Source organism: Homalodisca vitripennis, chromosome 3 (assembly GCF_021130785.1).
Source record: "Homalodisca vitripennis isolate AUS2020 chromosome 3, UT_GWSS_2.1, whole genome shotgun sequence".
Taxonomy (NCBI): Eukaryota; Metazoa; Arthropoda; class Insecta; order Hemiptera; family Cicadellidae; genus Homalodisca; species Homalodisca vitripennis.
Window position 1 is genome coordinate 139,868,040 of NC_060209.1, and position 144,179 is coordinate 140,012,218.

General features: G+C 31.3%; 14 protein-coding genes across 16 annotated transcripts; 6 read left to right on the plus strand and 8 right to left on the minus strand.

Moving 5' to 3' along the window:
- Nucleotides 1-3,323: 3,323 nt before the first annotated feature.
- LOC124357585 (endocuticle structural glycoprotein SgAbd-2-like) lies at nucleotides 3,324-3,629 on the minus strand (the record flags this gene model as incomplete). Its single annotated transcript, XM_046809504.1, has 1 exon — nucleotides 3,324-3,629. A coding segment is annotated over one exon (261 nt), but the record flags the coding sequence as incomplete, so codon positions are not given.
- Nucleotides 3,630-8,607: 4,978 nt separating this feature from the next.
- Nucleotides 8,608-9,823, plus strand: LOC124357580 (endocuticle structural glycoprotein SgAbd-2-like). Its single transcript, XM_046809500.1, has 2 exons — nucleotides 8,608-8,874; nucleotides 9,545-9,823. Exons 1-2 carry the CDS (start codon nucleotides 8,675-8,677, stop codon nucleotides 9,744-9,746), a joined length of 402 nt encoding a protein of 133 aa, XP_046665456.1. The 5' UTR covers nucleotides 8,608-8,674; the 3' UTR covers nucleotides 9,747-9,823.
- A 493-nt stretch (nucleotides 9,824-10,316) lies between these two features.
- On the plus strand, nucleotides 10,317-24,154 carry LOC124357579 (endocuticle structural glycoprotein SgAbd-2-like). 2 transcript variants are annotated; one of them, XM_046809498.1, is made up of 4 exons: nucleotides 18,084-19,084; nucleotides 20,667-20,854; nucleotides 22,960-23,285; nucleotides 23,872-24,154. In XM_046809498.1, the coding sequence occupies exons 2-4, from the start codon at nucleotides 20,843-20,845 to the stop codon at nucleotides 24,071-24,073; spliced, it is 540 nt and encodes a 179-aa protein (XP_046665454.1). In that variant the 5' UTR covers nucleotides 18,084-19,084; nucleotides 20,667-20,842; the 3' UTR covers nucleotides 24,074-24,154. The 2 variants fall into 2 exon arrangements, with proteins under 2 accessions (XP_046665455.1, XP_046665454.1); XM_046809499.1 differs by lacking the exons at nucleotides 18,084-19,084; nucleotides 20,667-20,854 and adding an exon at nucleotides 10,317-10,435.
- LOC124357576 (endocuticle structural glycoprotein SgAbd-1-like) lies at nucleotides 16,927-18,888 on the minus strand. Its single transcript, XM_046809493.1, has 3 exons — nucleotides 18,852-18,888; nucleotides 17,731-18,086; nucleotides 16,927-17,259 (listed from the first exon to the last, which is right to left on the minus strand). The coding sequence occupies exons 1-3, from the start codon at nucleotides 18,861-18,863 to the stop codon at nucleotides 17,004-17,006; spliced, it is 624 nt and encodes a 207-aa protein (XP_046665449.1). The 5' UTR covers nucleotides 18,864-18,888; the 3' UTR covers nucleotides 16,927-17,003.
- A 382-nt stretch (nucleotides 24,155-24,536) lies between the features above and the next one.
- Nucleotides 24,537-26,577, minus strand: LOC124357574 (endocuticle structural glycoprotein SgAbd-1-like). Its single transcript, XM_046809491.1, has 3 exons — nucleotides 26,523-26,577; nucleotides 25,409-25,764; nucleotides 24,537-24,886 (listed from the first exon to the last, which is right to left on the minus strand). The coding sequence occupies exons 1-3, from the start codon at nucleotides 26,532-26,534 to the stop codon at nucleotides 24,631-24,633; spliced, it is 624 nt and encodes a 207-aa protein (XP_046665447.1). The 5' UTR covers nucleotides 26,535-26,577; the 3' UTR covers nucleotides 24,537-24,630.
- A 4,240-nt stretch (nucleotides 26,578-30,817) lies between these two features.
- Nucleotides 30,818-34,792, plus strand: LOC124357584 (endocuticle structural glycoprotein SgAbd-2-like). Its single transcript, XM_046809503.1, has 3 exons — nucleotides 30,818-30,826; nucleotides 33,024-33,352; nucleotides 34,042-34,792. The coding sequence occupies exons 2-3, from the start codon at nucleotides 33,225-33,227 to the stop codon at nucleotides 34,241-34,243; spliced, it is 330 nt and encodes a 109-aa protein (XP_046665459.1). The 5' UTR covers nucleotides 30,818-30,826; nucleotides 33,024-33,224; the 3' UTR covers nucleotides 34,244-34,792.
- Nucleotides 34,793-34,870: 78 nt separating this feature from the next.
- Nucleotides 34,871-41,978, plus strand: LOC124357582. The gene is made up of 2 exons (XM_046809502.1): nucleotides 34,871-34,984; nucleotides 39,668-41,978. Exons 1-2 carry the CDS (start codon nucleotides 34,976-34,978, stop codon nucleotides 40,022-40,024), a joined length of 366 nt encoding a protein of 121 aa, XP_046665458.1. The 5' UTR covers nucleotides 34,871-34,975; the 3' UTR covers nucleotides 40,025-41,978.
- Nucleotides 40,754-42,832, minus strand: LOC124357575 (endocuticle structural glycoprotein SgAbd-1-like). Its single transcript, XM_046809492.1, has 3 exons — nucleotides 42,747-42,832; nucleotides 41,622-41,977; nucleotides 40,754-41,103 (listed from the first exon to the last, which is right to left on the minus strand). The coding sequence occupies exons 1-3, from the start codon at nucleotides 42,756-42,758 to the stop codon at nucleotides 40,848-40,850; spliced, it is 624 nt and encodes a 207-aa protein (XP_046665448.1). The 5' UTR covers nucleotides 42,759-42,832; the 3' UTR covers nucleotides 40,754-40,847.
- On the plus strand, nucleotides 42,546-49,287 carry LOC124357578 (endocuticle structural glycoprotein SgAbd-1-like). Its single transcript, XM_046809497.1, has 4 exons — nucleotides 42,546-42,979; nucleotides 45,524-45,721; nucleotides 47,556-47,884; nucleotides 48,565-49,287. The coding sequence occupies exons 2-4, from the start codon at nucleotides 45,710-45,712 to the stop codon at nucleotides 48,764-48,766; spliced, it is 543 nt and encodes a 180-aa protein (XP_046665453.1). The 5' UTR covers nucleotides 42,546-42,979; nucleotides 45,524-45,709; the 3' UTR covers nucleotides 48,767-49,287.
- Nucleotides 49,288-49,350: 63 nt separating this feature from the next.
- LOC124357581 lies at nucleotides 49,351-55,181 on the plus strand. Its single transcript, XM_046809501.1, has 2 exons — nucleotides 49,351-49,459; nucleotides 54,340-55,181. Exons 1-2 carry the CDS (start codon nucleotides 49,451-49,453, stop codon nucleotides 54,694-54,696), a joined length of 366 nt encoding a protein of 121 aa, XP_046665457.1. The 5' UTR covers nucleotides 49,351-49,450; the 3' UTR covers nucleotides 54,697-55,181.
- Nucleotides 55,175-59,878, minus strand: LOC124358377 (endocuticle structural glycoprotein SgAbd-2-like). The gene is made up of 3 exons (XM_046810678.1): nucleotides 59,871-59,878; nucleotides 55,979-56,335; nucleotides 55,175-55,507 (listed from the first exon to the last, which is right to left on the minus strand). The coding sequence occupies exons 1-3, from the start codon at nucleotides 59,876-59,878 to the stop codon at nucleotides 55,252-55,254; spliced, it is 621 nt and encodes a 206-aa protein (XP_046666634.1). The 3' UTR covers nucleotides 55,175-55,251.
- A 1,136-nt stretch (nucleotides 59,879-61,014) lies between these two features.
- Nucleotides 61,015-65,059, minus strand: LOC124357577 (endocuticle structural glycoprotein SgAbd-2-like). 2 transcript variants are annotated; one of them, XM_046809495.1, is made up of 4 exons: nucleotides 64,925-65,059; nucleotides 62,440-62,814; nucleotides 61,769-61,934; nucleotides 61,015-61,258 (listed from the first exon to the last, which is right to left on the minus strand). In XM_046809495.1, exons 2-4 carry the CDS (start codon nucleotides 62,766-62,768, stop codon nucleotides 61,148-61,150), a joined length of 606 nt encoding a protein of 201 aa, XP_046665451.1. In that variant the 5' UTR covers nucleotides 62,769-62,814; nucleotides 64,925-65,059; the 3' UTR covers nucleotides 61,015-61,147. The 2 variants fall into 2 exon arrangements, with proteins under 2 accessions (XP_046665451.1, XP_046665452.1); XM_046809496.1 differs by having other exon boundaries at nucleotides 62,440-62,787; nucleotides 64,925-65,027.
- A 14,494-nt stretch (nucleotides 65,060-79,553) lies between these two features.
- LOC124357586 (endocuticle structural glycoprotein SgAbd-1-like) lies at nucleotides 79,554-83,623 on the minus strand. Its single transcript, XM_046809505.1, has 4 exons — nucleotides 83,519-83,623; nucleotides 82,330-82,488; nucleotides 80,942-81,198; nucleotides 79,554-79,954 (listed from the first exon to the last, which is right to left on the minus strand). The coding sequence occupies exons 1-4, from the start codon at nucleotides 83,528-83,530 to the stop codon at nucleotides 79,681-79,683; spliced, it is 702 nt and encodes a 233-aa protein (XP_046665461.1). The 5' UTR covers nucleotides 83,531-83,623; the 3' UTR covers nucleotides 79,554-79,680.
- Nucleotides 83,624-113,771: 30,148 nt separating this feature from the next.
- On the minus strand, nucleotides 113,772-120,627 carry LOC124357587 (endocuticle structural glycoprotein SgAbd-4-like). Its single transcript, XM_046809507.1, has 3 exons — nucleotides 120,500-120,627; nucleotides 117,998-118,110; nucleotides 113,772-114,238 (listed from the first exon to the last, which is right to left on the minus strand). The coding sequence occupies exons 1-3, from the start codon at nucleotides 120,515-120,517 to the stop codon at nucleotides 113,965-113,967; spliced, it is 405 nt and encodes a 134-aa protein (XP_046665463.1). The 5' UTR covers nucleotides 120,518-120,627; the 3' UTR covers nucleotides 113,772-113,964.
- Nucleotides 120,628-144,179: the final 23,552 nt, after the last annotated feature.

A 144,179-nucleotide genomic window follows, 5' to 3' on the forward strand; every position in this document is an offset into this window, starting at 1 on the left:
GGAAAAGAGTGGAAAATCCTTGAAACTAAGCTTATTTACATGTCAGAATAATCGTTGAAATTAAGTTTTGTGTTTCGGAAATCTTACTGCTTTCGGACTGAACTCCAGGAAAGAAGGTTTTCTGAGGCATCATTTTTACGTCCATTTCCGTTTTTCCTCAAACCACACACATAGTATAAATTTCATACCCAATGTCTTGAGAGTCAGCCAATTTTACGTACCTTAAGTGCAAATATTCACAACTTCATTTATAAACGTAGGTTTTATAACATCGTTTTAATATTGGTTCTAATACTTTATATTATTTAATACTGTAATTGTGCAATCAATAGTAAAAATTAGATATTTATTTCGTTTTTGAACTCTGAATTACATAACTAATTTTGGCAAATTTACTAAAATGTCAACAGCTGTTCACTGTTAGTTAAATTTGGATTATATTTCATAAGTATTACAAACAAAACAAGTCCTTTTTATTACAATCCCTGCCCTCATCCCATGACGTCCAGACAAGTGAAAAGTCAGCGGTGAGCGCAAAAGTCGATCGCTCACATTACCCGCTACATTTGTCACTGCCGAGTTCAAGTAATCAGTTCGCGTTGAGCTGCAGTACTATCAACATAGCTATTAATAGAATAAACGTACCTTGACACTCCTTAAAATTAAAAACACAAAAAACTATAGGGAAACTACGGTTTTTTCAAAGCACTTTGTCAGTTTGTACGTCGAGACTGTCTCTAGGGATAGCTTTGCGTCCTTGACCTCTTCCATCGCGCGCGTCAGTTTGGCCATCTTAAAACTTCTGTACCATTCGCGATCAACACCACCAATTATAATGTTATGTCAGAAACACGGCACACTCTCCGATTGATTTCTACTGCATTATCCTCTTTTGTTTGCAGGAAACGAATAACACTCCTTAATTCACAATTAAGGGAAGAATTAATAGAGGCGGCTATGTGTATGTGCCTGCAGTTCAGCGCAAACTAGAACTTAAAACGGCAGTGAAAATTGTTGTAGCGGGATTCTGAGCCATCGACTATTGCACACACCGTGGATTTACCTCGTGTCTGGCCGTCACATTTTGGGACCTTAACCTAATAAAAATGGCCCTCGTAGTTCTAAATTGAAAGCAGTATGAGAAATGTTTTTCAAATTTTTTCTAAATTAAAGTTTACCTCGAACTTTAATAAACATTGTAAATATATAATTAGCCGAATTGGTTCAGCCGTTCTTAAGATTATAGGTTAGAAACACATTTAGCGATTAATTTTTATTTATAACATAAATTCACTTCCTTTATATGTGTAAAGTTATTAAACTTTGAATAAATAAATATATTGATATGCGTAACAAATAGATATTATTAAATGTATTTTTAACGCTTATATTAATTTTTATGACTTCTGACATAACTTACCAATTTTGTTACGCAATGAAACATATCAAGGAATAATATATAAGAATAAATGATTAAAACCAAAATATAAAAAGATCAGAACTTGTACTTTTGAAACAATAAATTGTTTGATACAGCTAATTTACTAAGACCCTTGAGGTTACACATAATTAAGGTTAATATTAAGTGAATAATATATATAAGAGAATTATTCGCATAATAATTACCACATCACTATTTTAGTGTTTATCCAAAAACCTCAATCCTTTAGAAATAAATTAGCTTCAAATTATAAATAATTTAGTATTAGAAGGAAATTTTCAGTTGGTAACTTTAATGGGTTTTCAACTTTAATACTAAATGTGTTTATGAATAAAACACTTAACTTATCAAATCAAAGTAAGATTGCATGCTATGTTTTAAGGCATTACATACTAAGACCTTTAATGTTTTCAGGTGACGCTTATCTTTCTAACGTGTATGGTTTGGATGAGCTGCAACTTAATCTCCAATTTGCAAGTGGCGAAGCTTCACCCATCATTCCCAGAGAATAAATTGCTGACCAACATGATCCACCGCGGAAATTCGAAAAACCAAAGCAAACAGATCTTTTAAGACAAAGTATAACGTCTCACATATTTCTTCACCACATTGTTCGACGCAAAGTTCCCCAATCATCATATTCGTATGTTCCCCCTATGAATGAGACAATGGTGGTGGATGTTAGTCATTTATCCAACCCATCCACAGAATTACCCCCACCAAACATTACTGATTTTGTCAAAGGACACTTAAATAATACATGCTGCGTGTGTTTTACGTCTTACTGATATTAAAACATACTGTAAGATACCATTTTATACTGTTCAGATTGTTTTCTATGAATTTCTAAAGTGCGATAACTAAGAAATGTGTTGCAAAACGGTATAATAAGAGGAGTGTTTTAAGTTGTTGTAAAACTGAAAATTTTCTATCTGGTAAATTTACCAGCTTAATAAGTTTAAACAGACTTTAATATATCGTAGTTTATAATATCGAGCTAATGTTTTTAAAGTAGTATAAAATAGGTTACCTAAAGGTACGCATAGGTGTAAAGGAAGAAAATATTCGTGAACGAAAAGCACAAATACTATAGACTTTGTATAATGATGTATAGAACGATATGAAAATTATAAATATCATAATACATTTTTAGCATACTCCATGTACATATAAAGTATAATTTGACTAAATTTAGATTCAATTTGAGATACTAAATTTGAGATACTACTCACTGGATATTATAAAGAATACTCACCTCAGGTAAGGCCAATTTCAAAACTTTTCTTATAGTAAATTAATAAACCAGTTTTCTTACAGTAATTAAATGTGTCCATATTTATACAGAATCAGGATTATAATAAATTCAATATAATGTTTCTTTATTTGTATTTACATTACTAATCTCTAAACAAATAAACACCAACTCTGAAGTATGTTGCTTTCTCTAGTGGATTGAGACTAGAGGAGATTTCTGGAAAGAAAGAGACCTGGCAATGGTATACATAATATATACACACACAATCAAAATACAAAAAAGAACAGAAGGCTGCACTATATGATCCAAATATTACGATAAACGGTTTATAAGATTTTTTTAAAGAATATTTATATTGGAACCAAATTTCCACACCACATATATTCTGTAAAAATACCATTGATCGTTGTAAAGATAATACCATATGTGAAAATTGTAACGTTAGCTTAAGTTTATGAGATATATAGTATACTGTGTAATTTAGATAATTAGACAATTTTACATACATTATTTCATTCATAATCCAATGTTCTTACCGTGAGAAAATAAATATGTTCATAAACTATACAAAATCAGGATATTAATAAATTCAATATAATGTTTATTTATATTTTAATTTACATTAATAATCTATAAACATCTAAACACCAACTTCGAGTTATATTACTTTCTCTAGTGGATTGAGACAAGAGGCGATTTCTGGTAAGAAAGAGACCTGCCAATGGCCTGAGGGGCGTGGGGAGATACGGGCAGATGGGAACCCTCGGCGTGGAACCCTGTGTCATCGGCATAGTAGCGGGTGGCAATGGGGGTTCCAACCGGTGAGGTGTAGGCGAACTGTCCCTGGATCGCCTGTGACTCAGCTACGCTACCAGGATTTTTCAGGTACCCTTGAGCTTGTGCAGATATGCCATTCTCAGTCTGGAAACTTAATTGAAAATAAAAATAAAAGATAAATAAAGACAAAGCAAATAATTTTATATACATACAAATATTGACATAAAATGTCGTAATAAGAAACTAGTGTGCAGTATTATTAAAAATGAATTATTATTTTACTTAGCTTGTGAGTAATAAATATTAAACATTATACAACCTAAAATAAAACAAAAAGGTGTTAATACATTCATCCAATAAAATGATAAAAAAAACATTTTTGCAACAAAGTATATATTTTTATATAAACACAGCTACTTTTGTTACTGATAAGTGAATATATAAAAGGTGTGACAAAATTATAATGTTATACTATAACGATAGACTGTAATACCAGTATTTTAAGAATATAATGCTACAAAAATCGACAAAAAACTAAGTAAACATGTACTTTAATAAATTTTACTTCAATTGGTTTATTTTAGTCGCCCGAAAAACTTTTTTACTTAAATGTAAACACAATTTAATAAACTAGACGAATTTCAAACTATGGGTTACAAGAAGTCTTAAAAATGCGATGGGCTTCACCAGTATTGTTTTTATGTGATTAGTAATCAAATCATCATCGCCAAAGTGAATTACTCGATAATGAAACCCAATAAAAAAATCAAACTAGGTCAAAATCTCAGAATGATGTATAATATCTCTTTACCCTTACTCTTATGAATATTTGAAATTTAAAGTCTGTTACACTTACTTAATAAAAATTGGAACGCACTAACGTAACTACTTAGTTAGATTTGAGTATTAAATAGTATGTGGTCAGCCTATGTATCTTTGACAATCAATGTTGGGAAAACACGGCGTGATTTCGTTTAACATTAACAAAAGTGCCCCTGTTGAATATTTTTTAGATCTAATTTTTTTAACCAGATCATTCAAATTAATTGTTTTTAAAAATGTACCAACATTTCATATTTTAGTGTAATTCAAACATTTGCTTTTCAACGCAATCTGTCAACGCATATGCGAGCACAACCATTTTAAAGGCTGCTTGCACAATCTGTGAGCAAAAAAACAGACAAAATGACTTATTCCTCTCAATTGACAATTAATGTTAAAAGTTTATATGTTTAGAAACATAATTTCGGATTGATTATAATTTAATAAAGTCAAAGTACTTTACAAAGAAATTAGTATGCTTATAATAAGTTTCGTCTTGTGAGGTTCTACAATTTTGAAATTACTAAATATTTGAAAATGTTACGATTACATAAACATACCAAAATTAAGAGTTTTTCCCATTTGTTTTATGAAAATTCAACGTTTAAAGAAATAATACTTCGTGATTTTGACGTTGAATATCACAGCAAGATTTTAAATTTACATTATTTCCAACTGAGCCAGAAGGAAAATTTGTATTACCTCAGTTACTGTAAACGTACAATTTTACAATGTTAAGGGAGAACTTTTCATTATTAGTTCACATTTCAACAAATTCTGTTTATCAAATTTAATTTTAGAGGAATGTTTAGTAGTATATGAAACACATTTAATAATTAGAATCTGCCATTAATACCACAGATAGTGACAGTTAAATAAGTAAATAATTCAAGACAAATATGTCAAAAAACTATATACGTAAAAATAATTGATTACTATAATTGCATTTTAATGGAATATTTTCCTGTCTGAAGAGCAGCAAATTGGTTTGGCCCATAATGAACACTAAGAGGAAAGTACTCATTATAAAATTAGATGAAACCTCGGATGTGTCATCTCACGACAAAATAAGTGGCCGTGTGAAGGCCGAGGAACCTCTCAACTCATACGTTGTTAAGAAGCCTTGCAATCGTCTCTCTGTTGCCGAACTAGTAGCTGCTATGTACTCACTGGTAAGATATTTCTATTTATTGTAATTCAATTCAGTTATTGCATTATAATATGTAATTCTCTCATAAGAGGATAAATTAATAATAGCTCACAACGAAGAGAACATTTACTTATTTATCTTTAAAGAATGAAGAGTTAAAATATATGATCTTATACTTATAATATTCTTTATACAGAATTTAACTTCATAATATCTTAGAACAATGCTTGATCATTAATTTCAGCCACATTTTAATGTGTGGTGATTAAATGATATATTTTAGTAATATGTTTTGAAACGAAATAAATTAAGGTATTGTACGATAATAAGCCTTAATGAAGCCAAACATTGATAAGATAAACTTGTAGAAACTATCCAAGCGGTAATAGCTGTTACAAATTGTCCTGTCATTGTAAAATCTATTGTTTACTTTCGAAACTTCACACAGTTGGGGTTTGCCAGAAAAGACCTCGCCTTTGAAAATGTACTCCTTTGAAAGAAAAAAAACGCTACACTTATTTATTATAGTCAATATAGTTCTATTAATGTGTAATGGTAAATTTACAAGTTGAAATAGACAGACGTTTTTAACCCTCCATCAGGCGCTTAAAATTAGAAACACCATCAGGCGCTCACGGAGGTTTCCTCCAGGTTAGCGAATAATGGATATCATAGTCGTATAAACAGTTGTTATTTGTTTAAATATTCATACTGATTTAATTACAATATAATATATTTATTTTTAGAAATTAAATAAAAATTACTCTCTTATGTAATGAATTTTTCAAATAAGAAATTCAAAATCTAAAAAAATGTTTCTGTATAATATCAACATGTTTTATTTTAAGGAATAATGCAATTAATTTTAAAAATGTTTAACCTACTGTAATAATATATGGAAATTAATTTAGTTTTCAACTTCTTACAAAAACAACTTCAATTCTTGACATATTATACAATTGTAATGTCAATTATTACTCTAAAATCAAAATGTATGCTTTACTACATTTTTTTTTAAACACTACTCAAAGTTTCAAAACATTTTCCTTCTGGTTCTTATAACGACAATGTTCACTCCATAAACAGTACTGAAATGTTCCCTAGCACACGGGTACTGTACTGACAAGTCTCTCGTATTCATTCTCCATTTCACAAAATTCAAATAAAATATATTGTAAAACTTAAAAAGAAACCATCACAGGTCACACATTTAGGCGCACACGGATTATTACTCCATAAAAACTAAACACTACAAGGCGCTCATGGAGATTTCTTCCAAGCACTACAAACACAACATCGGGCGCTCACGGAGGAATCGTCCAGTCTCGCACGGAAGTAGACCTCATACTGACAGATTTTGACAAAGATAAGCGTAAGGCTATTGCTTCGCTTCCCCGAAAGATGCTCGTGAAGTACACTGCGGGAAACGACCGCCAACATCCGAAAAGTATTACTATTTTTAATAATAAAAATTACACGGAGGAAAACTCCGTTTAGCGCCCGATGTAGGGTTAAGAAAAATGGATTAGCCACGGTGCGGTCTTTTACCTTGATCTCCTAGTTCCCCCATCTAAAACAATTAAATTATTATCTTCGGGGACATTTAAAAATTAAATTTTACAGTTATTCAATTAAGAACATCGACCAACTAACAGAAAGGAGTTTTGATTGTTGTCAAGAAGTTTGGAAACAACTTGGGATATTTGTAAATGTGAAATCGAATTTTGAAAGACGCATGACCACTTGCATTCATTAGAATGGAGAAGGCATTGAAAGCTGATATTAAAATCTGTTTGAGGCATTTATGGTGATAAAAATAAAGTAATTTAATAAGTTGTTCTAGCTCAAAATTTTAATGTACATGATGGTAGAAAACGTCGTATTAAATCAGAATAATGAATTTATATATTAAGAATATTTAAATAGTTGAATAATACTACATTCATGAGTTGATAGTTAAGATAAATGATTCTACTGATGATGCCCTTTTCTTGCAAACTGCTGACACCTTTAACAACTAAATGTTTGCTGCATTCGGCTTCTGAAGGAAACCTTTAGAGTGGTCGTGCTTGCTTATACGCAGAAACAAGTACTGTTGAAATTGTAATAAATACTGTAAAATAGTGGTATCAAGTAAATATTTTATATTTACCTATTCTCGTTTTTTATGTTGTTTGAATTTATAAAGTTTAATCAAGCACCGTTGTTAATATTTTGACAAGAAACTACAAACTTACAGTTTTGAGATCTCTTTTGATCTATTCCAATCTGTGTGCCAAATTTAGTATATGTAGCTATAATAGTTCTAAATATAATATTCTGTTACACAAGATCTATCTGTTTCACTATTTGTACGTCTATCTAAAATAACTTAACTATATACATGAAATAGAACAGGAATACAGAATTCAATTAAGATGCGTGTCGTCACTCTATGGAATATGGCTGAGTGTTAACGAATATTTTTACGTTGGTCTTATGTGTAACAATGATAGCAACGAGAAAAAGCATAGTAAATAAAATTATAAACAAACTCAGTAAACCCATAGGTTATTTTAACAAGTGACATATTACTACATGTAGCATAATCATCCCAACATATACAACACCATTTTATAGTGAATTTATGTATTAACTGTTATTATTGAAACAATGAAAATATACCAAACGTAATGAAAAAAATACAAATTTGTCGTGTGGGAAGATGTGTCGAAAAAGACTTCATTTGTAAACTTAATGAAACTTCACTTCTACAAGAATGTGTTCTATGATTCATCATTCTCATGCCATTGTATTTCTGTCTATCTGTCCAGGAATCTCAAGTATGAAATAAGCTATAGAAAGAAATATTGGTACAAAACGTTATTTGCCGTGTTATTCTACTGTCAGTATTTATATCAGCTATAGCCTTAACATTTTTTATGGACATTATCGATGACAATTACGCGACACATGTTGTGACGTAAATAAATCTTATGTCATTTCAGTAAAAATAAGTTTAAGAAATTAAATTATACCTCTAAGTTAATTTTAAATATGCTAAAAACATTGAAGCGAGATTAATAATTATTTAATTATTGACTGACTGTCTGGTTTCCAGGTGTTCTGTATTGTTCTAATAAATGTATTATCTCAACTTTTCGCTTTTCCATCTTCTACATTACCAAGACTGTCCGATTCAAGCCCGATCAAGATAAAATTGTTATCACAAGACACTATCTCTAAGACAATGACTAACAGAATTCGTCGTAAAGTGCCAGCGTCCTCATATTTTCTCAGCAAAGACACTCCTATATCAAGAATAGGCGGATCTGGAGCTGCACCTCCGGCAGCTCCTCCACCGCCACCACCTTCCCAGTCGTTCTATAGACCTGGCAGCCCTAGCAGCCAGAGCGATACGTACCGTCCTGATGGATCTTTCTCTTACAGGTACTTGACAATTTGAGTTACCAGTAAAAAACTGTACATATCTAAGTATTTCATTGAATCATTATCAGTTAGGTTTTAAAATCTTATGGTGTTAAGCAATAGTACTCGCTCCTATAGAAATAATAAAAATGTTTAATTATTCATATCGATAATATAGCTACTATTGATGTCAAAGAAAAAAAATAACCTCTTGTTTTAATTACGGTTGAAATAATTACTTATTCTGTATTTGAAATCAATTCTTTTCATAGATAATGCTTGCTGCTAGATAGTAAGAAAATAATACTTCGTTCAATTTGCAAAAACATGTACCGGATTCAGTTTGGCTATGCCAAATGTACAAGCAACACGCATCCGATTTTGCAATTTCATTACAGATGTAATATCTGTAAAGATACTTATGTAAAAGAATAGAGATATGATGTACGATATCATATCATATCGTATTTTAGATAAAACATTTTACAAAACAGTAGTGGCTTATTGCATATTTAGTAGAACAAACTATACTATTCTTAATTGAGAACAGTCCATTTACCTTACTCAGAGCTATTAAGAGCGAATTTCTGTAATGGAATAAAATGTCTGAATTACGCTAGCTAACCTTATAGTATAACTGTTCCGCTGTTGTACACCTGGAAATGCAACCTTGAACTTTTATGTTTTTCAGCTATAACACAGATAACGGAATATCTACAAATGTGAAGGGATACCAGAAAAACGTTTCGGGTAACCAAGGACAAGCAATGGAGGGACAGTTTTCTTACACGTCACCGGAAGGAAGACCCATACTTACTCTCTGGTACGCGGACGAGACAGGATTCCATGCCCAGGGTGCTCATTTGCCCTTATTCACCCTGCGTAATGGATAAGGACTTAGTGGATCTTGAAAAATACTGGACTTAATTGATTTACTCTAAGAATAAAAAATAAAACTAAATTGTACATATAAATGTCTTATATTGTGCTTTATTTAACTAAACTCTTAGTTAAGATTACGCAGTTTACGTAGGACTATAAACATATTACTACCATAAATATTTAAAACTTATAAATTATTCTTTTAAAAATTATACATATATTTTGAGCTTCTAGTGCATAATAAATAGTATACATTATTTGTAAATGTTAATTAAATAATATCCAACACTGTTAGATTCAAACAAAGTTTGTAATTGTACAAATATACTTGTAATTTGGACCTTAAGTACACAAATATTAGAATTTTTCTCATATTTATGTATTACATTATTGGTGATAAGTAAATATTTACACATAAATACGATATCTATTTTAGTAATTGAGAGTATAGGAGACATTGTGGTATAAATTGCATTTGTGAATGTATTGTAATGCTCTATTTTGTTGAATACTTTAATTAAACGTCTTGATTCCATAGTATTCTCTTATATTACTCAATATTTTTAAATGAGGCCATTTGAAAGGTTATCCGGAATAGCCTAAGTGATAACACGTAACGGTTCAGTGAAGGTTCGGATAGTTCTCAAGAGTGAAGCAGTGAGTGAGCATCGAAAATCCAAATATAGCCACGATGTATCTGGTAGGTATACAAAATAATATATTTAATAATTATTGGGTTTGGTACTTAACTACTTCCAAATAGCTTGTAAGTGTAAGAAACAATACTAGATAATAGAAAACTTTATATGTGATATTTTATATTCTTCCAACAATTAGCTTAATATAAAATTATAAAAGCACAGTAAATAAATTTTTACTGCGACTTAACTCGAGAGCCTTGCAATATATTTAACGTTTAAAATTATTATCCCGCATGTTTAGAAAACTATGGAAACCTTTATTAAAACATGCCTCACATATAGGTTCTTTACGTATGCACCCTAAATTTATGTTTGTTTATAAAAATTCACTGTATGTAAAAATCCATTGTAATACAATGCTTTGCTATAGTTAATATTTTTTGTGCAATTATCTTTTACTTGAGAGTAATGATGTTTTTACTCTTCAATGCATTTACAATTTTGGACTGTTTAGTATAGTTAAAAGTGTTTGGTAATGAAATCTAGGTTATAAATCAGTAAAAAGAAGTGTTATATCTGTGAAATAATACGATACACTTATTTAAAAATGTAAAAAGTGCGGGATTAGGGTAATATATTTTTACAACTTAAAACATTTGTCATAATATTTTTAAAACTTATGATTTAGATAAAACATTTCCATCAGAGAAAACCGACGTGACAAGATTTAACGCTTGAATTTCTTAATTTGTAAGCAGAATTAATATGGAAACGAAGGGGTTTCAGCAAAACATTTCAAAACAGTAGCTTAAGAGTTAGTTTAATTAATATTATTCATATTTCATATTAGTGCATTAATACTGCGATATATAAGCTAACTAGATACTAAAGTAAACAGGGATAATTGAAGAATACAAAACGTACATAATTAAAGTGAGATGGTAACAACGCACTGATCAACTTCAGTTTTAGCATAAAAACCGGTTCTAATAATCTCTATGTTCTTTTAGATTACATACTAAAATTACATTTTATCATAAAGTATAACAATATTTCGGTAATTATTGGACTAATAATAAGAATTACACAACGAGAAAATGCAAAAATGTTCCATTATCTTAGGTTGTATGTTTTTCTTTAGAAAGTTTACTAATGATATGTTAAAACTATAAGAATAACTAAAGCGGACGAAACCATATGGTAAAACCAATGAGTCAAGTTAGCATTTTTGATTGGACACGTTATATTTAAATTTGTAATACATATTTCTTACCTTAATAGATAAAGCATAACTGATAAGGAATACGTGTATAGTTTTTTAATATATCCATTTGGAATATTTACTAAAACAAGTATCCTGGAAGCTTTTTATTTTATGATTTTATTTATTATTTCGGCATAATACATTATTTTATAGAGCAAACTAATTTTCATATTTTTTCAAAATCATAAATAGTTGATATTTTATTGGCAGACATATACATATTGTAATTTATCTTAAAGAGGAACAATATATATAGTATAATTATGCACATTTTAATTTTAAGGAATTAAAATTTAATTTAATTTCTTCTGCTCCCACTACTTGATGAAAATCGGATTTCTGCATTTATGTGTCACCGTCAGTGTAGGAAAAACTGTAGATGATTAAATTTAGACGATTGAAATCTGGTGGCAAACTCTATAGCGGAAAAGGATGTAAGGAACATTGATCCATGGCGAATCATTATCCTGGCCAGGACATTGTACGCTGTGAAGCGAAGAACAGTCTCGGAAACCTACTAAGATCAAAAAGCATCTAATTACGGCACTTTCTATTTAAGATCTATTTCTGGTTTAAGATATCTTCAATGTTAAGTAGGTTTTGCTTTTTTTCCAATAAAATATATCCATGAACAGTCTAAAAGTCTTTATTCCCATAATTTGAATTCATTTCCAGTCTAAATATTTTATGATACCATAGTTGAGTTTGCCTTGTGCACTGATTTATTGTACGTAGGTTTCAAGACAAAAAGTTTCTACTACTGCTCCTTTAATGTACTAATAGTGAAAGATATTTTAAATGTCATTGTTGAGTTGCCTTTTCATAATGATGAACAAATGCATGGTGCCAATTTAGCCTTGTACCGGCCCCCAGTTGTCACACGATCACAGGTAAGAACATACCGCTTAGGCTTAAGCATTACAATGAATAATCCAAATTTTATCGGTTTCCATCACGTCAGAGGGGCGCATTTAGGAGGGAGCCTTGAAAATGTTAAATGCTAGCATAGTTCGAGTTGCACATCAAATTAAAAGGATTTGGTAAAAGTACAACACCCCAAATTGGATCTCAAAGAATTTACCATTTTTTAGGGTTTCAGACTTATTTGGCACTTTGTGTACGCGCTCACTTATGACTAAATAGTTACTGCGATCATAAAGTCTCTATTCTGATGTATAAAATAGGTTTCTGTGTAACCTATTTACTGTTTCACAGTTAATTTAGCTTGGTTGCTCCAAATGTACATAATATGAAGGTCTCAGATAAAACTTATATTGCAAAGTCTACTTCTGGTCTGCAATATCTCTGATGATATCATTAATTTTGACTGTTAACTCGAAAACGATGAAAACTGTCACCCGATCTATAAGTTTTATATATCGTGGCAACAACATAAACTCTATGGCGTGTGAAACCTGTGGCCATTTATTGGTAACTGTTGAATATCTTAACCATTAACACTGTAATAATATTTAGCTTAAACATGTCTACTTCCGATACAAATAGGCGGTGAGCTTTTTAAATGATTTCGGTAAGAATACTAGTATCGTGACTTTTCAACTCACATTAAAATTATTGAAGCTATGTAGTAGGCTACACATACATACTGCTTCGTTTTCCAACTTCAGGGCCAAAAAGATTGCTCTTTAGTCTAACTTTAATCTAACCATAGTAACTTATAGTCGAATTGTATTAAAAAGAATATATTAATATTCTTCCAAACAAACAAATTGTCTAAAATAAAGATATTGCTGGAAAGTCATAATATCGTTATTCATAAGTATAGTTGTATATAAATATTTCATGGTTTTATTTATTGTCGTTTTAAAGAGATTTGGTTTTGGTGCTGTCATAGCTTCAAACAGTAACTAAATATGAGACGTTGGTGAGATAATCCCATAATAGGCCGTAATCTGTGCTTTCCTCTGAATCAGAGAAGACACCTGTTTCAAAGCAAAGACTCCTGAGATAACAGATTTAAAAATGTGTCAGACGTGTGAGCCAAACTTAGATGCTTATAGAGAACAATTCCAAGAAATATAATCCCGACAAAATTCACTTCTTGATTTTTGATTCCAAAAGACATGCTTGATTCGGTGATGCAGAACTTAATATGTATTGTATTTTCTTGATTAAGAAGCAGTCAGTTATGATGAAACCACTAAATTAGAAAATTCATTTCTCATATACTTTTCTTCTAAGGCAGCTTCTATCGCTACAAACGTGCAAACTATCTTCCTCGCTGTGAATTGATCTAAACTTATTTGCGACAACATAGGGGGCTTTATGATTCCTCCATCATTATTTCTTAAACTGAGGTCAATATTAGTTTTGGCTGTGTTTCCTTTTTATATCTTACAATGTACCAGATAATTTCCGTTATGTTTAGTCAGTTGTTTATTTTGTTTCTTATAAACTCGGATTTGGCATTACTTATTTCTCATTTACACTAGGTTTTCGATTTTGTGATCTAAAAACTTCACTTCTTGATTTGTAACAGCATATGGCATTAAGTTACGAGATTGATTTGATGATGAAGAAATGAATGGGTCTTGTATTTTATTGATTGAGAAGCAGTGAGTTATGATGAAACCACTGAATAGAGAATTATTTTCCAACTATGCCTTTACTTCTAAGGCAGCATCTATCGTCCGCAAACGAGCAAACTATCGTCCTCGCTGTAAATTGAATTTAACTTATTTGCAACAACATATGGGTTTTTAACATTGTCAATGTTTTAGATGGTTTTCGTTCCGTTTAGCCAGTAGTTTATTTTATTTCTTATCAAATCAGATTTGGCATTATTTATTTCTCGTTTCCAATTATTTTTTTTATATTTTGATCTAAACGAAGAGAATGTAAAGGTTCTAGATTTGCTGTAGTTTGTATAGTTTATCCAAATTATCATTGAGTTGTAACACTACGTATTTACTTAACGAAACTTTTGAAATTAAATCGTGGTCTTTTGTTTTTCATTTAATAAGATAAAAAATATACCAAAAGTAGTGTCTCATCGAGTTTACAAAAATACCAAACTGTTATTCAACATTATTTTTACCGAACATTTCTTTGTCTTTTAAGTCTCATTCCTAAGAAAGTATAGGAGTGTTTATAATAGGCTTGTATCTAAAAGTTTCCAAGTCTGTAGCCTATGTCCGAATTGACTCATGGCCAATCTTCAGCCAGAGTAGCCTTTAAATGACAATATAAACAATAATATAACTAGTTGAGTGCATAAATTGCATTAAGATAAATACATATTTATCTTAATTCCACTAGTCGATGAGCTATTGACCTTATTAGATAGTATCAAGGTTACACAAGGCACTCTTAATATTGGGTGAATAATTTGAGGCGAATTATTGCTATCATAATTTACCACATTATTATTTTTGTCTTTATCCATTGAGAATCGCACCTTCAGAAATAAATTAGCTAGTAGTATAAATAAGTTAGTATTAAAGCGAAATAAGTTAATTGGGTTACATAAGATTTTTCTTTTTGTCTGAATTAGTCCATCTAAATAATACTGGTTACAGTGGTTAATACTTAGTTTTTCCACTTCATGAACCGTTGCTTTAACTGCTCTAAATGTGTTTCTAAATATAACACGTAACTTATTAAATCAAAATAATATTGCATACTATGTTTTAGACCTTGCATACTACCTTTATTATGACCTTTAATGTTTTCAGGTGACACATATTTTCCTAATATGTTTGCTTTGGGGGAGCTGCATCTTAATCTCCAATTTGCAAGTGGCAGTAGCTTTACCCATCATTTCCAGAGAAGAAATTCTCCACCATATTGAAATACCTGATCAACATGACCCATTGCGGAAATTCGAAAAATCAGAGCGAACAGATCCTTCAAGACAAAGTATAACGTCTCACATATTTCTTCACCACATTGTTCGGCGCAGAGTTCCACAATCATCATATTCGTATGTTCCCCCTATCAATGAGACAATGGTGGTGGATGTTAGTCATTTACCCAACCCAGCCACAGAATTGCCCCCAACAACATTACTAACTTTGTCAAAGGACACTTAAGTAATACATCGTGAGGAGGTTTTTACGACTTATTGATATTACTAATTACTATTAGATACCATTTTATACAGCTCGGATTCTATTTAAATGTTGCAAAACGATATAAGAGGAGTTTTGCAAGTACTTGTAATATAAAGTGGGAATAAAAATTTCACACAGACTTTGATAGCTCATAGTTTATGATACCGAGCGAATTCTTTAAAGGGGTATAAAATAGTTTACCAAGTTGATATTTGAAAGATGTTTCTTGAACGAAAAGCACAACTACATTAATATTTATACTAAGATTTTTATCATATTTCACACACACACACACACATATATATATATATATATATATATATATATATATATACATATATATATATATATATATATATATATATATATACACAATCAAAATACAAAAAAGAACAGAAGGCTGCACTTTATGTTCCAAGTATTACGATAAACAGTTTCTAGGATTTTTTAAAGAATATTTATATTATAATGATGTATAGAACGATATGATAATTATAAATATCATAATACATTTTTAGCATACTCTATGTACATATAAAGTGTAATTTGACTAAATTTAGATTCAATTTGAGATACTAAATTTGAGATACTACTCACTGGATATTATAAAGAATACTCACCTCAGGTAAGGCCAATTTCAAAACTTTTCTTATAGTAAATTAATAAACCAATTTTCTTACAGTAATTAAATGTGTCCATATTTATACAGAATCAGGATTATAATAAATTCAATATAATGTTTCTTTATTTGTATTTAAATTACTAATCTCTAAACAAATAAACACCAACTCTGAAGTATGTTGCTTTCTCTAGTGGATTGAGACTAGAGGAGATTTCTGGAAAGAAAGAGACCTGGCAATGGTATACATATATATACACACACAATCAAAATACAAAAAAGAACAGAAGGCTGCACTGTATGATCCAAATATTACGATAAACGGTTTATAAGATTTTTTTAAAGAATATTTATATTGGAACCAAATTTCCACACCACATATATTCTGTAAAAATACCATTGATCGTTGTAAAGATAATACCATATGTGAAAATTGTAACGTTAGCTTAAGTTTATGAGATATATATTATACTGTGTAATTTAGATAATTAGACAATTTTACTTACATTCTTTTATTCATAATCCAATAGTTTTACCGTGAGAAAATAAATATGTTCATAATTATACAAAATCAGGATATTAATAAATTCAATATAATGTTTATTTATATTTTTATTTACATTAATAATCTATGAACATCTAAACACCAACTTCGAGTTATATTACTTTCTCTAGTGGATTGAGACTAGAGGTGATTTCTGGTAAGAAAGAGACCTGGAAATGGCCTGAGGGGCCTGAGGAGATACGGGCAGATGGGAACCCTCGGCGTGGAACCCTGTGTCATCGGCATAGTAGCGGGTGGCAATGGGGGTTCCATCTGGTGAGGTGTAGGCGAACTGTCCGTGGATCACCTGTGACTCAGCTACAGTACCAGGGTTCTTCAGGTACCCTTGTGCTTGTGCGGATATGCCATTCTCGGTCTGGAAACTTAATTGAAAAGAAAATGTTATGAACAAGATAACTAAAGACAACTAATTTTATATACTTGCAATCAATTATTGACATACAGTGTCTAATAAGAAACTTGAACCTGTATATAAATATAATAATAAATATTATACATTTTACATTCTATAAACAAACAAAAAAGTGTTAATAAATTCATCAAATGAACTTAACACTAAAAATCTTATCCAATACAGTGCATTTTTCATTTTCTACTTTTTAACAAAACATTGCTATTGTTTCTTACCAAAATTTGAATATTATATAAAAGGTATTACAAGATTATAATGCCAACCTATAACGATAATATCCGTATTTTAAGAATGTAATGTCCCAAAAATCACATTGCTTATGGAGACGGTTTTTTTTATAACAGGAACGTTTCAATCGTCAATAAATATAAAAACTCTTAGTTCTACATTTTTAGTCTCTAAAACATAGTTGCCTACTTACTCATAACTGAATGAGCCGTCAAAGTTGCCGTCTTGACTTTGTCTGAGAATAGCTGCTGGTCTCGCATATTGTCTGCTGTACACTGGCTGTGAGACTTGTACTGGTGCCTGATATCGAGGAGTATAGGTGCTTACTGGAGTTGCTACGTAGCCACTGGTAGAGGCCGGGTATTGTGGGGTGGAATAGACCGGAGCCGGGAGCTGGAGTGCGGGGACGACCGCTGGTACAACTCGCGCTGGGTAGACATGCTGCACGGGAACCTGAGGGATAGCCGAGTAGCTCAGGAGAGAAGACTGTACAGGATGGTATTGTCCGTGGTGAGCAGAAACAGCTCCGCACACAAACAAGAGAACAGTCTAAAAAAAGAGAATTTTCGTTTATACAATACTTATTGAAGGCATATAAATTATATAATAGTTTTTATTACTTTTAAACCATGCTCATTAATTTCAAATTGTATAGGGGCAAAGTTACTACAAAGTCTAACATCAGTAGTATGCAATTAAAAATTAGTATTAGTACTGTAACTGGTAAAGAACTCAAAAAATGTTTACTCTTTTACTACAGCGATGGTATATGTACATACATTTTGTTGTTGGCGTAAGCGATTATTCAGACAATACATCGAATGCACTTATAAAATGTGGTGTTATAAAATAGATGTATTTTTCACAAATATTGCAATAGCTTTAGATTGAGAAGAGTACAGCAGATATATACAAGTTTTTCTGTAGGAATACTAGCATCCTCTAGTTATATTATATAATTATTTAAATACATTAATCAATACATGTTTCATGTAAGGTATTAATCGCTTTGCAGACATAAAACGCTGTTACACGATTGCAAATGTTTGAATATATAATACTTTCATTCTCTACCTTAAAATACAACCCTTATGTAGCTTAGTTATAATTTATCAACAACTATCAATAAGCCACAAACCAACCTCAAATGAAATCAAAATGCAGAAAATGTACATTTTATGAATTATTAGCATTTACTATTTGGTAAAACTTATGTGAACTATTTTGAAATCCCTGGCAATTTAAAGGATACAACAGTTATTTCTATAAATGTGTAAAAATTTTATTTAGTACCATATGAATATGAACACTTACCCAAGAGTTCATGACGGCCCGCTATGCTCAGCACTTGACAGAATGTGACTTAGATGATACATGTTACCTATATATACTGATTAGATACATTCCAGATGCTGATCAATTTGGCAGATCTACTTTTTTCCCTAATATTTTCCTAAAGGTCAGACAGCGACTTTAATGAGCCGGTCGCATACCACACACAGGGAAGGACGGTCATAACAAATCTTCCATTCAAGAACTATTGGATAGTAAGTGTCTTACGGTAATTATAGAGTAGTTGTTAGGATACTTTTATTCAAATTTGAACACTAGGTGTAGACTGAGATAATTGGTAAAGAAAAGGACAACTCAGTAATGGAAAAATTAGTACTTAGTATGTTATAAGACGACTACAAACATGTCAGTTTCTCCAAGATACGTGGTATCATTATATATTCCTCTAATATTTAATTTTAACCTTTTACATAACTGTGCATCCATATAGAAACATCCTGACTGTAGAAACTACAATATTCACTCTGTGGCGTGTTTTTTTTTAATGTGCCATAATTTTGGTCATATAAACAATATATTTTACAGAAAACTTAAAATGGGCAACCTATTTTTATTTTTAGAGACATTTAAGAAAATGTATATCAAATGTTAAAAAAGCCACAATTTGCCAATGCGATGGTCAGTTTAGTATTTCTCATAGAAAATTCTGCAATTTACAATTTTTTTCGTGACATAAAAAGGTATTTTATGACATTTTATTTATAAAACTTTTATACTTTACTTAACAACAGAGGAGAGCTAAAACTTTTGAGATTTTTAAGGAGTGTTAAATTGACATAATTGAAAGTTAAATGTTATTTTGGAAAATGTTGTCAGTTTAGGTCAGTTTTCAAGTACACATTTTAAATTGTTTCTAAAAAACATGGATAGGTTGCGTATTTAAAGTTAAAATTTTCAAGTGCAGTTTGTTGTTATGCAATTTACGTCATGTAAATATTTTCATATTGTAAAAGTATTAAAGGTATTTCAGTGCCATTGACAATTTGATTAAGCAAAAACGTTTTTATTGTTATGTGTTATTGCTTTTTTATTTTTACAGTTAGAAGCTATAGTTAATGTAATGTAGACCTAAGAACTGCCCATACGTGTATTATACAGAGTGACTTTTATGTCCCGGCACACCTGGATATAATTTAAACGGCCCGAGATATCTATGTGAAACCTTGACCCTACCTATTATAACATATTTTTTTAATTTTTCCAGTTGTTGAAAACTTTCCCCCCCCTTTTCTAAAGGAGGGTAAAGGGGGGCAACTAAAAATTTCCAAATACAAACCCCTATCATGAGACCCCTCTTGTGAGGTTCTACAATTTTGAAATTACTAAATGTTTGAAAATGTTACGATTACATAAACATACCAAAATTAAGAGTTTGTTCCCATTAGTTTTATACAAATTCAACGTTTAAAGAAATAATACTTCCTGAGTTTGACGTTGAATATCACAGCAAGATTTTAAATTTACATTATCTCCAACTGAGCCAGAAGGAAAATTTGTATTACTTCAGTTACTGTAAAAGTACGATTTTATAATGTTAAGGGAGAACTTTTCATTATTAGATCACATTTCAACAAATTCTGTTTATCAAATTTAATTTTAGAGGAATGTTTAATAGTATATGAAACACATTTAATAATTAGAATCTGCCATTAATACCACAGATAGTGATATTTAATAAGTAAATAATTCAAGACAAATATGTCAAAAAAAAACTATATACGTAAAAATAATTAATTACTATAATTGAATTTTAATGGAATATTTTCCTGTCTGAAGAGCAGCAAATTGGTTTGGCCCATAAGAGGAACCTACTCATTATAAAATTAGATGAAACCTCGGATGTGTCATCTCACGACAAAATAAGTGGCCGTGTGAAGGCCGAGGAACCTCTCAACTCATACGTTGTTAAGAAGCCTTGCAATCGTCTCTCTGTTGCCGAACTAGTAGCTGCTATGTACTCACTGGTAAGATGTTTCTATTTATTGTGATTCAATTCAGTTATTGCATTATAATATGTAATGCTCTCATAATAGGATAAATTAATAATAGCTCACAACGAAGAGAACATTTACTTATTTATCTTTAAAGAATGAAGAGTTAAAATATATGTTCTTATACTTATAATATTCTTTATACAGAATTTAACTTCATAATATCTTAGAACAATGCTTGATCATTACTTTCAGCCACATTTTAATGTGCGGTGATTAAATTATATATTTTAGTAATATGTTTTGAAACGAAATAAATTAAGGTATTGTATGATAATAAGCCTTAATGAAGCCAAACATTGATAAGATAAACTTGTAGAAACTATCCAAGCGGTAATAGCTGTTACAAATTGTCCTGTCATTGTAAAATCTATTGTTTACTTTCGAAACGTCACACATTTGGGGTTTGCCAGAAAAGACCTCGCCTTTGAAAGTGTACTCCTTAGAAAGAAAAAAACGCTACACTTATTTATTATAGTTAATATAGTTCTATTAATGTGTAATTGTAAATTTACAAGTTGAATTAGACAGACGTTTTTAAGAAAATTGGATTAGCCACGGCGCGGTCTTTTACCTTGATCTCATAGTTCCCCCGTCTAAAACAATTAAATTATTATCACCGGGGACATTTAAAATTTAAATTTTACAGTGATTCAATTAAGAATATCGACCAACTAACAGAAAGGAGTTTTGATTGTTGTCAAGAAATTTGGAAACGACTTGGGATATTTCTTAATGTGAAATCGCCCTTTGAAAGACGCATGACAACTTGCATTCATTAGAATGGAGACGGCATTGAAAACTGATATTAAAATCTGTTTGGGGCATTTTTGGTGATAAAAATACAGTAATTGAATAAGTTGTTCTAGCTCAAAATTTTAATGTACATGATGGTAGAGAACGTCGTATTAAATCAGAATAATGAATTTATATATTAAGAATATTTAAATAATTGAATAATACTACATTCATGAGTTGATGGTTAAGATAAATGATTGTACGGTGATGCCCTTTTCTTGCAAACAGCTGACGCCTTTAAAAACTAAATGTTTGCTGCTTTCGGCTTCTGCGAGGAAACATTTAGAGTGGTTGTGCTTGCTTATACGCTGAAACAAGTCCTGTTGAAATTGTAATAAATCCTGTAAAATAGTGGTATCAAGTAAATAATTTATATTTAACTATTCTGGGTTTTATGTTGTTTGACTTTATAAAGTTTAATCAAGCACCGTTGTTAATATTTTGACAAAAAACAACAAACTTATAGTTTTGAGATCTCTTTTGATCTATTCCAATCTGTGTGCCAAATTTAGTATAGCTATAATAGTTCTAAATATAAATTCTGTTACACAAAATCTCTCTGTTTCACTATTTGTACGTCTATCTAAAATAACTTACCTATATACATGAAATAGAACAGGAATACAGAATTCAATTAAGATGCGTGTCACTCTATGGAATATGGCTGAGTGTTAACGAATATTTTTACGTTGGTCTTATGTGTAACAACGATGGCAACGAGAAAAAACATAGTAAATAAATTTATAAACAAACTCAGTAAACCCATAGGTTATTTTAACAAGTGACATATTACTACATGTAGCATAATCATCCCAAAACATACAACACCATTTTATAATGAATTTATGTATTAACTGTTATTATTGAAACACTGAAAATATACCACACGTAATGAAAAAATTTGTCGTGTGGGAAGATGTGTCGAAAAAGACTTCACTTCTACAAGAATGTGTTCTATGATTCATCATTCTCATGCCATTGTATATCTGTCTATCTGTCCAGCAATCTCAAGATTATAGAAAGAAACATTGGTACAAAACGTTATTTGCCGTGAGATTCTACTGTCAGTATTTATATCAGCTATAGCCTTAACATTTTTTATGGACATTATCGAAGACAATTACGTGACACGTGTTGTGGCGTAAATAAATCTTATTTCATTTCAGTAAAAATAACTTTAAGAAATTAAATTATACCTCAAAGTTAATTTTAATAATGCTAAAAACATTTGAAGCGAGATTAATAACTATTTAATTATTGACTGACTGTCTGGTTTCCAGGTGTTCTGTATTGTTATAATAAATGTCTTATCTCAACTTTACGCTTTTCCACCTACATTACCAAGACTGTCCGATTCAAGCCCGATCAAGATAAAATGGTTATCAGAAGACACTATATCTAAGACAATGACTAACAGAATTCGTCGTAAAGTGCCAGCGTCCTCATATTTTCTCAGCAAAGACACTCCTACTCGTATAGTAACAATGAACGGAACTGGAGCTCCACCAGATCTTCCATCGCCATCATTTTCGGAGTCGTCCTATAGACCTGGGGCCCCTAGCAGCCAGAGCGATACTTACCGTCCTGATGGATCTTTCTCTTACAGGTACTTGACAATTTGAGATACCAGTAAATACGTTAAATATCTAAGTATTTCAATTAATCACTATCAGTTAGGTTTTAAAATCTGATTTTAGTAAATAATAATACTCACTCCTATAGAAATAATAAAATTGTTTAATTAGTCATAAAGATAAAGTTACTATTGATGTCTGAGAAAAAACTTAACCTCTTGTTTTAGTTACCGTTGCAATAATTACTTATTCTGTATCTGAAATAAATTCCTAATTCAGTTTGCCTATGTGAAATATACAAGCAACACGCATCTGATTTTCCAATTCTATTACAGCTGTAATATCTGTAAAGCTACTTATTTAAAAAATAGAGGTAAAATGTATATCACAACGTATTTTATATAAAAGCATTTTACACAACTGTAGTGGCCTATTGCACATTTATTAGAACAGATTATACTATTCTTAATCGAGAACAGATAATTTACCTTACTCAGAACTATTAGGAGCTAATTGATGAAATGGAATATAACGTGTAAATTACGCTAACCTTAAACTATAATTGTTCCGTGTACACTTGGAAATTAAAATTTAACCTTGAACTTTTATGATTTTCAGCTATAACACAGATAACGGAATATCTACAGATGTGAAAGGATACCAAAAAAACGTTGCGGGTAACCAAGGACAAGCAATGGAGGGACAATATTCTTACACGTCACCAGAAGGAAGACCCATACTTACTCTCTGGTACGCGGACGAGACAGGGTTCCATGCCCAGGGTGCTCATTTGCCCTTATTCACCCTGCGTAATGGATAAGGACTTAGTGGATGTTGAAATGTACTGGACTTAATTGATTGATTCTAAGAATAAAAAATAAATCCAAATTATATATATGAATGTCTTATATTGTGCTTTATTTAACTAATTTCTTAGTTAATATTACGCAGTTAACGTAGGATTATAACCATATTACTACCCTGAATATTTAAAATTTAGAAATTATTCTTTGAAAAATTATACTTATATTTTGAGCTTCTAGTGTATATTAAATAGTATACATTATTTTTAATGTTAATTAAATAATATCAAACACTGTGTATGTTAGATTCAAACAAAGTTTGTAATTAACCAATGATATATTATGTAATTTAGTCCATCATAAATATTAGAATTGTTCTCACATTTATTTATTACATTATTGGTGATAGGTAAATATTAATTTACCTATGTTACGTAAATTATTAATTTACCTAATGTTCATAACTATACAAAATCAGTATATTAATAAATTCAATATAATGTTTATTTATATATTAATTTACATTAATAATCTATAAACATCTAAACACCAACTTCGAGTTATATTACTTTCTCTAGTGGATTGAGACTAGAGGTGATTTCTGGTAAGAAAGAGACCTGCCAATGGCCTGAGGGGCGTGGGGAGATACGGGCAGATGGGAACCCTCGGCGTGGAACCCTGTGTCATCGGCATAGTAGCGGGTGGCAATGGGGGTTTCATCCGGTGGGGTGTAGGCGAACTGTCCGTGGATCATCTGTGACTCAGCTACAGTACCAGGGTTCTTCAGGTACCCTTGTGCTTGTGCGGATATGCCATTCTCGGTCTGAAAACTTAATTGAAAAGAAAAATGTTAACGAAAAATTACTAAATACAGAGCAAATAATTTTATATACATACAATTATTGACATACAAGGTCGCAATAAGAATCTGTTAAGCAGTATTATGAAAGACGAATTAATATTTTACTCAGCTAATTAATAATTATTGTTATTTATTTTACATTCTAAAATAAAACAAAAAGTATTAATAGATCATTAAATGACCTTAACACTATAAAAATTGCCATACTAGAGTGTATTTTTTGTTTTTGTTTAATGTACTAGATTTCTGCAAAACAAAAGCTATTTCTTGTCGCTTGTATGTGAATCAGTAAAAGGTATTATAAGATTATAATGCCATACCATAACGATATTACTCTACTGTCCCGATAATACCCGTATTGTAAAAATATAATGCTCCAAAAACCGCTTTGCTTATGAAGTTGGGTGTTTAATAACAGGAACTTTTCAATCGTCAAGAAATATAAAAATTCTACTTTTTTATAGTCTCTAAAACATAGTAGCCTACTTACACATAACTAAATGAGCCGTCAAAGTTGCTGTCTTGACTTTGTCTGAGAATAGCTGCCGGTCTCGCATATTGTCTGCTGTACACTGGCTGTGAGACTTGTACTGGTGCCTGATACCGAGGAGTATAGGACCTTACTGGAGTTGCTACGTAGCCACTGGTGGAGGCCGGGTACTGTGGGGTGGAATAGACCGGAGCCGGGAGCTGGAGTGCGGGAACGACCGCTGGTACAACTCGCGCTGGGTAGACATGCTGCACGGGAACCTGGGGGAGAGCCGAGTAGCTCAGGAGAGAAGCCTGTACAGGATGGTATTGTCCGTGGTGAGCAGAAACAGCTCCGCACACAAACAAGAGAACAATCTGAAAAAAGAGAATTTTCGTTTATACAATAATTATTGAAGGCATATAAATTATATAAGAGTTTTTATTATTTTTAAACCATGCATATTAATTTCAAATTGTATAGGGGCAAAGTTACTACAAGTCTAACATCATTTGTATGCAATTAAAAATTAGTATTAGTACTGTAACTAGTAAAGAACTCAAAAAATGTTTACTCTTTTACTACAGCGATGGTATACAGGTATATACATACATTTTGTTGTTGTCGTAAGTGATTATTTAGACAATACATCGATTGCACCTATAAAATGTGTTGTTATAAAATAGATGTATTTTTCACAAATATTGCAATAGCTTTAGATTGAGAAGGGCACAGCAGGTATCTACAAGTTTTTCTGTAGGAAAACTAGCATCCTCTAATTATATTTATATAATTATTTAAATACATGTTCATGTAAGGTATTAATCGCTTTGCAGACATAAAACGCTGTTACATGATTGCAAATGTTTGCAAATATAATGCCTTTATTCTCTAACTTAAAAAACAACCCTTATGTAGCTTAGTTCTAATTTATCAACAACTAACAATCAGCCACAAACCAACCTCAAATGAAATAAAAATACAGAAAATGTACATTTCTTTGAGCTATTAGCATTTACTATTTGGTAAAACTTATGTGAACTATTTTAAATCCCTGGTAATTTAAGGGAGACAACAGTTATTTCTATAAATGTGTACAAAGTTTATTTAGTACCATATGAATATGAACACTTACCCAAGAGTTCATGACGGCCCGCTATGCTCACCACTTGACAGAATGTGACTTAGATAACACATGCTACCTATATATTACTGATTAGATACATTACATATGCTGATCAATTTGGCAGATCTACTTTTTTTCACTAATTACTTTCCTAAAGGTCAGACAGCGACTTTAATGAGCTGGTCGCGCATACCACACAACGGGAAGGACGGTCATAACAACTCTTCCATTCAAGAATTATTGAATAGTAAGTGTCTGGTAATTATAGAGTAGTTGTTAGGATACTTTTATTCACATTTGAAACACTAGGTGTAGACTGAGATAATTGGTAAAGAAGAGGACAACTCATGTAATGGAAAAAGTAGTACTTAGTATGTTATAAGACGGACTACAAACATGTCAGTTTCTCCAAGATACGTAGGTATCATTATATATTCCTCTAATATTTTATTTTAACCTTTTACATAACTGTGCATCCATGTAGATACATCCTGACTTTAAAAAACCTATATTAAATCCCTTGCGTGTTTTTGTAATGTGCTATCATTTTGATTATATTACAATTAATTTTGACAGCAAAATTTAAATGGGTAACCTATTTTTTATTTTTAGAGACGTTTAAGAATATGTATTTCAAATCTTTAAAAAGTGTCCAAATTTGCCAATACGGTGGTGAGTTTAGTATGTCTTATAGAACAACCTGTTAATTTATAATTTTTTTTCGTGACATTAAAAAGGTATTTTATTTAATTTTGTTCTTGAAACTGTTATACCTTAGTACTAACAGAGATATGAGGAGCTAACACTTTTGAGATTTTTTAAGGAGTGTAAAATCGACATTTTATTAAAAGTTTTTAAACCTTATTTTGGAAAATAGTGGGGGCAAATAAGTTTTCACGTACATATTTTTAATTGTTTCTAAAAACATGAATAGGTTGCCTGTTTAAAATCAAAATTTTCAAGTGCAGTTTGTTTCATGCAATTTTAGTCATTTAATTATTTTAATATTGTAAATAATTCTACTAAGGAAATAACCAAAAATTTTTAATACCCAACTAAAACATTCAAAAATACACAGCTGTTATATCATTAATGGCACAACAGGAAATTTAAAAAAGTGAATATTATCTTATATTTTTATACCATTTGGGTATTTACATTTTAGAAGTAACTGATGGGTTTATACGAGACTTTTAATTTTAACGTACCTATTTAAAGTTTCCTCAGGACAAGGGAAGACCTTATTAATTCTTTTTAAGATCATAACACTCATCAATTTTGTCTTTTTGTCCTCAGCAGCATGTATATGGCCAATGGATCCTCCTTGTCTGTATATTATATATAATATCTCTTTGCCTTTACTCTTATGATATTTTCAAATTTTTGTAGTAATACATTTTGGAAATGCACTAACGTTTACACTCAGTTAGATTTGTACTCTAATCTAACAATCTACTCCTAAGTAAATATGGGTGTGGTTAAACTCTTATTAAAATGTATGTATCTTTTACAAACAATCTGTTGATTGTCTATAGTTTGTTGGAAATTTTCAAAGTTTATCGTCAGTATCGTCACAACAGTTCCAGTTATCAGTCGTACGAAATACCTCATATCCAATCTATATTAGTTAAATTCTTGTTCTGAGTCAATCCACGATTCTATAACAAACAGAGAGATAACATAATTAATTATCAAAAACTTTTATTATTATTACTTGTTGTTAATAAAAGATTCAGTCGGTTCAGTTTGAAAGTTAACAATCTTGAGGGTTTATTTTCCCATTAGTTTTGTGCAATTCAAAGTCTAAAAAAAAATAATACAACTTCAATTTTATGTTGGAATATCACGACAACATTTAAAATTTACATTTTTTCCAACTGAGCCACAAGAGACATTTTTATTGCCTCAGTTACTGACATAAAAACTGACATCCACAAAACTTGCCATAAGAGCATGAGCCTTTGACATTCTTTAATTAATTACTTGAATTTGATATTAGGCCATTTCTTGACGTGATTCAACGTACAACACCATCACTCATGATGTTTCCTCCGTAAAACGCAGCAAATTCTTCGATGAAAGTTTCGAATGAATTCTTCTACTTGCAGGAAACTGACAACACCTCAATTCATATTTGCATGAAGAATCAATACAGGCGGCCATGTTTTGTGCGACCGCAGTTAAACTCAAATTGACTAATTCAAATTCGGAAGTAATAATGTTGTATGGAAGATGCGCGATAGACTACTGCGCACATTGGGGACCTGCCGTTTGTCTGGCTGTCATGACGTAAGATCGGAGGTTAAAATAAAAACGGCCTATGGCTGGATAGTACATATCATTGTAAAAATATTTCTTTTAAAACATAGGTCGGAAAAGGGTTTAAGCTGCTAGCCGCCGTTTGGTAACTGTTTTATAATACACATTTCTTAACCAGATCATTCAAATTAATTGTTTTAAAAATGTATCACACATTTCATAATTTTTTAGTGCATCCAATCATTCAATCATTTGCTTTTTTAACGCAATCTGTCAACGCATAAGCGAGCACGAATATTTTAAAGGGTGCTTGCACAATCTTTGAGCAAAAAAACAAGACAAAACAGCTTATGCCTCTCAATTGACAATTAATGTTATACGTGAATCTATATATATAAATGCGAATGTTTGTTTGTATGTTCCGTTATAACTCTGGAAAACCAATGCACGAAAACATCATGTAATTTTCTACAGTGATTCTACACGTTCCTGGAAGTAACATACTTTTAGAGATTTTAATAGTTTATTTCATTAATTTTTTAATTATAAATTGTTGTTGTTTTTTGGTGTGTTTTATATTGGATCCGACAGACTGCGCTACGACACGTAATACGAGCGAACTGATACTTAACAGCTGATAATACTTTCAGCTGAAGTTCATCAAAGAGGCAGAGAAAACATTTGTTTTACATTTAAAATTTAAAAACATTGTTATTGTAAAGTGCTTGATCAGTAGTGTTTTTAAATTCAGATTGCATCAATGGATCAATAAACTATTTAATTCAAAGAAGAAAATACTATTAAACGCTATTATGACGAAAACAACCTCATTATACATATCCGTTAAATCTTTGCACATAAGGTAATCGAATTTGGTTACATCGAAGGTAAATGAAAAGAGCCGAAAGAAGACACTTTATGATCGAAACTTGGTTTTCTTTGATTACATTGTCTTGAAGGCACACTCCTAAAATAATACTGGAAATATCTTAGACAGAAAATTAATTTTAACAGACCGAATGTGATTCTTTATAACCTAATTAGTTTTACCGAGATTCATCCGAATACAGTAAATTTTCTGAATAAACTTATCACACACCTAGCAAAAACCACGAAAGATAGAGGCAGGAATATGATACATACCTTCATAATGCGCCCAAGAGGCTCACGAAGGAAACGACTGTCAATTATCTCAGCAATATTAGAATGTGATAGAAAAAGAATAAGTGAATATAGTGTACTGTTTTCAACGGGAAATTGCGTGCGAGAAGCCGCGAGAAACAGCTAGTGTGTTTATATACATAATTTCGGGATTGATTATGACTAAAATCAAGACAGAATTTTTTACAAAGGAAATTTGTATGCTTATAATAATTTTGTCTAGTGAGGTTCTAAAATTTTGAAGTTTCTAAATGTTTTAAAATGTTATGATTACATAAACATACCAACATTGGGGGTTATTTTTCCATTAGTTTTATGCAAACTCAACGTTTAAAGAAATGATACTTCCTCAGTTTGACGTTGAATTTTACAACAAGATTTGAAATTTTCATTATTTTTAACTGAGTCAGAAAGAACATTTCTATTGCCTCAGTTACTGTAAACGTACGATTTTACATTGATAAGGGAAAACTTTTTAATATTAGTTTTCAAATTTCAACAAATTCTGTTTATCAAATTTAATTTTAGAGCAGTGTTTATTAGTATATAAAACACATTTAATAATTAGAATCTGCCATTAATACCACAGATATTGACAGTTTAATAAGTAAATAATTCAAGACATATATGTCAAAAAAACTATATACGTAAAAAACAATTGATTACTATAATTGCATTTAATGGAAACTTTTTCCTGTCTGAAGAGCAGCAAATAGGTTTGGCCCATAATGAACACTAAGAGGAAACATACGCATTATAAAATTAGATGAAACCTCGGAATGTGTCATCTCACGAGAAAATAAGTGGCCGTGTGAAGGCCGACTCCTACGTTGTTAAGAAGCCTTGCAATCGTCTCTCTGTTGCCGAACTAGTAGCTGGCTATGTACTCACTGGTAAAGCTATTTTCTATTTATTGTGATTCAATTCAGTTATTGCAATATATTTAATGCTATCATAAGAGGATAATTAATAATAACTCACAACGAAGAGTTATTTTATCTTTAAAGAATGAGAGTTTAAAATATATTTTCTTTTATTATAATATTCTTTATACAGAATTTAACTTCATAATGTCTTAGAACAATGCTTGATCATTACTTTCAGCCTCATTTTAAAGTGCGCTGATTAAAGGATATAATAGTCATATGTTTTGAAAACGAAATAAATTAAGGTATTGTACGATTAATAAGCCTTAATGTAGCCAAAAACTGATAAGATAAACTTGTAGGAAACTATCCAAGCGGTAATAGCTGTTACATATTGTCCTGTCATTGTAAAATTTAAAAGGCAAATGGAAATTTATTTTCGAAACGTCACACCAGTTGGGGTTTGCAACAACAGACCTCGCCTTTGAAAGTGTACTCCTGAGAAAGAAGAAACACTACACTTATTTTGTTATAGTTAATATAGTTCTATTAATGTAATGTGTGTAATGGTAAATTTACAAGTTAAATTAAAGCAGACGTTTTTTATAAAAAATGGATTAGCCACGGCGCGGTCTTTTACCTTGATCTCCTAGTTCCCCCATCTAAAACAATTAGATTTATTATCTTCAGGGACGTTTAAAAATTACATTTTACAGTGATTCAATTAAGAATATCGACCAACGAACAGAAAGGAGTTTTGATTGTTGTCAACAAATTTGGAAACAACTTGGGATATTTCTTAATGTGAAATCGCCCTTTGAAAGACGCACGACAACTTGCATTCCTTACAATGGAAAAGGTATTAAAAGCTGATATGAAAATCTATTTGAGGCATTTTGTTGATAAAAATAAAGTAATTGAATAAGTTGTTATAGCTCAAAATTTTAATGTACATGATGGTAGAAACGTCGTGTTTATATTAAGAATATTTAAATAATTTAATAATACTACATTTCTGAGTTGATGGTTAATATAAATGATTCTACTGGCCCTTTTCTTGCAAACAGCTGACACCTTTAAAAACTAAATGTTTGCTGCTTTCGGCTTCTGCAAGGAAACCTTTAGAGTGGTTGTGCTTGCTTATACGCTGAAACAAGTACTGTTGAAATTGTAATAAATCCTGTAAAATAGTGGTATCAATTAAATATTTTATATTTAACTATTCTGGTTTTTTATGTTGTTTGACTCTATAAAGTTTAATCAAGCACCGTTGTTAATATTTTGACAAAAAACAACAAACTTATAGTTTTGAGATCTCTTTTCATCTATTCCAATCTGTGTGCCAAATTTACTATATGTAGCTATAATAGTTCTAAATATAAACTTGAGAATCTAAAGGAGGTAACACGCAGCATTCTTAAGTTTTTGTTTATATAAATGATAAGGTTGTGTTTTTCTGTTACACAAAATCTATCTATTTTACTAAATCGTACAAATGTACGTCTATCTAAAATAACTTACCTACATACCGAATTCAATTAAGATGCGTGTCACTCTGTGGAATATAGCTGAGTGTTAAAGAATATTTTTACGTTGGTCTTATGTGTAACAATGATGGCAACGAGAAAAAGCATAGTAAATAAATTTATAAACAAACTCAGTATACCCATAAGATATTTTAACAAGTGACATATTACTACATGTAGCATAATCATCCCAACATATACAACACCATTTTATAGTGAATTTATGTATTAACTGTTATTATTGAAACACTGAAAATATACCAAACGTAATGAAAAAATACAAACATGTCGTGTGGGAAGATGTGTCGAAAAAGACTTCATTTGTAAACTTAATGAAACTTTACTTCTACAAGAATGTTGTTCTATGATACATCATTCTCATGCCATTGTATTTCTGTCTATCTGTCTAGGAATCTCAAGTATGAAATAAGCTATAGAAAGAAATATTGGTACAAAACGTTATTTGCCGTGTTATTCTACTGTCAGTATTTATATCATCTGTAGCCGTAACATTTTTTATGGACATTATCGAAGACTATTACGCGCCACGTGTTGTGACGTAAATAAATCTTATTTCATTTCAGTAAAAATAACTTTAAGAAATTAAATTATACCTCTAAGTTAATTTTAAATATGCTAAAAACATTTGAAGCGAGATTAATAATTATTTAATTATTGACTGACTGTCTGGTTTCCAGGTGTTCTGTATTGTTCTAATAAATGGCCTATCGCAACTCAACGCTTTTCCATCTTCTACATTACCAAGATTGTCCGATTCAAGCCCGATCAAGATAAAATTGTTATCACAAGACACTATCTCTAAGACATTGACTAACAGAATTCGTCGTAAAGTGCCAGCGTCCTCATATTTTCTCAGCAAAGACACTCCTATATCAGGAATGGGCGGATCTGGAGCTCCACTTTCGGCAGCTCTCCCACCGCCATCACCTCCCCAGTCGTACTATAGACCTGGCAGCCCTAGCAGCCAGAGCGATACGTACCGTCCTGATGGATCTTTCTCTTACAGGTAATTGACAATTTGAGTTACCAGAAAAAAAAACTGTACATATCTAAGTATTTCATTGAATCATTATCAGTTAGGTTTTAAAATCTTATGTTAGTAAGTAATAATACTCGCTCCTATAGAAATAGGCCTAATAAAAATGTTTAATTAGTCATATCGATAACATAGCTACCATTGACGTCAAAGAAAAAACACAACCTCTTGTTTTAATTACGGTTGAAATAATTACTTATTCCGTATTTGAAATCAATTCTTTTCATAGATAATGCTTGCTGCTAGATAGTAATAAAATAATACTTCGTTCAATTTACAAAAACATGTACCGGATTCAGTTTGGCTATGCCAAATGTACAAGCAACACGCATCCGATTTTGCAATTTCATTACAGATGTAATATCTGTAAAGCTACTTATGAAAAGAATAGAGATATGATGTACGATATCATATCATATCGTATTTTATATAAAAAAAAAGTTTTACACAACTTCAGCAATGTAGTGGCTTATTGCATATTTAGTAGAACAAACTATACTATTCTTAATTGAGAACAGTCCATTTATCTTACTCAGAGTTACTAAGAGCGAATTTCTGCAATGGAATAAAACGTTTGAATTACGCTTGCTAACCTTATAGTATAATTGTTCCGCTGTTGTACACCTGGAAATTTAACCGTGAACTTTTATGCTTTTCAGCTATAACACCGATAACGGAATATCTACAAATGTGAAAGGATACCAAAAAAACGTTGCTGGTAACCAAGGACAAGCAATGGAGGGAACATATTATTACACGTCACCAGAAGGAAGGCCCATACTTACTCGCTGGTACGCGGACGAGACAGGGTTCCATGCTCAGGGTGCTCATTTGCCCTTATTCACCCTGCGTAATGGATAAGGACTTAGTGGATCTTGAAATATACTGGACTTAATTGAATAACTGTAAGAATAAAAAATAAATCCAAATTACACACACACACACACACATATATATATATATATATATATATATATATATATATATATATATATAATATATATATATATATATGAATCTCTTATATTGTGCTTTATTTAACTAATTTCTTAGTTAAGATTATGCAGTTAACGTAGGATTATAACCATATTACTACCCTAAATATTTAAAATTTAGCAATTATTCTTAGAAAAATTATACATATATTTCGAGCTTCAAGTGTATATTAAATAGTATACATTATTTTTAAATGTTAATTAAATAATATCAAACACTGTGTATGTTAGATTCAAACAAAGTTTGTAATTAACCAATGATATATTATGTAATTTAGTCCATCAGAAATATTAGAATTGTTCTCATATTTATATTACATTTTTGGTGATAAGTAAATATGTACACGTTAATACGATACATATTTTATGGAATAAATTGCATTTGTGAATTTGCTGTAATGCTCTGTTATGTTGAATACTTTAATTAAACGTCTTGATTCCATAGTATTCTCTTATATTACTCAATATTTTTTAATGAGGCCATTTGAAAGGTTATCCGGAATAGCCTAAGTGATAACATGTAACGATTCCGTCAAGGTTCGGATAGTTCTCAAGAGTGAAGCAGTGAGTGAGCAGCGAAAATCCAAATATAGCCACGATGTATCTGGTAGGTATACAATATAATATATTTCATAATTAGTGGGTTTGGTACTTAAAACTTCCGAGTTGCTTATAAGTGAATGAAACAATACTACATAATAGAAAACTTTATATGTGATATTTTATATTTTTCCAACAATTAGGTTAATATAAAATTATAATAGCACAGTATAATAAATTTTTACTACGACTTAACCCGAGAGCCTTGCAATATATTTAACGTTTAAAATTATTATCCCGCATGTTTAGAACACTATGGAAACCTTTATTAAAACATGCTTCACATATAGGTTCTTTACGTATGTACCCTAAATTTATGTTTGTTTATAAAAATTCACTGTAGGTAAAAATCCATTGTAATACAATGCTTTGCTATAGTTAATATTTATTGTGCAATTATCTTTTACTTGAGAGTAATATATTTTTACAACTTAAAACATTTGTCATTATATTTTTAAAACTTATGATTTAGATCAAACATTTGCCTCAGAGAATAACGACGTGAAAAGATTTAACGCTTGAATTTCTTAATTTATAAGCAGAATTGATATGGAAACTAAGGGGTTTCAGCAAAACATTTCAAAACAGTAGCTTAAGAGTTAGTTTAATTAATATTATTCATATTTCATATTAGTGCATTAATACTGCGATATATAAGCTAACTAGATACTAAAGTACACAGGGATAATTGAAGAATACAAAAAGTACATAATTAAAGTGAGATGGTAACAACGCACTGATCAACTTCAGTTTTAGCATAAAAACCAATTCTAATAATCTCTATGTTCTTTTACATTACATACTAAAATTACAGTTTATCATAAAGTATAACAATATTTCGGTAATTATTAGACTAATAATAAGAATTACACAACGAGAAAATGCAAAAATGTTCCATTATCTTAGGTTGTATGTTTTTCTTTAGAAAGTTTACTAATGATATGTTAAAACTATAAGAATAACTAAAGCGGACGAAACCATATGGTAGAACCAATGAGTCAAGTTAGCATTTTTGATTGGACACGTTATATTTAAATTTGTAATGAATATTTCTTACCTTAATAGATAAAGCATAAATGATAAGGAATACGTGTATAGTTTTTTAATATAGCCATTTGGAATATTTACTAAAACAACTATCCTGGAAGCTTTGATTTTATTTATTATTTCGGCATAATACATTATTTTATAGAGCAAACGAATTTTCATATTTCTTTCAAAATCATAAATAGTTGATATTTTATTGGCAGACATATACATATTGTAACTTATCTGTATATTAAAGAGGAACAATATATATATAGTATAATTATGCAAATTTTAATTTTAAGGAATTATAATTTAATTTACTTTAATTTCTTCTGCTCCCACTACTTGATGAAAATCAGATTTCTGTATTTAAGTGGTCACCTTCAGTGTAGCAAAAATTGTAAATGATTAAATTTAGACGATATAAATCTGGTGGCAAACTCTATAGCGGAAAAGGATGTAAGGAACATTGGTCCATGGTGAATCATTATCCTGGCCAGGATATTGTACACTGTGAAGCGAAAAACAGTCTCGGAAACCTACTAAGATCAAAAAGCATCTAATTACGGCCCTTTTAATCTATTTCTCGTTTAAGATATCTTCAATGTTAAGTAGGTTTTGCATTTTTTCCAATAAAATATATCCATGAACAGCCTAAAAGTCTTTATTCCAATAATTTGAATTCATTTCCAGTCTAAATATTTTATGATACCATAGCTGAGTTTGCCTTGTGCACTGATTTATTGTACGTAGGTTTCAAGACAAAAAGTTTCTACTACTGCTCATTTAATCTACTAATAGTGAAAGATATTTTAAATGTCATTGTTAAGTTGCCTTTTCATAATGATGAACAAATGCATGGTGCCAATTTAGCCTTGTACGTCCCCCAGTTGTCACACGATCACAGGTAAGAAGTTACCGCTTAGGCTTAAGCACTAAAATGAATAATCCAAATTTTACCGGTTTCCATCACGTCAGAGGGGCGTATTTCGGAGGGAGCCTAAAAAATTTTAAATGCTAGCATAGGTCGAGTTGCACATCAAATTAAAAAGGATTTGGTAAAAGTACAACACCCCAAATTGGATCTCAAAGAAATTTACATTTTTGAGGGTTTCAGACTTATTTGGCACTTGGTGTACACGCTCACTTATGACTAAATAGTTACTGCGATCATAAAGTCTCAATTCTGATGTGTAAAATAGGTTTCTGTGTAACTTATTTACTGTTTCACAGTTAATTTAGCTTGGTTGTTCCAAATATACATAATATGAAGGTCTCAGATTTAACTTATATTGCAAAGTCTACTTCTGGTCTGCGGTATCTGTGGTGCGCTATCATTAATTTTGACTGTTAACTCCGATGAAAACTGTCATGCGATCTTTGTACTATGGCGTGTGAAACCTATGGTAATTTATTCAACTGTTGAATATCTTAACCATTAACACTGCAACAATATTTAGCTTAAACATGTCCACTTCCGATGCAAATCGGCGTGCAGCTTTTTAAGTGATTTCGGTAAGAATACTAGTATTTTCAACTCACATTAAAATTATTGAAGCTATTTAGTACACATACATACTGCTTCGCTTTCCAACTTCAGGGCCAAAAAGATTGCTATTTAGCCTAACTATAGTAACTTATAGTCTAATTTTATTATAAAGTGAATAGATTAATATTCTTCCAAACAAACAAATTTTCTAAAATAAAGATATTGCTGGAAAGTCATAATATCGTTATTCATAATTATAGTTGTATATAAATATTTCATGGTTTTATTTATTGTCGTTTTAAAGAGATTTGCTTTCGGTGCTGTCATAGCTTCAAACAGTAACTAAATATGTGAGATTGGTGAGATAATCCCATAATAGGCCGTAAGCTGTGCTTTCCTTTGAATCAGAGAAGACAACTGTTTCAAAGCAAAGACTCCTCAGATAGTAGATTTTAAAATGTGTCAGACGTGTGAGCCAAACTTAGATGCTTATAGAGAACAATTCTAAGAAATATAATCCCGACAAAATTCACTTCTTGATTTTTGAATTCCAAAGGACATGCTTGATTCGGTGATGCAGAACTTAATATGTATTTTATTTTTTTGTTTAAGAAGCAGTCAGTTATGAAGAAACCACTAAATTAGAGAATTTATTTCCTCATATACTTTTCTTCTAAGGCAGCTTCTATCGCTACAAAAGATCAAACTATCTTCCTCGCTGTGAATTGATCTAAACTTATTTGCGACAACATAGGGGGATTTATGATTCCTTCGTCAGTATTTCATAAACTGAGGTCAATATTAGTTTTTGGCTGTGTTTCCTTTTTATATCTTACAATGTACCAGATGATTTCCGTTATGTTTAGTCAATTGTCTATTTTTTCTTATAAACTCGAATGTGGCACTATTTATTTCTCATTTACACTAAGTTTTTGATTTTGTGATCTAAAAACTTCACTTCTTGATTTGTAACACCATATGACATAAAGTTACGAGATTGATTTGATGATGTAGAATTTAATGTTCTTGTATTTTATTGATTGAGAAGCAGTGAGTTATGATGAAACCACTGAATAGAGAATTAATTTCCACCTATGCTTTTACTTCTAAGGCAGCATCTATCGTCCGCAAACGAGCAAACTATCGTCCTCGCTGTAAATTGAATTTAACTTATTTGCAACAACATATGGGTTTTTAAGATTGTCAATGTTTTAGATAGGTTTCGTTCGGTTTAACCAGTTGATTATTTTATTTCTTATAAACTCAGATTTGGCATTATTTATTTCTCGTTTCCAATTATTTTTTTTATATTTTGATCTAAACGAAGAGAATGTAAAGGTTCTAGATTTGTTGTCGTTTGTATAGTTTATCCAAATTATCATTGAGTTGTAACACTACGTATTTACTTAACGAAACTTTTGAAATTAAATCGTGGTCTTTTGTTTTTTATTTAATAAGATAAAAAATATACCAAAAGTAGTGTCTCATCGAGTTTACAAAAATACCAAACTGTTATTCAACATTATTTTCACTGAACATTTCTTTGTCTTTTAATTCTCATTCCTAAGAAAGTATAGGAGTGTTTATAATAGGCTTGTATCTAAAAGTTTCCAAGTCTGTAGCCTATGTCCGAATTGACTCATGGCCAATCTTCAGACAGAGTAGCCTTTAAATTACAGTATAAACAATAATAGAACTAGGTCAGTGCATAAATTACATTAAGATAAATACATATTTATCTTAATTTCACTAGTGGATGAGCTATTGACCTTATTAGATAGTATCAAGGTTACACAAGGAACTCTTAATATTGTGTGAATAATTCGAGGAGAATTATTGCTATCATAATTTACCACATTATGATTTTTGTCTTTATCCATAGAGAATCGCACCTTCAGAAATAAATTAGCTAGTAGTATAAATAAGTTAGTATTAAAGCGACATAAGTTAATTGGGTTACATAAGATTTTCTTTTTGTCTGAATTAGTCCATCTAAATAATACTGGTTAAAGTGGTTAATACTTAGTTTTTCCACTTCAACTTTCACTTAGTTGAACCGTTGCTCTAATTGCTCTAAATGTGTTTCTAAATATAACACGTAACTTATTAAATCAAAATAATATTGCATACTCTTTTTTAGTCCTTGCATACTAAGACCTTTAATGTTTTCAGGTGACACATATTTTCCAAATATGTATGCTTTGGGGGAGCTGCATCTTAATCTCCAATTTGAAAGTGGCAGAAGCTTTACCCATCATTTCCAGAGAAGAAATTCTCCACCATATTGAAATACCTGATCAACATGACCCACTGCGAAAATTCGAAAAATCAGAGCGAACGGATCCTTTAAGACAAAGTATAACGTCTCACATATTTCTTCACCACATTGTTCGGTGCAGAGTTCCACAATCATCATATTCGTATGTTCCCCCTATCAACGAGACAATGGTGGTGGATGTTAGTCATTTACCCAACCCACCCACAGAATTGCCCCCACCAGCATTACTAACTTTGTCAAAGGACACTTAAATAATACATCGCGAGGAGGTTTTTACGACTTACTGATATTATCAATTACTATTAGATACCATTTTAAACAGCTCTGATTCTATTCTATGAATTTTTAAAATGAGAAAAAAAATTTTAAATGTTGCAAAACGATATAGGAGGAGTTTTGCAAGTACTTGTAATATTGAGAAGTGGCAATTTTTTTCTAATATTACCTGCTTAAAAAGTTTCACACAGACTTTGATAGCTCATAGTTTATGATAACGACCAAATTCGTTAAAGGGGTATAATATTGTTTACCAAGTTGATATTTAAAAGATGTTTCTTGAACGAAAAGCACAACTACATTAATATTTATACAAAGATTTTTAGCATACCTCATATATATATATATGCGTTTTGCAACATTTATTTTTTTCTATATATATATACACACAATCTAAATACAAAAAAGAACAGAAGGCTGCACTGTATGATCCAAATATTGCGATAAACGGTTTATAAGATTTTTTTAAAGAATATTTATATTGGAACCAAATTTCCACACCACATATATTCTGTAAAAATACCATTGATCGTTGTAAAGATAAATACCATATGTGAAAATTGTAACGTTAGCTTAAGTTTATGAGATATATAGTATACTGTGTAATTTAGATAATTAGACAATTTTACGTACATTATTTCATTCATAATCCAATGTTCTTATCGTGAGAAAATAAATATGTTCATAACTATACAAAATCAGGATATTAATAAATTCAATATAATGTTTATTTATATATTAATTTACATTAATAATCTATAAACATCTAAACACCAACTTCGAGTTATATTACTTTCTCTAGTGGATTGAGACTAGAGGTGATTTCTGGTAAGAAAGAGACCTGCCAATGGCCTGAGGGGCGTGGGGAGATACGGGCAGATGGGAACCCTCGGCGTGGAACCCTGTGTCATCGGCATAGTAGCGGGTGGCAATGGGGGTTCCATCCGGTGAGGTGTAGGCGAACTGTCCGTGGATCATCTGTGACTCAGCTACAGTACCAGGGTTCTTCAGGTACCCTTGTGCTTGTGCGGATATGCCATTCTCGGTCTGAAAACTTAATTGAAAAGAAAAATGTTAACGAAAAATTACTAAATACAGAGCAAATAATTTTATATACATACAATTATTGACATACAAGGTCGCAATAAGAATCTGGTAAGCAGTATTATGAAAGACGAATTATTATTTTACTCAGCTAGTTAATAATTATTGTTATTTATTTTACATTCTAAAATCAAACAAAAAGTATTAATAGATCATTAAATGACCTTAACACTATAAAAATTGCCATACTAGAGTGTATTTTATTTGTTTAATGTACTAGATTTCTGCAAAACAAAAGCTATTTCTTGTCGCTTATATGTGAATCAGTAAAAGGTATTATAAGATTATAATGCCATACCATAACGATATTACTCTACTGTCCCGATAATACCCGTATTGTAAAAATATAATGCTCCAAAAACCGCTTTGCTTATGAAGTTGGGTGTTTAATAACAGGAACTTTTCAATCGTCAAGAAATATAAAAATTCTACATTTTTATAGTCTCTAAAACATAGTAGCCTACTTACTCATAACTAAATGAGCCGTCAAAGTTGTTGTCTTGACTTTGTCTGAGAATAGCTGCCGGTCTCGCATATTGTCTGCTGTACACTGGCTGTGAGACTTGTACTGGTGCCTGATACCGAGGAGTATAGGTGCTTACTGGAGTTGCTACGTAGCCACTGGTAGAGGCCGGGTACTGTGGGGTGGAATAGACCGGAGCCGGGAGCTGGAGTGCGGGAACGACCGCTGGTACAACTCGCGCTGGGTAGACATGCTGCACGGGAACCTGGGGGAGAGCCGAGTAGCTCAGGAGAGAAGCCTGTACAGGATGGTATTGTCCGTGGTGAGCAGAAACAGCTCCGCACACAAACAAGAGAACAATCTGAAAAAAGAGAATTTTCGTTTATACAATACTTATTGAAGGCATATAAATTATATAAGAGTTTTTATTATTTTTAAACCATGCTTATTAATTTAAAATTGTATAGGGGCAAAGTTACTACAAGTCTAACATCAGTTGTATGCAATTAAAAATTAGTATTAGTACTGTAACTAGTAAAGAACTCAAAAAATGTTTACTCTTTTACTACAGCGATGGTATACAGGTATATACATACATTTTGTTGTTGGCGTAAGCGATTATTTAGACAATACATCGATTGCACCTATAAAATATGTTGTTATAAAATAGATGTATTAATCACAAATATTGCAATAGCTTTAGATTGAGAAGGCACAGCAGGTATCTACAAGTTTTTCTGTAGGAAAACTAGCATCCTCTAATTATATTTATATAATTATTTAAATACATTAATCTTTACATGTTCATGTAAGGTATTAATCGCTTTGCAGACATAAAACGCTGTTACATGATTGCAAATGTTTGCAAATATAATGCCTTTATTCTGTAACTTAAAAAACAACCCTTATGTAGCTTAGTTTTAATTTATCAACAACTAACAATCAGCCACAAACCAACCTCAAATGAAATAAAAATGCAGAAAATGTACATTTCTTTGAGCTATTAGCATTTACTATTTGGTAAAACTTATGTGAACTATTTTAAATCCCTGGAAATTTAAGGGATACAACAGTTATTTCTATAAATGTGTACACATTTTATTTAGTACCATATGAATATGAACACTTACCCAAGAGTTCATGACGGCCCGCTATGCTCACCACTTGACAGAATGTGACTTAGATAACACATGCTACCTATATATACTGATTAGATACATTACAGATGCTGATCAATTTGGCAGATCTACTTTTTTCACTAATACTTTCCTAAAGGTCAGACAGCGACTTTAATGAGCTGGTCGCATACCACACACCGGGAAGGACGGTCATAACAACTCTTCCATTCAAGAATTATTGAATAGTAAGTGTCTGGTAATTATAGAGCAGTTGTTAGGATACTTTTATTCACATTTGAATACTAGGTGTAGACTGAGATAATTGGTAAAGAAGAGGACAACACAGTAGTGGAAAAAATAGTACTTAGTATGTTATAAGACGACTACAAACATGTCAGTTTCTTCAAGATACGTGGTATCATTATATATTCCTCTAATATTTAATTTTAACCTTTTACATAACTGTGCATCCATGTAGATACATCCTGACTTTAAAACTTATATTAAATCTCTTGCGTGTTTTTGTAATGTGCTATCATTTTGATTATATTAACAATAATTTTGACAGCAAAATTTAAATGGGTAACCTATTTTTATTTTTAGAGACGTTTAAGAATATGTATTTCAAATCTTTAAAAAGTGTCCAAATTTGCCAATACGGTGGTGAGTTTAGTATGTCTTATAGAACAACCTGCAATTTATAATTTTTTTCGTGACATTAAAAAGGTATTTTATTTAATTTTGTTCTTGAAACTGTTGTACCTTAGTACTAACAGAGATATGAGAGCTAACACTTTTGAGATTTTTTAAGGAGTGTAAAATCGACATTTTATTAAAAGTTAAAACTTATTTTGGAAAAGTGGGGGCAAATAAGTTTTCACGTACATATTTTTAATTGTTTCTAAAAACATGAATAGGTTGCCTGTTTAAAATCAAAATTTTCAAGTGCAGTTTGTTTCATGCAATTTTAGTCATTTAATTATTTTAATATTGTAAATAATTCTTCTAAGGAAATAACCAAAAATTTTAATACCCAACTAAAACATTCAAATACACAGCTGTTATATCATTAATGGCACAACAGGAAATTTAAAAAAGTGAATATTATCTTATATTTATACCATTTGGGTATTTACATTTTAGAAGTAACTGATGGGTTTATACGAGACTTTTAATTTTAACGTACCTATTTAAAATTTCCTCAGGACAAGGGAAGACCTTATTAATTCTTTTAAGATCATAACACTCATCAATTTTGTCTTTTTGTCCTCAGCAGCATGTATATGGCCAATGGATCCTCCTTGTCTGTATATTATATATAATATCTCTTTGCCTTTACTCTTATGAATATTTCAAATTTTTTTGTAATACATTTTGGAATGCACTAACGTTTCCACTCAGTTAGATTTGTACTCTAATCTAACAATCTACTCTAAGTAATATATGGTGGTTAAACTCTTATTAAAATGTTTGTATCTTTTACAAACAATCTGTTGATTGTCTATAGTTTGTTGGAAATTTTCAAAGTTATCGTCAGTATCGTCACAACAGTTCCAGTTATCAGTCGTACGAAATACCTCATATCCATCTATATTAGTTAAATTCTTGTCTGAGTCAATCCACGATTCTATAACAACAGAGATAACATAAATAATTATCAAAACTTTTATTATTATTATTACTTGTTATGAAAAGATTCAGTCGGTTCAGTTTGAAAGTTAACATCTTGAGGGTTATTTTCCCATTACTTTTGTGCAAATTCAAAGTCTAAAAAAATAATACAACTTCAATTTTATGTTGAATATCACGACAACATTTAAAATTTACATTTTTTCCAACTGAGCCAGAAGAGACATTTTTATTGCCTCAGTTACTGACATAAAACTGACATCCACAAAACTTGCCAAGAGCATGAGCATTCTTTAATTAATACTTGAATTTGATATTAGGCCATTTCTTGACGTGATTCACGTACAACACCATCACTCATGATGTTTCCTCCGTAAACGCGGCAAATTCTTCGATGAAAGTCTTCGAATGAATTCCTGTACTTGCAGGAAACTGATAACACCTCAATTCATATTTGGAGGAAGAATCAATACAGGCTGCCATGTTTGTGCGACCGCAGTTCAACTCAAATGGACTACTTGAAATCAGAAGTAATAATTAATGTAGTATGGAAGATGCGCGATAGACTACTGCGCACACCGGGGACCTGCCGTTTGTCTGGCTGTCATGACGTAAGATCGGAGGTTAAAATAAAAACGGCCTACGGCTGACAGTACATATCATTGCAAAAACTATTTCTTTTAAACATAGGTCGGAAAAGGGTTAAGCTGCTAGCCGCCGTTTGGTAACTGTTATAATACAAATTTCTTAACCAGATCATTCAAATTAATTGTTTTAAAAATTTATCACACATTTCATAATTTTTATTGCATCAATCATTCAATCATTTACTTTTTAACGCAATCCGTCAACGCATAAGCGAGCACGAATATTTTAAAAGGTGCATGTACAATCTGTGAGCAAAAACAAGACAAAACAGCTTATGCCTCTCAATTAACAATTAATTTCGTGAGTGAATATGTTTACTTATCAAATTTAATTTTAGAGCAAAGTTGAATAGTATATAAAACACATTTAACAATTAGAATTAGCCGCTAACACCACAGATAGTGGCAGTTAAATAAATAAATAATACAAGACAAATATGTCAAAAACACTATATAATAAAAAATAATTGATTACTATAATTGCATTTTAATGAAACTGTTTCCTGTCTGAAGAGCAGCAAATTGGTTTGGCCCATAATGAACACTAAGATGAACATAGTCATTATAAAATGAGATGAAACCTCGGATGTGTCATCTCACGACAAAATAAGTGGCCGTGTGAAGGCCGAGGAACCTCTCAACTCATACGTTGTTAAGAAGGCTTGCAATCGTCTCTCTGTTGTCGAACTAGTAGCTGCTATGTACTCACTGGTAAGCTATTTTTATTCATTATGATTCAATTCAGTTATTGCAATATATGTAATGATCTAACAAAAGATCAAATTAATAATAGAACGAAGACAATGTTTACTTGTTTATCTTTAAAGAATGAAGAGTTAAAATGTATTTTCTTTTACTTATAATATTCTTTATACAGAATTTAATTTCATAATATCTTAGAGCAATGCTTAATCATTACTTTCAGACACATTTTAAAATGCGCTGATTAAAGGATATATTAGTAATATGTTTTGAAACGAAAAAAATTAAGGTATTGTACGATAATAAGCCTTAATGTAGCCAAAAATTGATAAGATAAACTTGTAGAAACCATCCAAGCGGTAATTAAATTTTACAGTGATAAAATTAAGAATATCGACCAACGAACAGAAAGGAGTTTTGATTGTTATCAACAAATTTGGAAACAACTTGGGATATTTCTAAAAGTGAAATCACCCTTTGAAAGACGCATGACAACTTGCATTTGTTAGAATGGAGAAGGTATTGAAAGCTGATATGAAAATCTGTTTGAGGCATTTTTGGGGATTAAAATAAAGTAATTGAATTAAGTAGTTCTAGCTCAAAATTTTAATTTACATGGTAGTAGGAAACGTCGTGTTAAATAAGAATAATGAATTTATATTAAGAATATTTAAATAATTTTATTATACTACATTCCTGAGTGGATGGTTAAGATACATTTTTTTATTAGTAATGCCCTTTTCTTGCAAACAGCTGACGCCTATAAAAACTAGATGTTTGCTGCTTTCGGCTTCTGCAAGGAAACCTTTAGAGTGGTCGTACTTGCTTATACGCTGAAACAAGTACTGTTGAAATTGTAATAAATCCTGTAAAATAGTGGTATCAAGTAAATATTTGAACTATTCTGGTTTTTTATGTTGTTTGACTTTATAAAGTTTAATCAAGCACCGTTGGTAATATTTTGACAAGAACAACAAAATTATAGTTTTGAGATCTCTTTTGATCTATTCCAATCTGTGTGCCAGATTTAGTATATGTAGTTATAATAGTTCTAAATATAATATTCTGTTACACAAAATCTATTTGTTTCACTATTTGTACGTCTATCTAAAATAACTTAACTACATACATGAAATAGAACAGGAATACAGAATTCAATTAAGATGCGTGTCACTCTATGGAATATGGCTGAGCGTTAATGAATATTTTTACGTTGGTCTTATGTGTAACAATGATGGCAACAAGAAAAAGCATGGTAAATAAATGTATAAACAAACTCAGTAAACCCATAAGTTATTTTAACAAGTGACATATTACTACATGTAGCATAATCATCCCAACATATACAACACCAATTTATAGTGAATTTATGTATTAACTGTTATTATTGAAACACTGAAAATATACCAAACGTAAGGAAAAAATACAAATTTGTCGTGTGGGAAGATGTGTCGAAAAAGACTTCATTTGTAAACTTAACGAAACTTTACTTCTACAAGAATATGTTCTATGATACATCATTCTCATGCCATTGTATTTCTGTCTATCTGTCCAGGAATCTCAAGTATGAAATAAGCTATAGAAAGAAATATTGGTACAAAACGTTATTTGCCTTGTTATTCTACTGTCAGTATTTATATCAGCTATAGCCTTAGCATTTTTTATGGACACTATCGAAGTATATTACGCGACACGTGTTGTGGCGTAAGTAAATCTTGTTTCATTTAACTTAAAATAACATTAATAAATTAAATTATACCTCTAAGTTACTTTAAAATATGCTAAAGACAGTTGAAGCGAGGTTAAGAACTATTTAATTATTGACTGACTGTCTGGTTTCCAGGTGTTCTGTATTGTTCTACTAAATGTCCTGTCTCAACTCTACGCTTTTCCATCTTCTACATTACCAAGATTGCCCGATTCAAGCCCAATCAAGATAAAATTGTTATCAGAAGACACTATATCTAAGACAATGACTAACAGAATTCGTCGTAAAGTGCCAGCGTCCTCATATTTTCTGAGCAAAGACACTCCTATATCAAGAACAGGACAATCTGGAGCTCCAAATTCGGTAGCTCTTCCACCGCCATCACCTTTGGAGTCGTCATATGGGCCTGGCAGCCCTAGCAGCCAGAGCGATAAGTACCGTCCTGATGGATCTTTCTCTTACAGGTACTTGACAATTTGAGATACCAGTAAATACGTTAAATATCTAAGTATTTCAATCAATCACTATCAGTTACGTTTTAAAATCTGATTTTAGTAAATAATAATACTTGCTCCTATAGAAATAATAAAATTTTTTAATTAGTCATAAAGATAACGTTACTATTGATGTCTAAGAAAAAATTTAACCTCTTGTTTTAGTTACCGTTGCAATAATTAATTATTCCGTATTTGAAATAAATTCTGTTCATATATATATATATATATATAAATGTGCTTGCTGCTAGATAGTAAGAAAATGTTACTTCGTTCAATATGCAAAAATAGTAACTAATTCAGTTTGGCTATGTCAAATATACAAGCAACACGCATCTGATTTTCCAATTCTATTACAGCTGTAATAGCTGTAAAGCTACTTATTTAAAAAATAGAGTTATAATGTACGATATCATATCATATCGTATTTTATATAAAAGCATTTTACACAACAGTAATGGCCTATTGCACATTTATTAGAACAGATTATACTATACTTAATCGAGAACAGACCATTTAACTTACTCAGAACTATTAGGAGCTAATTGCTGCAATGGAATGAAAACGTTTACATTACGCTAACCTTAAACTATAATGTTCCGTGTACACTTGGAAATTATAATTTAACCTTGAACTTTTATGTTTTTCAGCTATAACACAGATAACGGAATATCTACAAATGTGAAGGGATACCAGAAAAACGTTGCGGGTAAACAAGGACAAGCTATGGAGGGACAATATTCTTACACGTCACCAGAAGGAAGACCTATACTTACACTCTGGTACGCGGACGAGACAGGTTTCCATGCTCAGGGGGCTCATTTACCCTTATTCACCCTGCGTAATGGATAAGGACTTAGTGGATCTTGAAATGTACTGGACTTAATTGATTGACTCTAAGAATAAAAAATAAATCCAAATTATATATATGAATGTCTTATATTGTGCTGTATTTAACAAATTTCTTAGTTAATATTACGCAGTTAACGTAGGATTATAACCATATTACTAACCAAATATTTAAAATTTAGATATTATTCTTTTAAAAATTATACATATATTTCGAGCATCTAGTGTATATTAAATAGTATACATTATATTTAAATGTTAATTATATAATATGAAACACTGTGTATGTTAGATTGAAACAAAGTTTGTAATTAACCAATTATATATGTAATTTAGACCTTAAGTACAGAAATATTAGAATTTTTCTCATAATTATTATAATATTATTGGTTAGAATTAAATATGTACATAGAAATACGATAAATATTTTATTAATCGATAGTATAAGAAAAGTTGTGCAATAAATTGCATTTTTTAATTTACTGTAATGCTCTGTTTTGTTGAATACTTTAATTAAACGTCTTGATTCCATAGTATTCTCTTATATTATTCAATATTTTTAAATGAGGTCATTTGAAAGGTTATCCAGAATAACCTAAGTGATAACATGTAACGATTCAGTCAAGGTTCGGATAGATCTCAAGAGTGAAGCAGTGAGTGAGCAGTGAATATCCACATATAGCCACCATGTATCTGGTAAGTATACAAAATAGGATATTTCATAATTAGTGGGTTTGGTATTTAAATACTTCTGATTAACTTATAAGTATATGAAACAATACTAGATAACAGAAAACTTTACATAAGATAATTTATATTCCTCCAACAATTTTATATTCTTCCAAGTTTTAATATAAAATTATGAAAACACCGAGTAATAAATGTTTAGTGCGATTTAACCCTAGAGCCGTGCATATATCTAAAGTTTAAAGTTATTATCCCGCATGTTTAGAATACTGTTAAAACCTTTATTAAAACATGCCTCACATATAGGTTCTATACATATGTACGCTAAATTTATGTTTGTTAATGAACATTCACTGTAGGTAAAAACCCATTGTAATACAATGCTTTGTAATAGTTAATATTTATTGTAAATTGCCTTTCATTTGAGAGTAATGATGTTTTTACGCTTCAATGCATTTACAATTTTGGACTACTTTGTATAGTTAAAAGTTAAATCTAGGTTATAAATAAGTAAAAGGAAGTGTTATATTGGTGAAATAATACGATACAGTTATGTACAAATGTAAAAGGACTTTACAAAGTAATTTACAAAATCTTAGCAAAGAAAAAGTGCAGGATTATGGTAATATATTTGTACAACTTAAACCATTCGTCATAATATTTTAAAAAACTTATGATTTAGATCAAACATTTGCATCAGAGAATAACGACGTAAAAAGATTTAACACTTGAATTTCTTAATTTATAAGCAGAATTCGCATGGAAACGAATGGGTTCCAGCAAAACATTTTAAAACAGTAGCTCAAGAGTTAGTTTAATTAATAATATTCATATTTAATATAAGTGCATTAATACTGATAACCTAACTAGGTACTAAAATACACAGTGATAGTTCAAGAAGACGTACATAATTAAAGTGAGATGGCAACAACGCACAGATCAACTTCAGTTTTAGTATAAAAACCTGTTCCAATAATCTCTATATTCTTTTAGACTACATACTAAAAGTACAGTTTATCATAAAATATAACAATATTGCGGTAATTATTGGAGACAACGAGAAAATGCAAAAATGTTTCGGTATTTTAGGTTGTATGTTTTTCTCTAGAAAGTTTACTAATGATTTGTTAAAACTATAAGAATAACCAAAGCGGACGAAACCATATGGTAGAACCAATGAGTCAAGTTAGCGTTTTTGATTGTAAAAATTATGTTTAAATTTGTAATAAATATTTCCTAACTTAATATATAAAGCATAACTGATAAGGAATACGTGTATAGTGTTTAATATAGCCATGTGGTACGAATATTTACTAACACAACTATCCTGGAAGCTTTGATTTTATTTATTATTTCGTCATAATACATTATTTATAGAGCGATCGATTTTTCATATTTGTTTCAAAATCATAAATAGTTGATATTTTATTGTCAGACATATGCATATTGTAACTTATTTGTATCTTAAAGAGGAACAATATATATAGTATAATTATGCAAATTTTAATTTTAAGAAATTGTAATTTAATTTCTTTTAATCCCACTACTTGATGGAAATCGGATTTCTGTATTTATGTGTCAATGTCTGTGTAGCAAAAAATGTAAATGATTAAATTTAGTCGATTGAAATCTGGTGGCAAACTCTATAGCGGAAAATGATGTAAGGAACATTGGTCCAAGGTGAATCATTATCCTGGCCAGGATATTGTACACTGTGAAGCGAGGAACAGTTTCGGAAACCTACTATGATCAAAAACCGTCTAATTCCGGCCCTTTTAATCTATTTCTGGTTTAAGATATCTTCAATTTTAAGTAGGTTTTGCATTTTTTCCAATGAAATATATCCATGAACAGCCTAAAAGTCTTTATTCCCATAATTTAAATTCAATTCCAGTAAATATTTTATGATACCACAGTTGATTTTGTCTTGAGCACTGATTTATTGATCTATTAATATAGACACACATACGTAGGTTTCAAGACAAAAAGTTTCTACTACTGCTCCTTTAATCTACTAACAGTGAAAGGTATTTTAAATGTCATTGTTGAGTTGCTTTTTCATAATGATGAACAAATGCAGGGTGCCTATTTAGCCTTGTACCGGTCCCCCAATCGTCACACGATCACAGGTAAGAACATTCCGCTTAGGCTTAAGTATTACAATGAATAATCCAAATTTTACCGGTTTTCATCACGTCTGAGGGGCGTATTTCGGAGGGAGCCATAAAAATTTTACATGCTAGCATATTTCGAGTTGCACATCAAATTAAAATGATTTGGTAAAAATACAACACCCCAAATTGGATCTCAAAGAATTTACTATTTTTTTGGGTTTCAGACTTATTTGGCACTTTGTGTACACGCTCACTTATGACTAAATAGTTACCGCGATCATAAAGTCTCTGATGTGTAAAATAGTTTTCTGTGTAACTTATTTACTGTTTCACAGTTAATTTAGCTTGGTTGTTCCAAATGTACATAATATGAAGGTCTCGGATAAAACTTATATTTCAAAGTCTACTTCTGGTCTGCGGTATCTCTGATGCGCTATCTTTAATTTTGACTGTTAACTCCGATTAAAACTGTCATCAGATCTATAAGTTTTACATATCGTGGCAACAACATAAACTCTACTATGGCGTGTGAAACCTATGGTAATTTTATTCAACTGTTGACTGTCCCATTAACACTGCAACAATATTTAGCTTAAACATTTCCACTTCCGATTCAAATCGGCGTGGAGCTTTTTAAGTGATTTCGATAAGAATACTAGTATCGTCAGTTTTCAACTTACATTAAAATTATTGAAGCTATTTAGTACACATGCATACTGCTTCGCTTTCCAACTTCAGGGCCAAAAAGATTGCTATTTAGCCTAACTATAGTAACTTATAGTCTAATTTTATTATAAAGTGAATAGATTAATATTCTTCCAAACAAACAAATTGTCTAAAATAAAGATATTGCTGGAAAGTCATAATATCGTTATTTATAAATAGAGTTGTATATAAATATTTCATGGTTTTATTTATTGTCGTTTTAAAGAGATTTGGTTTTGGTCCTGTCATGGCCTCAAACAGTAACTAAATATGAGAGGTTGGTGAGATAATCCCATAATAAGCCGTAAGGTGTGCTTTCCTCTGAATCAGAGAAGACAACTGTTTCAAAGCAGACTCCTCAGATAACAGATTTAAAAATGTGTCAGAGGTGTGAGCCAAACTTAGATGCTTATAATAGAGAAAAATTCCAAGAAATATAATCCCGACAAAATTCACTTCGTGATTTTTAATTCCAAAGGACATGCTTGATTCGGTGATGCAGAACTTAATATGTATTGTATTTTCTTGATTAAGAAGCAGTCAATTATGATGAAACCACTATATTATAGAATTCATTTCCTCATATACTTTTCTTCTAAGGCAGCTTCTATCGCCACAAACGAGCAAACTATCTTACTCGCTGTGAATTGATCTAAACATATTTGCGACAACATAGGGGGCTTTATGATTCCTCCATCAGTATTTCATAAACTGATGTTAATATTAGTTTTGACTGTGTTTCCTTTTTATATCTTACAATGTACCAGATGATTTCCGTTATGTTTAGTCAGTTGTTTATTTTGTTTCTTATAAACTCGGATGTAGCACTATTTATTTCTCATTTACACTAAGTCTTCGATTTTGTGATCTAAAAACTTCACTTCTTGATTTGTAACAGCATATGACATTAAGTTACGAGATTGATTTGATGATGTAGAAATTAATGGGTCTTGTATTTTATTGATTGAGAAGCAGTGAGTTAATTAATTTTCACCTATGCTTTTACTTCTAAGGCAGCATCTATCGTCCGTAAACGAGCAAACTATCGTCCTCGCTGTAAATTGAATTTAACTTATTTGCAACAACATATGGGTTTTTAAGATTGTCAATGTTTTAGATGGGTTTCGTTCGGTTTAACCAGTTGATTATTTTATTTCTTATAAACTCAGATTTGGCATTATTTATTTCTCGTTTCCAATTATTTTTTTTATATTTTGATCTAAACGAAGAGAATGTAAAGGTTCTAGATTTGTTTCGTTTGTATAGTTTATCCAAATTATCATTGAGTTGTAACACTACGTATTTACTTAACGAAACTTTTGAAATTAAATCGTGGTCTTTTGTTTTTTATTTAATAAGATAAAAAATATACCAAAAGTAGTGTCTCATCGAGTTTACAAAAATACCAAACTGTTATTCAACATTATTTTTACTGAACATTTCTTTGTCTTTTAATTCTCATTCCTAAGAAAGTATAGGAGTGTTTATAATAGGCTTGTATCTAAAAGTTTCCAAGTCTGTAGCCTATGTCCGAATTGACTCATGGCCAATCTTCAGACAGAGTAGCCTTTAAATTACAGTATAAACAATAATAGAACTAGGTCAGTGCATAAATTACATTAAGATAAATACATATTTATCTTAATTTCACTAGTGGATGAGCTATTGACCTTATTAGATAGTATCAAGGTTACACAAGGAACTCTTAATATTGTGTGAATAATTCGAGGAGAATTATTGCTATCATAATTTACCACATTATGATTTGTTGTCTTTATCCATAAGAATCGCACCTTCAGAAATAAATTAGCTAGTAGTATAAATAAGTTAGTATTAAAGCGACATAAGTTAATTGGGTTACATAAGATTTTGATTTTTGTCTGAATTAGTCTATCTAAATAATACTGGTTACAGTGGTTAATACTTAGTTTTTCCACTTCATAAACCGTTGCTCTAATTGCTCTAAATGTGTTTCTAAATATAACACGTAACTTATTAAATCAAAATAATATTGCATACTATGTTTTAGATCTTGCATACTACCTTTATTATGACCATTAATGATTTCAGGTGACACATATTTTCCTAATATGTATGCTTTGGGGGAGCTGCATCTTAATCTCCAATTTGCAAGTGGCAGAAGCTTTACCCATCATTTCCAGAGAAGAAATTCTCCACCATATTGAAATACCTGATCAACATGACCCACTGCGGAAATTCGAAAAATCAGACCGAACGGATCCTTCAAGACAAAGTATAACGTCTCACATATTTCTTCACCACATTGCTCGGCGCAGAGTTCCACAATCATCATATTCGTATGTTCCCCCTATCAATGAGACAATGGTGGTGGATGTTAGTCATTTACCCAACCCACCCACAGAATTGCCCCCACCAACATTACTAACTTTGTCAAAGGACACTTAAGTAATACATCGCGAGGAGGTTTTTACGACTTATTGATATTATTAATTACTATTAGATACCATTTTATACTAAGATTTTTATCATATTTCACACATATATATATATATATATATATAATATATATATATATATATATATATACACAATCAAAATACAAAAAAGAACAGAAGGCTGCACTTTATGTTCCAAATATTACGATAAACGGTTTATAGGATTTTTTTAAAGAATATTTATATTGGAACCAAATTTCCACACCACATATATTCTGTAAAAATACCATTGATCGTTGTAAAGATAATACCATATGTGAAAATTATAACGTTAGCTTAAGTTTATGAGATATATTATACTGTGTAATTTAGATAATTAGACAATTTTACTTACATTCTTTTATTCATAATCCAATAGTCTTACCGTAAGAAAATAAATACGAGTATGTTCATAATTATACGAAATCAGGATATTAATAAATTCAATATAATGTTTATTTTTATTTTTATTTACATTAATAATCTATGAACATCTAAAAACCAACTTCGAGTTATATTACTTTCTCTAGTGGATTGAGACCAGAGGTGATTTCTGGTAAGAAAGAGACCTGGAAATGGCCTGAGGGGCCTGAGGAGATACGGGCAGATGGGAACCCTCGGCGTGGAACCCTGTGTCATCGGCATAGTAACGGGTGGCAATGGGGGTTCCATCCGGTGAGGTGTAGGCGAACTGTCCGTGGATCACCTGTGACTCAGCTACAGTACCAGGGTTCTTCAGGTACCCTTGTGCTTGTGCGGATATGCCATTCTCGGTCTGGAAACTTAATTGAAAAGAAAATGTTATGAACACGATAACTAAAGACAACTAATTTTATATACTTGCAATCAATTATTGACATACCGTGTCTAATAAGAAACTTGAACCTGTATATAAATATAATAATAAATATTATACATTTTATATTCTATAAACAAACAAAAAAGTGTTAATAAATTCATCAAATGAACTTAACACTAAAAATCTTATCCAATACAGTGCATTTTTCATTTTCTACTTTTCAACAAAACACTGCTATTGTTTCTTACCAAAATTTGAATATTATATAAAAGGTATTACAAGATTATAATGCCAACCTATAACGATAATACCCGTATTTTAAGAATATAATGTCCCAAAAATCACTTTGCTTATGGAGAAGGTTTTTTTTATAACAGGAAAGTTTCACTCGTCAATAAATATAAAAAGTCTTAGTTCTACATTTTTAGTCTCTAAAACATAGTAGCCTACTTACTCATAACTGAATGAGCCGTCAAAGTTGTTGTCTTGACTTTGTCTGAGAATAGCTGCCGGTCTCGCATATTGTCTGCTGTACACTGGCTGTGAGACTTGTACTGGTGCCTGATACCGAGGTGTATAGGTCCTTACTGGAGTTGCTACGTAGCCACTGGTAGAGGCCGGGTATTGTGGGGTGGAATACACCGGAGCCGGGAGCTGGAGTGCGGGGACGACCGCTGGTACAACTCGCGCTGGGTAGACATGCTGCACGGGGAACCTGGGGGATAGCCGAGTAGCTCTGGAGAGAAGCCTGTACAGGATGGTATTGTCCGTGGTGAGCAGAAACAGCTCCGCACACAAACAAGAGAACAATCTGAAAAAGGGAAGTTTAAATAATATAATACTTGACAGCTATACAAATTATAATAGTAGTTTTTATTTTTTGAAAATTAAACTAATTCCTTTTAAAATTGTAAAGGGGCAACCTTAGGTCAAGTCTTACATCACATTTATGAAATAAACAAATTATTATTATTAGGCCTATTTATTTGTTTCATATTTAGTATTGCAAATAGTAAACAATTCATAGAATATCTACTCTTTTATATAGTGATGAAATATGTACATATATTTTCGTTGTTGGCGTACGCGATTTCTCTGGCAATACATCAAATGCGCCTTTACAAATGCGTTGTTATAAAATAGATGCATTTATCACAAATATGATAATATCTTTAGATTGACTAGAGCACTAGCACAGGTTGTCAAGTTAATTGTTACTCATCGGTCTTATTTGAGTTAAACTCTTACTATACAAGCATCATCAAGTTACATTTATATAATTAGTTATACAGATCAACTTCATTTTCATGCAAGGAATTGATCACTTTGCAGTAATAAAACGGTGTTACATAATAGCAAATGTTGGCATGTTTGACGCATGCATTCTCCTTAAAAAAAAAACAATACTCCTGTAGGTTAGTATTAATTGATAACAATATGATGTTAATCAGAGATCAAAAAATCCCTTCCAATTTCAAGGAGAAATAAATACTTTCCAATTTCCAATACGTAATTTTAGAATACAACAGTTCATAATTTGGAAATTAAAAATACTATTATACCTGAACTTTTAATGTTTGGGATATTTGAAAAATGTTTTCTAAGACTTGGCCAAATACTATAAACGAGTAGTATCCACGATCATTAAAATATATGTTTATCACGCAAAACATCAAGTCCATAATTTATTTCGTCCTGGATACGTCGTGCGGACAGTTATATAAATCAAAATGAAATGTTTTTATCCCTAAAGGGATAGGCTTCGCTATCAATTAGCCAATAACCTGCCTAACAATAAAATAAAAATGCAGAAAATTTTCGTTTCATGGATTATTAGCATTTACTATTTGGTAATATTGATCATAACTATTTTCCATCCTTGACAATATATGAGATACAATAGTTAGTTCTATATAGTTTGTAAAAATTATATTTAGTATCATATGAATGTGAAGACTTACCAAAGAGTTCATGACGGCCCGCTATGCTCACCACCTGACAGAATGTGACTTAGATGACACATGCTACCTATATATACTGATTAGATACATTCCAGATCCTGATCAATTTGGCAGATCTACTTTTTTCACTAATACTTTCCTAAAGGTCAGACAGCGACTTTAATGAGCTCTTCGCATACCACACTCCGAGAAGGACGGTCATAACAACTCTTCCATTCTAGAATTATTGAATAGTAAGTGTCTTATGGTAATTTTAGATTAAATTATATGACACTTTTATTACCATTTGAATACTATGTAGAGTGAGATAATTGGTAAGAAGAGCATTAGATAACACGGTAGTGCAAAAAGTAATACTTAGTACTCTATAAGAGGACTACATACATATCAGATTCTATCATATACGCAATATCGTTTTATATCCCTCTAAAATTTAATTTTAACCCTGTAAATAACTGTGCATCCATGTACTTACATGCTTACTGTAAAAACTGTATTCACTCTGTTGCGTGTCTTTTTAAAATGTGCCATGACTGTGATCATGGAAACAATAAATTTGACAGCAAACTTTAAATGGGCAACATATTATGTTTGTTCTTAGAGACTATCAAGAATATATATTTCAAATGTTTAAAAAACGCCATAATTTACTAATATGGTGGTCAGTTTAGTATTTCTTATAGAACAAACTGTATTTTATTATTTTTTTTTACATAAACATGTAGTTTATGTTATATTATTCCTGGGACTTTATATATATACCCCACTTAAAAACGAAGATATAACAATTAAAATTGTTTAGATTTTTTATGGAACCTAACATTGAAATTGGCCCATTCAAACCATAAAACCTATACACTGCTGAAAAAGAGTTAAGTGTGATAAATAAATAAAAATACAAGATTACAAAGTACAGTTTATTTTATCCAATTTAAGTAATTAAATTATTTTAGTATTGTAGTAACAATAAAAATAATATATAATTTGTTGCAGTATCATTAACAATTTCATTAAATGTTTTTAGCAAACACACATGTTTATGGTTTTGTGATATTTTTTATATCTTTTAATTTTAAAAGCTATAGTTAAGGTAAATAAAATCTAAGAATTTCCCATACTCACATGTAACAAATAATTTTAGTTATGATACAAATGATTTTAAATTAAAGTAGAATCTGTATAGCTACCAATAATTTTGGAATACTCATGTCTATAAATAGTGTTATAATTTACAGGGGAAAACATATTTGAAGGTCCGAGAGTAGAATATTTTTTTAATTCATCCAGCCAATCACAAACGTCTATCAGACAATCAAAAGTTTTGCTCACATTCAAATAATGCTACAGACAATCGCAGAAAACAATATTCCAAATTTTGAACTCCAAACGTTTATGTAAGGAAACCGTATCAAAACTAATTTATTGCTATCGTTAAGCATAGCTTTTTTATAAGCAATCCAAAAAGTTTTGATATTATAAAAAATGTCTACGAACGTATTTTAAATTAAATATGTTCACCAAGTCGATACATTGACTGACTAAATTATTGAAATATGTTTTACATGTATTTGCAATGTAATAAATTATTTCTTTTAGCTTATTTAAAGAAAATAAATTAGAAATAGTATATTTTGTAAAAAGTACTCAATGTTCTCTGGTTGTGAATGCGATAAAATATGAAATTATTCCAAGTTCTCTTAAAGCACTTTCCACACACTTTTCCTGTGTATGAAGGTGGGTAAAATAATTATACATGTTCCAGACAGTTTCCTTTCAATAGAACTATTGATAAGTTGCTCATTCCTATTGTTTAGCTAGTAATTAAACATACAAATACGGGTATCTTTTCCTGAACAGCTTTATAGTTTTGATTTTCAATAAAAATTTCAGGAGTTCCATAAACTAACACTTATAACTGCCAAAATGCTACCAGCTTTAACTTTAAAGTATACGAAATTTGTTATTCAAAACATGAAAGTAAATTGTGTGTTAGCCAAAATACTTCTTACAATTTTAATTTTTTTGTATAATGAAGAGATACGCAATGCCTGTAATCACATTCCTTTTTTATTCTTTATACTCAATACTCATTATGATCCGAAAATGACACTTATTCTTATAACGTAGTTTATTACTTCAACGCCATAGGGCATTAGACACTTAACTATAAAGTTTGCATAATACTTAGGTAGATAAGTTCTTGTAACAATTAAACAAAACAAAAAGCTACATGTTATATGACATATAGCAAAAATAATATATATATATTTGGTTCTTTGCTGGAACTATATTATTCAAAATGCATGCAGCTTTAAATATAATAATTCTATACTGATAAAAATCTACCGGTTATGATTTGAATGCTCGACCTTTCGCGATACCCACCTGTACATCAAGACAAACATGAATATAATGAGGTCCAAAGGTCACATCTTCATATCCATTGAAAGTCTTCTTGTTTTTTACACCAGCAAGACGTTTTAGCTTCATAAATTAAGCTAAATCTTCATCAATACCACTAATTGAACGTCTGCTTGGAGGTAAGTAGTCCTGAGGTAATTTCTGGTATAATTAGGGGATATAAACATCATTCTCCTCACATTTAGTCACACCATTATGGGCATCTTCGTCTGCACATACTATGCCTTTTACGATGAGGCGTTTAGAGGCATATCTGAGGTAAGTGGTGCTTACTCAGATACATCCATATCTGCAATCTGAATCTCATCTCGTTGTAAATGGTAATTCTAGTGTCAAACAAGTATGCTAAGAGCCCTAATAGTACCAACGAGATGTTCTCAAGCATATTAGATGTCGCTGAGCCAAAGAAATAACTATGATCACACATATTTCAACAAAAAAAAAGAAATTATAGAAAGAGGGTCATAAATATAAAATGATGGTTTGTAATTTTTTTATTTTAATTACCCAATTTCATATCCAAGTTTCATAATTTCGATATACTCATAACATTTTTAACAGATTTTTGAATTTGAAGAACTTGTGGTCTGATAGCATTATTTATGCTTTTGACAGGATATTTAAGAGTGTTGAGCTAAAAATTTATGTTTATGTAAAAAGGATTTAAAAAATTTTTTATTCGTCCGGTATCTGATATTTCGACCACCACCAAAACTAAGAGATTGCTGACAATCAATAATTTGTCTTCTACGGGAAATGCTCTATTCATTTCAAGAAACACAATATTGTGCTTATATAATTAAAATATTCTCTTTCCCCCTACACATATTAATATTTCAAATTTTGAAGTCTGTTTACACTCACGTAATAATTTTTGCAACGCACTTACGTTTCCACTTAGTCAGATTTGAGTGGTAAATAGTATGTGGTCTTTTAACTCTTATAAAAGTGTATACAGGGTATATCTTTTACAATCAATCTGTTGATTAAATTTTAGTTTGTTGGAAATTTTCAAAGTTATCGGTATTATGTACTCATAATCCAATTAGGAATTTTCTTAGTTACATTCACCAGTATTCATAAGGGTAATGCAGTAATGAACTTCATATTTAAGTTTGCAAATATTGCACTTTATTATTATTGTAAAGGAAGATGAAAACTATTGACAATAAAAAGAAAAGGTAAGTTTATATCGACGTGACTCAATTTGAGTCAGGAAGGCGGGCGGCTGGGTGGGCAGATCACTGTCGGGAGGGAAGCTCTTCTTCTGGACTGGGCGGCAGGCTGCGCTGGTACTCTATGGACTTGGCGATAGCCTCTGGGAGTGGAGGAGCCACTGGGAGGTGATCACCCTAAAGTGCATCATAATAAATTATTTATTGCATTGCACATTATTCACATATACATAATATTTATATATTATTTTTATCGTAATAGTTCGTTCATTTAATGTTGCGTAAATTTAAAGCTGTTTTACTCTTGAACTTGTGAAGGCAGACACATAAAACTATAACAGGCTACACTTACTAACATTCCTTATAATCTGCTTTCCTCCCGTGTGCACATTTCTGCTAAATTTATTGCATTATATTTTCATTCTCTGCCGTTAGAAGTCAGATGCAATCTATTTATAACCTCATCGCATATATAATTTCGCATGAGATATTAATATAAGTCATAACCTGTGCGTGGTAGTTAATTCCATGTATTTGAAAAGTACAAAAAGGAAAAGGTACATGGTTGGATGAGTAAAGCGATAATCCTACCTATTCACTCTCAACCAACTTGTATTAATGGCTTGTATTACCCTTGTAACATGCTTTGATTCAATCCAGGAACAGTATTATATTCCGAGTAATCACCTGGACTTGGAAGCCATTCTCATCGGCGATGTAGGTAGTGGTGATTGGCACACCCTCGGGGGAGTAGTAGGTGTAGCTACCCTGCATCACCTGGGCCTCGTCTTCAGTGCCGGCATTCTTCAAAAATCCAGAAGACTCCACAACTATACCGTGGTCGGTTTCGTAGCTGAAACAATTATATATATTTGATATTACGTCTTCAGAAACATCACTTTATTCTGTAATTTTTGTAATGTAACATTTACATGAAACTCAATACTAATATATTTAAAAATTTAAATGATCTACATATAAGGAAAAATATTTTTGTATGTAGTAGCTCTTGACGCTCATTTTAACTGACAGAGTAATTTAGAGACATTCTATATTTTCTTATAAACTTATCCATGTGAGAACGTATGGGATTACACCTATCAAAGCTAAAATGTATGTTTCTAACAATAAAAACTGATTTAAAAAATATTAATGACAATGATAATGCCAAATTTAAATACTTTTTAAAATGCATCTGTTTGAAAATGATAGATAAGATTTTTTCTCACTCCTTAATTTTGTTATCGAACGAAATAAATTTAAATCATAATAAAGTGTACTTTTCAAAATAACATGTTTTTATATTATAGTAATTTACAAGGATATGGATTTACCAATAACAGATTTATAACACGAACCTGTAAGTGAAGGAGCCGTCAAAGTTGTTATCTTCAACCTGTTTGACGATGACGTGGTATGGTTCTGGAGATATTTGGGAATACTGGCTGGGGGCAGCGCTCAGCTTGACGGCGGGGGCAGGGGCGGGAGCAGCTTGGAACTTGAGGGCCGGGGCGGGAGCTGGAACTGCAGCCTTGAAGCCAGAGAAGGCAGCTTGAGGAGGTTGAACCTTGAAGGTGGATACTACGGGTGGTCTGTACGCACCCTGGGGAGCTCCAGCAGCCACGTTGTACACGGCAGGCTTAACAGTCTTTCTTGACGGCAACCAGGTTGGCCTGAGGTTGAGCATACTGAGCGGAGTAGAAAGCCTGAGAGGGAGCGCCGGAAAGGAAAGCCTGTTTACAGTAATAATAATATGTGTGTGGCAACATTCAGTTTCTGAATCCTATGCTTAAGGAAAAAAATTTGATTAGAGCAGAATTTTAAATAGTTACATATAGAAGTTTTAAACATATTATACTTTCACACTGAATATAGATGTGTGAATGTGGAATTATTTATTGAACATACAAAGTGTTCAGTGTTTCTTCATTGTCAACAATAAAACTAACGTACACCAAGTTTAAATTATCTTCGGTCTTGGCAAATGTAAGACCTTATACATCTTAGATTCACGGTTATAAGATGGATAAACTAATTAACAAATGTGTTACTCGGATATATTTGAATTATTTAATTGACGATAATGTTTTAAGTTACTTACAGACAGAATTCTAAAACTTCTAAACTATTTAAGTTTCATAATCTAAATTAAAATTTATAGTGTATAACTTGTGAATTTGGCTTGTATGCGCGATGTATCTTTTATGTTCATAGTGTGGTTTAAGCGGTGTCCATATATTTAATAAAAGAAACAGAAAGTTTTACTTTTGTATACATTTTGTCAAATATAACAGTACCCGTATGAATATAATTATGGCTTTTATTTTGCTAGGAAAAATAAAATAACTACATTTTATGGACTACTGCTTTTAAATTCTGTGTATTTGCTAGGTCTACTCTAGGAATTATATGTTAGTATTTATATACCTAATCAGTATCGTATAGCGTACCTCAACAGTGAGAAACGGGGCGATGTACCCTTAACGATTTTCTGTCATGAAAATTGCATTTATTGTCTCTTTTATTGCTTTGTGATTCCACTTGTTCCAAATATGTCTAAGGAAATAAAACTCAATACCTTAAATATACACATTTCCAATTTAGTAGGCCTACATCCAGAATAGATAAAATCCGAAATATATTAATTTGTTGCCTTATTGTCACTATGTTGAAATAAAAAGTGTTGTTCTTTTTCTTATATTTCAATATATAAAAATGTAAGCAAATTGAAAATACTGGTTTAATAAATTAAACATATGGTTGTGCTGTTATAATGCATTTTTTGTACAGAATTATTACATTTAACAGGTGCTTTCATGTTACACAACCTTAGAAAGCAAGATGGGATATTTTGCTACTTTACAGACCAGTAGGCCGTAGCCCAGAGGGATCTTCGAAATACGAATAGCCCTATAATCATCCTAGGGACCGTATGAATGTCCATGTCAAATTTCAGTATAATCGGTTGAATAGTTTACGCGTGAAAGTAAAACAAACAAACGAGGGCACTTTCACATTTATAATATTATTAGGATAAATTAAAGTAAAGTAAAGATGTCTTATTTTACCAGGCGAAGTTATGGCTAAGAAGCCCTCTCTAACACAACCTGATAAATCTAAAAACGTTATTGATCATGATTACAAAGAAACCGTTATTAAAACTACGACAGATAATTAATTAAAAATATTATGCCTAATGCAAGAACTTTAATAGTATTTTTCATCACTAGGAGTAATAGTGGTTGTTATCGGTGCGCCATCTTCTCTTACGACAGAGGCGAAACCGAGATCGTAAATACGATTAAGCATCTAGACATTTTTGTGCAGCTAAGAGCGTTTTATACCATACGGAAAACATCATTAAACGCACGTTTTCTTTGTTGTTTTACAATTACTTCTACTGAAACAATAACAAAATATGATATTACGGTACTGAAAAATCTGGAATTTTTTACTTTTCAAACAGTGGTTTTTCAGACCTCTGTTATTAGGTGATGCAAAGACATCAGAATAAATTAGTATTTAAGAATAAAAAAACAGCTGTTATTTGTGAAATCTGATTTGTGTTATATGATAAAAATGACTTTAGTTAAAATGAACCTGTTACAATATGTAGAACCTCGGTTTGTTTAGAAATGTATGTATTTTACGATTATATACTAATAATATAAGATATACATTTTTAAATGAAATTGACTTATGTGTAGCCTGCACTGTTTACGTACATGTATGCATGAAACATTTTATGTAGTAAACTTGTTATGAGGCAACAGATACCTTGTTAGAAACATTTTTATATTCGGAATAAAATAATAAATTTCATAGCTGTATTATTGATAGTACCTGTGACGGAGCTCCGGGGAGGTAGGCTACCTGCTGGCCCGCAGAGTAGTACTGGGGCTGCTGATATCCGCCCTGAAGGTAGACGAGCTGCGCCCCTGCGGGCACGCTCTGAGAGAGGCGGGCACCGAACTGAGGCGTGGACTGCAACACCAGTGGCTCCCCCTGGTTGTAGATCTGGCGAAGCTGGGGCTGCGCCTCCTTGGGTTCCTTGAGACCTCCCTGGGGCGCCGACAGGGCGCTAGCAGCCAGCAGCAAAACCAAACCCTTTGGGAGGAACAGAAAAGCAAAAGAACTGTAAAAATTACTGCAAAATAACTTAACAAAAGTAAAATTTTACACCTTGCCTCTATGTTATGCTACACCACGTGTTGCATAACAGGCTCTAATGAGATTGCATTCAAAATTTCATGTATAAAAGTCTTTTCACTCTCGAATTATCCTGCAGGCTGATTGGTATTATTCTACCATACAAAGGAGAAGTTTGCACAAAAATTAGGTACAGCCAAACTCCATGGTTGGACAAACACCATCATAATAACAAAATGTTTTCTAAGCATGAATGAAATTTCTTGCAGTATTTAATGTCTAAGGATGAAATATTTCTCTCAATATTTTGCCACATAATACATGCATATTTTTTATATTAATTTATGTTTTTTAACATTCTTCGAATAATAACCGTTCTGGTAAGCTAGGGAGGTCACTATAACGCAAGAGTGAGCTGAAATGAAATGTAGCTACCAAAATTTAACATTGTGTTATTTTTCGTTGTACTTTATAAATAATAATATTCAGATCTCATATTATTTGTACTCAGTTTGACTACAAATTTATTTATTCTACTATTTTATCGTTGCCATTACCTTTTCTCTAAGACCATTGTAAAAAACCCTATGGATTGACAAGTACCATCACTGAACTCAGTATTCCTCATATTTATATTAAACTTCATGCAATATTTCAAGTATGTAGATTAGATTGTTTTCGAGATATCGTGTGGATAGAGAGATACACAGACAAATCAAATAAGCAGACAAATAGACAGACATAGATTAAATTTCTTTAGCTTCCCGAGTTATATAAATTTAATTTAATTATATATTATATTAAATTAAATATTGTAAAAATTAAATATTATAAATTAAATGACAACTCTTATGTTTATAAATGGTTTTCATCCACAAAAAATGCATAGCTCTCACTACGTCCTCATTATTCCCTGTCATCTCGTTTATTAAGAGAACCGATAACGCAATAACACAATATCTAAAGGTAATTTCTGATATGCCTTAATATACAAAACTAGAAGTTTTATTTAAAACTACCTAAACTTTAACTTTATTGCACTGCATTGCATAACCGATTATGAAAAATATAATAATGGATTATTTATGAGTATTATAAAGACTATTCAATAAAATTATAACTTTCCTTAACATGTGCAATATTACTTCACTAAAGTGTGACCACTTTATACTCTCAATGTATCGTAAACAAATATGAAATGTGGCTAAAAACATCCTAACAAATTCAAAAGTATTAATATTTTAAGCATTGGTTTGTTAAATAGACCAACACAATCGCTTTATTTAAGTTCTTTAATCCATTTGATGACATAATATACTTTTATGAAGAATAGGTTAATCTAATCATGTGTTCCTTGTGAATATTATGTAGGGTACTAAGTAAAACTATGACATTACAAATAATCATATATTTCAGGTTTTCAGTTTTCGAAATGTAAAAACATTTTCAAAGTTTACAAATTTGAGACGATTAAAAAGTTTAACCTATATTACCCTCAAGTTATTTTTATAATTTTTCAAAAACTTAAAAATCCTATATTTATTGCTCAATCCAACAAGGCTTACATAAATACATCTTAAATGGCCTTAGAGGCACTTAAATTTAAATAGTTTCGTATAGATTATATACTCATGTGAAAATAAATAAAGTGATTTACCGCTAATACTGTCTAATAGTGATGTTACTATGAGTTTACACTATATGTAATCTACATCTGTAAGGAAATCGAAGCTGGTGGTAACTAATAATAGTGTATTGTATAGTTTCCCTCCTATTGTGGTAGCGGTTCCAAATTGTGAGCGAAAATATTTCCTTAAATAATTCCCAATCATGCACATTGATAGAAGTATGTATTAATCACTGATTTCTTTACAAAAAACGTTATACGGAGTGATTTTATACTTGCGGTAAGTATAAGAAAATATTTTTTATAGTGAAAAAGTATTGTACATAAATGTATGGGCGTGTTTAAAGTATTAATGCATGTTTTATAATGTATTTTCCTCTGTGTTCGTTTGGCTGTTTTAAAGTTTTTCTATATAGTATTACGTAATGTGTGCATGATATATTAATTTCAAAAAACCTTTTCATATAACTAATTTATATAAGTAAATAAGTTTAAACAATCCCCGTATCTGTTTTCTACGTTTTAATAAAAAATAAATAGCACTACAGATATGTAATAAGTTTTAAAGATTTATTACTTGCAAACCTCCTTTATATAAAATATACGAAAAATTAATAATATAAGGAAAATATAAGAGTAGTCCCCGTATCTGTTGTCATGATTTTACTAAAAATTAAAGAGTACTACAGATATGTAATAAATTTTAAAGATTTATTATTTGCAAGCCTCCTTTAATATAAAATATACGAAAAATTAATAATATAAGGAATATATAAGAGTAGTCCCCGTATCTGGTGTCTATGATTTTACTTAAAAATTAATCAGAGTACTACAGATATGTAATAAGGTTTTAAAGATTTATTATTTGCAAGCCTCCTTAATATAAAATATACGAAAAATTAATAATATAAGGAAAATATAAGAGTAGTCCCCGTATCTGGTGTCTATGATTTTACTAAAAATTAATCAGTACTACAGATATGTAATAAGGTTTAAAGATTTATTACTTGCAAGCCTCCTTTATATAAAATATACGAAAAATTAATAATATAAGGAAAATATAAGAGTAGTCCCCGTATCTGGTGTCTATGATTTTACTAAAAATTAATCAGTACTACAGATATGTAATAAGGTTTAAAGATTTATTATTTGCAAGCCTCCTTATATAAAATATACGAAAAATTAATAATATAAGGAAAATATAAGAGTAGTCCCCGTATCTGGTGTCTATGATTTTACTTAAAAATTAATCAGTACTACAGATATGTAATAAATTTTAAAGATTTATTACTTGCAAGCCTCCTTATATAAAATATACGAAAAATTAATAATATAAGGAAAATATAAGAGTAGTCCCCGTATCTGGTGTCTATGATTTTACTAAAAATTAATCAGTACTACAGATATGTAATAAGGTTTAAAAGATTTATTACTTGCAAGCCTCCTTTATATAAAATATACGAGAAATTAATAATATAAGGAAAATATAAGAGTAGTCCCAGTATCTGGTGTCTATGTGTACTACTTGCAAGCCTCCTTTATATATACTGTAGTCCCCGTATCTGGTGTCTATGATTTTACTAAAAATTAATCAGTACTACAGATATGTAATAAGTTTTAAAGATTTATTACTTGCAAGCCTCCTTTATATAAATTATACGAAAAATTAATAATATAAAGAAAATGAAAGAGTAGTGTTAACATTTTAGAGCAAGTTCTTATCGGTACTTTAAAAAAGTTATAAAAGTCAGTGTAGCACTCTACTTACAAAGGCCTTCATGGTGCGTCCTCTGGGGGGTGAGGTGGGCGAGTGTAGGCCGTGTGAACTTGACCGTATATATACTGTGGATGACCGGCGTATATATACAGAGTTCACCGACGTATTGTCACAGGTCCAGAACTCGTCCACAGGCCAGTTATTTAGGAAGGTCGTCCTCTAATTTATTACCCGACCGGAGAATCACTTGTCTGCGCTATAGGTCAGGGAGCGGCCGACCAATAAAATATGACAGCATAATGGCAGCTTGTTAACGCACTAGCAAAAAGCACTATCGGAATAAAAAAACTTGATTGTGATTTACGATGATAAGTTAAAATTCAACTGTAACACATAACGACGTTATTTTTGTTCTATTTGACTTCGGCTACGCTATTTTTAAGTTAAAACTACATAGTGTGAATAGTTTAAGGACATTCGTAGAAAGTATACTATTTACCTGCCACCATTAAACAAATATTGTAATTATGAATTTTAAGAATAAGTAATCAGATTTTAACAGATTCTAGGGCAAAAAGTATAGGACCAAAATAATTTACCAATTTCACAAATATTATAAATATAAGTTTATCTTTCATTTATGTTGTCAGAATATAAAAACTACAGATTTGGTAGATTTTTTCTCAATATTAATTTAAACGTAATAATAAAATTAGGCATAAAAATCAAACTGTGTTACTTCAGGCTGTCTTTTATAAGGTAAATATACTTAATATAGAATGATAGAATACTATCTGTAACAAAATCACACGGAATCATAAAGAATAAAACATTTTTACGTTTAGTCCTATAACTACACATAAATCAATCTTACAGTAAATAAGGCTTAACAAAATATTTTTAGTGTTAATAGCCTAGACAGATATCAAATATAGTTTTAACCTCTGGGGATTTGGTGCATTAAAAGAAGATTACCTGACATATTCTCTCACTATCAACATAGTACGTACTATTCGAGAGACTAAAAACTTAGTTCTGTATATATGTCTGTCTGACTGTATGATATCTCGAGAACAAACTGACATATTCACTCACTATCAACATAGTACTATTCGAGAGACTAAAAACTTAGTTGTGTATATCTGTCTGTCTGACTGTATGATATCTCGAGAACAAACTGACATATTCACTCACTATCAACATAGTACTATTCGAGAGACTAAAAACTTAGTTGTGTATATCTGTCTGTCTGACTGTATGATATCTCGAGAACAAACTGACATATTCACTCACTATCAACATAGTACTATTCGAGAGACTAAAAACTTAGTTGTGTATATCTGTCTGTCTGACTGTATGATATCTCGAGAACAAACTGACATATTCACTCACTATCAACATAGTACTATTCGAGAGACTAAAAACTTAGTTGTGTATATCTGTCTGTCTGACTGTATGATATCTCGAGAACAAACTGACATATTCACTCACTATCAACATAGTACTATTCGAGAGACTAAAAACTTAGTTGTGTATATCTGTCTGTCTGACTGTATGATATCTCGAGAACAAACTGACATATTCACTCACTATCAACATAGTACTATTCGAGAGACTAAAAACTTAGTTGTGTATATCTGTCTGTCTGACTGTATGATATCTCGAGAACAAACTGACATATAGATTTAATCTTGATGAAGAAGACTTAATTTCTAATTTAGTTCAATAGTGGTGCATGTCACTCCTATTAAAACTTTTACTCAGATCCAGAACATTTTTACATTAATCTTTTCAATAAACATGAAGAAAATGAGAAATTAGACAACAAATTTTAAAGTGTTACATTTAATATGTAATAATTTAAGATTAAAATTTTATTTAGCAACACGTGTAACTAATGAAATGAACTATAATCTTTTATTTTGCATGCAACCTCAGAGACGCCTTTTCTGAGTAATATGGTGGAGCGTACCCCTGCTCTGCAATTATTCAGTGCCCTAAAGATTAAAGTCAAATTCTGAAGAATTAAAGCACTGTTCCTCAACCTTTGGGACTTTGTAAGAGGTCATACATTTGAAGCATACTTAGCTTGTCAAGCGACATTATTGTAATAAAGGTTTCAAAAACAAAAATTCATTTCAATAATTTCATACAATATAAGTAACAATTTTTATCAATCCTGAAGGTTCCAGGTTCGAATCTCAATACTTTCAAACGTTAAAATATGACATATGGCACATTTTAAAACTTAAATAGGGCATAAACGTTGCAGTGAACTTAGTTTTCAAAATATTTTACTATTTCAAAATAGCATACCAAACAGGTAACAAAATTGGGATTTTACATTAAACCCTTTATTTTCTGTAAATAATATAAAAACAAAACAGCGAAACAACCAAATTGTTAATCTTAAATAAATATCCTTTATAATGATATGTAACAGAAACATAATTATTAAAATCTTCGCACTCGAAAAAATATTCATCGTGAAAAAGTTAAAATGAACATAACTCAAAAAATTAAGTAGAAAGTTACATAATGTTTACCCCATTTTAAACATCTTTGAAAAATAAATGTTAATTTACATATAACCATGTGTCTATCTCTAACTGTTTTCAGTAATAACCGTTTTAAATGTTAACAATTTAAACTTACTCAGTATTATTGTTGTGTATTTGTAATAAATAACTTTTTCCACATCTACTCTTTATAAATTATATGAACTTAATAGCGTTGTAAGAATTAACATTCTGGTATTTTGTATTCACTGTGAACACAATGTTTACATTATTATGTGGAAGGTTTACATAAGAGAGTGGTAGTTTTCCGATAATTCGAAGACAGTAATGGAATTTTGAGATGTCATATTGGTTGCCCTCTTGATCTCCAACTCAAAATTTTATTTGGCAATTGTTGGAATCACAAAATCTTTTCCAATTTTGTTTTTGGAGTTCGCTGACGTTGGTTTATGCAATTTGAAGTGGATCACTCAACCGATAGAGCAAGGGTATCGTAAAAGTCGGCTGAGTTGATTATATAATCTCTTCTCAGAAATTATAAAATATGCATAGTGAGTGCTTGGATTTAGATACTGAACATTTTTAAATAAAATACTGAAACTACAATCATATGAAATTGAACTATTTCGAAAATTTAACATGGTGTCTGTATAAATCGTTTATGTTCACTGCTGATATGTTGAATAAAAAAAAATTAGATGGTATAATTTTTACAGAGGAAGCTACACGCCAAACAAATTGGTAAGGTTAGTAGCAATGCACGCATATGGAATCTGCAAATCCACATGAGATCTTTGAGAAACAACCCGACTTGCCTAAAATGAAAGTATGGTGTATTGTGATTAAATAATCGTTTATCATGATTTTTTCTCTTTTCAGAACACACAGTAATGTAATTGTATATCCCGATATGTGAATGAAAAAAAAGTTTTCTTTACCTGGATGCCTTAGAAAATTCAGCAACATCATTTTCAACGTGGTATTGCATTCCTGCAATTTAAGGAATTTCTCGTAGGCGCTTTGGATGAATATATTGAGTACTGATGGACGGGCCTAGAATAACCTAAGAAGTACAGACCTGACAATTTCGTGTGGGGTGACGTAAAAGCATTGTTTATAGCGAACTAGTTTAATGCGTGACCTACGTCACTTGAAGAACAGGATTAATGAAGCAATCACAACCTTAACGAAGACATTTTAACTAAAATTTGGGCAGAACCATCGATTGAAAAATGGACCTACTCGTCATAGCCGAGTGACTAATCGTTATATAAAATGTAAATAAACACTTATAAATTATAAATAAAAATATACAGAGATTTTTATAAATAAACCACATTAACTGTAATTATGTTTTATTTTAAATAATTTACAAAATTCCAATATGTACATGCGATATATATGGCATGTCAGACTTGTGAGTATCTCCATTTTACTTTGAAATACTATAAAAGCCACAGAACCAGATTCAATAACTAAATCTTAGCAAAGATGTTTTCATTTTTCTATTGACTAATAATTATGATTTACTTACTATTATAACAACATAACATTATTCCTTGTGTTACACAAAGAAACTAGGCATAAAGTTGTGTTTTGAATATTTGTGAGAGTACACTTTACTTGTGAGTGAAAAATGGTTATTTGAATATTATGAAATTATTCAAACATTATGAATATTTGTGTGTTAAATTTGAATAAGGATACAGATTTAGTACAGAAACATTGAAACATTCGAATAGCTTGTCACCTATCAACCCTTCAATTATTGAACTGTCATCTTACTATGAAGGAACTTGATACGGGACATTGGTTGGACGAAACTTGAAATAGCCTATGTAACTTATTAATTTATTATCAGATTTAAAAGCTGAAACTACATTTCTATTTGTTTTAACTTTTTTTAAATAGTTATCTTTCAAGTTAACACTTTTTTATACATCAGTTTAAATATTTCAAATGGCAGCTCTTCTGGAATTGCCAATTCGACCCTAAATTGTGTTATTTACATATTATATCAACATACAGAGTTAAACAAAGTGTCGGTACGAGTTTGAATTCTTATTTTAAATAACATACAAAAGAATGGACAGTATTAAAAAGAGATATGTCATTAGTTGCACTTTGTTTTATGCTCTGCTTGGTCCACGTAACAATGACCTAAAGTTTGCATCAATATGTTTGAAACATTATGTCTATACAATCAAAATACAATATATTTATCTATTCTTGTAACAAAGCTTTTTGCGTAACAGTCCTGTACATTAATTATTTTTCATTTTTTTCTTAGAATTTCCAATTTTTTTAATAAAATTACCGTTATTATTAGATCCAGAGAAAGGTTTCGTGTACATTAAATTAATGCTTTTTTTAAAATACACATTTTTGGCAACAAATAAGGAGTTTATTAACGATTACATGTTATTACGTCCAAATCTTTAGTGCTTATGAGTTTTCAAAATAGTACAATACACTATTTTTTCAATTTCAAACATTAAAATAGCCTTAAAATAACTAAATCATATGATTGTTTTTAATATTGTGTAATACATTAATGTACGGATTACTTCCACTAATATTTACACTTAACTTCTGCGACATAACTTGTTTGGGCCGTTACATGCGTTACCAACAGCTGGTATTTATTTATATCTTACATCTTCTCTTGAAGTACTTGTCGTGGTGAGATATCTGGCAAGTGACCTTTCAAAATAACAGCAATACCACATATTTGTCTTGTGATTGCTTTTTTTTAGGAAGTATGTCAATAGAATTAGTTGAAAATGTTCAATACTTTCTTCAAAGTTTTAAAAAATAATATAAGTACAATGCATCCATCTTACAAATAAGCAGTATTTGTTATAGACAATATCAGAGACAATTTGTCAGAGGCATTATTCTTCAAATCAGAGTCTGCCTAGGCAACTCTAAATGAATTTTACTTTACGTATTCTAACTAAATACCAATTTTAAATAATGCAATTAGTTGGCTTACATAATTATTTATTATATATTTTATTACTTTATATGAGTTGATTTACAAAATGTAATAAAGTAAATCAATGAAGCTATGCTTTATTAATTAAAATTTAACTAGCTTAAACATTTTAAGAGGTAAAATTAATACATCATTGTTCTTGATTGAATTTTGTAAACAATCACATTTACAGTAAACAAATAGAATGCAAAATTATATAAACTGATACATTTCATACCTAATTATTGGTATTTTGATAGATTAAGTAAAAAATAAAGTAAAGTTTTAAGAATAATTCCGGTAAAACTACATGTATTTCAACCAAATGTATGTTATACTTGACAACAATATAACTTTATGTGTATGTTATGTTTGTTAAGGAGCTCAGTAAAATCTTTCCTGTTCAATTATTATTTGACTTAGCGATCAATGTGTGTCACAGTATTTATCGACAAATACCCTTTTTTAGTATTCTTGTATACTTTCAAAACATTTTTCTTTTTGAGCTATTGCATCTTGAAAATGTACTGCACCATTTTGAAACCTGATGTGAAATATTTATAAACTTTTTTCAATCAAAGGTTTCATCAGACTAATCTTTTCTTACAAAGTTTGAATTTTTGTACTTTCATTAGATTTAAAAATAAAAATTTTCCCTAAAGACACACGACGGCAAATTAAGAAATATGAGAATACACAATAAATGAAAGGAATATTACTTATTTTGAATTGAAAATTTTATACAGTAATTAATGGAGACCCTGTATAAGACATTGACCTAAAAAAGAAATACTTTTAAAGAGTAGTTATTCAGATAACTCCAATAAATGGTATGATTCAATCGACTCGCTTGTCTGTTTCTTAAATTCTATTCTAATACTATGAGGACAGACCTATTAGGTTCTTTTGAATAATTGAACTGCAACTATACTCTCAACGTTTGACTTGGTTATACAGCTCCCTTAAATGGCAGAGACTTTAACACATCTTGAACCATTTAAAGTGAGTTTTAACTTTAAAGAAAAGATTAGATTCAACGAAATTATTGTATTTGAAACTAGATGCATTTACAGAAGCCGTATAATAAAAATAGTGTAATTACATTTTATACTTGTTTATAAAATATTAGTCGATACATTTATTTATCAATTTTTCTTCTGTTATTATATTTAATTATGATGATTGTATTAAATTGCATTGTTTTTTCTATTGGATTAACTATTCTGTCGTAGACTACTTTCTATGTATCTTTTTTTAAAGAAGAACGTCCAAGCCGATACTTTTGTATCGGCTTGGACGTTCTTTAATTAATAAAAATAACTTATTTAGTTATTTAATGGTTTATAATCCGATGGAAAGAAATCTAAGTCCCAGAGTCCAAATCATTATTTATACAACGTCTCTACACACCTAATAGTTTTATTTCTACCAAAATGTTGCAAGTATATTGGTACATATTAATCTAGGGTAAACCTGGCTTGAATTAAAGAGCTCAGCACTCTTTGATTAATACAAGTTTAAAGTTTACACATAAAAATAATATATTTATAGTTAATGACGATATTAGTTGTATATTGGGCCTAAAACCGCAACACAACCATTGTAGCATAGAGCAAATTATTAAACTTTTAATATTTTTCCACAATTGGTATCGTTAATTTCGTACATATAAATACAATTAACATTTAAGTAAACTGAGAACTATGTAGAACTGAAGGACTGATCATTTATATACATCTTGTTTATCGTATACTAATATTATATTAAACATTACTGTAAATTATTTCTGTGAAAAGGCAAGTGGCGCGCTGGTAAAGTGAAGTGGTTGGGCAGCTATCTGTACGGAGAAATTCCCAACTTTTTACAGACATAGCAGTTTGAAATTTCTGCATCATTAAACCTTATTTCATATATTTTTATTTGTAATCGAGAAGTTCTTTGAGGGTGAATTCTTTCTTTATAAGACCGCGGAATGTGCCGTGTGTTTAGCAGATATACGACTACAAGTTCCTCTCGTGGCTGAACTTCAACAAGAACAGTATATCATGGATTGTGTGCCCAACCGGTAGGCCAGTCTTGCCTCTGGTTTAACGAGCTTTATTTATTGGATACTTAACGTCCTTTCAAAGTTCAAGATGTACATATTTAACCACTACGAATAAATGCTGATATTTTTTTAAGCTTGCTTTCTTTTGTATTGAAGACTTCTCAAAAAACGTTTCAAGAAGTAATATATATATTTGTAGTATATGTATAATAGTTTAATTGAGAGTATATAGAGATTATTTCAAACAACTAGGGTTAGACACAATCAGGATGATGAATCAAAGTGGATAGTTTGTTGGAAGTTTATTTTTGACGATGGAAGGATCGTGAAGGAAACAGGAATTTTCAGGACATTTGCCAGGATAAATGGCCAGGCTAGTTTTTAACCTCGTGTGTAATTATTTATTAGGTTAGTTATTTACCTGAAGAAGAGATCAGATGGCAGATCTCGAAACGTAGTGTTACTGAATTTTTGTTTCACTGAACAATGGAAAAATGTATGTTTCTTTCAAAGTGGATACGTGAAATTTAAATGATTTGGTAAAGTATTTAAGCTTATATAATTTGTAGCACCAACGTTGGACAACACTGTATGCTTATTCTCGAGTATTGAGCGAAAATAATACTCTATTTATGTCATTTTATTTTAATTGGTATTCCATTCTTACTATATTACTTACAAATAGTATTGAATTAACACACAACTACTATTTATTATAAAAGAACTTTCACTGCTACTAAAATTGGAAGCCATTCATTGCGTATAAGGAAATGTTTCAGCCTTTTCAGTGGAACTTTACCTGCTTAATATTTTACTTATTATAACATTGAAAAGTAAAAATTATTAGCAATTTTGAAAACAATCTCATGAATATAAACACCTAATTGATATTTAATAACTTGTTGCAGTAAATAAAAAATACTTCAAGATCAATCAAGCAGAACAATATGTACTGCATCAAAATGAATTTTATAGTTAACAATGACAACTATCAGATAATTTCAGTTGTTTACGGAGCAATCAGCTGCTTATGTCTTGTGTATTTTAACTGAGGGATTTCTTGCATAAAACATGTATTACTCTGTTATTATTTGTTGTATGGAAATCAACTTTGTATAAAAACGTTCACCTAAAATTAAACTGTAATTCACCACTATTCTTATATTTTTTTATAGAATATTCCATTCTGAGTTATTACAGACAGATAGACAGACAGACAGAAATGAAATTTCGACACTTCAAGTGATGTAACTTAACTACCGCCCAGCCAGTAAGTCAAAAATATTAATGAATTACTTTTGTTAATATATCAACATTGTTATTTATAAAATGGTCACTAAATTATACTATATTATATTTATTACCTTTGGAATGCATTGTTAAAATATGTTGTTTGTGTATATCTATTCTTATACAAAAACAATATTTATCTTTAACGCAACACTGTCGCCGCTATGAGATGCCCAAAAGCACTTAATTCAAAATATTTTAAATAATAATGTAAAGTAATGGATGTTCTATTTTATTATATGAAGTTAGGACTAAAAATGCCCTTTATAAAACTTAACTTGGGGGTTAACGTGTGAAAGATAACTTCCGAACTACCACTAACGCCAGGAGTAATCGTGTTACTTGCAAGGACAAAAAAATATAAAATACAAACATACACAATTATGTATACTCACATAATATATCACATACATATATATATATATATATATATATATATATATATATATATATATATATATATACATTCACGCATACATAAAACTTATGTGATATTTATTCATTGTTTAACGATTAAGCAATTTCAAATGACACAAAATATTCTATATTTTATAATTAACGTGTAGATTTTTAAGTTTTTAATAGAACGTGAACGTGAGGTGGACTCAGATCACCTTAACTAACAGGACCGACAAGCCAAGAAAGTTTGGCTGTGGCAATTGACTGGGGGTTTTCGTGGGGACCACAATTTTTGGCCAGGAGGAGTGCAGCCGCTTCCATGTGACTATTACCCTCATCGTCAGTGACCTACTCATGCAATTCTAGAAAAATCATTATAGTCAAATCATTTACCATGTACAATAATTAATGATAATAGACGATTTAACTATTATATAAGGGTCTTAAGATTTCATTTGAGAAGTAAAGCTGCTGCTGGGTAGGAGAAGTTACAAATATATTGTGTTTTTTAATTGTAGTTTTGAAGTAATACCACAATATACTCTGAAGAAATAAATATAATGACGTATAGAAAATCTACCGTATATTATTGGTATGTTTCAATGCATCCTTTTAATGAACCTAAAATTAAAAACATACCATGAGATCGTAATATTCTCTTGCATGTCAGATATTATAAGTTACAATACCGAAAAACATAACTTTGTTTACAGTTAACTTGTATAAACGTAGTGTAATGAAAGTGTAACATTGTTAATATCCATTTAAATGTGGTCTTGGAATGGAAAAAGGAAATCTTTCCTCACCATATTTGTCAAACCAATATGGCTTGCAACACTTCTGAAAAATGTAATACTTTATAAACATAAGGGTATTGAATAGGTGACTCACGAGATTTCAGAACAAGTAGTTTATGAAACTCTGATCTATATTTCTTTATACTAAATAACATTACACGTTTAAAAAAAAGACACAATAATTACATTTTGTAATGTGGCGTAAATCTTCTATTCTAAGTACAACCCCAACAAGACAGAGCATAATCTAGTCGTGGTCAACCATAGCATGGTACCTTATAGCAATAAAATGAAATAAGTACTTTTTTATTGCAGCGTTCTCAAAGAAAATAAGTTGTGTTTTCATTTAATCTCAAAAAATCTTAATGAATCATGCACGTATTTAATACCTTTTATCCCAATCAATCACGTTTTTAAAAACTATGCATTATGAACACTATCAAATGCTTACATTATATCAAGATGTACTACATCATATACCATATTCTCATTAACATCTTAACGTAACTTTTCTTAAAAGGCAGTTAGTGCGTCATCCTTGATCGATTTTGTGAAAACCCAAAAGGTTTATTGCTTAAAAATTTATTCAGTTTTAGGAAAAAAAATAAACGCTTCTTTATTATCTTTTACAAAATCTTTAAGAAAATAGAAAGTAGTGATATAGGCCGATAGTTGGATAAACAATTTCAACCACCTTTGTAAAAAGCTTTTGATTTTTTAACGTGATAAACTATTTCGGATAAAGATTCGAATTATAAAAATCATAATAATTGATTTATTAATAATGATTAAATATTATTGTTTCTGTTTCAAGTGTTATTTATTCAAATCTTTTACTATTTTGTTCGTTTAAGAATAAACTAACAATTTGCATTTTTAACATGTACATTTTAATATAATTCTTATATAACTTATTGGGATCTGGAAGAAGAATCATACTCAAACAAAACTTACATTTTAATTTCGTTTATTGAATGGTTGTGTTATGATTATGTACATTTGTATAAACACTATTTAATTTCCTGTTTCAGACGATATCATTATTAGTTCTGAGAGCTCAGCAGATTATTATATTATTTATTGCTGGTTTTCTGGTTGTGGAGGCAGACTCCTGATGTACGCCAGGCTCTTGGCTATTAGAGGTGGCAGCTCGGGTTCCTCGGGCGCTACGGGCAGATGGTTGCCTTGAGCCACGAAACCATTCTCGTCTGCAGTATAGGAGGTGGTGATCACCTGACCATCAGGAGCCGTGTAGCTGTAGCTGCCCTGGATCACCTGAGCCTGCTCCTGGGGGCTCAGCTGCTTCACGTCACCAACAGCATTCAGAGCTATTCCATTTTCCGTCTCAAATCTGAAGCACACACAAACTCCGTATATATATTTTGTTCACAGTCATTATTAAAAGCCAAATATACTGCCAGTCATCATACTTTTAACCCCATGAGAACAACATTAAACCTCAAAAACTTTACACTCTTTTACTGCATAAGATATAATGTGGAATATTTCTCACTTTAAACAAGTATTTAAAAAGCATCTAACCGCTTATTTTAGATATTTTAATTAATTTTGTAGAAAAATATTTCACACGTTTTTGCGCACTATATAATACTTTTCGGAATATAAGTTCTAGAAGAAAGACTAGAAACCTAGGTAAAAAGGCGCTTGGATGTGCATTAACCATATATTTAAAATTAAGCATTTTCCATACATTTACCACCAAATGTCAGGGCTAAAAAGTACAAGTGTTTTAAGTTGTTCTTTCGGGGAACTCAAAGTAGTTTTATTACAGCCGGATAATCAGGTTTAAGGATGAAGACCTTGTATTATATAGACGGCAATCAATGAAAATAATATAATACGAAGAAATGAATAGCATTGATAGACTAATGGTTCTATTTATTACTGTACAAATATTTAAATACGGCAAAAATGTCTTATAATTAGTTTATTTTTGAACTAATATTTCTTTGTAGTTTACTGCTAGAAATAACATAAATGGCTTAAAAGCATTTTATACAAAGAATGAAAAGATATAACATTTTTCACCTTCAATCTGTTCGTAGGGTAAACATAATTTGCAAATATAATAAATATAAGTTCGTAAAATTAAATTGAAACATTTCTGACACTTTAAACATTTTAATGTACAAAATATTATCTGTATAACTGAGTTGGTATAGTTCCTATGAGTTTATACGCATTTCGCTTCTTTATTTGTTAACGATTATACATTTTAAAACATTTTTTCATCGCTTGTTGAACTTTTAGGCTTGACTGTTGTATACGTATACTTTTATAAAATACGATAAATATGTACATGAAGTATTTAACTCACGCGTATTGGAAACGACCATCGAAATTGTTGTCCAAACTGGACCTGACGATGGCCCACTGGGGCACCTGTCCCTCTTGGACCTGATACCCTCTGACGAGGGCCTTGTTAGCGGTTGGCACTGGAGCAGGGGAGAGCGCAGCCTGACTGTACACCCTGTTGTAGATCTCAGGGGCCTTATACTGCACCTGCACTTGTTGAGGTTGAGGCTGACTGTACTTTATCGTGGAAATTTGTTGAGATGGTTGGAAAGAAGATACCTGAATCGTAAAAAATATATCTAGAGAAAAATAGATATAAGGTTTCATAATACTCCAATCAACCAGTTTTTGTAAACAACTTACTACAGCGTATATTGAATAATTTTTCACTTATTTAAGACTTGATGTGTGTTACTAATATTTAATAACTCGTATTTTTTGTAGTTTTAAAACAACCATATCAAGTAATAATGTATTGTTCAAGTAATGGTTGAACAATTTGATAAAAAAAAACATTCTAAATATAAGTCTACAAACTAAAATATAAATAATAATGAATGTACTATTAAATGTGCAACTACAAATCAAGAAATTAATGTTATCTATACATTTACGCTCTTTTTGTGTCCTTAATTCTATAAAGGGCACCACAAAACAGGTTAACTAGATATCGCACATTTTTAAGATTGAAATAAGTGCATATTCTTCAGATATTGCAGATTAGATTATCAATAAACCGCCATTTTGTATTTTTGTAGAATAACCGCTATAAAACGCTTTAATAATATGTGTAAAAACAGGCAAATGACTTACTGACTCATGCAACTACATGATATTCTATATAGCATTAAGAAAAATGGTGTTGTATTATATAACATTTTCTTTAAGTGTATTCAGTCAAATTACATAAAAATATATATTTGGAAAACTTTTAGTGACAAAAGTATTTGGAAGTTCATAGTAACGATATTTTTAATCCTCCGTCGCCCAGAAAATATCTTAACTTTTGAGGTTCTCTTAGTTCTTAATCGACAGACTATTTACTCTCAAACTTATAAATCATATTAGAGGGAATTGTTTCAAGGAGAGGCTGTTTCCCTTTTTAGCCTTATTCTACCCGCTCTTCAGAGGCACTGGCATGTCTAAGGAACTTATCAAACGGAATAAGGAGTACAATATATAGTCAACGATACTGATAAAAATCGCAACAGTCACAGGCAGAATTTGAATGCATGCTATCTCTAATTTAGACTACATCTAAGTCCAACGCGCTAGACCACTCGACTAGCGGCTCTCCAAATTCATCATTGAATTACTTACTATACATTTATATGGTTAGTTTATCAAAATATATTTCATACTTTAAAGTTTAATATGACGATGAACGAGTTATACTATCCACACACAGACCTGGTATTGGCTGGGAGCACCCACAAGGTAGGCGATCTGCGCGCTCTGGGTGGTAGGTACGGGAGCAACTGCAGGTAACAGGTAGGCATGTACCTGTTGCTGATGCCGGAGCTCCTGGGGCGCACTAGACGCCACGGCCACCAACACAGCGAATGAGATCTGCAATCAGGCGAATTAATGTTATGTCCATTTGTTAGTTTCATGTAAATATATTGTTTCCTCTCATAAATTTGAATGTTTCAATACATAGTACACAAATAGGAATTACAAAACTTTATATATGCCAGGCATGTTATCTAAAGAAATCTTAAGGTTTTTATTTCTCTTCACGTGCTTTTCTTTTCAAAACTGGATAGCTATAACCTGTTTATAGTGATTGTAATTGTTAATACATTTTAATTCTAGTTTTAAATATTTCTTTCATCTACACCCAAAATATGACAGTAGTTTAATCAATTAATTAATAGATTTCAGGTTTAATCATAATTAATATCGCACTAATTACGTGAGTAGAAACACAATAAAATGTTTGTTTTGTAGCATTTATTTGTATCATAAGAATAATATAGGACCGGTTATTCTACATTAGAGGTTAACCATTCGTGTTTAAGACATAAAAAAGGACATAAAGATAAATTATCGTATGTAAGATACAATAAACCAGCAATTATATGGTTAATGTCTTACACTTCATATACCGGTAGTAAATGCCCTCAATTAAAGTAACCTGATAGTAGAGCAAATCTACGAAAATTGCAATTAAAATTGTGGAAATATTTGCGTATTTTGTATATCACCAATATTAAAGCACAATATATTTTACTTGCTACCGTTTAAGGTAATGGCTGATCATCATGCTTAAACAAAGTTTCAAAATTACTTTATTCTGTTAAAAACCCTTTGTGTTAAAATAGTACAGCCTGGAAGATGTCTACAGTAATAACATATTATACTAGAGTCTCATACGTAGTTACTGGTTTTGTAACCAAACGGTAAATGTCAAAAAATCGTGTGGTCTAACTTTATTAATTTCCCATTGTCAAACATTTTTAATAAATTCTAAAAGGTTATAACATTGTAATTTCGCATTGTCATAAAATTATAGAGGCTAAATTATTAAAAGATTTATGTTTGAAATATAGTGAAATTTACTTTTTGAACCACAAACGAGAGATGTGTTTCAACTTACCACAGCCAACATGATGGAGTAAGGTGCCTAGAGTTGTCTCTTCTTGAAGTATTTATAGGGCACAAAAAATCACTCACATATGGAGGGGACTTAAACAAGAACAGGTAGAATCATAATTTTTAGTAGGATTAGTACCGCCAGGACGTTTTTAGCTCGCCCAAAGGGTTCAAGGTTTGTCAAACCGGGACTATTATTGCGGCAGGTTGGTGATATTGGATCTTCACAATGAATAAATCCTGGAGATCGCCCAATCAACCAAACTGGTTTCATTAATAGCGCTGCAACGTTGGTATCACGCTTCCTCTGCGGTAATGTGGATCAGAATAACAGCGTATAAATAGCCATTAATCTTCAAAATTAAGTCATAAGGTTGCGTCATACTTGTCAAGGCAGTTAGAAACCAGTTTTACTTATAATTCTTCTTCGAAAAAGGGGGTTAACAAATCGCTTAAATTATCTTTTATGGATGTTCCTGTATAATCTCAAAATAGGTACCACTTAAGTCATTGTTTTTTTTAAATTTCATTTTATATTCGTTGAAAAGTTGCACATTACAAGAAAAACATCTCAAATATTGATTTCAAAGTAATCTCTTTAGACTGAACATTTCGTATTGTATTGTAATTAAACTTTTTCAGGGGACATGGAGCATAAAAAAAAATTGTTCTCTCTTTGAGGTATTTATTGTTTATCGTAGCTTAGTTCATTACGAGTATTTTGATATATAACACATATATTTTTATAAATAATTAGGTTATTTGTAACGAACTAATTTATAAACTCTCGCATAACAATCTTCAGGTAAATTTGTCAGTAACGCCCTCGGTACCGTAAACCGTCCTGCATTTGTTATAGTACACACATCTTGATTCATTAGATTTGTTTGGCTTTGGTTTTCATGCTGTTGGACTGCCTAAATTGCAGTATTAACACAGATTTGTTCACATCTGTTTGAAATAAACAAACAGTGAATTTATTTAGTAAAAAAGTGTTTGTTTACTGTTTGCGTTTGGTAAGGTTATTTAGTCAAGTTTTATACTGTTGTGTTTTATTCAAATTGTTTCATAATACTTATTGACAATGACTAGAAGTAGTAAAACTGTTCAAGAAGAGGAAATTTACTGGTAACCAGCATAAAAAGGTCAGTGAAAGATCTACAAAGTTCTGCTAAGCCTAGGCCTAGTGAAAACCAAGCTAGTACAGTTCACTCAGCCTCATTTTACAAAGTTGTCCTCTAATCTAGGTGAGCCTAGTTACTCCAATACTCATCCTTGTACAAATGTGATCATTTGATTTGAATATACTAAATGAAACTCTAAGAACCTTTTAGTTTATGCAGAAAATGTGGTAATGGAAATCTTTCAATAAAAGAAATTCCAAGCAAAGGAATGGGATTCGCGACAAAATTATCTATGATTTGTGACAGTTGCAATGCTGAAAGTGAAAGTGACTTTATGACTAGTCAAAAGACCCAATCTGGCCAATATGGCATCAATCTTAGAGCTGTGTATGCACTTAGGTCAATTGGTAAGGGTCATGCTGACGCTTTGATTTTGTGCACGATTCTCGATATCCCTGGACCTCCTGCTAAATTTATGAAGTACAACAGGGCAATTTTTCCTGTTATTAAAAAGGTGGCTGAGGAATCAATGATTGAAGCTATGGAAGAAGTTGTAGATTAAAACAGAAAGTGAGGATTTGACTGTAGCTATAGACGGAACGTGGCAGAAGCGGGTTTTTCGTAGCTTAAACGGAGTTGTTACTTGTACATCCGTTGAAACTGGTAAGGTTTTAGATTTACATTTTCTATCGAAATATTGCCATGGGTGCCAGCTAGCTAAAACTGATGAAATGAAAGAAAACCACAAGGAAAGTATGTGAATTTAAACTACGAAGGAAGTTCAGGAGGAATGAAGGTTTAAGGGGCCAAAGCGATTTTCTGTCGTTCAATGTCAAACAGGGGTGTTCGCTACCTAAACTTATTTAGGTGATGGTGACTCAAAGGGACATGCAGCAGTCAATGAAATTAAACCCTATGGAGCTGATGTAGAAATAGTGAAGGCAGAATGTATTGGACATATACAGAAACGTATGGGCACCCGTCTGCGTAAACTGTGTAAGACAAAAAAAAAGAAAAACTCAGTGACGGTAAGCCTATTAGAGGCAAAGGTTCGCCTAACAGACTCTGAGATTGACAGTCTTCAAGTCTACTATGGAAAGGCAATAAGGGAAAATTGCCAGGAAGTAGCCAAAATGAGACAAGCTGTTTGGGCAATTTTTCTATCACAAAATGTCTACAAAACGATGAACCAATGCATGCCCTATGTCCGAAGGGTGAACAATCTTGGTGTGGTTATAATAGAGCCAAAGTGATAAAAGAAATATTTGATCATAAACATTCTCTTCCTAAGGGCAGTGCTAGCTGAAATAAAGCCTATTTTCAAGGACCTCACAAACAACACAATCTTAGAAAAATGCTGTTTGGGAAAGACCCAAAATCCAAATGAGTCTTTTAATGCCATGATTTGGAAAATATTGCCTAGACAATTTTTGTTGGGATCACAACCCTGAAAGTAGAAGTATATGATGCTGTAATTTCTTTCAATAAAGGGGCAATAGGAAAACTTAGTGTGTTAAAAGCATTAGGCCTAAAAACAAGCAAAATGTTGTGAAGCGCATCTACGTCAGATAGACAGAGTGCGGATTCAAGAAGCGGAGAAAAAGCTTCTTGATGTGGAAAAAAGCAAGAGAAAACATAAGAGACAGGAGAAAAGGAAAAGAGATGATAAAGGAAAGCACACAGACTTTGAAGCTGGGATGTTTTAGTATGTAAGTAAGCATTTTTTGTAAATACAGTGAATGATTAATCTTTTTATTGCATTTTCTGAAAATAAGTATTTTAACTCACAAATACTCGGAACCCCGTTTTCTCGGAAGCCATTAGAGATAGACACTTCGAATATTTTACCAAAGCTCACTATCACTATTTTACACCTATAGAGGCAGAATTATGTTTAATCAAATAGGTTACCCATGAAAAAATATGTTGTGAGTAAAAAACAGGGTTTTTTAAAACAATATTTTAAAAAAAATTATATTTTGTTCCCCAAAGAGGTTACAGTTTTCATTCTGCCTCCATGTCTTCATAAATACCCCCCAAGTAAGCTGTAAAAATTCCAATGTTCTTACCATTGATAGTTTCAGAGATAATGGGGCATGAAAAACAGCAAAATTAACATGGGCGGTATAGAGTGTTCCATGTCCCCTTAAAAGTTTTCGTATTCCATACAGATTTTGTTAATCCTCTCTATATTTCTATTGCAATAATTTGATTTACATAATGTTTATAAATATTTAGCGCAAACTTTTGGCCAAAAGATCCCAGACAAGGTATCAGCCTTACAATTTGATAAGTATACAGAACAGAGCACGGTAATCATTATAACCATCATTATACCTTGCCTTATATGTTTCACATACACTGAAAAAACCATTTAGGTACATTTTACAGGTTCATTAATATGCTTATTTTGGTTAGTCTACAATATTCACTTCCTGTTATTTCACAATAACAGATTATACAGTTAATCTAAATAAAATCACTTATGTAAAATTTTTAATTTTAATTTTTTTAATTTATAAATTTAGAGCGCAAATAAAATATTAAAACTAAAGTTTATAATTCTATTAAAATTATAATTCAATATTTCAAAGCTTGTAATTACACAGCCTTAAATAATATATTAACGTCCGAGCCATTAACATTGTACATTAGGTAATAGCTAAAGTATCGTTGACGTACATTTATTCATATACAGGGTGAGTTTAAGTCCCTTCCCCCCTATTTTTTTTTAAACCCGTTATAAGTTAGGAGGTTTAAACTCCGTACATATTCGTTAGACCCTAAATATCTTGTTTTTCATGGGTTCACTGACTCTCCACCTCCAATGGGGGACGGTCCACGAGGAGTAAGTCGAGATTCTTAAATGTAAGCATAGGTTGATATGCACATCAAATTAAAGGTCTTTGTAAAGTAGAATACAATGCCGCAAACCGGACCTCAAAAGGTTCATCCTAATGAAAAATTACAGGGTGTTAAAATGTACAAAATAGTAATGTGCTATTATCTGCGTTTTATCGCGCAACTTTTTAAAAGTTCATCTCAAAACCATTTTTCTATTGCTGTTTATTCTTTCAAAGAAACTTTATTTTGTTGTGTTTAATGATTTTAAGGGATCACTTGAAGTCCAAGATCTAGGAGTTAACTAAAGGATTTAATAAGAAGTCGGTCATGTGATGTTGTCGTTTAACATTGCCTTTTAACGCTGGAAACGGTGCTACAATCTGAATTAAAAAAGAATAATTCGTAATTTTGTTAATAAAAATTTTGTGCAGAATCTGTGGTCTGCAATTTTAAAATGTAATCTTTGACCTAGTCCCTGTGTCGTTGTAAAAGTGGAAGTTGTTTTTTATCTGGGTATTCCCAGAGATGTTTGGTTTCAGTTACTTGGGCCATTAAGTATCTAACCTTGTTAGTTGCAGTGTGGCTACTGACCTTGTTAGTTTTTAGTGCTGTTAAAGTTAGAAACATGTCTCGCACTCTTCAAGAAAAAGTTGACATGGTGTTTATAACCAGATCAAAGCAACGTCGAGCGAATGAAATTTGTGCTTCTTCAGGGTAGTTATTGCTTTGCGTTGTGATACCCCGATATTGTCTGCTATTTGTCTCGAAGAGGTTTGAGGATTTTTCCACAACTGTACAAAGAACCTCAAAATCAACTTCTTCTGACAAAGGAGGACGGCCTGAACTTTTTGCATCAGTAAACGCTACCAGTCTCTCTAAATTGTGTTATTAACTGCCTTAAATAGGTTCTGCTAAAAGGTTTTTTCTGGATGGTTTTCATTAAATCGTCTCATTGTTTCGTGGTAATTATTCCCAGAAGCGCCCAAAAAATAAAAAAAAAGTAAAGAATGTCTTCTTTTACCAGGCGAAGTTAGGGCTAAGAAGCCCTCTCTAACACTTAACCTGGGGGACCAACAGCTTAAAGGTGACTTCCGAACCACCACCAATGGCCGGGCAGGCGGGCCGCTTGCAAGGACAGGATCGCTCAGCGGTCACCTATCAGGAAGTAGTAACAGGCAATCAGTTGGATCATCTACTACATTAAAAGGGTAAGTAACAACCTACTAGTATCGGAATCGTACAAAATTAGAACCGGAATCGCTCTTGAAATAAAAATAAATGGGTCTAAAACCTTTGTCAGGACATTCTTTAAATAAAATACTTACAAGGCGACACAACACATGATCGACTTCTTATTAAATCCTTTAGTTACCTCCTAGATCTCGGACTTCCAGTGATCCCTTAAAATCATTAAACACAACAAAATAAAGTTTATTTTAAAGAATAAACAGCAATAGAAAAATTGTTTTGAAATGAACTTTTAAAAAGTTGCGTGATAAAACGCAGATAATAGCACATTTACTATTTTGTACATTTTAACACCCTGTAATTTTTCATTAGAGATGAAAACTTTTGAGGTCCGGTTTGCGGCATTGTATTCTACTTACAGAGACCTTTAATTTGATGTGCATATCAACCTATGCTTAACATTTAAGAATCTCGGCTTAACTCCTCGTGGACCGTCCCCCATTGGAGGTGGAGAGTCAATGAACCCATGAAAAACAAGATATTTAGGTCTAACGAATATGTACGGAGTTTTAAACCTCCTAACATACGGTTTAAAAAAAAATAGGGGGAAGGGACTTAAAACTCACCCTGTACACATGTCCGTAATAAAACACGCACTTCTACAACTTACAGCAGCAGGTTATTGCTCCATTTATAACTTTCAACATTGTGGACTTTAAAAGTTAAAATATAAGAAGTCGCCCTAGTAACATCGTGCAAGAAAATAAACCAATATCTGTTAATGCATCTTCACTTATTATTCATGATGATAGGCATGCATATATTATAGAATTTCTTTTATCTGTGCTGGAAGAGACATTTTTGTTTGATAAAGAACGTAATATCTTTTGATATTCAGACAGTCCTAAAGTTATAAGACCGTTTTTAGTTCATTGGTACTAAAACACTAAGCATACGAAAGCTCCTATTCCCTCTGAATATACAATAAAGACAATTTTTAGTATACTATAACCTCTAAATATAAAATTTACCTGCTATTTACTTGACATGAGAAATATGTAGCTTTACGTGCATTTCAGTTCTAGAAGCCTCCAGACTTATAACCGATTTACATTTAAAAACGATTTAAAATGCTTACATTTTTCGTACAATCTTTTTCTTCTGGTCTATGACAAATTTTGATCTTTTTTCGTTCTCATTGTCTGGGAGTTAACGTTCTCTGAAAGCTCCTTTGTCTTAGTTGTTCTAGCCTTTGGAAGCTCGTTTACTTTTATACCTCCAAACCTGGGAAAGCTTTCGCTAAGTAAGCTTAATACATCCTAAAGGTCTAGGAGATATCAGCTTTGGAAATACGAGTCCCTGGAATTATACGGTCTCTGAACATATTAGCCTCTGGGAGTGCCCGGTCTGTTACAGCACATAATTCAAGAAAAGTTTCAGATATGAACCAACACGTTGAGTGGAAAACCCCACCCTCGAGATATAACTGGGTTTCTAGAAGGTCATAATGTCGGGAAGTGATATAAAAGAAGAAGCTTTCGACCTTGGAGTGCTTTTAGCATGTTGGATCCGCGATCTTTAACACTTTCTGCTGAACCATTACTCTAGAGCTCCCACCTACTCATATCTCGAGGATTTACGGGATTTCAGAAATTTCAACTTTGTAAAGCTTCCGGCTTCTAGATGCTTACGACCTCTAGAAACGTTAGGCCGATACGAACTCCATCCCATGAAATTCACGGCTTCTGGAAGTTCCTAGCGTCTGAAAGCTTATACTAGCTATAACCTTAAATCTCCTATCCTATGACATGCCTCAATTTACTATTGATTCCTGCCTCTATGCATAGCTGGTCTCTGCAAGGTGACTGGACTAGAACTACTAGTCAATGATTTTCCGAATTAAAGTTTGACAAAAACTAAATTATATTACTTGAGCTCTGATCTCTTTGCATTTAACGGCCTTACATTTATACAATTATAATCCTATAAATGCGGACTTTAGGCAATAATTTAAAACTTTTTTTGAGATATGTTTCACTAAAACATAATTTTCTACATTTAACGTAATGTGCAGCCCTTTCATGTCAAATTATTCCTATCGACATTAGAATCAGTACAATTTTCAAATTTTTATTTTATTAGCTGTGATTACAAATCTGTGATGTAAACTGTTATCGTTGTACGACGTAAACTGTTAAAGTAATTTCCTGGTCATATACTTGACCAATCACTAATAAATTAAAAGTTGGGCCCCCAAGAGCAGACCTCTCTCTATACGAAAAATATTTATAAAAATCAATTTTGGGATTGGACACACATAAAAAGAGGCATTTAGTTATATAACACAGGTGGGTTATCATATTAATACTTGATTTAATTACAATAACCTTAAATAAAGTGAATTTTCATTGACTAAGAGGTTGTCTGTGACGTCTATCAATCGTGGGGCTGGAAAAATATCGATTCTGTCTCTCTGACTATCTATAAATCGAATTTACCTATAGGCTAAGTGGGTGTACATAATATACGTGTGTGTGTGTGTGTGTGTGTGTGTGTGTGTGTGTGTGTGTGTGTGTGTGTGTGTTGTGTGTGTGTGTGTGTGTGTGTGTGTGTGTGTGTGTGAGTGTGTGTGAATAAAAATAAAACATAAACATAAATGTGAATCTTCTTTAATTTTTACAACTTATGTATTATTTTTTTTCAAAAAGGATCATTTATCGATTTATGCTTGAAAAGAATTGTAATGTGGCTTCCAAATGTTCCCTTGAATTACTCAAGATGGGAAGATCCACAGTGGTCTTTGTGTGAACTTGGACCAGTTCTGGCAGATGAAAGGTCAGGGTTGAAGGTTGGCCTCAATATTAGTCCTGATCATCCTCAAACTTAAACCGGTTTCAAATATCCCCTTTGTAATTAGTATGATAGAAGATGAATTTGGAATAGAATACTTTTAGTATCGTAATTACAGTAATAGTACTAAAGTAAGATTAAGCCGCACTACGTGTCGCGTAACAGGATACCCTGAGGTTCTATGCAAATTTCAAGTCTACGAGTATGTCTCGTTATTATTAATAGTTAGAACTGCAGACAATCATAAGGCAAAGAAAATTGTACATCCCTCGGAAAACGAAAAATACATTGTATCAGTCTGCTAATGACGCTGAGCAAACTTTTATGGTTAGACGTGTAATGTTTTCTGAAGATAAAAATTTCTTAAAAGATTTGAAGTCCATACAGTAGATGGAATCCTTCTCAAGATATCTTGCCACATTATGGTTTAAAGTTTTATTCATTAAGTTTGATTTCGTATTAGTTTTTAAATCATACGATGTAACTTTGTCTATTTACATATGTTATTATTGTTCTTTAGGACTGATAATATCATTTAAATAAGGAGAAACATACAATAGTTATTTAATATTGTGCCCACAAAGATGCCATTGTGAGTAAACATTTTCTAATCAATCTTGTGTTGTTTAAGATATCGATGTTTACAGCCTCCATTATCCAAAACCTCTGGAGAACAACTAATGAATGTATCCTAATTCTCATACTAGATTTACAAAATTTTCAAAATTGTAGTTAAGGATTTGCTAAACCGCAAGAACTAGCACGGGAGTATGATCATAAACCTTGCAGTTGCTTAAAGATAGATTCAGATCAAAGATTAGACACACACTAAATTTCTCATATTAGGCAGTTGATCTAGCAAGATTACAAACCTCGCCCTTACTATAATATCACGATAAACTGCCGACACATTTAATAATTAGCAAGGGTGAGAGCAACTGATCATGGGTGAGATTATGCTCAAATAGGCAGAGATGACCCTCACGTTGTACGAAGATGACGTAGAGCTTTAAAAGTTAGATCTCATTTTTGATAAAAACCCTTAAAGGACTCAAGATATTTTTATTATCATGTTCTCACGGTTTGGTCTCAACCTACGCATAAAAAATCAATCAAATGTGCCAAGAAATTGATTTATCCTTTTATAACGGTCACAACCTCGTTATATGTGTCGTAACTCAAATACTTGAAGATCAAGACTTAAAATTATTAGTTCAAACCTATAACTATACGTTTTAAAACAGAAAACGGATGAAATATAATAAATAAATAAATAATAAATCATTTATTTCCCCAAAATAACAAACTGGATATTACAAGCAAATATTATTGCCAGTGCTTAATAATAAATAATACTATGACATAACGTATTTACAATAGCAGTAAATAAAAAATACAAAAAATGTTTTCTACTTATTTTATTTCTAATTTATGTACTTAGAGTAATAAAATATAAAAAGTAGGTTACATCCTTTTAGGGTATTCTTTCTTTTTTTAAACTAATAATTAGGCCAATAAATTTACACAATAAGGGAAATTTAGGTACCCCATAAGGCTGTGCCTTTGTTGGAGATACTATATACAAAAAGGGTAAAAAATAAAAATAGCGGAAACGAGCAAGAATTAAATTATAAAAATGAGTTATTGTAGCTTATTTAGTAAATAATGTACTATTATGTTTCAAAGTTTAAATTTAGTATAACTATTGTGCTGTATTAAATAAAGAGGATTTATGCATGACTTACAATTAAAATTTTACGCTTTATACATGTAACATTAAATATTATCTTATAAATAATTATTTTATAATGCTCTACCGTGTCTATTTAAATATTATTATAACTTAGCAGACAAGAGTTACCATACACTAATTTATTATTTTAAACATATACTCAATATCATTTTGACCGATCAACCATACTCTAATTTTTTTAGAAAATATATTTATGTTCCTACCATTTTTGACTAATTCTAGCAATAAATTATATGTCCTCGGGGCGATAAAAGAAAGAAATTGTAAAATGTGTTTTTTGAGGCTTTGGTACACAAAAATTATTTGCATTTTTTAATCTCATTTCTGCTTTATTTACATTTTTCAGAGCAATACCACTTCTCCTTAATCAAATAGAACCACTTACCAATACACCTTAATCTTCTAGTTTAACTCAGATATCCACTCATTCATGCAGTTTCCCGGTTTGATAGGATTCATTTTAAAATATGTCATCCTAAATTGCAGAATCTTTTTATTTGCCTGTCTGTACGTTTTTATTGGCGCTTATGTTTGTGTACTGTCACCAAGTAAAACAAGAGGGATAAAAACATTTCATGAATATGGTATTAGCAAGTTTTAACATAATTAATTAAATTGCGTACAAAACTTTTGTATCAGCCACAACTAAACTGAACTAAACCAATTATTCACAATAACAATATTGTCAACATCAAATTTGAACACTACTTTCATCTACAATAGTTCAGAAAGCTGACATATGTGGCAGTCTGCACCGTTCTGGTTCCGAGTTCAGTTTAATTGGGCTGTGCTGTTGTGGCCGATCCCCCTATGAAGGCGCGAGTACAACGTAGTCAGTAAGTTAACTTGGTTTAATAATATATTTAATTTGAATGCTTTTATTCATTCATTTAATTGGTTTGAAAATAAATTGTTTTCCAAATGGACAAACTTTGGAAAAGTTATTATTACTCTCGTATGTCAAAATAAAAGTTTCTAAAACGTACTGATAATTTTAGGAATACAAGGTTATACCGGTAATTGTTAACTACATTAGATTGGAACGATCATCCATAAATTAACAATTTTTTCATAGTGAAGCTATATCATATTCTCTTTTATTTTCATTCTGATAACCTTTTACTCCTGGCTCTAAGTCCTTGTTACTTTTGTTGCTTTTAACACAATTGGTTTTATACCAATCCTTAAATGAGATGGCTTTTGCCACGAATTAAAATCGCTTTAATTAATCACTAGTACCATCTATAGCACGTTAGATAGCATCTCTATCTTTGATATCTGTATTACACTACCGACTAAGCACTATATATCTGCTTAATATATTCTCAAATGTAATAGTAAACCCGCCTCGCTGTAAAATTTTATGATTGTTAATTTGAGACCTGTATTGATTTTTTTGTATAATATTTAGATGATATTTTATAAATATGACTATTTTAATAGGTTTCCAATATTAAAAATACTATAGGAAACATTTCAAAATGTTTTTCTTCGTGGAGGTAAGCCGTTTTCTAGATAAGCTCTTTAAAGCCAGTTATGTTTAATTTGTATCATTTAGATTGCTTGTCTGTAACCACTATACCCATTACATGAATGAAAGTGACTTAGGTTTTTTTAAATTAAAAAAGTGTATTGCATTTTTATTGATAATTGTAATAAGGACGAGTACAATATAAGTACGATGAAATTAGACTGGCAGACTTGCCTTTGATAGTAACATTTAAAGAAACTCGTAAAATATAGTGTTTCATTAAACTAAGCATGAGGCAGAGACTTAATATTTATTGTGTCTCAATGTTTAAATGATTCATTGTCATAGAGTATTTCTTTATAGTTACTATTTTTGAATAGTTTATATTTGTTTTAATGAAAAATAAAGCCATTAAAAAAAAAATAAATACTTTCACTCAAATTTCAAATGTCATAGATGTGTTCCACCTGGTTCCGGCGATATTGTGTACGAGTTTAGACCTGTGGAACCGGTTATTTTGTCTAATAATAATATCTAATTAACAGTAAATTACCTAAAGTAGTCTAGCCATGAGAATTTTCTGTTCACACTAGTACAGTAGATACGGGCAAGACAGTTTTGTTCTACATTTATATGTTTTACAGTTATATGTCTACAGAAAAATCTGTTTTGACTCAAAATAATTTAATGGCATTACCTTTTTCCCTATAATGATCAGTTGAAGTTGACGGCCTTGCGATTATTTCAATCTTGTTTAAGTGCTATTAAATCTGATTTACATAAAGTACCTGATTTAAAAAGAGTCAATATTTAGCGAACATATTTTTAAGTGATTCGCTGTTTGTATGATAAATAGAAAATCTTTACTACCAACAGCTACAAAATTTTAATTCACCATCAGTGGTATCACAGGTAATCATGTCGGTTTATAAGTATGTTCATGGTTTCAAAACCTTACAACATTTTACTGTCGTGTAACCGTTATTTGTTTAATGATCGTTTTAATCATATATTACTAATGTTTTAAATTATTTTGCTTAATTATTTCAGTTTTGAAGTACTTTAAGAAACGTAAAGCTAAGCATACAGTTTAAGTTTTGGTTTAAATTTAAATCTTCTCCAAACACAAACACATACATATACAATTTACAGCGTTAATTCCTTATGTAGGTTGTACTGGTACCTTTTTCTGAGGAAGTCTGACGATAAACCATAGACCGTTCGTAGTTTTTGGTTTGCTTTATACACCAATGTTAATAACTTCAAAATCTATAAAATATAACTGTGTAATATTGCGCCAAAATTTAGATTTTGTTGCAAAATCCTGCATTTTACGTTCACATACGATCTAAATTACGATTTTGAGAATTGTACTGATGGAAATGTTTTTATAAGCTCGTTGAGGAGCCAAAGGCATTTAAAGTTCTGTAATTATATTTTTGAAGCTGTGTAGGGAGCTTATTTCCATAGCATTCATAGAGTAGCCATAATCAGAAATATGTAGATTTTAGTTTTCAGATCAGAAGTTTTAGTTTTTAATGTTTTGTATGATTTAAAATTTTAATATAAAAACAAATATAATAAAAAAATATCCTGCGTAACATTTCGAAGCTGGGCGTGATATTTGCAAATTATATTTTATTACAGATATGTATATAAGAATACGTTTTTAAATACGGTTTTCCCAAATCTCCAGGGATCATCCTTATTCCTGCTTCTCTTACGGTAGCGGTTCATTACCTAAAATCTCATCGTTTTTCTTCATTACCATATGGCAACCTGACACCTAATCAAATCATAGAGGGAAAACTCTATTCAAAAGCATACGTGCAGATTCTAATATTTAACTGAAATTTTAATCAACAGGCGTAAATAAACTAAAACATGTTTTTGTACACGAATAACATGTACACTTAATTATAAGTATGAAAATATAAAAAGCTTGTTAATTATTGATTTTTATGAAATTTAACAAATTTCAGTGATTCTAAAATAATAGGCATAATTGCCTGTATCCTATTTATGTAGTTTCACTGTAATAAACATGTATTTTAATAGACGGTTGAGAATGTATGAAGGACCACTTTTATTTCTCATAGTTTAAGAATCCAGAAAACGTAGTTTTTTAGATAGTTAAATTTTTTTCCGTGTAGTAATAAAAGTCCCGGAGAAAATCGCTCAAATTCATAACGTCCATCTTTTGAATCCTAGTTCGTATTTGGCTGAATCTCAATCATCTTGCAGACTAACCATAAAATAATATGTCTACTTTTTAAAAAAGCCATTCACAAGCAGACTGTTGGAGTATCTATTCACCCAGGCAGTCTGTTTAAATCGTCAGTGGTATCAATTATGTCACAAAATATTCATTCAAATTTCGATTAAATCCGTTAAATAAAGAAGGTTATAGACTATTTGTTTTATTCATTTTTCAGATAAGGGATGCTATTTTTTTGGCATGTATTACATTCCTCTTTATTATATATTTCAAAGTATGAATGAGCCATCAATCACTGTTAATTTATCAATACAACATTCCAGTTAATTTAAGTTCCATAAAAGTGTGAAATAAATCGATACAGAAAATGTGTAATCTAAACATTGGTAACATTAAAGTTATTGAATCATAGTGTGAAACTTGCTCTATTATATACAAGTAACAAAAAGGCAGTAAGTATTGTGTTCATCAGCCACGCATGTATATACACTTGGTTGAAATTGAAAGAATGTCTTTAGACTCAATTTCTTGTTGATAAAGTACTATTTTAATGTATTTACTTTAACTGAAAAATTTGTACCTCATTTCTGCCTACTTCCGTCTCTTACATCATAGGACTTATTCCTACTTAAAATATCATAGGACTCCATCGTGTAACATCATAAGTGATTCCATTAAGGAAGCTACTGACTTTAACTTAAAGATTCTTCCACATTGGTTTAAATTAGATAAAGTTATACTGAAATCGTTGGGTCTATTCAACTACATATGTGGAATGCAGAGAGCTCCGATTTAGTATTTGGTTGGTAGGCTATTTATAAATTGTTATCAAGTTTTATCTCTAGGGCGTTTTGTTAATGACTTCCAAAGTAAATGCTTATAACGACCCTATTATTCTACAGGAAATGCGGGCAAAGCTATAAATAAGTGGTAGTCATAACATATAATTGCTAATTAACACTTGTAAATATATCAAATGCCAGTTCTACTATTTAACTATTAATGTTCCTCAAGATTCTTTTGAATTAAACAAACCCTAAATGAAATGGAGATTAAGTGACATTTGATAGTCACTTGTCCATAAATTTTGGCAGCCAAAGTGAAATTTTGAATTTTGACACAGTAATTTTAATATTGAACTATAAAAACATATTTTTAAAACAAGTATTATAAATAAAATGTAAGTGCAAAATGTATTGCTAAGCGCTAATCTTGAGAACGGCTGGACCGATTCGGTCAATTCTGTATGTTAAATATTTTCCCAATTAAGTCTGTATGGTTTCTTCATTGGGACTTATGAAGGTAAACTTAACTATGGCACTGGAAATACCTTACAACGAAAGTAGATTAAAGAGCTGGAAATAGATTTGACCGAATGAGATTTCTGAGAACTATTTAGCTCTTTGGTTATAAGGTGTCTACTTCCGACTGTATAAAATCACTTACAGTGCAACAGTTGCCTTAACCCGATCAACAACTATACAGGAAAATTGAAAAGTAAGTTACAACCCTTAGACTTTTTTCTTATTTCAGATATGTGAAGTCTGTTTGTGTCACCCTTACTAGCTAAAAGGGCTACACTAATAATGATAGTTTTCAAATTTGTGACCCTCAGGGGAAAGGGGGGCAGGAGGTTAACTCAAAATTAACTCAATAGTACTTATAGCCTTGAAACACATCATTTTAAAGGTCAATACAAATACAGTTAAAGAATTTCAATCTGACCACTCTAGAGGAAATGGCACCCTCAAACGTAACTGAGCTTTTTTGTGATGCTAATGTCAAAAAAAGTTAATTATACAGTAAAAGATTTATATATAGCAGAACATGCACATTGTATGATGTGATGGATACACCCGAAGGCTATTTACGATTAGCTGTTTGCAACATAGTGGGAAAGGATTTCGACCATACTGTCAAGAGTTTCAGGTGCCCATGTTTGCGAGGTGATACTATAAACCGTCTTCTGGATGTATTCAGGTATGGGTCGAGGAGAGGTATGATTTCCTAGAACTTCGTTTATGTCTTGGCGGCTTCGTAAGCTGTTCTAAACATACTGTGCCCGGATTTGACTGATCATTGAAGTCTACCTCTAAGTAGGCTGACAGATTCTGCCTCCTGTCTGCGTAAGGCTGCACAGTTGTATTCCTTATCTGACTGTCTTTCTGTTCTCGAGAAGATAAAAAGTGAGATTTGAGCGAAGGCTGTTACTCAACACGAGGTGTGGCGAACTCTTACCATGTAAAATTATAATACGTAAATTTACTATTTGCTATAGCAATTTGAGAAGAAGCACTAATATTATTACGAGATATTCATATATATTTAAATAAATGTGTCTATTTATTACAACTTTGATGATTTTATGTATTTTCAAAAACTTGGGTAACAAAAGGTTATCCATAAGATTTGAATCCCGAGTATCATGATGCCTATATATAACTATAATTAAAATTTTGTATGTTTATAAGATACGAGTTGTTTGTATGCCATTTCCTCACTCACACTCTTAACTTTACTAATTTCTCCTTCTGATTAAATTAGGTGATATAAAATTGAAACAGTATTTAATAAAATGTCACAATTACAATTAATACGTTGTAAATTATCGACATAATCGAAAAGCCAGAGTTCCCTCAAGACGAGAAAGAGTATTTCCATTGTGCTATGAGATAACTGCTCATAGTGTGTACAATATAAATTACTATTAGTATTATTAATATTAATACCTATTGCAGGAAACTATAAATATTACAGTACCTTTAATTACAACGGTCCTTACAATATTTAAAGGTCGTATCAAAGTTTCAATGAGATATTTTGAGCTTAATGCTTTATCACTTGCTTATAATAACAATAAACATTCTAAAAATTTTAATGATTCTATTATGCACAACATACAATTTTTGAAAATTCATGTCGGTTTTCATATTGCCGATAAACGCTTCTGTATTAACGAGTTTGAACGTATTCCTAAGTAGTGATGACTAAATTTTAAGAGACGTAGAGTTTTTTAGACATATAATTAAAATTTCAAATGAAATTGTGCGTATTAACATTTTCTAATGCATTTTTTAGGTAAAATAAGTCATAATGTTGCACTAAGGTTGAAAAATTTTAAATTCTAAAAAGAAGGAATTAAAAGAAAGTGAGAGATGGAGAGTAATGTGTATACTAATTGTAAGGTTTAAAATAAAACACCAGATTCAGAAATAATAGAATTCCTTATGCTGCAAATAGCAATGTCGGTTGGCTGTGAATTCTACGTTGATAGTGGGATCTCGTATTTAACAACACTTGGGGAATTGTCACGATCTTCATTCTCTGCTTCTCGATGTGCATTTACTAAAACTCCACTTTCTTGTGACTGGTAGACGCCTGTTGGGTGCCTGGAAGAAGGACATTTTAAGTGAATAAACGCCACAACATAATGACAGAGATAATGTCAATGAAATTACCTGCTTATTTGTGCAAAGGCATGCTAATTTAAATTAAGTAAATAACATTAAATTAATTCCTCCACTGGAAGAAATAAAATTTAAATGTTTAAATCAAACCATGATAGTTATAGTGCTTAGTCTTAGCAATAAAATTAAAAGTGTATAAAAATTAATAAATTAATATTTATATGTTCCTTCACAGGACGATCAAGGTTTTAATGTTAACTAATACTAATAGTACTGGGTTGAGTGGCGAAGGAGAGATAGAAACAGAGAGAGCAAGAGAGAGAGAGAGAGAGAGACCTTATATGTGATACCTTAATCTTATTTATTATGCGTCTGCAATGATTCATATTTTGGCTTTTATATAAGTTAACTGAATTCAAAAGATATAGGGATAGAAAATCTTAAAGCATTACACGTACTTTACTCTAATGATTCAATTATTAGTTGCATTAGTTATATTAAAACCTATAATCAAATTGGTCATAATCTTTCTCATCGGGATCCACGGACTCTTGATTTTGAGGAACAGCCATGGCTACCACAACCAGAGCAAGCATAATCTGGAAAAAGTTCTAAGAAATAAAACATTCATTCCATCAGTAATGATAAAAAATATTGCAATCATACCTTACACACGTATATGCAAAATATTAATGAAACGGTATGTCCACTATTGTTGCTTGGATAATGCAGTCAAAGCTATGATATAGATCTGCAAAGAAGTCTATTTATTGAAACAGTAACTCTACCATTAACGTTGGATACTGCAGTCAGAGATCTATGACTCATCCGGGAGAAGATCTATGTCTAGAATCTATGACAGAAATCTGCAAACAGTATTTCCAACGGTAACGTTGCTTGGATAACGTAATCAAAGCTAGCATGCAGAAATGTAAAGCAATCTAATTACATTGCAAAGATAATAACAATATCGGTGACAGAGTATAGAATGGTTTAGATTATAAGTAGAGTCTAAAATTATTTTTGTATACCTTATGTGATGAATACCAATAAACTGTTTGAACAATAGTTGTCACCGTAGTGTAATAATTCCCTAAACTAGAAAACAATTAAATTGTATTTATTTATTTTAATCAACTCTTATCCTTGAATGTTGGGATTGTTTGAAGCCGGCTGTTTGAGTTGAGGTTATATACTTGTGTAGCATGTTGAACAGGTTCTTTTGTATTTCAATTAATGTAATTAACAGGAAATTACCTGAAGTAGTCCAACCATAAAGAAGATCTCTGTTTCACACCAGTTGACGTACACAGAAACTAAATACTGATACTGGACAGCGTTGTTAACTATTTATATGTTGGGCACATGCTAAATTATCTTTCCGTTCAAATTAAATGGCTAAGGCTGACGGCCTTGAGATTTTTTTGCATTATTCGAAATGTAAATTAGTTCATTTCGATGATACATGATTATCATTATTTGACATGGGAACAAGAGGGTTTCTATCTGAGTTTTTATTTAAATTTTGATGTTATGAACGCATTGCATTGCTGATTGCATATTATCTAACAGAGCAGTGCACTTTTAATACAAATCATTTCATTTCTTGGAAAACTTACAGGTGTAGGGGCAAATTTAATGCCAGTCATAGTTCCATTCTGACACTCTAATGAACAGCAAGCATGATGTTTGTTACTGTTTGCTATATTCAACACAGGCAAGGTATTTTTGAGGTTATGTTGCATATTATTTCACTCATAAATTATCCATTACAGTTATTTAAAGTGCACTATGAAGTAAAATGGAGTTATTCAGAATCAGATATGATTCAGAAGCCAGTAGTGGGTCCTGAATTATTTGCCTTATAATATTTCGGAAACCAACAGTTCCATTAAACGTTTTTGGATACTGCCAGTCAGAGATCTTTGACTCATACGGGAGAAGATCTATGTCTAGAATCTATGACAGAAAATCTGCAAACAGGTATTTCCAACGGGTCAACGTAGCTTGGGATAACAGTTAATCCAAAGCTTTAGCATTGCAGGAAATGTTAAAGCAATCTAATTTACATTGCAAATAGTATAATAACGATATACGGTTGGACAGGACGTATAGAAATGGTTTAGATTATTAAGTAGAGTTCTAAAATTATTTTTTGTCTACCTTATGTGATTGAATACAATAAACTGTGTTGAACAATAGTTGTTCACCGTTAGAGGCGGTAGTGTAATAATTCCCTAAACTAGAAAATCAATTTAAATTGTATTTATTTATTTTAATCAACTCTTATCCTTGAATGTTTGGGATTGGTTTGAAGCCGGCTGTTTGTGTTGAGGTTATATACTTGGTGATGCATGTTTGAACAGGTTCTTTTGTATTTCAATTAATGTAAATTAACAGGAAATTAACCTTGAAGTAGTCCAACCATTAAAGAAGATTCTCTGTTCACCACCAGTTGAGTTACACAGAAACCTAAATACTGATACTGGAATCCAGCGTTGTTTAACTATTTATATGTTGGGCACATGCTAATTATCTTTCCGTCAAATTAATGGCCTAAGGCTGACGGCCCTTGAGATTTTTTTGCATTATTCGAAGATAAAATTACGTTCCATTTCGGTTGTACAATGATATATTATGACATGGGAACAAGAGGGTTCATATCTGAGTTTTTATTTAATTTTGATGTTATGAACGCATTGCATGCTATTGCATATTATCTAACAGAGCAGTGCACTTTAATACAAATCATTCATTTCTTGGAAATTACAGGTAGGGCAATTTAATGCCAGTCATAGTTCCATCTGACACTTAATGAACAGCAGCTGATGTTGTTACTGTTGCTATATTCACACAGCAAGGTATTTTGAGGTTATGTTGCATATTATTTCACTCATAAATTATCCATTACAGTTATTTAGTGCACTATGAAGTAAAATGGAGTATTCAGAATCTGAATATGATTCAGAAGCCAGTAGTGGGTCTGAATATTTGCCTCATAATATTTGGAAACCAACTGAGAGGAAAGTTGGAGTAAGAACCATTTATGTTTACTACTAGTTCTATTGTTTCAATAAAGCTTTCCAAATCAATACTAAGTTTTTGGAATTTGAAACTAATAATAATATAATTAAAATATCTGTAATATTGCGAGAAGAATAAGCTATTTATTGTCATTTTTGTTTAATTTTCTGTAGAGATCAAATAAAGGTCACCTACTTGTGGCCTACAAAGACATAGTGAAAAAATAAATTATACACCTTATTATCTACTTCTATGATAATTTTATATTATAAGATAAATAATCATTAATAATATATTTTAAAGGAGACATTTTAAAAGACTGACTTTTTAAATTCAAAGTTGTCTGCTCCTTTTCAGACAAAAGTTTATCTTTAAACAGCGTAAGAAAACAATCGAGATGTTTCAGTAAATATAATATAGAACTTTGTTTTGGGGTCTTTGATGATGGCTGTCAATATCAATGTTGGACATCTTTTGATTTAGAAGAACTAGAAAACTCACTCATTTTTATCTTCTGATAGTGACACTGCAGTTTACGACAAAAACAGGTAGGCCTAGGCTAAGTAATATGTATTATTTCGTAGTCTAATAGCTACTAAACAAACTAACAAAAATGCTAAAAATTACTTAGATTTTCATCGTATCAGTATTTTGTAAACATTTTAAAACAATTAATTAAACAGGACGAATCATTATCTAATACTGAAAATCTTTAGCTTGTAAATCGATGAGCCATTTTCACAATCAAACAGTGTGACAAAGATGTGATTAGAAAGCATATAGAATCTTTCCCTCGTCCTGAGTCACATTACTGCAGGGTATCAACTAAAAAAGAATATTTATGTAGTACTCTTAATGTTTATAAAATTTACGAACTCTACGTGCAAAATTGTGAAGAGAACAGCATGGCACCCTTTTGTAATTACAAATTACAGCTGATTTTAAATTACAAGAACAACGTAGACTTTCTCGCTCCGAAATCTGACAGGTGTGATCTGTACGCAGAAGTTGCAATTGTCAAAAATGAAAACAGGTTGACGACAGAGCTTAACAAAAAGTATGAAACGCACATTGTTGAAAAAAACGTTATAAGGCAAGAAAGAAAGCTAGACAAAAAGAGGAAACCCTTAGTAATTTGCTTTAACCTTCAAAACGTAATCTCTTTGCTTCGAGCCAATGTTAGTTATTATTTCTATAAACGTAAGCTTAATACTGGCAATTTAACAACCCATGCGTCGGATGATACTAATAAGCGTGGGTTTTTTTTAGATATTGCATGAGGGTCTGTGTGGTCGTGCGGGAAATTATATTGCTATCGCAGTGGTTAAGATTTTGCCAAATAAGTCCTCTATATGCGGGAGAAAAAACATATCTGTTTGAATGACATTTGTGTGACACAAAACCTAAAATCATTAATTTCTTCTACTGTACCATCTTTCCTTCATCATAACGATAGAATTCAATCCACCACTATGAAATATTCTACACCTAGCTTGTATACTATATATACAAGCTTGTATACTTGTATATATATTCTACACCCTGTATACTCCTGCATTCAGGGGGTATACAATATACGATGTCAAATACTGCACTGTGGTGTTAAATATAACTATACATAACTCAAAATAAAAATATCATACAAAGCCATAAGGTTCTATCCAAGCGTAATTTTTTGTACCAAAATATTTATGAACTGTTTTCTAGTTTCTGTGCAAATAAAGTATATTTGTGCTAAATATGAGTTGATATGCCTACTTCATCTAGTTATAACTAGATATATTTAATTTTGTTTGGAGTTTAAAGAGAATGTAACATTAAAAAAGGTTTCTGCACATTTTTAAAATACTTAGAACTGTCTAGTTTTCATGACACGATATGACAAATTAAATTAGTATTGCCATGAGAAGAAAATATGAACTGATTTGCATCTTGTACAGTAAAAAAAAGTTCATCTGGCCAGATAGTAAGGACTGCCAGCTGTTCAAGATTCGACAAAGAATTCCGAAACCTGCAGAATTAAGGGGGCTGGCCCAGTAAAAAAAAAAATTTTTTTTTGCAATTTTTTTTTATATTTTTTTAATTTTTTCTTGTTTATTTACAATTAATTTGATGTAAATATCATGGGCATACGATTTTTTTGGCTGAGTTACAGGTAAAAGTGTAAACGTATGTCAGACAAGACTTTGTTTTGATTCTATTTTCCAGTCATTCATACCAACAAGCAGTTGCTTCAAACAGTCTTGGGACTTTTAAACATAAAAACACTATCCCCAAAGCCATCATGCTGGAGATAAAACCAATATTTGTAGACCTAACAATGCCAAACCTCCTCCAAAGATGTCTTATGGGAAAAACACAGAACTCCAACGAAAGTTTCAACAGTATTTTGTGGTCACTGTGTCCTAAAAAAGGATTTGCAGGAAGGGATATTGTGGAAATAGCTGCTCATAAAGCTTCCCTGATATTTAATGAAGGGAATAATGCAAAGTCAAAAGTGCTAGACCACTTGAAAATCAAACCCGGAAAACACTTCAACAGCTGCATGGAGACTTTTGACGTTCGACGAGTGCACGACGCAAATAAAAGAACTATGTTGGCAAGTCTGGAAGAAAGGAGAGCAAGGAGAAGGCTTAGAATAGAAAAGGAAAGTCAAGACAAGGAAAAGGAAGGTGTTTCTTATGCTGCTGGAGGATTTTAGAGTACCATTTTAGTAAATTTATCAATAAAATATGTTTGTTTGCGATTTCCCGAAACATTGTTTTTTTTCCTATTATTTACAACATAACTCCAAAAGTATTGGAGCAATCTTCACCAAATTTTCACCAGATCTTCATTTTAGCTGTATAAATGGCTTGAACTAAAATTAAAATGGTGAGTAAAGTATTTCTTATATTCCAAGCCTATTACCTTCTAAAAACTCATTTTTTTTTGGTAAAACTACTTTAAAATTCAGTAATTTGTTTTATTTGTACATTTTTGATATATTTTTAGTTCAGGCCAAGAAACTATTGCCTAGGAACAAGATACATTTTATTTTGTGAAATTATCTCATAAGGTAGATTACTTAGCATGTTAAAACCATTAGACTAAAGTTTTTTTTGAAAAAAACACAAAAATTAAAAAAAATAATAAATTTTATATTTACAATTTTGTTTTTTCTTAAGTGTGTATAAAAAGTCTATTTTGACTTAACCTGAAAGTTTCAAACAAATTGGGCAATATTTGACTGAGTACAAACATTGTTTTCCAAAACCATGCAAAAGTGATTGCGATACTGGGCCAGCCCCCTTAAGAAAAGAATTTTAAAAATTATGGTGGTACCACACAGCCCGGAAGCCAGAAATATCATGAGAGGACAAAATTTATTCTTTAAATTCGATATGTTGAAGAATGGAGGAGTACCTGATTAGGGGTTAAAATGAACAATTATTGTATAATTACGATGGTAGTTGAAAGAAGCGTCTGTATACAAAATGTTCGATTAGAAAAATCAAGAAATTTTTGATAGTACTTCAGAACCTAAATCAAGGAAGAAAAGAGTGAGCTGTAATATTTTTAAGGGAATATTTAAAGGTTTTGTAAGGCAGTGGTGATGAGTGAAACTGTAATTAATGTATATTGTTGGCAAGTTGAAGACATTAAGACATTTCATAAGTAGTGGAGATGTTATAATGAGGAGAGTTGGTCGGACAGTGGTAATTGAAGGAGGCAGCAAACAAAATGTAGGAAGTTTAGGGAATGTAGATGAGGTAAGGAGGGAAATTGTGCGATGACGGAGTCATAACAGTTCAATAAGTGGGTTTCGTTCAAAAACAACAGTTTGAATCTTGTATGTAAATATGAGGCAGGTACTGGAAGGGAGCCAATGGAGGAGTTTGAAGACGGTATGACTGCTAATGGAGGTCGGAAAGCAGAAGTAGCCAAATGAGGAATTAGATGGAGACGATACTTTGTGAAAGGTGAAAGGGCAAATGATGAGGTGATATTTTTTTAGTAGCAAAAGCCAAGAGGTAAACCTTGATGAATTGGTGAGTAATCGAGATTGGAGAGCGAAATAAGGAGAGGTCTTCAGAGATTAAAGAGAAGAAGATCAGGAGAAATAATATAGGGTTATTTATGTTTGAAGACTATATGTATTAATAAGATGAAAAATTTTAACATGGACGATTTGAAGAGAATTATTTTGTAGAAAAATGTGCTTCTTGGGAGTTTACATATAGGTTTATTATTTGAAGATAAGGGAAAAAATTCATTCAGCGAACGTGTTAAAGGAAGATGGAACGATAAGTGATGAAATGAATGAAAATTTGAGAGCGTCCTTGAGGTTTGTAGTGCCATAAGGTGACGTGTAAGATGATATGAAAGATCAGGAAACAGGAAATGAGTACAAAGAGGGAAAGAGGATTAGAGATTTTAGGTTTAAAAGCTAAGGATGGGCGATTGGCCACGTTAAGGACAATAGGCTGAGAGAATTAATGCCCTGAAGTATGAGGTGTTAAAGATGACAATTTTAGCAGTGTAGGGCATTGTTTTGGGAGCGATGAATATGTTACCGGAGGAAGAATACAATCCCCTGATGACTGGAAGCATAGAACAGTCAAGAACATTATCAGGTTGGATGACGTGGGTACTATAACAACGAAGTCATGTCACCCTATAAAATGTAATGGAGAAATTGTGCTACAGTTTTTTATCAAAACTCTTTGGGTCAAAAAATTAAACAGAATAAAGGAATGTTACTGTAGGTAACAATCAAAGATTATAAAACTTGGTTATAAAAACACGAAACACGCTATTTCAAGAACTGGCTGCAATTCTTCTCTTGACTTATAAAATCTTAAAATATCAATTTTTGCATGTTAGAAATACTAGTATAATTGTATTATCCGTAGTCGTATCACCATTTACAATCACTCATCATCAATAATTTACCTTTTAAAATCTTAGGATGTTTTTCAAATCCTTGGAATGTTTCGTTTAAGTTGGGAAGTTTTTATTATAGTCACGGTTACCGTACCTTATCATGCCCTTGAGATTTCACCTCAAGCAAGTCAATAGATCTGAACTGTGGGAACAAAGTTTAATTCGTTTTCAAATCGATTCAAAGTTAAGTATTCAGTACAAGACTCTTACGTGCTTACAATAATTATTAATATTTACTCCGTTTTATATTTTAAATTATTTATGTCCATCATTACTGTTTGGTTTGACAAAAATTTTATTAGAATATTTTGTGTGCTGTAAAATATATTTAGTAAATTTCATCGTATTTATAAAGTATGTGTATGTAATTTCTGAATGAGATTGAAGTACAATTTTACCTTCAAATGGTTAAGATTTGTAGATTAAAGTAGAAACTTAATTCCTTAAAAAAGATAACGTAGTTGAATACATTTTAAAGTAACGACAGTGTTTAAATGAACGAAAGAAAAAATATTTACTTTTATGTGGATTTATGGCTGTTTAGTCCTCTCTACCACTTAAACTCATAAAACGTACGTTAAAAACTAAGACTGAGTAGTATTTTGTCATTACTTCTATTAATCTTTGTTGAGTATGAATTATCAATAATATCCTTATAAGCCTATTCAATATTTAAATTAAACTGCATATTTATTGTATTATTTATCCTTAAGCAATTAGTGTTATTAATAAAATACTATTGCAATATATAGATCGTTTCAGTGTAATCGAAATAACAGAATACAGTAACAAGTCTAAGGAATTTATTCTGTAGATTGATTTATATTACAGGACTGCTGTCAGGTCAGCATGAAATTGATGGAGTTGACTGAGAGAGTATAGCACTGTTTACCTCCTGAGCTCAACATCTCGAAGGACTATTTGCTATAATTCTAAAAACAAAAATATACTTTAGTACATTTACAGATTAGAATAAGCCAATTTTTAAAAAATAATATGATACCCATAAATTCAAAATGTTGCTTGTATGTTTTAATATGTTTTCTTCAATACACAATGTATTTTTAGTTGCTATTAATATTAATTAGCCTGAGTTTTTAGGGCTTATATTTATTATGTCTGTGCGTAGTTGCCACCATTCTGAATATTAAAAAAAAATTAAATTCCGTTTTTTTTAATTAAGATATTTTAATATTAGTTACGTCATCAATGTATAATAATATACACAAATCTAATGAGGTCTTCTGTGTGTGTTACTCAATCACGTAAAAACTACTGGACTAGTTATACTGAAGTTCTACGGGGACATTCTTGGAGCCCTGGTAAACACGTAGGCCTATTTCTATTTCAAAATACCCATACCCTCCGAGCCATGCCTCAATGGTGTTGAAAATTCTCTTAACATTAAATTATTTATTATATCTATAGACTTGGCTTTATAAATATACGGTAAATGTGTTGTTAATCACCTGTCAAAGTCAAGAATAATGCGTATAATATGTTATATACGTTTAAACAGGTTTGTTCATTTCAACTGTCCAAATCAGTCACACTTTACTAATTTCATATCATGTACAAAAGCTTTTCATGTCTGGGAATGTGCTTTTGTGTGGTTTTAATCAACTACAGTAAAATGCCATCATTATTACATCACGAGTGCGTGAACTGAAATACTAAGGATTTCAACTTTAATCTCCCTTTTAGTCTTAGGATTTCTCCACATTGATCTATATTAATTCTTTTAACCGTGGGTAAGTCCTAGTGTTTTATGATTTATGAAATAGTTTGTCTAATATTATTTCCATATCCCTTAATATATAAATAAAATTGGAAATAATTACACACAGGTATATATATATATATATATATGTGTGTGTGTGTGTGTGTGTGTGTGTGTGTGTGTGTGTGTGTGTGTGTGTGTGTGTGTGTGTGTGTGCGTGTGTGTGTGTGTGTGTGTGTGTGTGCGTGCGTGTGTGTGTGTGTGTGTGTGTGTGTGTGTTGTGTGTGTGTGTGTGTGTGTGTGTGTGTGTGTGTGTGTGTGTGTGTGTGTGTGTGTGTGTGTGTGTGTGTGTGTGTGTGTGTGTGTGTGTGTGTGTGTGTGTGTGTGTGTGTGTGTGTGTGTGTGTGTGTGTGTGTAGGTAAGAAAATAGATTTTATGTATAAAATGTATAGTATGTTTTTTCTAAAACTTTTAATATTCTCATCTGTATATTTTCTTACTTTGTGCTTAACATTAGTTCCAGAAAAGTTTCAAATAAGAATTGTTGTTTGCTTTTCCGCTCTAAATGTAAACACATCTAAAATAGTGGTTATATTATATACACATCTAGTTGTATTGTAAAACAATGTTCACACAGATCAGTTGATTACATTTAACAGGCTCTTTATATTAATATTTCGCAACTTTAGAGACCAGGAGGGGATTTTTCGCTAATCTATGATCTCTTAATTAATGTAGCCAGGAGGGATTTTTGAAAAAGATTAGGAATATATTCATACCAGGAATGCTAAGAATATCCATGAAAAGTTTCATTACTATCGGTTAAATAGTTTACGCGTGAATGCAAAACAAACAAAGTCACTTTCGCATATATAATGTTTTTAGAATGGCAATGTCTTGAACCTTCTTATAGCGATAACCAATTTCATAAAGCTCTCTATATGTATTTTAACCATTTTTTAATATGATATTTTAGGGATTTTCACTTTGAAATAGGAGTCCTCATATATTTGGCGATGACATGTACATACAAACGTATGTCGTAGGTTAAGTCCACACTATTATAACACTGCCAACTTATCTCATCCCTGCTGTAATGAAACAAGAATGCAAGGAATAATAATATAGTATATACATGACTTTGTGGCTGTTCAAAAATATCGACTGTATGGTAAACAATCTATTGGCGCAACATTATTTTTTCAATGGCTGCAATCATAAACATTAGCAATCAGGAAAAACTTTAGACTAACTTAGTTATTTATTTATTTATGATTTTAATAACATTGTTTTTAGTCCTTACATATCAGCATATTTACATTTTAAATAATAGTTTTCAATCATTTGTATAACGCTGGGAATAACAACATTTTGCGACTATTTCCTTCAGTTTATCTACACGTACATATCAGCAGTTGTGAAGTGGACAATGCTACCCATGCTATTTACCATCACAATTATTAGATAGTTGCAGCTGAACAATTGAGTACCTCTTCGGTAGGTCAAGGTAACTGGGGAGCTGTTGCATAGTCTGCATAGATCCGGAGGATGTACGGGTGCGATGAGACCCCGACCTCAAGAGGAGAATGCCATCCGCACCTCAAGGTTGGTGGTTCACGAGATAAAGGCTTGGCTTTCTACATGTGTGTTCTGTCTCATTACAGGATCTCCGAGGTGACGTGACCTTGCCGACAGAGAATTTCCAACCGTTGGCGTGTAATGGGAAATTAGCAAATCACCCAACATTACCGTAAGCCGATTGTAATTTTGTTAGCATTTCAAAAAGAGTTTGGCTTACCTGCATATACCACATGAAAGGACTGTTTAATTATATATATATATATATATATGTGTGTGTGTGTGTGTGTGTGTGTGTGTGTGTGTGTGTGTGTGTGTGTGTGTGTGTGTGTGTGTGTGTGTGTGTGTGTGTGTGTGTTCAACTTGTCCGCAAGTATACGGAATTGTCTAGTTAAAGTATTTACACAATAGCACCTTTCGTGTTTTTATAAAATCCTTCTTTTCTTTCATTGGAATTTTTGCATCTCTTATCATGTACCCATTAAATACATCTTTATGAATTGTTTAGTGTTACATTGTTTTTCTTCTGTGATTTGTATGATAAATCAGTAACACGCTTAAATAGATAATGTTTCCTATCACAATTTAATACCAACAAGTACTTGCTCCACCTGGACTCGAATCCAGGTCTTTCACTTGCCGGGCGAGTATGTTACCACTACTCCACATACCCCTTACTGTTTACGATTAAATTATTTTGTTTTTCAACTTTTATGTCACATATGTGTTTAAATAAGCAAAGCAACATATGAGGAGAAGGCCAAATATGATATATATATATTAAACGTTTTTATAGTTCTAAAAATAGTAACATCAGATTCACTTTTTCTTTGGTCGCTCTAAGGGTATAGAGTCATCGGATTTGAATTTATCACAAGCAAAACGAAACAATAACAATCTTTAATTTACCCATTGCACATTCATACTTATATCTCATATGTCAAAAGAAAAGGTAATACGTGATATATAATATGTCTAATACTTTTTAAGTTACATCTGTGTTATTTTCTGATACAACTATATATTGATATGAGTGTATTTAGATTCAGGTCTTTATCACTTTCAAATCTAAGAAGTAATTTATCGTAGACAATGCAACAAGGAAATTAGCAGTACTATGGAGACGATAGAAACTCTGAGACAAACCTCAATAAAGATCTGAATGTGTGTCACTTCCAGGGGAAAGTTTATGGCGGTTAGGTTTAGTAATCCTTGTTAACATCTTCAAGGATTCCCTCGTCAACAGTTACTTGAGGAAAGATGTTTGAAGATAGTTTGCTTAATGTCAACAGTTCATTGATATGAGTTTAGCAGTATATAAATTGGACTGTAATGTTTATTTTTGGAATAAGGTAAAGTTTTTTAATAAATCTTTATATAATATAAACGTATGAAATAGTACTATCCTATTTCAGGATACAGCAATACTTCCCAATTGTTTTGTATAAAAACTTGTATCCCCAAAAGTAAGACAAGTATATTCAGCCTTTAATTTTATTAGATTCAAGTTCTAATATGAAAATAGAACTATTACTCATGTTAAAAAAAAGTACATGAAATAAAGGTTACGTGTATAAAATTGCAATTATATAGCTTGTATCTGGAGAATGTAACATATGTAGAGATTACAATTAAAGTTTTAATTTTGAACGACCGAGAACGCAATATTTAAAAAGATAATTACAATCACACTACAAGAATGCCATCTCTGATGTTTCACAAATCATTGTGTGTATTGGTTTTATATCTCACTTATTTTAAACACTAACCAAAAAGTCCAATATTTTACTTATTTGATAACTTTTTTCTTACTCCCTTGAAACAGAAAAGACAATTTACACTTATCTGAGCCAACTTGACTTTTTGATAGTTTGAAAATGCTTTTCTCTTACTGTCAGTAAACTACAAGGTATCACTAAGATAAGATTGAAGCGTTTATTGTGAACTATTTTAAAGTTATTATATATTTTAAATAACTGAAAAAATATTATTACTGGTATTTTAAAAGATTATGTAAATACTAATATTGTTTTGAAGTGTAATACTTTAACTAATTTGATTTGGTAAATTTAGTTGTTCAATCAATAAAAATTTGTTAGAGATTAAACAAGGTGGTTCAATTTTCAATTGGGGTAGTGTGCAAAATAGAAAACATTTTTAAAAATTTCGTAAAAAAATGTAATTACACAGATGCAACATACAGTCAGGAAACAACGAAGAGAGGAGAGGAAGTATGAGGTAACTGGATGTGCAGAAGCTGTACACGATGATCATCACTCGTTGTGGTGGAGGCGTCCGGAAGATTACTTACGACGTGTGCTTTATATACAGTATTAGGTTAGAGACTCTAGAACCTCCTGCCGGGGGTTTCAGGGGTGGAGGGTTGAGAGGCGATGAATTCCAGAGCCCTCTGGATGGCTTCAGGGATGGGATGGGGAGTCGGCAGATGGTCTCCTTGAGGAGCGAATCCCTGCTCGCCAGCTGTGTAGATCAGGTTGATCACCTGACCCTCGGGGGATGTGTAACTGTTGGATCCTTGCACGCTGATAGCTTCTTTCTCAGAACCGGCGTTCAGTAGCTGACCGGCCTCCTCTCCACGGATTCCATTCTCAGTTTCGTAACTAGAACAAAGAAGTGTAGGTTGTAAATCTCCACCAGGTAACGGTTGAAATATTAATATCCATTTAATTAACAATTAACTCTTTGGATTTAAAACAATCATGTACATTGTTTCCTAATTAGAGTCAAATGAAATTGTGCTAAGCCATTGTGAATTGAAACCATTCGTGCTAGACAGTGAATCACGAGCACGCCCAGTAGTTGGCGGGGGGCACGAAGCAGATGGCCTGCGCCCTACGAGTCGTGGGGTAGCCCAGTTTAAACCAGAGACGACCCTCGACCCTGGTTGCTCAATCGCTGAGGGTCTGTCACGAAACCGATCATAAAGGTAAATGCCAACCCAGAGAGGTTGGGAAACAAATAATGCCTGTTTATTGCACGGGAACGCCTCCCATACCGGCGCGACTGTGTCGTGTTGATTACACTATTTCACAACATCTTCACAATGTGTGTGCAAATTGATTTCGGTATTCTCACATTATTGTGTAATAGAAAATTTGGTATACATTATGTTAATATGAAAAGAAACATAAATTTACGTTCATTTCGTATAATACTCAGAGTGTTATTATTATTACTATTATCAGTTGTCCACTAACATGTACTTAGCTTTTCTATGCTTTTTAATTTAGTTGTTTTTTATTTCAATCACACATACTATGTTATGAATTTCTAAAAACAATACTTGTGGTACTATTAAAAAAATCATAATGAAATTGAATAAGTATTTCTTTGCGTTAATGAACAATTAATACTATTAAGACCGTTGTATATCATTTCGTGGACTGTCATGGTATCATCTTTAATTTAATTACTTTATACTTAGGAGAGCTGAATTTAGAATGTAAAGTAACTTTTGTGAAAATGACCAAATAAAATAATTAATACAAATATTCTACTTTTCAGTTCGTGTGGTGTGTCCATTAAGGATATGTTCCTTTTTTCGTGTCTACAGGAAGGGAGTAGGATACTTCCATTATTGCCTTTTGAATGTGTAATACAAATTTCAGAATATAAGTTTAATTCACAAACCATGGTTGAATATTATCTGTAAATGCTTTAAAGGAATTGGCATAATGTTTTTTTTCTATTATAGCTATTGTTCAAGATTTAGTATTTCATCTTATACATTAATTTTACAACCTGAAGTATTTATAAATATTAAAAACCTATTGTACAAAAACATATTCCAGTTACAGTGATAAACACAGGCTACTTTTAAATGGTTATCCACAGTATATTTGCCAATCTAAAAGGAGTTTTAATTAGAATTATTATATTATAATTAGTTTGCACCCATTTACATTCATAAATGTTTAATTTTAGGCTAATTTTAGGTTTGGTAGTACAAGACTTCATTACAGAAAAATAATCAGTTTATCAGTACAGTCTAAAACTCATAAATAATTTAATCTAATATTTTTGCTATTAGCTTTTTATAAAAGGATAATAGGATTTTGGATGGTAGGATTTGTCTTCGTTATATGTTACAACATTTATAACACTAAGTTTTGATATCTGCAATCTGATCACTTCCTCAGGTGAATAACTAATCTAACACATAACCACAATCTAGATTAATATAAACAAATCATTCCAGAGCTGCTTGACTTTTCCATATGTATACTTTTCCAATTAAAAGCGTTTTGTTGCGTATTAATTACATTTCATATAGTATACTAGCACGTAAGTCGTTAATGTTCCAGTAGTGTATTAAAACATGCACATTTTTTTCTATTATAAACGCATTACTAATCTAATATAACTTTGTTCCAATGATATAGCTATATATAGCTATATAATTGGAACAAAGTTATATTAGATTAGTAATAAGTCTTATCATACTTGACAGATAATATTTCGTTCTTTTTCATTTTTACACAACCCAAAATTAATCTTTATTTTACTATTAAAGAGAATCTTCCAGCACGAAACATGTCCTAATGATCCTTGAGTATTGTCCACAGCATTTTTTTCAGTCACAGCTTAATGTGGGCGATAAAGTGAGTGAAAGACTGCACAGTTACAGACAGTAACATATAAAATTTGTCACCCCTCTTGTATTAGCACTTTCAAGTTATGTTAGAATGGGGTTTTCAAACTCATTCTTTGTGGTTGGCATGAATTTTAAATACTTTGTTAAACTTCCTAACTACCAAGAAAGATTTCATAATCAGTGATTTTCATTGTGAGACATTTAAATGTCCTCATTCTATTCCACCTGATTTCTCTTGAATCGAAAAAATTGAAGATCTAAGACAACGTGCATTAGACGCCATTGCGTGGGCAAATATTTTCTGTTATTATTTTCAAATAAAACATGTTTTTTAGTTTAAGTTTCTTTACTTATGCTCAATCTTAAATGAGTGTATAAGGCATGACGATAACCACGTCTTCATCTCTTGAAAGAAGTGAAACTTTTGTAGAAAAAAGTGCTTGACATAGCTTTGGCCAAATCTTTGAATGGCTCCTTCATCCAGAAAATACAGTTTTTAACAGTAGGTGTCTCTTCACTCATAAAGAGAGTGTCGAAAACCAATACACAGTTGTAATATAATAAGCCCTGTAATCTATCTAACACAATGGAATAAATCGTTGCATTATATCAAGATATAAATAGGAACTCTCATTAGGATCTCTAACATCTACGAGGTGAACTTTGCAATAAATTTTCATATCCACGATTTCTAGCTACACCACTTCCGTAGTCTTAGGCTTTCAGGTGAAAGGTTTCTAGGAACGTTTACACCACCGAAGTTGGAGGCATTGGAAAGCATAGACACATGTAAACGTCAAGGATGATTATGTTAATAGAGAGAACGAAACATCAATGTATTATTATAATTGTATCTCTTTGTATCATAGCATTTTAAATTTGTACTATTATATACAAATCTAATGGTGTGTGTTTATATACAATCACGTAAAAACTACCGGACCAATTATACTGAAATTTTCATTCTTAGGGTCCCTGGTTAACACATAGGCTTATTTCTATTTCAAGAATCCCTCATGGCTAAGCCCCACTGTTGTTGAAAACACTATTGAATTTTTGGACTTGGCTTTATCAGCAGATAGTAAATGTGTTTTTAATCACCTCACAAATTCAAGAATAATAAATTTTATATTTTATACACATTTAAACAGGTGATAGATAGTAATTTTGGTTGTTATTAATGTGTCATAGTCTTTACTTTACAATGGAACTTTACAAATCTCATGGTACGTGCAGAAACTGTTCTTAGTCTGGGTTTGTTTTTATTTGGGTATTAAACAACAACATATCATAATTTATTCCATCATAAGTTTGTTCATTTAAAAGCTAAGGATTTTAACTTTAGTTATCCTTTAGGCTTCTGAATTTCTTTCTCAAGTACGTTAAACTGGAAACCTTTGTTTCAAGCTTTTTTGAGACATAAAAGATACATAAGATGTCCAGTTTGGCGTTTAGTAGAGTATGTGAATTCTCAATCTTTAGAGCCGTAGCAATATTCGCTTGTAATGTTGTTTATATATCTTAAATTCCTTTTAAAATTATTGAGGATTACTCCTTATTAATACACACATAATATATACATATAATGGTTCAAAGTCCAAATGTTTAAATTTGGATCCATTTCCTTCGGTTTGGTGTGTTATGTTTAGTTTTGTTTGAGTTTACTGTTTGTAATCTTATTTTTTTACTACATATAACATTGATGGACAAGACAGTATTTGCAGTGAACCCCATTGGATTGGAAAGTTATGGTTTTGATAAATACCTGAATCTGTAGGATCCATCGGCATTGGGACCTTCGGACTCTTGTCTGAGGATGGCAATCGGTTTGTTCTGGGGGGCAGCACTGGCCACCGCAACCACAGCTAGCATACAGATCTGAAAATATCTCTGATTAGTGAAACAGGCACTTCACCATCAATTTGTGGCAGTAAACATAGCTTATAGAACATTATATGTCTTCAATAGGTCTAGATTGAAAGAACCAAAAACCTGTTCAGTGAGTTAAAACCATATTTTTTTAACTATACTCTGAAGATTCCAAAAAAAACTGACAAGTCGTTTTATCACAATTATATATACTTAAGACCAAATTAAAATAGTATTGGTTTTTAATCGTTTGTGTATTTATAAATGACAGGCTTATTATATTTGGAAGTAATATGTATATAATGTAGTATAATAGGTATAAATATGTAGTTTTGTTGATATGTAAATAGGTTTTGACTCCACAATAAAAGTTTGGTGGCACTACAGCTGATTCTACACTGCACTGTAAATGTGTAATGTGAGCTGTAACTTCATGGAATCAGCTGATGAATTGTAAAGTGCTTGATGTATGTTTATGGTCCAGTATATTTGCATTTGAATGAAAGCCTTTTGTCATAATATAAGCGTGTATTAATGCAGAGAACTAAATATGACCTATGAAAGTGATATAAACAAAAATACTTTAGTATTACCGGATTTTAACAAAACCGTTAAAAATCCATTTTATAAAGAGAAAACTGTGTCATATGTTAATAACGGACACTAAGTTTTTTTGGATATTCATGATCATATAACATCTTCACCGCATCCATTAAAGGCACCCATGCTTAATTTTAACCATAAAACCGATTGGTGTCTTTGATCTTAAACGGTGACGATGACAAGCCATTCTGTATACCGCGCATCGTAAAACACGCAAAGCTATAAACCAAAGCCCGCGGTCGCCGCATGCCACCGCATCATTATGCGGATTGTAATTTAGTCTTTCGGTGTCAAAAGACAGTTTCTAGAGGGAACTCCCCAGTCAAGGTCCTACTTACATAATCGCACCCGCATTCTTATGTAACGTTATGACAGTATCACGATGCTCCTTAAGGTTATATTCAGTGATAAGCCGTGACTCCCGGCTAACCCGACCTGACCCCGGTATTTGTGAACTTTCTCTCAATACGATGGTTGACCTTCTGGTATCATGGAAATACGATACGGTGCGGGCCGAGGATCAAGGACTAACCCACCGCGAGAGATAACGATCTCTTGTACTGTATGTCACTTCTGGTGGAGACACACATATACATTGTTTTTTATTCATAAAAATGCTAAATTCTGAAAAATTACAGCTACTCAAGGCACAAATTTTATTGGAATAATATTCGCGACACTCTTTTGTTAGAAGTATACATTTCTTTTATGACTTATAATTGATGAATTCTATTACAGTAATACTTTATAGTTTTTTGTTACGCGTACAATACCCAAAGACTTTTTAAGTGTTTTTTCTCTCTCAAACACAATGACTTACGAATTTAAAAATGTTCTACGTTTATATAATGTTTTAGTTAAATAAACTTTAAGTTATATACAATTGTTAAATTAATAAATATTAAATTAAGCATTGTATTGTTTGATCATATAAAGTTATCGAATATTTTATGTTTCACACCGTTAATAGTTAACGATATGAAATGAAAGTTTCCTTGTGAAATGCTAATTCTAGAAATTTAAATCGAGTGAAATTTAAATATTTTATAAAATTGAAGCTCTTAATATTAAGCATTTAAATAAATAATTACGTTTTGAAATTAAATAAACCAAAAATGTTTTTTCTAATAAAAAACCAACAGTTTTTTCCTAGGTGCCCTAAATATGCATCACATTATACATAACTGCTGTATTGGAAGTAGGTATCCTTACAGTAAAAATGGTTTATTACATGAATTATTAAAATTCTGTTGGATTTCTACGAATGCACTTGTTGACTTGTTGTTCGTTCATGTTTGATTTCTTTTCAGTATTCATGACCAATTAAGAATTTTTCGATACATAAAAATACATTCAATAAGCACTATTAAAAGTGAGAAATAATAATTACAATACAATAATAAAAATACTATAAGTATGGTAGTACAATAAAATTATATTTTTAATCTCTCTTGATCTTATATGAGTGTGTAAAAATACATTTTATTTAATAATAATAATTTTTAAATATATTTTCTGGGTTTGCTAGAAACCTTAAATAGTTTAAAATTGTTTAATATACTTTTTATGGTGTGTTAAAATTCAAATTGAATAAATTATTATATTGTACTATTATATAGTAATTTATTAAATTTTTATCACAATTTTCAAATTAATTTTAATTTTAATTTTGTTCAAATTTCAATGTCATGGGCATGTTACGGAGCGGGCTGCCTGCGACGTGGATGTGAATGTGTGTGGACCGGCTGAACCGGTTCTTTAGTATTTTTATAAAAATTAATTAACAACCAATTACCTGAAACAGTCCAACCATGTCGATGCTCTGTTCACACTACAACAGTAGATATGATACTGGACAGCGTTGTTGCCTATTTATATGTTGGAAATTTCATCAGCTTCCCGGCCCCTCCCCCATCCTTTCCCTGCCCAAATGCTCCACCGCACCAGCGGCAGCAGCACCACCACCACCTCCACCACCACGGGCAGCATGCACTCCGTGTAATAGATGGGTAAGGTCATACTATCACCTGACCGATTGTCTGAGTGCATGCTGGTTCTTGGTTAAGGTCACTTGTTATTTTCCTCCGTTTCCTTGTATTATATGTAATTTTGTCATTTTTCATAATTCACAATAGTTGCTTATTCTGGAATTTAATTAAATGGGGAACTCGTACCATGGCGTTCGTTGGAACATCAGGTTGTATAAAAACCATATAATCCGCAACGTGTGAAACACTTGAATAGTTCATACTTCATATTTTCTATTATTATCCTTCAAATGTTAATTATATCATAAATAGATTTCTTTCAAAAACTTTAATATTATGGGTTGTTTGTAGACGAAAATGAATCAAAGGCATTACTATATTCATGAAATCTAACCCTTTAACTGTAAATCGTTCATAAATTTTATTAAAATTGTAATTGTACATATGATAAATACGTATTGTAAAAACGAAGAAATGCTGGAATGTTTGAAATATAAGATTATATATTTGTATGTCAGGTCAAAAACTTCTGTAGACAAATAAAATAGCTATATTTAAAACATAAAGTGCTCTTGTCACACAAAGATATTTTAGGGATGAATGTGGCAAAAGTATATATATTTTTGTGTTATTACGTATTGCAAATAGGATGAGGTATGAATATATATAATAATTATTATCAGGGTTGTAAGAGTTCGATGATATTTATAAAAACGCATGTTCTAATTACCAAGAAGGTAAAAATCTCCGTTGCAACATGAAAATATCTTTGAAAAATCTTTAAAACATAAAGTATATTTAAATTTATACGAGTCTGTTTTTTACATCAATAAAAAGCCTATATGCGGAGGATGAGGAGGAACAGCCTGTATATAAAGGATGACGGAGTGATACTTTTTGTCCACCAATATTATTTAAACTTAAATTAGGTAAACTTTAACATTTTCCATCTTAATAACTTTATAAGTCGTTTATCAAGTTTTTGGTTTTGCAATTAATTACGTAGTAGTTTGGTTTTTTACATACATGCGTAACAGAAACAGCCAAATACAAAATAGTTGTTGGACAAAAAGTAAGGGCTCTGTGGTGTCACGAAAACTTTTTGAAGTCAGGGTTTGCGGTGTTTTTTTTTTTTTTTTTTTTTTTTTTTTTTTTTTTTTTTTTTTACTCGGTTTAACCAACTTAATGTCAGCTTTTTTGTGATTTTAACAATGTAACGACATTTAAAAATAGACTTTGTGGTTAATTGATGATAGATTTTTTGTTGTAATTTTAATATACCTGAATATTTTCTGGTTTTGGACTGTATTAATTTCAGTTATTTAACCGCAGTAAAATAAGATTTAGGCTATTTCTGTTGAGAGGAGAAAGCAAATAAGGAATTTAATTAGGTTTTATTTTGAGGTGGATAATTTATTAAACAATTGGGCATATCTCGTGTTTATTTATTATAAATAATAACTATGTTTATTTCAATTGATTGTTGATTGAATCATTGAATACATGGAATTAATATTATAATACGTTTGTACATCATGCTTTGGCTTATAAGTACGGGAATAGGATTAGACAATAAAACAATATTTTACAACATAAATATATTTCTCTAAATTTTGATACTTGGATACGTCACATGCTCGTACAGTTGCTCTTTTAGTTACGACATATTAATTATTTTCAGTTAGTTTACGCTTCATTACATCAAACATAAAAATCTATATTTTAATTTATATCTAGGAGACCCTTGAATATAGGTGACCTTGATTATACATTCGAAAGAAAACAGAAGACGATAGAATCTATAACACGTGGAAGGAGGCTATGTCGTGTCTAGACTGGGTTTGTCCGGTTAAACCGGTAAACAATCGAAAGTAATGGTAATGTGGATGGTTCCTGTGGCGCTAGAGGTAGTACTGCTTATCAAATAGATGCATCAGATAACCGGTCTATGTGAGTCGTACTGGTTCTACAAGACCAGTCCGTCGCGTGGCCAATGTCCTGGAAACATAATGATCAGTTTAAACATGTTGTTATATGATTTAGTTGTGTTATTGATAAACGATATTCTTAAAAATAAGTTATTGTAATATAACATTTATTTATCCATTTTATAGTTATTTGTGAGTTTACTGTTGACAGTAATTTGATTTAAAAGTCCCAAAGTTTTCAATTAAAAAAATGTAAAGAATGAAAATCGAATTTCAATTTTATTTTAAACAAGTTAGGAGGTTATATATGACTTCTTTCTACTTACTAATTTAAAATATGTTTTGATAATGTTATTACAATTTTGTCTCTGTAAACAACTGTAGGCTATTACACATTTAACTCTTTTAACTGTTGGTCCAATTTTCCGACAATTTACCCCTTTGGGTACAAATTTTTAGTTTTTAACCTTTTACTGTATTGTAGTTTTTTGTATAAGTTAATTCAAATATAAAATTAAAAGAAATAAAATTTTGATATTCACAAAACTTCGTAAAATAAGTCATTTATATTATTATTTGAGAGCTAGAAGATCATCAATATAAGAATATAATTTTAATCACATGCAAAATAAAATTTATTCTAAAAAAACAATAATATTTTTATATTTCACATTTAACTGATAAATCGTACCGTAGTATATGGGTGAATCTTTGAACCAATGTATATTATTCAAATGTATAAATATTTTATTAATTACAACGACGATATAGAGTATACAATTTATTATTTAATAATAATTGTCTAGTTACAATTTTTTCATATAATTATAGTTAATCTTTATGAAAATGTTAGTAATAGTCTTAATCTTTCGGTTTAGGGTGTAATAACCTGACATATAAAAAACAATCTAGAAACCTTCAAACTGATGTTTTATGAAGTCAGTATTCGAATAGTTTATTAGCTTACTATCATAAATAGATGCAAGTAATCATTAGAAATATGGAAATATTTGGACAATTTTATAGTTTATTTTAACAGCGCGAATCCATGAAATTATAACGAGTATTTGAAAATACGATTTACAGTGAAGATTAAGTTATCGTTCAGGTAAATACGATATACTAGACTTCCAAAACGTCCTTTTTCCTCATGGAAATTTCATGTTATTATCATTGAAGAAACAAGAAGAAAGCTGTAGTGGTAGCTGCATTCTGATTAACCCAACAGAGAACATGAATGGAAAAATGTGTACTAATATTGAAGTTTCTATGACTATTCTATCAATAGTTATAACACAGAAGAACAGACAGACGCGGTTTTGATAAGAACCTTTCGGATAATTACTAACATAAATTAGTCTGTTAGACACGTGACGAAATGAAAGTGAGATATAACACCCATCAAGTTAGATGTAAGGAGTTCCTTTTGAGCTTATTCATCACCGACTTTTTTGTGAACTCTTCTGACGAACACGACTCCAAATTCCAGGGTTCAAGTCTGTGACAGCGTAAACTGGAGAAAACTTAACATTAACAAGTAATATGTGTTTTAATATTATCTAACATTTATTTGTAACTCATGTCACTCACTGTGAATACTTTTAAATAACATATTCAATATTCTGAATTAGTTAAGAATAAATTCCAATGACCACCACTCATTTCATGGTGCAAAACATTGAGTACAAAACCGGTATGAAACAATGACATTGCTTAAAATTACATGCAGTATAATGTTATGAATTTATTGAATACTTTCTACGTTCAAATACAGTTTTTTTTTATTTCTGTATAAATCAGTCATTACCGAACAGTTGATACTTTGCAGAACAAATACTCACATGTTTTTACAACATGCAAGAATGCTGGGTACAGAGTTTAGTAGTTGTAAACTTAAAGAAATTTATGTGGATTATCAAATATTGCAATTGAATTAATGATTTGATTTTTTTATTGTGAGGTAGCATGAATTGTTGGTAGGTTCCGTGACATTTTTTATTTAAAGTTTTAATGAAGTCGTCAAATTATTCAGCAGAAAAGGTTTTGAAATGGATTTATATTCCAAACTCCATGTTTTCAATACTTAGAATAACTTATAAATGGGGTTCTCCATAGAATCACTTAAACTTCATCAAGAAATGTGTATAAAATCACGGGTTACTACACAGGTTAATATCTAAAAAAATTGTTTTAATGTTAATCCTTATTGTCAATATTATGTTTAATATTTTAATATTTGAGATTTAATATTTAATGTTTGCTTTTAATATTTTCTTAAGTATTCTGCAAAATGAATACATTATTTGAGAAAAACGTTTCACTGTATTTTCCCAATACAAGAATCATAATATGAAAACGAACACACACCTTTATAGCTTTTGACAACAATAACCAGACTCTGGGCTTTTCCAGCAAACTAATATCTAAAATAAAATTGTGGTTCTACGTAATACATTGCATATTTCCAAAATCATGTCATCTACTGTGAATTTTGTGAAAGTTGTGGTTGCTAAGTGAAACGATATGCACAGCATAGTTTTATTGTAATCAATGTACTGTATTTTAACTACATGTTTATTTTATATTCCATTGAATGGTCACTAAAAATTTAAGGTAGTTTCCAAACCTTTTTAAAAACGACTGCAGATATGTAATTTAATAGAAATGTGAAGTATATCAACTTGTCTTTAAAGAGTAAAAACAAATTATGTTTAATATATGTAACTAACATCAAAACTAATTACTTTTTATTTTTATATATAAGGCTTAAAAGTAACTTAGATATATAGACCTAATAAAAATTACTTTTGGTTATCATGATACTATAAAACATGTATAATTATATAAAATTTGTAACGTATTTATAATAAGTATTTTTTTTAATAATAACACCTTAATAAACGATTTATCCATTACATACATCACATTATTATAAACTATGATCAGGTTGTTTTAGAATCCTTATTTATATACGCAATATTTGTTTTTCCCCTAGAATTATTGAAAGGAATTATCAATTATTATTTAAACATATACATTATACTCTCAATCAAATATTTTTTTAAATCGTTAAATGCATTACCGCTAATCTCGTAAAATAATGTAAACTGTATTCGAGTGGGTTAAGCTATATTGCCTTTTTAATGGACTTTGAACTTAGTCTTATAAAACAAATTGTATATTATTCCCAATAAAACTTGAAAACTTAATTTTACATTATTTTGAAAAAAGTATTTCCAATAAAACTTTAATTTGGTATTTTTTTATATAGTATGACTAACTTTGCCATTTACTTAAATTTCTATTCTACCATATCTTACCTCTCCAATTTTAATTTACTACAAAGATTGACCAAGAATATAAACAGCAAATCATGAAGAAGAAAAGATGATTTGTGGTGTCAGGGGTTAACTCTGGCCAAGTGAGAGGTTATAAGGCACTGTGTTGCTGTTTGGTAAACGTCCCAAGGCCTGCAAGTAACCTAACCTAATCTGCTGAAAGATTTCCTGGTCCTTCAAATAAAAGTGTTAAATTTTTATAATATTTATTGCATAATTATACGACAAAATGATCTGCTCGAAGGTGTTCAAGTAATCCACACAGTTCTAAACTACCAAAACATTATTTTTAGTTTTAAATTATATTATTGAGAGATATTTGTTATAAATTTGTTCATATAATAAAAATTGCTGAACTGTTCAAATACTATGGTATTATGATCTATAAAATTGTTCAAAAACAGTGAATAGCTCTCCTGTACAAATTTTAAATGTTTCGAAATAACAAAGACGTAAAATATCCCAGAAAATGCTATACATGATGGTACAACGAAACTCAATTCTTCATGTGAACACACAAAAGTACAATAAACCTTAACACGATATACATTAAACTGAGTAACAATTACGGAACAATACGTTATAGGAATCAATTCTATGGGGTTTACGTTAATATTACTGTACACACGATATTAAGCAAATTGTAAAAGGTACGATATGAGACTCAAAGGCAGATAATTAAAACATCCTCGAGATAAGTAATGGTAGCCGATCATGGTGATAATATTTCGTACATTTCACGCAGAATTTCGTGAAGAAATAATTGAGTAGTCCATATGCAAAACACGTTATTTCCAGTTTTTGTAAATTTCGGGAAATCACAAAAATCTTCTGAAAGAGTTTGTTTCTATGGTAACCACTTGAGGTTTTTACCAAAAAATTAAGAAAAATTAGATTTGTTATTGATAGAAAATTATATAATGTCACATTATTAGTTAATAAGATATTTAACAATAAAGTTTGGAAATAACTGGTTTTTAATCTGTAAAGTGTTATTAACAGGTTTTGGAACTGTGTGGTCAGCAATTTTTGTACTAATTACAGTTGCAAAACCTGTTATTTATTGGGTAATGAAATGATAACAAAGGAAATTTGGATTGTTATAATTTTAAAACAGCAACGTATGAATACAGTAGTTTTATGGCAATTAATGGTTTAGAAAATTGTTTGAATGAACCAACTAGAATAACTAATGAGTCAAAAACTTGTATAGATCATGTGTTTGTTAGGCTTTCTGATAAAGGTGTTGTAAATGTAGAAGCAAGTGTTAGGCATCTGGACATAACTGACCACTCACTCGTGCAAGTACAAGTGTGCGTGTTGGGAGGGGCGGAGGGGAGCGGAGCTGTGCCTCCCCGTCCCTCCGCTCGTCGCTGCCGCACTGATTACAAACGTTTGGAACAGTTGATAGACAAACGCTGACTGGACACCGGTGTATGGTCGGCTTGAATGCGTCATCTGCATTCGATAAGTTTTTTTGACGTATTGGAGACGTTCATAATTGAAAGTAAGGTTGAAGTTAAATCTAATTTATTCATCTTTCACTAAAATCAAGCCTTGGATTAATGATTACATTTGCATGAAAATAAAGAAAAGAAATCATCTATTTAAATTATAGATGTTCTAACGTATATCATAAACTTAAGTTTTACTACTGGAGTTTTTCCAGAAAAACTTAAACTTGCTGTAGTGATACCTATATACAAGAATGGATCCAAAACACACATGTAACAGTTACAGGCCAATATCCTTGTTGTCATGTTTCTCCAAGGTATTTGAGAAATTAATGAAAAAAAGAATAATAGGTTTTTTGCAAAATACAAACTTTTTTTAGCTGCAACCAATTTGGATTTAGATTCTGGGCTAAATACCGAGCATGCTTTAATTAATTTTATGGACTGATGTACACAATGGTTTAAATTGAAGGGAAGTGCGTGGGAGGATTATTTTTGGACATTAGGAAGGCATTTGATAACGGTTAATCATAAAATTCTTCTGGACAAAACTTAATTCGTGTGGTATTCGAGGTATTGTTCATAAATGGTTTAAAAGCTATCTTTTAGAGAGAAAACAATGCGTTAAAGTGAGTTCAGTTATGAGTAACTTGGGCGAGTTAACAAGTGGTGTTCCGCAGGGGTTCGGTATTGGGTGCACTATTGTTTATAATCTATATAAATGATTTGTGCGGAGCTACATTTAAGGGTAACTTGACATCTTTTGCTGACGATACGGCATTGTCTTACAAAGGACTTGAGTGGAATACAGTAGAAATAGCAATGGAGGAAGATCTTAAAGCATTAAAGTGGTGGTTTTCAACTAATTGTATGGTCTTGAGATCAGAAAAAACCAATTTTATTACTTTTTACCTTAAAACAAAACCCAACTGTCTTCAAAAAAGTTAGATACATGTGTGCGTTCTGCCTTGAAAATAATTGTATGGGAACGTGTTTAAGAGATGAGTGCACATTTGTCATAAATCCACAAATGAGATAAAATACTTGGGTGTTATATTAGAAAGTGATGTTTCTTGGAAAAGCACACATAACTAAATTAAGGGCTAAATTTAAACAACAAAACAAGATATTTTTATTTTTTTAAGAACTTATGTGATATAGATGTTTTGCGTATGCTATATTTTTCATTGGTTCAAAGTCGTTTGGAATATGGAATCGTGATTTGGGGTAGTACTTATAAGACTTACTTAGACATAATATACATACAGCAAAAGCATATATTAAAGATTGATGTGTCTTAAAAATAAATTTGAACATACAAGCCCGCTTTTTAAAACACTTAAAATTCTCAAACTTTATCATTTGTTTGCTTATAAGGTAATATGTTCATTTTACTCTAAGAGTGGTATCAATCCTCAACCAGCAAATAAGTATAGAACAAAAACTTAGAAACTGTAGCAATTTCATTGTTCCCAAACCAAACAATGCATACTTTACTAGAACTTACAACTTTATCGCGCCTCGCATGTTTAATAAATTTACCAGACAATATAAAAAATTCATCCACTAAATTCACTTTAAAAAAAAAATTAAATGATTATCTTGTAGAAGTAAAATAGTGTTGATTTTCTTTTTAATATACAGCAGTAAACGTAATATAGTGACAAATGAGTAGTTTTTATGGTACAACTGACTACAGCCTGTATTTTCCCAAAATATTGCAAAATAATAAATTCACAATGATGTCGGTGATTAATAATTATTTTTTATTAATTCTTTTTTACCGATTTTGTTTGTTTGTTGAAGTTTTTGCAGAGTTTAGGTATGGCAACAATTCAAGTAAAGTTGACCGTTTGTTTTTAAAGTTAGTATAATTTTTTTTTCCTCTCTGTTAGCTGAGATTTTTTTTTTGTTAATTTAAATTGTAGGAACCTCAAAACAGGCATTGCCTAAGAGGCCCTAGATTTCCTTTTTATCCATATTTGTAAATTTTTAAATATAGTACGAGTTTAATGTGTAGTTAAGTTTATAGGTAAGAACCCATTGGTTATATTAATTTTTTAAATAATTTACTGTTTTGTATAATACTGTACCATTGTATAAAAAAAAAAAGGAAATAAATCTATTCTTATTCTTATTCTTATTCTTATTCTTAATTGAGTTGAAATATTAATATTAATGTCAATATTAATGTCTGGGTCTTTTCCTAGATCTTTCAGGAGTTTTTTCCACTATTTGGTCGTCAGTGTGTGTTTCTGGTTCACTATCCATTTAGCATTTAGATATAATTAATTATTATTTACTTAGAAAAGACAAAGATAACTCTCTTACAATATAACCTTCAAAAACCTCACACAAAGCAAGAGAACAAAAAGTGGGAACAAAACAAAAAAAACATAACGATAACATCTGGATAGTAATCATTGGGGAAAATTGGTATTTAATGTTTGCCATAGAGTAAAAATCTAAATACACACACAATAATCTATATTTTTATTATAAAAAGTTTAATTTTAGAGTATTTTTACATATTACACCAAATTGGAAATAACAAGATATGGATCTGTTTTCTGAGATGGCCATGTTACTCTGATAGTTTTTAACGCACTTTGCAAATCAAAACAATGGTAGATGGAATTGATGCGTTTTGGAACTGGCGCATTTTTGTTATGCAGTGGAAATAACGTGTTTTGGAAATTTGACCAGTTTTCTATATCGTTTTTAAGACGGTAATGGCGGGTTTTGACACTTGAAAACATCATATTCTGATAGGTCTTGTTGAACAGAATTCAGGGATACCGATATCTCAATTTCGAAAAAAATGGAAATAACGTGTTTTGCATATGGGTTACTCCGATGAACCTTGTTTGTATGATGTTTAATGCTTAAGTTTCTTTAATGAATCTTTTACAGAATTATGGATATCTGTTGTCCCCGGAAAGCAACATTTTCTTAGCCATAAACTATGAATATGTATTTCCGTAAAAATAGTTTTCTAGGAATACAGAATTTTGGGAACTCTAAAGACAGGCGTAGGAGAGCTTCGATCGGACATTACATCCGTTTCACCTCAAAAACATTCTATGGTATTCTGATTTTCTTTACAATTATAATGTCTTTATTATAATTTAAAAACAGTTTAGTTTTTCTACTCAAATTATCCATGGATTACAGCTAGGAATTGTGATAGCGATATAATTTTGTAGATTACATTTACGATAAAACATAAATGTGTATACAAAATTGTATTGCATAAACACTCTGTTAAAAGAACTGTGGCTTCTGCATGGATTATACTCTTATCACTACACTCACACTAACACAGCCAATCTCTGCAATCCTACTAGCCATATGCCTAATCATTAACATGTGCCAAGGAGTAAGGACACAACTTTTTTATTTGGAATTTATAGAAATAATGTTGTAAATCACAATTAAAAAATAAAACAATCCAAACGTAGCTAGATTTGACATGTTAAAACTGTAGAATGCAATAAGAATATTTATCAAAAACGGTCAATGGTGATGCAAATCGGAAACCGTGATAATCGGTAGGCAACTCAACCATGTAGTCTGGGGGCGCTTGACTCGGCGAGGGTTCCCAAACCTGGCCAAAATTCTCCAGATACAGCATAGTGGAGTATTTGTTTAAGGATTTGAATAGTTAGCTCTATTGAATTAAACTGGTTTTTTATGTAGATTTTTAGAACTCTGCTTATCTCTCCAAATATTCCCAGAACTGAAAACCATCATACTAAAAATTATATATATATAAATTTTGTGGGTGTGTGTGCGCGTGGCCTTATTCTATAGAGTGCGAGCTTCTAAACATGATCATTGCCGTAATGTGGTATACATCCATACAAAAAATATGTATAGAATAAGTATTAGCATATAACTTTAATAAGTTTTTTACCTAGTTATTACTAATATATACTAATAGTACTGATAAATTAAAAATTTTAATATGATGGCCATTCGCATTTGTGCAAGGCTTTTAAATTAAATATTTTAAAATATAGGTACAAACAATATATTACAAACAATATTCATTTATTGGAGTGTTTGATTATATATTAAGCATTTAGTTTCCAATAAGAAGAAGCTGGTAAAATGTAATATATTACTCGTAAAAAAATAATTAATGTTAGAAAATCATACACAACTATTATTGTTTCGCTGTTTTCGTTATCTCTTTTAGTTTGGGGGGCCGTACAAGTTTTGGAAAAGGAATAGTTTAATCTAAATTATTATACATTGTATAGCTAAACGAAACTTTTTTAAATTCTCATGTTATTTTTATTAATGTATGATATTACTTGGTATCACTTAATATTTTCAGATAATGATCAAACAAAGAATATATAACACTATAATTACCATAAATTCTAGCCGATTCAGACTAAATATGGTACTAAGGCAGTACTTACTCGTACATTAATGGAACTGATTGGTCAACTACTCTTAAACAATAAAAGCTTTGAAGAAGGCCTGCAATGACGTGTGTATAAAACTTTGATCTGGAATATTTCACAGAATTAATCAAAATTGGTCCTTTTATATAAAATTGTTAAGTGATTGTGTGTAACATTTATTCTTCTCAATTTTCTATAACTATTATGGATTGAAGGTTGCGGCCGTTGAAAGTTCTAGTTTAGCGGAATAAATTTACAAACAATATTTAGGATTTTAGAGGTATGTGAGTAAATTAGGTTCACATTATTAAAAATAAAATTATTAGCTTATTATAATTTTTTCCCAGTAAGCTTTCAAGATGATAGAGTTTTAAATATTTGAAAGCGTTACAAGTATATTAATATGCCACCCTTGACCGTTCCAACATTATTGTGCAAACTAAACGTCTAAACTTAAAATGCATCTTTCTTTTGACATTTTGAGATAACAGCCAAATGTAAATCTACCTCTCTTGCGTTTAAGGTTGAAAAGATGGCTTTTATGTTGCTGATGTCATCTGTGACAACAATAAGAAAATATTTATGTGACAGTAAATATCAAGTACACATTTATAGTTAAAACCAGAAAATAAATTTTAAATTGTTTTAAATAATAATTTTTAATATCAACGAGTAAATTTGATACGAGTTGCACATTCAACACACTATTAAATTTAATATGAGTATAATACTGATTAGTAAACTATTACGAGTATAAATAAGTAATTTGCTTAAATTAAATTCAAAGAGAATAATGAACATTCTATTCTTCACTTTAACTTTTAAAAGCTTTATAGCATAGCTTTTGCAGGTGAAATACTCCTTACCCTCTGTACGACAGAGTATATAGAGATCACAGCTGTAAACATATTCCTGGATTGCAAAAACCTTGGGGAATCTAATACTGTTTGTCCAAATATAACAAAACTTATAAGGTTATCTCCTCTTAGGTAGATTTCATACAATTGCAATTGTTCATACGACTGAATTCCTGGAATATTTTTAGCACTCTAATCCGACAGTTTAAGCTTGTATGTGTGTATATGCAATATAGTGCAGGCTTTCGTATAGGATAACTGCTTTAATCTTTAATAGGCTAAAACTTCGTACAGATTATTTATTTGCACATAGCTTGGATGAACTCGTTAGCCAGTCTTAACCAACCATGCAAGATGGAGATCATTCGCATACGTGTTGAATTTGTATTTTTACTTGACTGCTTTCTAATATAGACCCACATTGATATATTACAAAATATTATGTAAATACAATAACTTTTATTCTTCACGTATTTTGATCTTGTAAGATTTCTAGCTAGTGGCCTACAGAGTTTTAAGTAGCATACAGTAACATTGTGAAAATAGTGATGAACACGATAACTGTCGGTAGTTTTAATAAATTTGGGCTATGAACTTCATACAAAGCCATTATTTGCACATAGCTTCACTTTGTGCAAAATGTTTCAATCTCAAATATTTCATAGCATAAACAATTTGACCAATTTTCTACAATCTTTATTACTGATATTTCACTAGCTTTAATTGTTTCAATATGATAGCCGTTGTAAGGTTTTAGAAGTGTAGAATAATATTGAATCGTTTACAAGAAATAAATGTGCTTATAATACTTTTTCAAAGTAAAGAAGTTTTCATATATTTAAAAGTGTTACGAGTTTATTAACATGCCAAGCTGGAGAGTTATCGTATCATCAATGGTGTACAATTCAAACGAATACAATGACAAGTAGTTTTCGTTTTGACTTTTAAGATGACAGCTACGTGTGAAATCTACATAACTGGCGACTAGCTGTAATGGTTATTTCTGTTGATTCGGAACATTTATCTATATAACATTTATTATTTATAATATGATATCTGCGCTAATACGACTTGTAATTCCAAGCAAATAATAGTACTGTCTGAGCCGTAAGTTGCATGCCAACTAGTCATTTAGTGAATAATTTGATGTGATGTATAATTACATTATATTTAATCAAAAAATATAGTTTGATAAAAATGGGATAGCTTGAAATTTAAAATTCAGCATTTACTCTTTGAAGTAATAAAGTTACTTAGCTACATCATATGTTTTATAGTTCGAAATTAATGTCATATATTATTGCAAGGTGAAAAGTTTTAACTATTTTTTTTTTATTATTCAAGAAATGTACACTTAAAACAGTGCGGTAGTACATTAAACGATAAACAATAAGACTAAAATCGTTTAATACTTTTGGCACTATAAATTACCATTGACTAATTACAAATTAATTTTTGGTAACTAAATATAGCGTTTAGAAACTATATAAAAAGAAAGCCTCCATTTGTACAATACAAACCGGCAAGAAAATAATAAATGATCAGCCTTATATTTAATTTCAATCAAGAGAATATTTGAACTAAATTTGACTGGATCGATAATATATGATAAATTTCCGTCGGTCTATCCGCATATCACGGAAACTAACTGACGTATAGACTTTTAGTTTAGCATGAATATCACTTCTATGTAGGCAACACTGGTGGATGTCACATTATGGTATATGGCTGAGTATTACTGAATATGTTTTACGTTGGACAGATTGGTAATCATGATAGCAACGAGAAAATAACAGAATAAATAAATTAGTAAACGTACTAAGTGCAATCATATGACATTTTAAAATGTGACATGATAAATATGTAGCTAAACCAACAGAATGGAATGACCTATAACTTTAAGTTTTGCATGCAACCTCTGTGAAGCCTGTTATGCGACACATGGTGTGGTGTACTCCTACATTATGTTTAAAAAAGGAATTTATATCCCTAAATAAAATGAAAATTAAGGTAATGATCAGTAGATCAAACATAATTTTAGAACTCAATTTTCAATTCAAAATTTGTAATCAAATATTTTGAAAAATTACTTTTGTCAGATAGAATCCTGCAAGCAAAGGCGTCGTCGGCTAGGTATATCTTGTTCCACATTTTCTTCCGTTGGAAGGCGATCATAAATGCGCTGCTCTGACTCGGACTTGTGTCTAACCTTTTCTTATTTACAAATTGAGAAACACGCTTGTGACAAAATGCACCACACTCACGGAATGTTTACATTGAAAGGCCTAGGATTTGCATACACTCTGTTCAGACGAATGTACGATGCCAAGAAAGCGTGACGTCACGGTGAACCTACACAATGTTATCGTGGGAGGCAGATTCACGAGTGACGCCATACCTAAACACTTTCATAGATTCTTACTAAATCACACACATGGCGGTGTTAGACATTGCTGCATTGAGAGAACTTCGATTTTAAAGCCCATTCATAAAACTATGTGTATTTATCCTGTGTTTATACTGCCTTCTTGGACTTCTTTCTTAGGGAATAGTATAGATTATAAATTAGTTTGAAACGGAGCAGGATTTAAAGTCATAAAACAATGTCTGAGTTTAAAGAAAATTTGTATTTTCATTATCAAACTCCATAAAGAAATGCTAGCTCTAGATATTTAAAATTTGTGAATCTCAACCTTTTCTATTAACTTAAGTATTCATCGAAGAAGAGTATGAATGAGGATCAACCATATAGTATAGACATTGAAAGGACTTTGATAAAAAAAATAATCCATAACCAGGTTTTTAAAAAACAGTAAAGTTTTGTAAATACTAGTTTAATTTTATTTGAACTCTTAATTTTACTTCTCTGGCAACAATTTAAATACTATAACACCTAAGACGAAAATAATATCTTAAAATTCAACCGTTTATCGCGTTATGATTAAAACGTACATTGTGTGTAACAGGCTTCGCTGAGGTTGCATTTAAAATTTCACAAGATTTTGCTCACTTCATTCTCGGGATGTTAAGCAGACAAATATACAGAGAGACAAATCACACAATAAAGACAAAAAAATATCATAGAACTAATTCTTGTATAAATAAATATTCATGTAAAATTTAAAGTCTGCAAATAACGTAGTGTTGCGTGTGTGTGCAATGTAACTTAGAATATACATTGGTGTTGAATTAATAAAAGTTTACACACCAGATCACTATAAAATTATGTATGTGCTGGGTGTGAAAATTTCACATGTTTGAATCTCTCATGGGTATACTGAGTTTATTTATTCTCCAATTTTCTCGTTCCCATCACGGTTACCCCTAAGACCAATGTAAAATTATTCGATAACAAATTCTATTGAGTGACATGCACCATCATAGAACTCTTTGTTTCATATTCAAATGAAGCTTCATGCATAATTTCAAGTCTTAGGTCAATTCGTGTTGAGATATCGTGCAGAAAGACAGACAGATACGAAACATTTCCTGCCCCACGAGTGATAGGCTATTCTACTCACTAGAGGCACACATTAATCTTGTGAATGATCAGTTCCGTGGGCGAGCAGCAGCCGCCTCTTCGTCTGCCGGTCGTCACCTTCCTCCATACACTTAGTAATAGAGTTGTCGACATTAGTAAGAGTGAAGAGGTTGAGGTCATTTGTCATCACGAATGGTAATGTAAGCAAATATATAATGAGAGTCTCAGTTGACTGATGTTTTAAGCAAAAACATTGTTTTACAGTTTTTTCGCCATATTACGTTAGATTTTAGTTTAAATAAAACAAAAATTTGTTATTAGTTAACACCACACTTGTATAAACAAATAATTCAAATCGTAATATTACAACTTACGGTTCGAATTACAATTACTTCTGACGCTATCCATGTTTTGTATAAGTTTTTAAAAAATTAAATATTGCAAATTTTATCATTCTCGTTCAGAACGAAATAAATAGTAAACAAGATACAAACCAAACTTTCGTTTTAAATATCAGCCATTTTATTTTATATTTTTAATACGAAAGGATAGTTTAAAAAATCAATTTACTATCTAAGTAACTCTTTTTATACATTTATTATTTATTTTATAAGACAAAATTAAATCTTCATAACAAAGTGTTCATTGAGTTTCATGCTGCTTAATGTTTACCTTGAAATTTATTGCGAATTAAAAGAATTTCAAGTAAAATAAATAGAAATATTTTTGAAGAAAAACATATGTAACGATTGCGCTTATTTTAGAATTTGAAATGTAAAAAATGTAAATTTAAATCCAGAGTATCTCATATAAGATATTTACTGGATGAATTTTATTAAAAATTAACACCACTTTTTCTACATCAAGATTTTAATATGGTTTCACCAAAAATGAAAATTTATAATTTAATTTAACACCAGCTGTTTTAAATCAAAGTCCGTAGCCTAGTTTGTCAAAGCACTTATGATGTATGATGGTCCTCTATGATATTTTTCAAACGTAAGTAGGCATGCGACCAGGTTCATATTATTTCAGTGTTCATGATTAGACCATAAGAGGTTGAGGAACTAACTCTTATATCAAGTTTGGCGTGCATACGAGAATTTTTGGTTCAAATTAGTTTTTTCCGATACTCGTACAACTTAGTTTGCCTCTATGCCCTCATAAAGAAAATATATACATATGTCTCAAAAACTACCTTGGTTAAAAACCGCTTATTTCCAGCAATTTTGATCTAATTTCAGTCTAATATATTTCCAGAGCTATACATAGTTTGCCTCTTTGTCCCGACGAAGGAAATATATTTACCTACTTAGGACTGAGAAGGTTACTTCGGTCATTTCAATTCACTCCCAGAGTAATGTATTTTCAATGCTACAGATGAGTTTGCCTTATTTACTCTATGAATATATGTATATATATATATATATATATATATATATATATATATATATATATAATGTTATTTCTCCACATTATAGGGTTATCTTATGTTAGAATAATTAATCGTGAACTAAAATCCTTTATGAAAATTAATTTTATTTCAGCCACGTGTTTCGCTATAAACCATCTTCAGTGTGTACATTAACCTCTAACTAAATAATAAATAAATAAACAACTAAATATACACATTTAAACAGATGTTAAATTTATATTACGCAGTTGTAATTTTGATTTGTACCCTGTGTTTAGTATTTTACAAAGATAGGATTAGTCTTATTTTTTAGATTGCTATTTAATATGTTGTGAGGATCTTTGTTATAATTTAAATAAATATTTAATTCTTCTTCGTGTTTAACTTTACTCCTTTCCTTTCGATATCCAAAGTTTCCATGTTCTTTTCAATAGTTTTGTAGTTAAACCAAACGAGAATAATACATTTAAACTTATTACAACTTACAAATTAAACAAAAAAAATGGCAAAGAAGAACTATACAAATAATGTGGAGTATACAAAATTAACTGTAGTGACTGTGAAAGCTATTAAAATGGACAAACTGGCAGAAACTTTTAAGGTTTAAAGAACATATTCAAGCTTTGAAAACAAATAACATGTGTACAATAAAATCTAATTTCACTGAACATTTATTAGAAACTGGACATAACTACAAAAATTTACTTTCAGAGTTAAGTATAGTTAATATTACACAACTTTAGAGACCAAGATGGGATTTTTGCTACTTGTAAACCAGTGGAGCTTAGCCCGGAGAGATTTTCAAAATAAGAATAGGCCTATATTCGTCCCAGAAACCGTAAGAATATCAAATATAATTTTTGTACAATCGGTTGAGTACTTTACGTATGAAAACAAAATAAACGAACAAAAGCACTTTCTCGTTTATAATATTATTAGGATTTATTGACCAAAATTAATCACCACAGTGATATGGATATACCTCAAATTTTCAAGAACCTGAATTATCTAATTATCTTTGATTTCTTTATATATGAAGTTGGGAGAAATTCGAGTATGGTAGAAAAAGGGGAAGAATTACTTCTGAGAATGGAAATATATGCTTAAGAACAGTAAAAATAAATGATACAAAAACGCCTGTGTGTCTAACAGGACCTAAGTATGAGTGTATATACTTACAGAAACCATTTCAATTAAAACGCACTTTTATAGTGTACACTGGTGTTAACGAGTTTTTAGTGCTTTCCTGAGTTCCTGTTCGTGATTTAGCCAACAAGTGAGTTAGCGCAAGATAACGATGTAATTTAAATGAGATTTCGATATTACTCAAATTAGTGGCAGTTTGGGCTGTGGGGAGCTTGAGCAACTTATTTCCCATTGTGAAGTGACGGATTAAACCTGAAGAAAAACTACTGTTGCGTAAGATTACTCCAACGTCGTGAGAAGTTTGTAAGATAATGATTCGGATATGACATAAGACCTGTTAACCGACTTGTTGGGTAGGGCGGGCCTGACCTTAACCGTCATCCTCACCAGTTCCTGCGGCTGCGAGCACTCAGGACATCCGCTCCCTTTATCCATATAAATTCCATCCTAAATTTCAGTCACTATTTTTTAAATTGCACACGATTATTATCAACTACTATTATCACACATACAACATTTCAAAACTACTCTTTAAGGAGATCAGATAGGCTTACCCTACGCATGTAAATTTCATAATTATCTTAGTGTGAGCTTTTCTCAAGAAGTACTAGAGTTAATGGATTGAATTTGCTATCGCTTATCTCGGACATTTTTTTAAACTTATTTCAATTGAATATACAAAAAAAAACAATCCTCAAAAAGTTCAAGTCCACTTGAGAGCCCACTTGGTCAGAATAGCTTCAGGACGTCCTTGATGAGCCTAAATGAAGTCAGCATGTTAATCTGTAAAAACATGTAAAAATTATTCTGTAGTATTATTCCATCCTTAAGTGTATTTCATTTATATAATGCAACTTTTATGTGTTCTGACTTGCACTAAAAGCTGTAAATTTAAACTGTGTCAATAAACCAGTATTGAGTATTAATTGACTTCCTCGGAAACGTTTACTGCTTGATTGCATTTACTGCATCGTATAGTTTATATACAAATCACATTTCATATTTTGTTACAATTTTAGACTTGAGTCCGTTATTTATTTCGTGTATTATTGTCTATTGTACGGAAATACGTTACATCAAAGTGAAGGTTTCCAATAACGCTCAATTTTGCCAGCTACTTCGCTATCATTTTTAGTAAAACTCACGATGATCCTCCTGTCTACCATCCTCGAGAGTTCAAAGTCTTAACAACCTGGTGCCTTTTCAGTTGAAGCCATTGAGCGTAAGCTTAGCCAGCTAGATCCAAACAAAGGGGCAGTTCCTGATTCCATTCCTCCATCGGTGCTTAAATATTGCAGTGTGGTGATTTCTCCTCATTTATATATTTATTTCAACATATTCTTCTCTAAAGGTATTTTTCCAGACTGCTTAAAGACAGGATACATACTTCCCATATTCAAATCTGGCAATAGTACCCTTGCATCGAATTACAGACCGATTGTTATTTTAAACACATTGTCCAAACTTTTTGAGAGTCTGGTGTTAGATGGGACTTGAATTTGAGCTTAAACACCTAGTAGTGCCGCAGCAGCATGGCTTTCGCTCCGGGAGATCCAAAACCACTAACCACATCATTTTTCAACACTACATTACCTCAGCATTTGCAAGAGGTCGGCAGGTGGACTGCATATATCTGGATTTCGCCAAAGCCTTCGACCGGGTTAGTCACAAACACCTATTGGCTAAATTGGACTCTCTAGGATTCTCCAGTTCTCTCCTGCAATTCTTCCATTCCTATCTTCGGGGTCGAACGCTGAGTGTGAGGTGTGGTACTGCTATTTCTCACCCCATTAGTGCTGAGTCAGGAGTTCCTCAAGGGTCACATCTGGGACCTTTCCTTTTCAACCTCTTCATCAATGACATGGTGATGCCCTCTGACTGCCAAACATCTTTTATTTGCTGATGATGTGAAGCTTTTTCTGGAATCATCCTCGGGCCATGATGTGGACCGTCTCAAATCGCCATTAAGGGAAGTGGAGCACTGGTGCTTTAAAAAACTCTATGGAACCTGAACGTATCTAAATGTTCAGTTATGACCTTTTCCAGATCTCGGAATCCACTTTTTCATGACTATTACCTTGTCAGCGAAATTCTCCATAGAGTCTGGAAGATGAAGGACCTTGGTGTCATAACTACTTCAGCTCTCCATCCCGATGAGCATGTGTGGTTTCATTTGCGGGAGAGCCAACTCCACGCTTGGCTTCGTCTTTCGTTTCTCTGGGGGGCTGCATGTTGACTCTCTAGTAACATTGTATAAGACACTAGTGCGTCCGCTCCTGGAGTACAACTCTTCTGTGTGGGCTCCGTATCAATTTACTCTCATATCGGATATTGAGAGAGTCCAGGTCCGATTCATCAGAGTTGTTGGCTGCCGAATGGGATACAACTACCTTGAAGTCCCTGTACCACTACTGAAGTCTCACTTCCGTCTTCATGACTTAGACATTCGCAGAAGGATTCAAGACTCAGTTCTCCTCATGAAGTTAATCAATGGCGTTGTGGGCTGCCCTGGCTGTTACAGGAGCTTCCTTTTCACATTCCTGGTCGTACAAGATCCCAGGATTTGTTTGAGAGGCTTCAGTACTCTACGTTTATACCAGCAACGCAGTACGCTCCCACGCCTTTTACAACTCGGCAATGAGATATGTGGATCTGTGGACTTTTTCTCTCCTGGTGTGGCTCGATTTCGTAGCCAAACCGTGCGCCTTCTTACTGCAAATGATGGAGTTAGTGATGAGTGATTGGTGACACTAAAAATTAATCCTTGAGAATTAAATATGCAAACTACTTAAGCAGTTTATATAATATCCATACATCCGATGTAATTAAGATGTACAGGGTTGACTGCCGGAACCGGACGTATTTTAAATGAACAGTACAACCTTATTTTATATAGTAAAATTATTTAATTGTGGAATATATATTGGTGAAAACATACCATTTCAAAAAACATATGTTTTATGGAACCTTTTATCCTAGTTTGGGTTTATTTCTTAAAGATGATATCATGCATGTGATGGCCTTGGATACAGGTTTCCAACCTCTGGAGAAAATCATTACGCACTCCTCATCAACATGTCTTGTCCAATCAAATTCACCTCTTCGGTAGATCGCATCTGCAATAATGTTCGTGGTTTGTGAACATAGAAACGAGCTTTCAAATACCCCCATAAGAAATAGTCACAGGGCGACAAATCTGGTGACCTCGGCGGCCACGGCATGTCACCAAAACGTGAAATCAACTTGCCAGGGAACATCTTCTTCACAACTCGCATCGATGCAGCGGCAGTATGCGCTGTAGCCCCATCTTGTTGGAATGTAAACATTTTTCACGTTTATTCATCGCCTCCAAAGTTGTAGCTTGAGATATGTTTTCCAACATGTGAACATAGCGTGCAGAATTCACTGTCACTGTGACTCCATTTTCCTCAAAAAAATACGGACCAATTATCCCAAAGTGGCCTACAGCACACCAAATGGTTACTTTTGGAGAGTGGAGTGGTTTTTCATGAAATTTACATGGATTTTCAGGAGCCCAATATCGTAAGTTTTGTTTGTTCACTAAACCGTTTAAGTGGAAGTGAGCTTCGTCGCTCATTAACATCATTACATCAGGATTATCAGTAAACAACACCTGCATACGTACTGCGAAATCTTCTCTTTGTCCATAGTCCCTCTCTTTCAGTTGCTGTACCACCTGTATTTTATAGGGATTGAAATTTCAAATCTGATTTTAAAATTATTCTGACAGAATCGCGCTTCATGCGTAGCTCTTGTGCGTGTCTTCGTGCAGAGCGACCCGGGCTCCTCATCAAAGCAGTTCTCACTCTAGCGATGTTGTCTGGTGTTCTCACTGTTCTTGCTGGAACCGGGTGGCTTTTTCTTTGATATTGTTCCTGTTTTTCTGAACTTGTGCACCCATCTTAGCAATGTATTCCGGCTTGGAACCGTGTAATTTCGCGCAGTATTAAAGTGGGCGTCGGAAGATACGCTGTGTTTTGATAACGGATTCGCCATTTTTAATAAATGTGTCATATGCAAAAAACACGATGTGCTGAACTGACCACTGATCCATCGTGACTAAAATGGGTAAAGCTCACTCAAAACAATGACATAACCTCAATCTCCCCTAGAACGTGTAACAACAATGTAACAGCTGTTGCAATTTCGTCCGGTTCCCGGCAGTCACCCATTATAAAGATTGCTAAATTGCTTGCAGTAGGATACATTTATTACTAGTCATACTGCCAACATATACAATTTGCTCATATGTATATGTATTTCTTAGTGGTATAGTAAGTAACTCTATAATTTATACGCTACTTTAATTAAGTTTTTTTTACGGATCTACCTGCATGTTGCACTTGCTTATAAACTATATTGCTGTTGTATTTTTCTTTTTATTCACGATGTTGATGTTATTTGGCACTTGTTTTGCTTGTTTTTGCTTTTGTTTGCTTTAGCATGTATGCATATAAACTATTTATGTAAGTTGTTTTTATCAAGTCTCTTGTATTTTCATGATACCTATATCAACGTAAAATGGTGCATACCGTATGTAAATAAATAAATAAATTTTAAAAGTCACTCTCTTCAATTATACGAGTAAACAAAGTAGGAGTACAACACACCACTTGTAACCTAACAGCCTTTGCTATAACTGCATATTCGTTTTTTATTACAATTCATTTATCACCAACTGATAAGATGGATATTTCTGTTTAATAATGTTTTTACGTAATTGAACCCAAAATTCCACGTGGAATAAATTTAATAATGTATTAAAATTGATAATAATATATCTAATAATTGATTAAAAAATAATGTGATTTGTAAAGAATAATATATTAATGTGTATTTCCACGTGTATGTATTAACACTATGTATCTCTTACAAGATTATTTGTGTGCTTTTTCCTTTTTTAACTTATTAGAAAAAACGACAATTTTTAAAGTCTTATTTTTGTTTATGTCTAAAGTTCCAACTTTTGGAAAAACTGTATAGGTCACTGCATAGTAGCCGAAAAAGAATTTAATAATTTATATTTATGCAAGGTTGCTTCTTTTATTGCTACATGTTTTATTTACATACCGTAATGTATTTATTTTAAAGTACTTGTTTTAGGTATAAGTTTTTAGACACCATGGAGAGCGATTTTTATAAGGCTTTGAAGGGGTATTAGTTGGAGTTCACCTGTGTTTAGTATTTAAGTTATTAATATCCAGTTACACCTGCAAATTGGTAAAAGCGGCAAACCTTGACTTTCTAAATGGCTTGAACTTAGTTTATATGTATATTTATAAATTTTTTTATTCATTAAAAATGTTAAATGAATCGCTCACTTAATTATGATATTTGAGCTACATAAGTTAATATTTTATGTGATTCATCTCAGTTTGTTTATATATTATTTTTCGTACAATTTTCTCGTTACCAACATCGTTAACGACAAAA

What these genes read in the sequence shown, in the direction of transcription:
- LOC124357580 (XM_046809500.1), top strand. Translation starts at nt 8,675, where the DNA reads ATGACTAACAGAATTCGTCGTAAAGTGCCAGCGTCCTCATATTTTCTC. An exon ending in GATGGATCTTTCTCTTACAG is followed by an intron (nt 8,875 to 9,544) that starts GTACTTGACAAT and finishes TATGTTTTTCAG; the next exon opens with CTATAACACAGATAACGGAA.
- LOC124357576 (XM_046809493.1), bottom strand. An exon ending in GACGGCTCATTCAGTTATGA is followed by an intron (nt 17,260 to 17,730) that starts GTAAGTAGGCAA and finishes TTTTCAATTAAG; the next exon opens with TTTCCAGACCGAGAATGGCA.
- LOC124357579 (XM_046809498.1), top strand. An exon ending in GATGGATCTTTCTCTTACAG is followed by an intron (nt 23,286 to 23,871) that starts GTACTTGACAAT and finishes TATGATTTTCAG; the next exon opens with CTATAACACAGATAACGGAA.
- LOC124357574 (XM_046809491.1), bottom strand. An exon ending in GACGGCTCATTTAGTTATGT is followed by an intron (nt 24,887 to 25,408) that starts GTAAGTAGGCTA and finishes TTTTCAATTAAG; the next exon opens with TTTTCAGACCGAGAATGGCA.
- LOC124357584 (XM_046809503.1), top strand. Translation starts at nt 33,225, where the DNA reads ATGGGCGGATCTGGAGCTCCACTTTCGGCAGCTCTCCCACCGCCATCA. An exon ending in GATGGATCTTTCTCTTACAG is followed by an intron (nt 33,353 to 34,041) that starts GTAATTGACAAT and finishes TATGCTTTTCAG; the next exon opens with CTATAACACCGATAACGGAA.
- LOC124357575 (XM_046809492.1), bottom strand. An exon ending in GACGGCTCATTTAGTTATGA is followed by an intron (nt 41,104 to 41,621) that starts GTAAGTAGGCTA and finishes TTTTCAATTAAG; the next exon opens with TTTTCAGACCGAGAATGGCA.
- LOC124357578 (XM_046809497.1), top strand. An exon ending in GATGGATCTTTCTCTTACAG is followed by an intron (nt 47,885 to 48,564) that starts GTACTTGACAAT and finishes TATGTTTTTCAG; the next exon opens with CTATAACACAGATAACGGAA.
- LOC124358377 (XM_046810678.1), bottom strand. An exon ending in GACGGCTCATTCAGTTATGA is followed by an intron (nt 55,508 to 55,978) that starts GTAAGTAGGCTA and finishes TTTTCAATTAAG; the next exon opens with TTTCCAGACCGAGAATGGCA.
- LOC124357577 (XM_046809495.1), bottom strand. Translation starts at nt 62,768, where the DNA reads ATGCTCAACCTCAGGCCAACCTGGTTGCCGTCAAGAAAGACTGTTAAG. An exon ending in GACGGCTCCTTCACTTACAG is followed by an intron (nt 61,935 to 62,439) that starts GTTCGTGTTATA and finishes TAATTGTTTCAG; the next exon opens with CTACGAAACCGACCACGGTA. An exon ending in AGAATGGCTTCCAAGTCCAG is followed by an intron (nt 61,259 to 61,768) that starts GTGATTACTCGG and finishes GATGCACTTTAG; the next exon opens with GGTGATCACCTCCCAGTGGC.
- LOC124357586 (XM_046809505.1), bottom strand. An exon ending in GTGCTCCCAGCCAATACCAG is followed by an intron (nt 81,199 to 82,329) that starts GTCTGTGTGTGG and finishes TTTACGATTCAG; the next exon opens with GTATCTTCTTTCCAACCATC. An exon ending in GATGGTCGTTTCCAATACGC is followed by an intron (nt 79,955 to 80,941) that starts GTGAGTTAAATA and finishes TGTGTGCTTCAG; the next exon opens with ATTTGAGACGGAAAATGGAA.
- LOC124357587 (XM_046809507.1), bottom strand. An exon ending in GATGGATCCTACAGATTCAG is followed by an intron (nt 114,239 to 117,997) that starts GTATTTATCAAA and finishes TCTTTGTTCTAG; the next exon opens with TTACGAAACTGAGAATGGAA.